Source organism: Felis catus, chromosome B3, assembly GCF_018350175.1.
Source record: "Felis catus isolate Fca126 chromosome B3, F.catus_Fca126_mat1.0, whole genome shotgun sequence".
Taxonomy (NCBI): Eukaryota; Metazoa; Chordata; class Mammalia; order Carnivora; family Felidae; genus Felis; species Felis catus.
In genome coordinates, this window is record NC_058373.1 from 146,324,713 (window position 1) to 146,451,393 (window position 126,681).

At 64.1% G+C, this 126,681-nt stretch overlaps 5 protein-coding genes and 1 long non-coding RNA gene across 13 annotated transcripts; 1 reads left to right on the forward strand and 5 right to left on the reverse strand.

The window, feature by feature from the left end:
* Positions 1–4,634: 4,634 nt before the first annotated feature.
* On the reverse strand, positions 4,635–27,825 carry JAG2 (jagged canonical Notch ligand 2). 4 transcript variants are annotated; one of them, XM_023256134.2, is made up of 26 exons: positions 27,746–27,825; positions 27,193–27,543; positions 20,040–20,097; positions 18,388–18,639; positions 18,162–18,222; positions 14,668–14,798; positions 14,461–14,580; positions 14,157–14,270; positions 13,821–13,934; positions 13,563–13,679; positions 13,435–13,481; positions 13,152–13,322; positions 12,153–12,303; positions 11,888–12,040; positions 11,679–11,792; positions 11,350–11,463; positions 11,154–11,267; positions 10,860–10,976; positions 10,491–10,518; positions 10,319–10,404; positions 9,712–9,825; positions 9,490–9,605; positions 8,782–9,030; positions 8,187–8,318; positions 6,551–6,707; positions 4,635–6,197 (listed from the first exon to the last, which is right to left on the reverse strand). In XM_023256134.2, the coding sequence occupies exons 1-26, from the start codon at positions 27,809–27,811 to the stop codon at positions 5,713–5,715; spliced, it is 3,732 nt and encodes a 1,243-aa protein (XP_023111902.2). In that variant the 5' UTR covers positions 27,812–27,825; the 3' UTR covers positions 4,635–5,712. The 4 variants fall into 4 exon arrangements, with proteins under 4 accessions (XP_023111902.2, XP_023111901.2, XP_023111900.2 ...); XM_023256133.2 differs by lacking the exon at positions 13,563–13,679 and having other exon boundaries at positions 8,196–8,318; XM_023256132.2 differs by lacking the exon at positions 13,563–13,679.
* Positions 27,826–33,036: 5,211 nt separating this feature from the next.
* On the reverse strand, positions 33,037–40,323 carry NUDT14 (nudix hydrolase 14). Of its 3 annotated transcripts, none has more exons than XM_023256136.2 (6): positions 40,158–40,323; positions 37,419–37,427; positions 37,115–37,158; positions 36,537–36,601; positions 36,085–36,322; positions 33,037–33,350 (listed from the first exon to the last, which is right to left on the reverse strand). In XM_023256136.2, the coding sequence occupies exons 1-6, from the start codon at positions 40,236–40,238 to the stop codon at positions 33,110–33,112; spliced, it is 678 nt and encodes a 225-aa protein (XP_023111904.2). In that variant the 5' UTR covers positions 40,239–40,323; the 3' UTR covers positions 33,037–33,109. The 3 variants fall into 3 exon arrangements, with proteins under 3 accessions (XP_023111904.2, XP_023111903.2, XP_023111905.2); XM_023256135.2 differs by having other exon boundaries at positions 37,419–37,475; XM_023256137.2 differs by lacking the exon at positions 37,419–37,427 and having other exon boundaries at positions 40,158–40,321.
* Positions 40,324–47,509: 7,186 nt separating this feature from the next.
* Positions 47,510–55,525, reverse strand: LOC109501065. The gene is made up of 2 exons (XR_002159067.3): positions 54,147–55,525; positions 47,510–48,595 (listed from the first exon to the last, which is right to left on the reverse strand). It is a non-coding gene; the product is annotated as an uncharacterized LOC109501065 (long non-coding RNA).
* A 3,127-nt stretch (positions 55,526–58,652) lies between these two features.
* On the reverse strand, positions 58,653–59,667 carry LOC123386223 (myocyte-specific enhancer factor 2B-like). Its single transcript, XM_045060641.1, has 2 exons — positions 59,381–59,667; positions 58,653–59,338 (listed from the first exon to the last, which is right to left on the reverse strand). The coding sequence occupies exons 1-2, from the start codon at positions 59,665–59,667 to the stop codon at positions 58,720–58,722; spliced, it is 906 nt and encodes a 301-aa protein (XP_044916576.1). The 3' UTR covers positions 58,653–58,719.
* Positions 58,653–116,299, reverse strand: BRF1 (BRF1 RNA polymerase III transcription initiation factor subunit). Of its 3 annotated transcripts, none has more exons than XM_023256138.2 (18): positions 115,773–116,298; positions 108,834–108,914; positions 96,733–96,906; positions 85,799–85,830; positions 83,155–83,227; positions 76,575–76,724; positions 75,544–75,637; positions 73,869–73,995; positions 73,366–73,426; positions 73,182–73,274; positions 69,672–69,941; positions 68,354–68,415; positions 67,901–67,982; positions 67,766–67,821; positions 66,666–66,922; positions 63,845–63,896; positions 63,325–63,496; positions 58,653–62,845 (listed from the first exon to the last, which is right to left on the reverse strand). In XM_023256138.2, exons 1-18 carry the CDS (start codon positions 115,954–115,956, stop codon positions 62,808–62,810), a joined length of 2,058 nt encoding a protein of 685 aa, XP_023111906.1. In that variant the 5' UTR covers positions 115,957–116,298; the 3' UTR covers positions 58,653–62,807. The 3 variants fall into 3 exon arrangements, with proteins under 3 accessions (XP_023111906.1, XP_023111907.1, XP_023111908.1); XM_023256139.2 differs by having other exon boundaries at positions 73,366–73,405; positions 115,773–116,295; XM_023256140.2 differs by lacking the exon at positions 76,575–76,724 and having other exon boundaries at positions 115,773–116,299.
* Positions 79,513–81,724, forward strand: BTBD6 (BTB domain containing 6). The gene is made up of 4 exons (XM_006933161.4): positions 79,513–80,002; positions 80,094–80,184; positions 80,324–80,442; positions 80,571–81,724. The coding sequence occupies exons 1-4, from the start codon at positions 79,614–79,616 to the stop codon at positions 81,601–81,603; spliced, it is 1,632 nt and encodes a 543-aa protein (XP_006933223.3). The 5' UTR covers positions 79,513–79,613; the 3' UTR covers positions 81,604–81,724.
* Positions 116,300–126,681: the final 10,382 nt, after the last annotated feature.

The window sequence follows — 126,681 nt, forward strand, 5'->3', positions numbered from 1 at the left end:
CCGATGCTCTCTCCTTGAGAATCAGCCGTGTGGCAGTGTTCTCCTGAAGCCGTCTCGCGGAGAGGCGCTGGGGGTCCCGACCGCCCGCCGGCCGCCAAGCCCGGGGCTGTCGTCAGCTCTCCTGGGCTCTGGGGCGCTGGTGTCCAAAGGCCCGTGGGCGTGGAAGGCACAGCGGCCCCCACGCAGTGCCGGTGGGAGGGCACAGCGCGGGCCCCGGGCCCTGGAGGGGATGTGGAAGGTGCAGGAAGCCTGAGGACGCGAGCCAGGCCTGTCCCACCTGAGGGGACACACCCCGCCCCTGTTCAGAACCTGTTTTCTGGCCCGGCCCGGACGCCAGGACCCCACACCGGCCTCGTCGCTGGCCTCAGACCCATCCGAATGTCCTCTGTGGACGGGAAAGGGGCAAGGCAGCTTGGGTCTTGGCGCGGCTGGAGTCAGGCCACCTTGAGGCCACCGCCACCCACCTGTGGCCTGGCCCGCGGGGGTTAATGGGCCCAGGCGCAGGAGGGACACTTGTGGAATCAGCCCCACCGCTCCCCGGGGCCGGTTTCTTCGGAGACTCGGCTGCCAGAGCTGTCGCCAGGCAGAGCCAGCCGGTGCGGTCCCCGGGGCCACACGCCAAAGACGCAGCAGGCGGCCCCGGGGCGGCGGGTGCAGGAGGCCCTGGTGCTCATCGCCCGCGGTAGGCCGTCCGCCAGGGCACCGGGTCGGCCGGGGGGTTGGGACGTGCCGCTCGGTCCGGGCACTGCTCCCTGCTCTGACCGGGTGGCGGTGGGAAGGGGGAGAGGGCCGTCTGACCCCAGCCCAGAGGAAGCGAGCGTCTCCAGGAGAGCTGTGCGTGGACGCCAGCTCTGTCCATGCCGTGGAACCTGCGTCACGGCCAGTGTGGGCGGTCGCCCTTCACCTAGTGGGCACGGCGGGGCTCTCTGGGTCCCTGCCTTCAAAGAGAGGGCTGCCTGGGGCTGCCCCCGCCTCCACGCCTCTCCCAGCCCCCAGTGCACATCCGAAGCCTAGTCCCCTCCAGATGGCCACCAAATCCCGTCACCGTCTTCTCTGAACCCCACGGCGTTGGGATGCTACACACAGATGAGGGGGGACGCAGACCCTGCTGGGCCCGTGCAGCCTCCCCGGACCTGGGCTAGGAGCAAGTCCAAAGGTCCTGGCTGGGCCGCCGGCTCAGGGCTTCCTGACCCCAAAGCCCACTGTCCACCAGGTGTGGGAAGGCCCAGGCCTCTCTCTGTGACAGGCACCCCACAGATGGTGGAGAACTTCCCCAGCCCAGCGCTCGGGCCAGAGCCTCACCCTTTCCCGTCGGGCCCCCAGCGTCTCCTGTCTGGTCCCCCAGACCCACCAACCAGGAGGGAGGGGTGAGGGCAGCAGGAGAGATCCGCCAGCAGGAGGAAGCTCGCACGGTCGTGCAGAGCACAGCTCACGGGAAGGTGGCCGCGCAGGGGACCCAGTGGCCAGGAGGGCCCCAAACTCGTCCCGGACTTTGTCTCCCGTCTGGGCCACAGCAGGATCCGTGCAGTCGCGCAGGCTTCGGCGGGGGGGTTGCTGGCGGTGTCCACGGCCACCGCGTCTTGCCAGTGGAGCCCCCCTGAGTGGGGTCGGGCACCAACCTCGGGGTAACCGTGTCTGCCGCTGGGGCATCTGTGAGCCTGTGTTCCTCTCCGTGAACTTGCTGACAAAGCAGCTGCCCTCTGGGGGCTAATTACCTGCCCCCCCCTCCCCACCGCCCCCAGGAGAGAATAAGGTTCCAGCCAGGACAGGACAGAGTGGCCTGACCTTGCTATAGGGTCGTGGCCTCAGCATGGTGTGGCTAAGCACAGACGAGGGCAGGCCGATGAGGGGCGTCTGGGGTATGGAGGTGGCCCCGGGGGCAGAGAAGCGGGCGGTGGGCCAGCCACGGTGCGCCGGGCTACGTTCCTGGCCGCTCTTCACGGCCACACGAGAGCACAGAGTAGGGGCACTGCAGGCGAGGAGCCGCGGTCCAGGCGCCGTGCAGGCATGAGCCGTGGGAGCCCGCAGGGTGTCCTCGCAAGCCGGGCCCGGGAAGGTGCGTGGACAGCCCTGCCCCCTGCCCCCACCAGGCACCGGGCCCCCCAGGCCACGCCCGGATGGGGAAGCAAGGCAAGGACCCGAGTGGCCTCGGGACAGCCCGCTGGGCCTCTTGCCAGTGCCTTCCACTGAGGTTCTCCCCGCCTTGGGTGTCTTCATGTCTTCAGACTGCATCCTGGGGCGGCTTCTCCCGACCTGTCTTCTAGCTCACTCATTCTTTCCACCCCAGGCTCTCAGGGCAGCCGCTGTGTTCTTAGATCCGGATGGCCCTTGGAAGCTGTAGAAGTTGTCCTGGTTCTGTTTCAAATCTCCTGGGTGGTTTACTTTTTCTTTTTCCTTTTTTTTTTTTTTCTTAATGCGAAGAGAGTATTTACCTACATGCCCAGAAATCTGGCCCAAAACTTGAACTTCCAGCACGGAGCGTTGGCCCTCCCAGCCGAGTGTGGGCGCAGGAACGGGAACGCCCTGGTCTAGAGCAGCGCAGCCCAGGGACCGGGGTTGGGACGCCCACGGGCCGGCGGCTGCCAAAGGCAGCCAAACACAAAGAGGTGACGGGAACCAGGCACTCACCCCAGTCCCGCACACCAAGAGGAGTGCAAGACGCTCTGGGCCCCACGGTGGGACCGAAGCGTGGCCGGGCTGGGGTGCACGTGTGTGCGAGAAGTGGACGTCCGGTGCCGCACGCGGGCAGAGCTGTAGGCTAGGTGCCCGCCCGGTGCCGGGGCAGGAGAGCAGGGCCGGCAAATCTGCCTCTGAGGAACGCGGGCCTTGCCTTCCTGTGAGGGGACAGGGGACGAGGGGGGACGGGGACGGGGATGGGGGGATAGGGGACGAGAAGGGGGGAAGCGGACGGGGAGGGGGGCCCCCGGAAGTCCGAGTACCTACCGGGGGAGAGTCTGAGCCTTTGCACTGGTGCGTGCTCCCTGCCGCCAGCTCTTCCGAGGCCGACGGGAGGCGTCCCGCAGCCGCTGGCTGCGGGCACCGTGTGGGGGGGTGGCGTGAGGGGTGGCGGGTGGGGGCCAGGCTGGCATCAGGGGATAGGAGCTGAGTGCAGGAGGGTGACACGTTCCAGCCCGGCCGCTCACAGTCCCGGACCGACCTGTCAGGCCCCCCAGAGGGCACGGCAGGGACGCGGCCGGCTGCCGCGCTGTCTCCTTGCGCCGCGTGGCCGGTGCGGAGTCGAGACTGACACGGCACCACGGGCCGGGGGCTTGGAGGCGGACCCACGGTGTAGCGGGCGCATCAGGGCTGTGATGCACAGCTCATGGCGGCCGTGGCTGGGCCGGCCGCAGATGCGGAGGTGCGTCCCAGCTCCCACCAGGAGGCCCCATGTGCGTGGAGACCGCTGAGGCCACAGGGTAGCGGAGGGCAGTCCGTTCGCGGCCTGGCTGGCAGGGCCCGGGCCGCACTTGGTTGCTTCCCAGCTCCTCCCAAGTGTAGATGTTTTCAAGGTCTCGCCTGTCCATCAACGTCGCTGCCCGGTATTCTCTGAGCCCAGGGAGCAGGTGTGGTTTGTAGCCCATGTGAGCGCTGGGAGGCACCTGATGCCCGCACGCTGTTTCTGACGGCCAGGCCCCCTCCCACCCCACGTGCTGGGGTGTGGGCCGTGTGGTCTGCTGACCGACCTTGAAGACTGACGCACGAGGCATTTAGAGATCTAGGACAAAGACCGTTCGCATGTGTTTCCGCCGGGCACCTGGGGGCCTGAGCTGCGTGTCTGCACAAGTCCGGCCTAAACCATGACTTCTCAGGAGCAGACCTCCCGCCCGATCTGCCTGGGCCGACCCCGTGGCGAAGAGCGGGATGGAGCGTGACCTTTGCCCCACGACCATCTGGAGGACAGATGCCTCCAGGGTGCAGGCGACCATGAGCAGGGTGTCCTGCAGACCTGGCCTCTCACGGGGAAGGGGCTGACGGGGACGACGCAGGAGGGCCTCCAGGAGGCAGTCTCTTGGTGCCTGGAGGGCCCGTGACAACAGAAATGGCTGGAGAACGTGCGTCCCGAACCACGTGTCACCAGCAAGCAGTGACCGTGGCCGCTCCCGGCCGGCTCCCCCAGACTGCATGCTTTCTCTTCTTTGCCTCCTCAATTCTGTTCTCGCCTTTGCTCCTCGATTTAGTGACCGCCCGCCCCTCAGGGGAGAGCCAACGGCAAGCCAGCCCCAAGGCCACTAAGCTGAGCTCCCGCCTGTCCCCCCAGCAAGAGGCAAGAGTGACTTTCAGCCACGGGTGTTCATTCTCTCAAGTTCTGATTCGTAATTTCTTAAAACCTTGACAGCTTTTAATGAAGAAGCAACTTGAAACTTTTATAACGCTTTTTCAGCAAAGCACCCCCTCCCCCCACTTCCCGGAAAGTTTCCGCCGGGCCCACATGGGCCACACGGGATACCAACGTGCTGCCGGCCCCAGGCGCCGGTGGGGACCCCGCGGCCCCCAGGCCATCATCCCACCAGCAGCCGCCGTGGCCGTATGGCCTGACCCGCAGCCTGCACCCCAGCCTCCCCGCGCCAGGCTCTCCCCTGCGGAGGCCCCACCCCACCCGACTCCCGGTAACAAAGAACAGCACCGAAAAGAACAAGGGAGGCCAAAACGTTTAAGTTATTAAATCAAATATACAGAGTGATTCATTTAATATGTACATATTTACAAAAATGCACTTTCACGAGGAGGGGGGCCGGGGCCGGCAGGTGGGCAGCAGCCTGGAGTCCACGGCAGACGCGGACCGTTGCGAGGGGAGAGTCTGTGTGAAGGCACTTGTCGTGAGCTTCGACGCTGCCCCCGTCCCAGGGACAACAGAGCAGTCGGGAAGGGCACTTCCGAAAACACAGTTGAGAGATCTCTACAGCGAGCGCTCCAGGCAGGAGTAGGCGAGGTCGGCGGGCAGGAGGGGCCGGCCAGGGAGCCAACCGGGGTCTGCCCCCCGGGGGCCCCGGCCCTGCCGAACGCAGGCCTCTGCTGACCTCACGCGCCACCGACAGCCACGGGCCACGCCGCACATCACGGGTCCCACCGACAGCCTCAGGCCACACCGACAACCATGGGCTGCGCTGTCAGCCACAGGGGGTCCCACCGACAGCCACGGGTCCCACGGACAGCCTCAGGCCATATCAACAACTACGAGCCACGCCAAGAGCCACGGGTGGTCCCACCGACGGCCACGGGCCGTTGTGTCACCGCGGGTCCCACCGATGCCATGAGGCACGCCAACAGCCGTGGGTTGTCCCACCAACGCCATGGGCCACATCAACAGCCACAGGTCCCACTGGCTCTTTGGCCTGGAGCCACCGAGAACGCCAAATGAGGAATAATAAGGAAGATTCTGTAAACAGTGCACCACCTCTGCTAACGAACAGACGATTTGGTGAGGACACAGACACCCTTTGCTCTCTCCTGCCACACAGCGAGTGCGACACACAGAAACGTTACAAAAATAGCAACTATCCGAGAATACTCCATTGTTCTCCGCCTGACGGTCATCGAATAATTTATACAAGGTTAAAGAAACGTAGAAAATAAACATTTGTTTTTGGTTTTTGGTGTTTTTTTACACAAAATAAAGAAACTATGCACACGGCCTGGGCCTCCTTCCATCTGGCGGGTGGTGTGGCGCCCGGTGAAGGGTCCCGGTGGCGGCCCCGAGGGCCGGCCTCCGCGCTACTCCGGGCCGGCGTGGCGCGAGTCACTGGCGCTCCTGACCGCGCGGTTGTCCACTTTGGGGCCCGAGGCCCAGCGGGCCGGCCTCCCGGGCGAGCAGCTGGGGTCTTTGGTGAATTTGTGGGAGAGGAACTTCTCGGCCTCCAGGCAGTCACCCTCGGCGCGGCCGGGCTCCTCGTCGTCGTCGTCCTCCCCCCCGCCTGCCCTGCAGCCCGCGGGCCCGGGCAGCAGCTCGCCCACCCGGCGCGGAGGCGGCGTGAAGTTCTTGCACGGGTACAGCGCGTCTTTGTGGCCGCCGACGCCCGGCCGCTCGATGGCGTTGCGGATGGGGTTGAGAGGGGCCCACTGGTTGTTGGCGCTCTCCTCCCGCGGCAGCCGGCTCCTCTCCCGCTCTTTCCTGCGCTTCCGGGTCCACCACACGCAAACGACCACACACGCCAGACACAGCACGCTGAACACGCCGCACAGCACCGGCACCAGCAGACCTGGGAGGGGCGCGGCCGTGAGAGGGCCGGCCGGCTGCGGGGGGGGGGGGGGGCGAGGGGGGGGCTTCCTCCGGCTCCGGCCTTGTGGGGAGGGACCCGGGGGCAGGGCTGGGACGGCGGGTGGCAGGTGCAGCGGCGGGACCACCGGGAGGGGAGGGGAGGGGAGGGGAGGGGAGGGGAGGGGAGGGGAGGGGAGGGGAGGGGAGGGGAGGGGAGGGGAAGGCAGGGGAGGGCCGCGGGAACTTGCGGCCCCTCACCCCCTGCCTGGCCCCGCCCCCGAGCCGCCCCTGGCTCCGCCCCGCCCCCCTCCGCCTGGCCCCACCTCTGAGCCACCCCCCTGGCCCCCTGCTCACCCACGGAAGAGCCGCCCACGACCACCGTCTCCACTTTGACCTCGGTGATCGCCAACAGCAGCGAGCTGTTGCCCCGCTGGGTGATGGCGGCTACGATGGCGTGCGCCGTGCTCTGGATCAGGCCGCTGTCGGGCAGGTCCCTCGCGGGGCTGAAGGACTGCGGCAAAAACAGCGCGACAGACCCCACTCACCGCACGGTCCAGGGCCGCGCGCCCCTGGGCTGTGCAGAGCCAGGGAGCGCGAGGCTCCTGGACGGTCGCCAGGGTGCATGCAGTGGCCGCGGGCGGGGACCGGGAGCCCCCAGGGCTTCCTGTGGGGAGACTCACTGGGAGAATCGCGCAGTCCGGCCGCCCGCAGCTGCCGGGCTCAGGGGAAGGTGGGCTGGGCCCCGACCCCCTCGCACCTGGAACAAGGATGGCCATCCCTCCCAGGAAGGCGTCTGGCCCCACTTGGCTCTGCCCCAGGTCTCAAGGGCTCCGCAAACACGTCACTGCCCGCTGCACGACCCCAAGGGCACCGAGTAGCCAGCACCCCGGGAAACTACTGCGCTTTCTCTCCGTGTCTCCCCCTCTACTTCAGACTCACGAGGCTCCCGGCTACCAGCCTATACCTGATCCCCACCCCGGGCCCAGAGCAAGGCCCCAGGGACACCTGCCTGGGGCCCGGCCTGCACATCCCAGGGTGGCCTGAGCCAGGGGGCACCCTTTCTGCACAGACCCTGGGGGACACGACACAGGCAGAGCAGGGGACCGAGTGGAGCCTGAGCATCACCACCTAAGACCCTGCCCGGCTGGGCACCCAACCCGCCTCTCGGACTCGGCCCCACGGCTGGGAGTCGGGGCTCCAGGGGAGGGCTCTTGGCCCACAGCTGCAGGGACCTCCTCGCTCCCTCACTCTCGCCCGGGAGAAACCCCGCTGCCCTACCCTACCGCTGCCCGCCCCGGCCGCTGGACGCTGGCCTTCCCTCTCAGTACCGCCTCCGGGCCTCATCTGCTGTCACTCGGAGCCGCCCACAGCTCCAGAGACCCCTGCCCGGGGCCCGGGCCTCCGCGGCCTCAGACACCAGACCTGAGAAGTCCGTGAACCAAGTCCGACATCCCAGCCGCCCATCCACCCGCGCTGCCTCCAAAATCCCTGGGGCTGACAGCTGGTGCCTGGCAGGCTCCCGGAACCTGCTTCTGCAGCTGAGCCCGGCCTCCTAGGACCTCCACCTAGCTCGCTCTCGAGGCCCCAGGGGGCAGCACCCCTCGCCCGCAGACCCTTCCTCCAGTTCCACAGATGGAACAACTGACCCCACCCCACACCCTTGCTCCCGTTCCCTGAGAAGCTGACCCCACTGACCCCCAACCTGGAGCTGCTTCTTGGCTCTTCCTGCCCCTTCAGGCCCCTCCCGCTGCCAGCCTGGCTGTGCACGCTACCCGTCAGCCCCCGCGAGGGCACACGAGGGGCCCGGCTCCCACAACACACAGCTGCGCCGGGACGGACTCCTGAGTGTGCGTGTCAGCCCCTGTCCCCTGCACCTGAGGGCAAGCCTGGCCTGGGCCCTCGGACCCAGCACCTCCAGACAACAGACAGGGTGGGACCCTGGGAAGGGGAAAGCGGGCAGGGGCGGCCACCCCATCCGCCCGGTGCTCACCACAGCCACCTCGACTGCGCTGGCCCCAGAAGACGGCCGGTCACAGAGCAGCACCAGCAGGCGGTCACGGGCCACCGCCCTTGTGGCGGGCAGGGCGCGGATCCCGGAGCAGATGGCGCCCACGGTGGTGCCCTGGGCAGAGACAAGCGGCGCGTGAGGGGGATTCCGGAGGCTGGGGACCGAGGCTGCCCCACGGGCACGTGGCAGGCAGGTCACAGCTCACAGCCCCACGAGGAGGAGGGCGGGGATGCAGGGGGTCCCGGAGGGAGCTGGCTTCCCAGTCCCCTCCTGCACCCACCACCGGCAGTCGGGGCCGGGGTGGCGGGGGGGGGGGCCTGGAGGCGCCCAGTCCTCACTCACCCGCCTGCCAGCAGCGGCTCCAGACACAGACCCAGGGCGGGGAGGCGGCCTCACCCGTCCTGAGCCCCCTTCCTGGTCTCCCGGCTCAACCCCCTCTGTCGTCCGACCCCATGGGGCCAGGATCCCCGAGCGAGCGGTCGCTCAGGCCCTCTGAGCGGCCGCTCTGAGAAAGGACGGAGACGTCGGGGCTGTGCAGATGCCCGGGGCGCCCGCCTTCCGGGACCGGACCGCTCACCTGGGGCACTCGGTCTCGATTGAAGTGCAAAGTGAGGCGTGCACAGTTGTTGTCCAAGTGGCTGGAGCGCGGCAAGCACAGGGTGCTGGGCAGCAGGGGCTCGTCGGCGCCACACTCGCCCCACGCCGCGCAGGGTGGCTGCAGGCACTGGCCGGGGGCCTTCTCCCGGCACCGCTGCCCTGGCGGGCACTGGGCGCTTAGGGCGTCGGGCCGGCCGGCCAGCAGGCAAGGCTTCCGCCCGCACCACACCTGGGTCAGGCAGGCACACAGAAGGACAGACACGGGGGCACGCAGATGAGGACCCGCAAACAGACACGGGCACCGTGCAGGAAAGAAAGACGCGGTCGGGACCAGCAAGGCCCGGGGCTGTGCCCTGCCCCGCCACGGCCCCCCCAGGATGAACACAGAACCAGAAAGGACCCCCACCGGAACAGGGGGCCCAAGGAAGAACGAGGCTAGGCAAGGCCCATGCTGGGGGCTTCTGGAGCCTAAAAAGAGTCTCAGTGTCCCCAGTTGCACATCAAGAGGGAAGACCTTCCTCCCAGGAGGCCCAGCAGAGGTGGGGAGTGCGGCTCTCCAGCCCCAGCACCAGCACCCTAGTCTCACGGGCGGAACGTCAGTGTTACTACAGAAAGGTGGCAGTGTCCCCTGGGCCAGGGGTACCGGGACAGCAGGCCGGTGGGGGAAGCTCTGGGGGCACCCCCATACCTTGCTGCAGTCCCGGCGACCGTCCACGCAGCGGCAGCTGTTACAATCCTCCACCCAGGAGCCCCCGTGCGGGAAGGGTACGCCCTGTGACCAGCAGGACCTCCCAAAGACAATCACTGAGGAGGGAAAAACTGGAGTCGTCAGCAGGCTGGCCCCGGGAGGCCACGTCCATCCACGTCCCGACCTGGCATGACCCCACTGGGCAAGGTGCCCCCCACCTACCGTCCTGGCACCGTGGGCCGGCCCGGCCTGGCGGGCAGCTGCATCGATAGCCGTTGATCTCATCCACGCACGTGGCCCCGTAGGCACAAGGCGAGGACTGGCACTCGTCGATATCTGCAGGGAAAAGCGGCCAGGCTCAGGAGGCAGTGAGGGGGCCAGTGCCCACACGCAGGGCCCAGGAGGACACCCGGGCCGGGAGAGGAGCCCCTCCACCCCCCCCCCCCCCCCGGCCAGCTCGGGCCTTGGTTCGCCCTGTGGGGCCTTTGTACTGGGCCTGGCCCCGGCATCATCACATCAGCCCGGCTCTGACGAGCACCGTCGTCCTCCATTCGCCTCTGGACCGAGGCGGACAGAAGCCTCTGGGGAACCAGCCCCTTACAGGGCAGCCCCCAGCTGCTGGCACGGGGGTGAGCAACGGGGGGGGGGCCCGCCAGCCAGACACATGCGACCGAGGCCCGGAACGAGGGCAGAAAGTGACCGGTCGTGCCGTCCTTCCGGTTCACGGATACTGTGGCCCCGGGCTCCCGACACCCGGGCCAGGCTGGGAGGAGCTCCCAGGGCTGGGGCCCCACAGCCCCCACCCGCCCAGGCGCCCCAGGGCCCTCACTGATGCGGCAGTCGGGACCCGCGAAGCCAGGGGCACACTCGCAGCGGAACCAGTTGACCCCGTCAACGCAGACACCACCGTTGTAGCTGCAGGGGAGAGGGCGGGCGTCAGGGGGGCCCCCCCGGCAGGCCGAGCGCCCCTGGGCCAGCCAGCCTCCAGGGCCGCCACTCACCAAGGCAGGGGATTGCAGTCGTTGGTATCTGTGTTTGAGGAAAGAGAGGAAGGTCAGCACTGCATCCACCCCCCAGCACCCCCTGGGCCAGCCCACTGGACAAGGCCAGCAGGCTGAGGGCACTGGGGCCAGGGCAGCGGGGCCAGGAAGAGGTGTCACAGAGGAGCCTATCCCGGAGAATGCCTCAGAGGGCGGCAGGCTGACCCCCCACCAGGACACATGGGGATCGGGGGCAAGGCTAACGAGCTGGGGGTGGGGGGCCAAAAGTGACACTGCAGGTCCCGGGGTGCACCAGGGCTTTGGGGCAAAGGCGGGCTCCCACCCCCCAGGCCTCCGCCCACTCTCCGCGGCCCCCACCCACGAGCTCACTGTGCGTGCAGGTGCGGCCCTCCCAGCCGTCCCGGCAGATGCAGGAGAAGGAGTCCCCGCTGCCCACACAGGTGCCCCCGTTCACGCAGGGGTTGGGCAGGCAGCTGCTGTTCTCGGCTGCGAAGAAGGAACAGAAGAGAACCTTCTCATCTGATCTGGGCAGGCACGAGGCGTCCACTCACGTCCCTGACCGGACCGGGCCAGGCAGAGCTGGAAGCGGAACCAGGGGCGGGGCCAGGAGCAGGCCCAGGGGCGGGGCCGAGGCCCAGCGCGCCCGCAGCCCTGCCTCCTCACCTATGTTGCAGGTGCTGCCCTTCCAGCCCGGGGGGCAGGCACAGCGGAAGGTGTCCCCGCTGTCATAGCACGTGCCACCGTTGCTACAGGTGTAGGCATCACACTGGAACTCGCCTGTGGGCACACAGGCCGCTCAGTAGGAGTGCCCAGGGCGGCGGGCAGACCCCAGCGCGGCAGGGGCCCGGCGGGCACTCACGCGAGTGGCAGGTCTTGCCCTTCCAGCCGTCGTCACAGGCGCAATAGAAGTCGTTGACCAGGTCGTAGCAGCGGCCGCGGCTGTGGCAGGGATCGGGAAGGCAGTCGTTGGGATCTGGGGGCGAGGACGCCGGTCAGCGGGGGTCGCCGGCGCTCAGGGAGGGTCAGGGAGAGCGTGGGGGTGTGCGGAGGTGGCCCGGGAGAGACGGAGGGGCGGGGGCGGGTCGGAAGCACTCGTGGAGCCCCCCCCCCCACACAGAGTCCCCTTTGGGCACCACTGAGTGAGCTGCCGACCCCTGGGAGGGGGGCGGGGGCGGGGGGCTTACTCACTAGTGTCACAGAGTTCGCCCTCCCAGCCGCTGGGGCAGAAGCAGCGGAATGCGTCCACCTCATCGATGCACGTGCCCCCATTGCGGCACGGCTGCCCCAGGCAATCGTCGATGTCTGCGGGAGGCGGCAGTCAGCTGGCGGGGGGGGGGGGGGGGGGGGGGGGGGTCCCTGCCGGCCCGCCCCGCCCAACGCGGCCCGTGGCCACTCACTCTCATGGCAGTAGGCGCCCGTGAAGCCGCTGTCGCACACGCAGGAGAAGTTGCCCCCAGGCAGGCTGACGCAGTGTCCGTGGGGACCACATACACCAGAAGGGGCCCTGCCCGCCACTCTGGACTCCGACTCAAACCCGCACCCATCGATCACTGCAGCAGATGGGAGAAGGTCAGTGTGCCCGCCACCCCGCAAACCACAGGCCCCGCCCCACCCCCACCTCCGCAAGCCCCGCCCCACCCACCCCCGCAGGCCCCGCCCCACCTCTGCAGGCCCCGCCCGGGCACGACTCCCTGGGCACAGAACAGTTCTTGCCGCCCACGTCGTCAGGGCATGCGCAGTAATAGTCGCCCTCCAGGTTGTAGCAGCGAGCTCCGTTCTGGCAGGGGCTGGGCTGACAGAAGTCTACGTCTACCTGTGGGGACGGCGGGGAGCATCTGTGGAGGCTGGGCCCTCACCTGGGAGACAGCCAGGCGTCGTATCCCCCCGAAGAATCCCGGAGGCCCAGGCCCTGCTCGGCCTGCACACCCAGGCGTCCGCTGCCGGAGCCCGCAGGACCGCCCATCCGACACTGTCCGGGCCAGTCAGCTGGACGGAAACACCTGCAGGCTACAGGCCCCTCCTACCGCCCTCGCCTCCAGGGCGGCCCGCTTCCTCTGCCTCGCCAGGCAGCATCCGGCTTCACCCCTCCTGCTGGCAGGAAGGCCGGCTCCTGACCCCCTCCAGAGCCACCACAGCCACGCCGAGCCCAGTCTGTGGGTCTTTCCCAAAAGCGTCATCACCAGGCTCCACCAGTACAGGCGGGACTTGTACCAGGGGCCCTAGGAGGCCCGCCACTCAGGAGCCCTGCCCCTGGCGCCTCTGTAGCCCCAAAGGCCAGGGCAGGTCAGGGCAAGGCGGGGTCATGAGGCACCAGGGATGTCAGCCACCCCTGCTCAGACACACGTGACAGTGTGGGCCCGCACGCCCTGGGGCACCCCATCCCACCCAGGGCTCCTCTGTCACATGAAGATCACTCCAGTCACAGTGACAGGTAGACAGGCAGAGAACCCGGGCCCGCCCCATCAGGAGACATTTGTCAGTACAGGTAGTGACCCTACGACCCCCCCCCCCACCACCACCGTCCCGGCCCCACCGAAGGCTCCGAGGCTGGGTTTCCGTCCAGAGCTGCATGCAGCCCAACTGCGGCCTGTCCCACACGCTTGGGTGACCTGGGATGATGGCATGCCCCTGAAGCCCCCGGGGCCGCGCCCCAGGCCTCACCTCGCAGAGCGGCCCCGAGGTGCCCTTGGAGCAGCGGCAGCGGAAGCCGTCCCCCAGGTCCTCACAGAGGCCACCATGGCAGGGGTTGCTGGCACACGAGTTCAGCTGCAGCTCACAGTGCCGGCCGCCGAAGCCCCGTGGGCACACACACTGGTAGCCGGTCGCCAGGTCCTGGGGCAGGGTGAGCAAAGCAGGGGTCGGTGAGCCTCCAGAGGCCACCCCCCAGGGCAGCTCCTGCCCGCCCCCCTCCCCTCGGCCTCCGCCACGGGTGTGTGTGTCTTACTTTGCAGATGCCACCGTGCTGACACTGCCCACGACAGTCCTTGATGTCTGGGGACAAGGGGCGGGGTCACGAGCAGGGTCCGGGATCTCCGCAGCCCCGCCCACCTGGCACCACCCACCCGCCCATACTGACTGATGTGGCACTGATGCCCTTCCAGCCCGGGACGCAATCACAGTAATAGCCACCAATCAGGTTTTTGCAAGAAAAAGCATTAAGGCACGGCTTCCCCTCACACTCATGGGCGTCTGTGAAGGAGACAAGGGGGAGCGAAGGGGCTCAGCCCCACCGGCCCCACACCTGGCCCCCGCAGCCCCAGCAGCACCAGCAGCCACAGCCACATGCACGGAGCACAGTCCATGTACGCGAGGGCCCCGTGGGCCGCTTACCCAGCTGGCAGGTGGCCCCCACCCACTGCTCGGGGCAGATGCACTCGAAGCCGTCCACCTGGTCCACGCAGGTGCCCCCTGCCGCGCAGGGGTTGGAGGCACACTCGTCGATGTCTGCAGAGGGACGGAGGGAGCGTGTGGGGGTGTGGGCCACGTGGGGAGGTGGCGGGGCTCTGGGCCCCGGTGTTCCTGTCACTCCTCTCCTGACCACCAGGCCCACAACTGCATGTGCGGACTCAACCACCCCACCTCGCCCCGGAGTGCCAGCCCACCCCCACTCTCAGATGCCCCCAGGTGCCAGGCGGGAGCCCCACCCATCTGAGCGGGGGCACTCACCGAGAGCACAGGTGGGCCCGCTCCAGCCTGATGGGCAGTGGCATTCGAAGCCAGAGGGCACCTCGTGACAAGAGCCCCCGTTGGCGCACGGGTCGGAGGCACAGGCGTGCTCGGCTGCACGGGGAACCGAAGGCGGGGGGTTGGGGGAGGCCGGCAGCCCAGGCCCCCCGCCCTTCCACGAGGGTTCCTCCCCGAGGCCCCAAGGTGGGGGTCGGGGGATGCCCACTGCAGAGAGATCAGAGACACGGGGCCCGCGAGGCTCCCCGGGCACCCGCCCGAAGCCCGTAGCTGGCCCCTGACGCACCCCGCTCACAGTTCTTCCCCGAGTAGCCATCGGGACAGGCGCAGTGGTACTGGTCGGGCTCGGCGTTGATGCACGTGCCCCCGTTGGTGCAAGGGTGGTGGCTGCCGCAGTAGTTCAGGTCTGGAGGCAAGGGTAGGGCACTCAGAGGACAGGCGCCCGCCTCGGCCCCGCCTGCCCCGCCCAGCCTGCCCCCGCTCGCCCAGCTACCTTTGTTGCAGAGCAGACCGCCCCAGTTGGTCTCACAATTGCACTGCCAGGGATCCACACAGCTGCCGTGGACACAGCCAGGGTATGGGACGCACTCGTCGCAGAACCGCCCCTGCCAGCCGTAGCTGCACCTGCATTAGGCCAAGAGGCACGAGGCCCGGTGGGGGAGGGTGGACTCCAGGAGCCGTGGCCGCTGCGGGGGAGGCTCGGACGTGGGCGCAGTCTCGTGGGCCACCCCCGGGGGGCCGGCGGCCTCGGCCTCTGAACCGAGGCAGGCCCCGCGCCGGGCGGGGGTGACGGCCCGCCAGCCAGCCCGCACCGTCACGGGCACTTCCCGGCCGCTGGCCTCGGATGGCCGGCCGCAGCTGCCCAGCCCCTCCCCCCCCCCGAGCTATTTTGGGACTCACCCCTGAGCAGGGCCCCAAGAGCAGGCGCTGAGAAAGGAAGGCCCCGCGGGGACCCCAGGAGCGACGGTGCCAGCTCAAGCGCTCCAGGAGCTGCCAAGGCTGGGCGGCACCCGGGGCCAGGCGGGCTGCTGGGACACCAGGGGCGAGCTCCAGGCTCAGCCCCCCTGCGAGACCCCAGGCACAGCGTGTGACCTCACCTGCAACTCAAGGGCAGCAACCTCTCTGCCAGCAAAACCCTATCGAAGACCCATCTCACAGATGGAGGATGCAGAGGCCCACCCCCGGCCCTGAGCCAGCAGTGCGAGAGGCCACGCTCAGATTCAGAGCAGTTCCTGACCCAGGAGGACTCACCCGCTTCCTGGCAAACAGCCCAGAGAGGCCTCTTGGCTCCAAGGCCACGACCCCAGGCCTAGCCCCGCCTTCAGCTATGGGCCAGCGCTCTCTCTGGGAAGCCCTTCAGGAGAGGCAGGCGGCTGGGGCACAGAGGGCACCCAGGCCACCAGTGCAGTCCCATCCCAGGTGTGGCCCCGCCAGAGCTGAGCCTGACTTGGGGGCACTGCAGTCAGGAGAAAGAGCCCATTGTCCCGCAGTGCACCCCGGGGATCAGCGGGCTACCCTCCAGGCTCTGGACAGGCCCCCCGGGGGCCCCCTTCCTAGAACAGGAAGGTCATGGCACGGTCATCGAGGCAACGTCCCCTCCGTGCTGGCACCTGCCATGTGAGTTTATTTTTGTAAAGGAAGGAGCGGTGGCCTTTTCCTGAGCTGCCCACAAGCCCCACCGCCAAGGGATGCCGACAGGCTCAGCAGGCAAGACGCGGGGAAACCCAGGCTGGAGAGAGGGGCTCCACCGCCCAGCCCCCCGCTTGCCAGGAGGGCCTGTGCACGCATGGGCTGCACGTCCTCACCCAGAATCCTCCCTACCTACAGGTGACGTGAGGGGACCGGGGCTGGGGGCGGGGCACCCGCCAGGAAGGACCCCGCAGGTCCCGAGGATGTGCTCTCAGCCTTGGGTGGGGCAGCGCTCACCAGGCCCCACCCGCCCTGGCTTCCCTGGCCTGTGGCTCCAGAAGCCCAGGGAGGAGGCGGCAGGAAGGCAGAGCCATTCCCGCAGCATCCGGTGTGTGTGGGGGGGGGTGTCCTGCACTGAAACCTGAGCCCTGAGCCTCCAGCAGCAGCTGCGCTCCACCCACAGGGGTGGTGGGGGGCTCACCTACTGCTCCCCACGGCCCACGGCAGCAGGAGGGGGTGGGAAAAGATCCACTTCTCTCCCACCTCCCTCCCACCCTGGTCGCCCGGTTACTGGCCACCAAGGGCTGCTGGCGTGGCATCGAGGCGGTGCATGGCACCAGGGGGCAGCCCTGCTGCACCCCGGCCGCACCCCTCCCCGTGGACTGGTCTGCCCACGGTCCCCACGCTCACACCCATCACACAGGCCAGAGGGCAGGGCTGCAGGGCATGGCCCTGCCCCAGGCGGACCCAGGATACGGCTCGGCGGGGCGGGGGGCCTGTCCCCCCCCTTGCCCTGGGACCCTCCGGGCTCTCCTCACACCGCCTCCCGGGCTGGAACCCCCACAGGACACACAGAGGGGTCCCCCCTTTTCCATCTCCCGAGCCAGCCAGCTCTCAAACCGCACCCTCCTGTGCAGACTCAACACTGGGTGACCCGGGAAGTGACTTCTCCATGCTCAATATCCTTGTCTACGAAACGCACGTGACAGCACACCCGCCCCCAGAGTGAGGTCCTGGGGTCAATGCACCCTGCAGCCAGGGCAGGGCCACCCTCACCCCGACCTACCTACTCGGCCCACAACTGGCAGCCCCTCCCAGGGGCTCCTTGAGTACGTCCACCTGGACAGCCGGCTCCCAGGCTGCCCGTGCACCTCTGCGCCCACCCTCGCTCACACGCCGTACCAGGGCCCTGCTCTACGCCCTACGCCCCCTCCAAGTCACAGGCCCCGGGCCCTCCAGCCGTCCCGCCCCCCACCCCACCCCTCTGCCTGCCTGCTGCCCCCTGACCCTGTCCCTGGCTTCCCCTGTCTGCAGGAGGCTGACGGGATCTCTCACTCTCCTGGGGCCCCCTCGATGCCCAGCCCATCCTGTGCCATGTCCTGGTGCCCCCACGACCCCCCAGCCCGTCCTGTGTCACATCCTGGTGCCCCCACGACCCCCAGCCTGTCCTGTGTCTTCTCCTGGTGCCCCCACAACACCCAGCCCGTCCTGTGTCACATCCTGGTGCCCCCGTGACCCCCCAGCCCATCCTGTGCCCCGTCCTGGTGCCCCCGTGACCCCCAGCCCGTCCTGTGTCTTCTCCTGGTGCCCCCACGATCCCCCAGCCCGTCCTGTGTCTTCTCCTGGTGCCCCCACGACCCCCAGCCCATCCTGTGTCACATCCTGGTGCCCCCGTGACCCCCCAGCCCATCCTGTGTCCCGTCCTGGTGCCCCCGTGACCCCCAGCCCGTCCCGTGTCTTCTCCTGGTGACCCCACGACCCCCCAGCCTGTCCTGTGTCCCGTCCTGGTGCCCCCATGACCCCCAGCCCGTCCTGTGTCTTCTCCTGGTGCCCCCGTGACCCCCCAGCGCATCCTGTGTCCCGTCCTGTGCCCTAGACCCTCAAGCTTGTCCTGCGTGTGCTACGACGTGTGTCTCCCCACGTGTGTGTCAGGCTGCATCTCTCCACATCCATCCCTCTGCTTTGGCGGTGTCTCCCAGAACAGGAGAGACACCGCCCCCAACGCCACCTCCCTTTCTCTGCCCTGCCGGCTCTGCCCAAGGCCGGCGGCCTCAGTCACGGCAGCTCCCTTGCTCAGCAACTCTGGCTGGAAGACCTGCGCCCCCCCACCCCCCAGCCCCCCACTCGTCTACTCAGACCCCACCTCAAATCCACTCCGGGACACCTGCACAGCCACAAGCATGAGCCCCGGTGCCCTGTGTGCCTCCTGTGCTGAGGGCACCCGTCTTCGGGCCCTTGCCACAGGCCCCTTGCCACAGGATCCTGAAGGAGCACACATGCACCCAGGCTCGTGGACACGCGTGGCATCGGCTCTGTCCCTGACATCCTGTTGGACCGCCGTCGCCCCCAAGCACTTACCTGCATTCCCCGGGCACGGCACACCCCCCGTGGAGCAGATTACACCCCTGTTTACACACCGCTGTGAACAGAGAGGACGTGAGAGGTGCCAGCCGAGGCCGGCCCCACCGCCAGCCCGCACCCTGCAGCCCTCCGCCCGGCGCCCCGACGGGCTGCCCCCTCGCCGCACCCCCCCCCCCCCGCCCCCGCGTGCCCCTCCAGTGCTGCCCACCCGGCCTGCACTCACCCTCCTTGCACTCCTGGCCCATCCAGCCGTCCATGCAGGCTTTGTTGCCATACTGGTCGCAGGTGTAGTGGCCGAAGAAGTCGTCGCGCGGCCGGCAGAACTTGTTGCACGTGGCGCTGTAATAGTTCTCGTCGCAGCGCACACGGATCTGCAGCTCCAGGTGCGCCACATGGCCGCTGAAGTGCAGGCTCTTCCAGCGGTCCTCGGGGTTGATCATGCCCGCGTGCGACACCCGCTCGATCAGCAGCTCCTCTTGGGGGGGCGGCAGAGTCAGCAGGGGCCACGGGGACGCTGGCCGGGCCGCCGCAGGGGCTGCGGGGCCGAGGGGGGACCACAGCTCTGCAGGGGCGGGGCCGGCTGGACTGCCCTCCCTGTCGAGGGTTCGTTCCCCCCCCCCCGCCGCCCCCCACACCGTCTTAACACAAAGCTTCTCCCGCCCCTGAGACACACGTGGGTCCCGTGACCCCACAGCTGGGCCTCACTTCCAATTAAGCCACAAGGGGGTGAGGGGGCAGGCTGACAGCCGTGGGCACAAGGGGGGGTGGGGGGGGAAGCCACCCCCAATGCTTCTGTTCCGATTTGGGGTTTTCCACAACGAAAGGCTCGGGAGCCCCAGGCACCTCACTCTCCCTCCCGCTGCACCACTCAAGGGCCTGGGGAGCACTCCCGCTCTGGCCTCACAGCCCACAGCCCACTGAGCCCGTCTGGCCACGGTGCCCGGCCGACCCGTCCCCACACCTACCCGGTCCCCACCGACCACTGCCCCGAGCCCGGGCCCTCCGGGCAGACGGGGGACCCGAGGGCCCTCGCGACATCGCCCTCACAGCGTCCATCCCAGCAATGGCCCTCCGTCCCGCCTGCTCCTCGGGCCATCCCGACCCCACCCTCTCTCTCTCGACGTCTACCTTCGGAGCGGCCAGGGCCCCACTCGCCCCACAGGCCGCCCCTGGGCCCGGCACCCAGCGGCCTCCTCCCGGGCCTCCACCCTGGCCAGACAGTCCACCCCACGCGCGGTGGCCTGAGCGATCCTGCCTCTAGGAAAAGGCCAGCATCCTCACGGGGGCCCACGCAGCCTCTGTGACCTGACTTTGGCCTCGCTGACCTCGTCACCCCCCACCGTGCAGGCCCACGCTGCTCACAAACACATCGGCTCACCCCTGCCACCTGCACGGCTCCTGCCCTCTGCCCTGTCACCATAAGGCCCACAGACCCCATGCACAGGCTGGCCGGCCGGCCGGCACGCGAGCCTCAGGGAAGGGCCAGCGAGCCCCCACGTTCCAGGACACAAAGGCAGAGGAGGGGCCGCAAATGCAGAGAGCCTCTCAGGGATGCCCACTCCGCCATGCGCCTGACATGGCCCTGGGGAAAACATCTCATCGGGAGAACAGAACAGAAGAAGCCAGGACTGGGGTCGGGGTCCAGGCACAGCTCTGCACATCACAAATGTGGCACAGCTTCCTAGCAGCCAGGGCAAAGAGGGAGACAGCACACTAGACCCCTGGGGTACGGGGTCATGGGTCTTTGTCCCCAGCAGGCAGAGGACCAGGAATCTGGCCGCACGCATCTGGCTAAAGAGGGTAGCCTCCCCGTGTCCTGAGGGAGGCCCTGCAGGCAACTGGCTGCCCCAGCCACCCGGCTCCCAGAGGACTCACCATCCGGGGTGGTGTCATTGTCCCAGTCCCAGGCCTCCACGATGAGGGTGAAGGAGCGCTGCAGACACAGGGGCAGGCAGTCAGGGACCAGGCGCGGCCCACCCGACTGCATCCCAGCCCTGGCCACCTCCCCTCCCCAGTGCCCCAGCTCTGCCCCTGGGGCTGTCCCGGTTCTGCCTCCCCGGCGCCCTCCCCGCCTCACTCCTCCGCTCTGGGGACTGGCTTAGTGCCACATCTCAACAGGCCCCAAAATGACCCAGGGGGCGGAGGCTGCCCCTCCAGGCCACGAAGGCTCTGGGGACTTGGGCTCCTGCAGCCCCAGTGGCCCACACCTAGCCAGCTACCCCAGCTGGGTCAGCAGGAGGGGCAGGGCAGTTGGCACACGGACCAGGGTCCCACGGGCAGGAGCACCCCTGGGCACCTCACTGGGGCCCGCAAAACATGAGGTCCTTCTGCGAGCGGAGACTCGAGAGGGACAATGCCCTGTCACCGCCCCAGCTGCCCCTCTACCAGGGCCCGGAGCTGCCCCCAGGCCACAGCGGGTGCACAGTTCAACGGCACACATCCCACAAACCTGCCCCATCCAAGGAACGGAAGGGAGGGGCCCTGGCTGCACAGATGGGGAGACTGAGGCTCAGGGACTGCCCACGGATGTCACTCCCCACTCGCTCCTCCCAGGAGCCTCTGGTCCTCGAGTACAATGTGATGGGTGATATCACCGAGTGAACTCAGGACCCACCCTCTCCACCGGAGGCAGCAGAGACCCCAGCAGTGCTGCCCTTGTCCAGCGCAGGTGTGCTTTCCAGCCTCAGGGGCCCAGCTCCTCCCGCCCCGGGCCTTCCGTGCTCCCGGATGCACACTGCTCAGCCCTCTTCAGACCAGCCATGAACATGCGGAACACCCCTCCATCCAGCCCTGGCTGCCCTGGGTTGGGGGCCCGTGGCACAGGGCCGCCTCTGTGGCCACAGGCTGGTGGCTTCCCCCCCAAGGTGGGGGGCCACGCGGGAGAGGCCAGACTCATCCCCACCCTCGGCACCCCCCACCTTCGCGCCCCTGCGGTCTGGCTGTGCCGGGGAACTCACGCACCTCACGGCCAAAGGCCACCGCGTGGGCTGCTCCCCCAGCCCAGCAGCCTCCCGCTGATGCCCCAACCCGTCAGCACACTCCGGCCAGAGACAGACCCCAGCCTCCCTGGACCCCGGCCCCGCTCCGGCTGCCTGCCACACCCAGCCACCCCCACAGCCTCTGGGTCCCCGGGGCACAGCCCTCCTTCGGGGACCCTCTCCTCGTCCCCACTCTAGGCCCGCAACTGTCCCTCCAGAGAGACTGCACCACCCCCAGCTGTTCCCAGCCTTACCTACACTGCTGACTCTGCCCTGAGCAGAGCCTCCTGGATGCCCCACGGGACCTCACACCCACCCAGGAGCCGTCCTCCACCCCTTTAGAACATTCTCCGCCCACAATGGGCTGTCACTAGGCTCTCGGTCCCACATCTTGGAGTCTCCCTTAAACCCACTCCCCGTGCCCACTACTAACCTCCATGAAGCCAGCTACCTGCAGCCACTGGGGCCTCCACACCCCCATCCACGGGAGCCCCGATGACCCCCAGGGCTGTGTGTCTTCCCCAATGCTCAGAGCCCTCCTGGGGCTCCCCGTGACTCCTGCCCTCTTCCCAACCACCCAGCCCCTGCCCTGCCTCCACCTCAGCCTGCCCACCCTGCCCCTGGACCTTTGTACACACAGCTCCCTCCCTCTGCCTAGAAGGCCACCCTCGGGCCAGCCTTCCCCTGGCCGTTCCCACTCCTGCTGACAGTTAGAGTACCCAGCTCTTCCTAGACCTCACTCCACCCAACTCATTCATTCATTCATCCATCAAGCATGCACCAGGCACGGACCTACTACTATGGGTGAGTCAGCAGAGACCCAGGAGCGGGGTGCTGTTCTAAACAGGGGTCAGGGCAGGCTGTGGAAACGGAGATGTTGGGGTTGAGGCCGCAGACAATCAGGAAGCACCCTGAGCAGGAGGAAGCGCACGGTAGGCCCGCGGGGCTGGGAGAGCAGGGGCGCGAACACGGGGTGTCAGGCTGCGCTTAGTCACAGACCCCGGTACCGGCTCGGGCGCCGATGCCGAGGGAAACGAGTGGTTGCCGGAGGGGGCAGGGAGGCCACAGACCGCCCGGCAGGGCTATAGTGACCGCTCTGGCCACTGTGCCGAGTGGGCCGTGAGGGTGGGCGCAGGCAGGGGCAGGGAGCCACAGGCTGGGCACGAGAGGACAGGCCGGTTTGGGGGCGGGGGGGCTGTGACCACCGCTGCAGGTCAAGTCCACCAGCAGGACGAGCACCTGGGCTCCAGGTGAGCAGGGGGCTCCTCCTGGCTCCCCAGAGCCCCCACGCCAGAAGCTCAGGTAGGATTACCACCACCTTCGTCCGCGCCCAGGGCTCCAGTTACCTGCTCCCACAGGGATGCGTACCCGCCCGCCAGCTGGGCTCCCTGCGCACGGACAACAGGAAGTCATCCAGAGAGAACCTGAGCCAGCAGGCGGGACAGCACCCACACCTCCCCCGGTGCCGGGCCCCCAGCCTCCTCCCCTCTACGGGGCTGGCCTCCAAGACTCAGTTTCCCCAGTGCCAACGGCAGCCTCTCGTCCCCGTGCTTCCTGACACGCGCAGCGTGAGCCAGGACAGGGTTTTGTCACCCAAGTCCCCGGAGAACAGGAGAGTCGATAGGTCCAAGCCAGAGGCTCATAAGGTCTCCCGTGGTTCCAGGGATGGGGCAGAGACGATGAGGGCTGGGCAGTGGCAGCTAGGACGGGAGGGGGGCCCCGAGCAAGCAGTCAGAGAGCCCCCGTCCCTCCTCCCAGGCCAGCCTCAGCCGGGCCACCTGCCTGCCTGGCCCCGAGAGGCCCATCCGGCTACCTGGCCGTAGTCCCCGAAGGCCCCACCACACCCCTTCCCAAAGGACTGCCCTGACCCACCTGCACCACACAGGTCGACCCCCGGCCCGGCCATCTGACTACCCCTCCCCAGCTCAGACCCCCAAGGCCAGGCCCAAAGCCTTCGTCTGACCCTCAGACGGGGCTGACAGGGCAGCAGCCCCGAGGCATGGGAATGGCACAGGGCAGACGCGGGACCTACGGACCACACCCCGTGGCCAAGAAAGGCCGGCACTGGTTTCTTCCCGCAGCATCCCGCATCAGCAACCCAGCCCCCCCATGGAGCCGGCGCCAGGAGCTCTAAGCACAGATACATTTCCTGAAACCTGAGCCTTGGAGAGGCCCGGGCCTCTGCCGCCATTGTCCCTGAGGAGAGGGGGAGGGGGCCACCTTCCCCCAAGGCGAGGCCGGAGAAATGGACCACAGGTCCACCCCACACAGCAACTCAGACATCCACACTCCACACCTTGCCTGGCTGCGCCCCACCTGCCCCACCCGCAGTCCCCCACCGTGAAGGTCGCCGGCAGCCCGGGGTCTCCCGGTGCCGTGTCACACGGACCTCGTGAGATCCCCGCAGCAAAGCCCCTGACGTGCTGACACCAGTCGGGCCTTCCCCACCCGGGGTCTGGGGATGGGGACCCCAGCTCAGGCCTGGAGATTAGAGAGGCTTGTCTGCCAGCCTGACTCCGTCCCCTCACTGGGCCAGCCTGCACCCCCCCAACCCCCGTCCACACACGACAGAACAGCTGACAGAGCCCCCCACAAAGCCCTGCCACGGGCCCTCCAGCATCCCTGTTGCTCCCCAACCCAGCACCCCCTCAAAGCCTGAGGACGAAGCCCCTGTCCATTTCCGAGCCCTCCACTGGCTGGCGCGGCCCCTCCAGGGTCTACCCCGCGCTCGGGCACTGAGAGCCCCGCCCTGCCGCCCCCACACCAAAGCCTCAAACGAGACCCCTGACGCCAGCAGGTGACCAGGTGCAGAGCAGGGTGCGGCCTGCCGAGCGTCATCCAAGCAAGCCCCTGGTCCCCTCTGGGATGGCTCAAGACAGCAGCCCCAGCGCGCTCTGGGGGTGGGCCCACGGCAGCCCTCGGGTCCTCGGGGCAGGGCACACAGGAGGCGTGGAGGCTCCCCACCAACGGCAGCCGCGGTGCTCCCGGACACAGACCCTAGCCTGCAATCCTGGGCCGGAAGCACGCAGACGCCAGGTTCCCACGGCAGCTGGACGCAGCAGGGTCAGGCCCTGTATTCACATCCCACCAGGCCCTCCCTCACCGGCCACGGTCCCTACGCACGGCCCTGAGCACACCAGGGCCCCTCTGGGACTCTGGCCTTCTTTCTGTGGGCTCCCCGTGGAGAAGAGGAGACGAGGGAGGCCAGGGAGCAGCCCGGGGGCTTCCACGAGCCCGAGCCCACAGGGCAGCCCTGCCCCCCCCTTGTGAGACGCCACCATCGCCCCACTTCACAGGCGGGAAGGCCCCGCACCGGGTCCTGCAGCGGCCCGAGAGCTCAGGTGGCTATACCGTGAGGGTCAGCCCCAGGCCCGTCTCCAGCGAGCCACACACAGTCGCCTCCCTGCACGCGCCACGTGTACGACAAGAGACGCCTACGGGTGGCGTCCTGGGGTGCCGAGTGCCAGGGCCTGGGCCAGGTAGGAAGGGGGGTGCTTCCTGCCGGCCCCTTGCTCAGGACGGGCCCCTCCGGCAGCCAGCTGCTCTGAGCTCACCACCCACAGGCCCCTCCAAACCCAGCACTGGCTCCCGGCCACACCCAGAGATGGCACACGTGCACACACGCGCACAGGTACGCGTGACCAAACGTGGCCTCCGTCCTGACCGCCACGGGCTCGGCACCAGTGACAACAAGGAGTCACTGAACTCCTGGGGGGCTGGTGGGAGGCGTGGGTCGCGTGGGCCGCATCCTGGCAGGTCTACCCCTACCTCCCAAATCCTGGGCCTGCCCGTCCCCAAACACCGAGCCCGACGCCAACCCGCAAGCACATGCTACAGACGGCACGGCCCACGCGGCCGGCTCAGGGCCCACGAGGGCTCAGGACGGGCCCAGGGCAACTTGATGGGGCGGGGGTGGGGGGGGGCGGTGCGGAGCCCAGACTAGCTCCCTGTCCTCCTGTCTCCGGGGGCGGGGGCGGCACTGGCAGCTGGCTCCCTCACCTCCCCACGCTCAAGGCCCTCCTCACACCCCTACTCCAGGATGCCCGAGAGTCCAAGCTGGTCCTGGGCAGGGCCTCCCCCTGCCCCCGCCGCAACCCTCCCAAAGGAAACCCAAATACGGTTCCAAACGCGCCCCGGCTCACAGGACGGAACCGAACTTGCAGCAGAGCCAGGCAGCGTGGCCGCGGGGCTGCCGCCGGCGGAGCGGAAATACCAGGGCGCTGGCATCACCAAACCAGCTGCACGCGGCGGCCAGGATGCACTGTCGGCGGGGAGCGGAGACACGGAAGCCGCCCCCCGAGCATGCAGCGAGCCCACGGCCCCGGCCACCTCAGAGCGCGTCCCCTCCCCAGCACCTGAGGGAGCCAGCTCGGAGCGGGAGGAAGGGCAGGGAGACGACACCAAAGACCCAGTGCCCAGGCTCCGGGGCTCCCTGCCCTGTCCCATCCCGCCCCTGGCCAGCCCGTGGGGCCAAGAGCCATGAGGGACACGCGCCGGCCCGCCACATTCCTCCAAGGCCTCCCTGCCCCCCACCCCCACTGCTGCCAACTCGAGCAGAAAACACATCCTCAGGTAGCGATTTGGAGCCACGCTGGCTCAGGCCCAAGTGCAGATGACAGGCTGCGGGCCCTGCTCAGACCTGCCTGCTGCACGGCTGTGGGGGTGAGGGGGCCGAGCAGATCCTAACCGCCTGGAGCCCTCCCATGCCCGCCCCTGCCTTTTCCAGCAGGGACACAGCTCCCACCCAAGGCCCCAAGGTCAAGGGAGACCCCAGAGGCCGGCCAGGGAACGCTAGGACGGGGCCCTGGCTAGAGGGGACCCCCGCCATCCCTCCTATGCCAGCCGGAGCTCAGAAAGAAGCAGAGGTGGGGTAGCGGGGAAGGCTGCCTGGCCTGAGCGTAGGACGAGGTATCAGCACAAGGCTCAGAGCAGGGTGAGGCAGGGGGCCCAGCGCCCCCACAGGCGGGTCCTACTGACCCAACATTGGCCGGCCTGGCCTTAACCCCAAATCTCTCCCAGGACCAGGGCACCAGATGGACACCGGTGCGGCCGACGGTCTGGGGCCCTCGGTCACAGCCTGGCACCCTGCTCCACCCCTCCCCGCTCCCAGACCCTCTAGCAAGCCCACCTCAGCCGGCCCCCACCAGCTCCTGCACACTGGGGTACCTCTCTGGGGCCTTCTCTCATTCCTGCCCCACCCAGACCTGCAGCAAGCAACCTGAGTGTGGGGGAAGGGGGAAGGGGGCAGGCTCTGCTTCAGAAAGCACACCAATCACCTAGTGCATCAGGAGACCTCCGCTGGCTCACTCAACTACTCGGGCACATCCCCCTGCCTGCCAGCCCCAGAGCAGACCCCAGGTTTGGACCACATCCCTCTCAGCATTCCCGAGCCCACTTTTCAGCCAGCCTGCCCCCCACTGACCCCCTTAAAAACAAAACAAAACAAAGCCAAAAGCCCACAGATGGACGGCGCCAGGAAGATCCCAACACCAGGGGTGTCCTTGGGCCAGCAGCAGGGGTGCGCCGACACTCGCACATTGGGTCCTCCAGGGCCAGCCAGGGCTGCCCCCCACCTCCACCCCCGGGCATCCAGGAAACAGCAGGGCGGGCGCAGGCTGGCCACGGGCCCGGGGCGGCTCCGCCAGGGCCTGCCCCAGACCAGCCCCAGCACGCGCGGCGCACATGCCTCCGCGGCCTGCCCGGGCCCGGGCGCCGCGCCTCGCCTCGCCTCGCCTCCCCCCTCCCCAGACAGACACGCGCAAGGAGACGCAGGCACACGCCGAAGGCTGCCGCGCACGCGGGCCGCGGCCACCCCGCTCCCGCCCCGCCCCTGCCGCGACCCCCGCGCGTCCACGTGGCCAGGCGCGGACGGAGCCCCACGGAGCACGCGCCCAGGGTCGGCCCGCCGCGCGGCGCCCCCTGCCGGCCCCTCCCCGTCCGGGTGCGCGCAGTCGGCATGTAGGGCCCGGCCGCAGGTGCCGGAGGGGCGGCGGGAGCCGAAGGAGGGGAGGGCTGGGACCGGGAAGGGGTGGGGGTGGGGGGGCACGTACCGGCCAGGCGAACTGGAAGGGGATGACGACGAGGCCGGGGTCCTTGTCGCCTCCGGCCCGGGCCCGTGCCCGCGCCCGATCCCCCGCGGCGCCCGCCGGCGGCAGGTAGAAGGAGTTGCCGCCCAGCACGGGCGTGGCGCCGTGGCCGTAGCTGCAGGGCCCCGTGGGCGTCACCTTGGCCTGGTATTCCTTGAGGCACACGCGCACGTACGTGTCGCACTCGTCGTGGCCGCAGCCCCCCGCGCGCGTCGTCCGGCCGTCGCCGTCACAGCAGGCGCCGCTCAGCAGCTCCCCGTTCACGTTCCGCAGCGCGCTCAGCTGCAGCTCGAAATAGCCCATGGGCCGTGCCGCCTAAAAATAAGGCAGAGGGAGAGCGCGTGGAGGCGCGGGCCGGGGTCGGGGAGCCCGGGCGCGGGGGGTGGAGGACCCGCCCGGAACCCCCGCCGCGCCGCGCAGCCTCGAGGGCTGCTAACAGCGGGCGCCCGCAACGGTGCCGCCCGGCCCCGAGGGGCGGCCCGGTGCGCCCCGTCCGCGCCCCCCGGCCCCCGCTCACCTGCACGCAGAGCGCCAGCAGCAGCAGCAGCCGCCCCGGCAGTCGCCCCCGGGCCTTTGCCCGCATCGCCGCCCCGGATCCCCCCGCGCCGCGCCCGCCGCCCCGGCCCGCGCCGGCCCCCCCCCCCCGAGCCCGCCTGCCCGCCCTCCGAGCGCCGGCAACAGCAGCGGCGGCGGCGGCGGCAGCGGCTGCGGCGGCGGTGGCGGGCGGGGTCGGGGCGGCGATGCGGGAGCCGGCCTGGACGCGGGCCTGGGCGGCGGGCGCGCGGGGCGGCGGCGGCGGCTCCGGCTCGCAGGCAGCGGTTCTCCAGCCCGGCTCCCTTCCTCGCGGCGGCGGCGGCGGCGGCGGCGGCGGCGGCGGCAGCGGCGGCGGCGGCGGCGGCGGCGGCGGCGGCGGCGGGTCCCGGCCTCGGCTCTGCGCGCCCGCGCTCCCGGCGCCCGCAGCCAACAAGTTCGGGACGAGACTGACAGCTCGCTCGCCCATTCGTCACCCGCGTACCTGCATATGCATGAGGGGGCGGGGCCGCGCCGCGGGGTGGGGCTGGGGGGGGGGGGCGGCCGGGGGCGCCCGCTTTAAAGGCAGCGGAGGGCGCTCCTGCCCGCGCCCAGACTCGGCGCGCGCTTCTCCAGGCCCCCGGGCGTCGGGGGTTCCGTCGCGCCTCCAATGAACCCGGCGTGCGGGGGCAGGCGCCGCCAAGCGGCCTCCCCTCGCCCGAGCCCCGCCGGGTGTCAGGAGCCGGGGGTGGGGCGCCCCTGAGGTCACCGCCGAGGTCCCCTCCCATCAGTGCGCCACCGCCGCGCTCCTCGCCGTCCCGGGGGAGAAGCCGCCCGCTGCACAAATCAGGGCTCTGCCCCCACGCGGGGCGGGCGCGGCCTGGGACCCTTCCTTGGGGGACGTCCCCCCTCCGCGCAGCCCCTACCGCCTCCACGCCGGCCGCAGGGGGCGCTGCTCCTCTCCGACGCCCCTGCCCTCTCGCCGCACGGCTCGCGGGTCGGGCAGCCAGGCAACAGATGCTCCGCGGCGTAGGCTGGGTGCCCGGGTCCGCGCTGGCGCAGGGGTCGCCAGGCCGCACCCTTGCCGAACGCCTAGGCCGGACCCTGGGCTGGGGCGGGGACACAGGGGGATGACCAAGGAATAAAAGACGGTAAAAGACGGTGGTGGACGCTCAAAGGGACCAGGGGAGAGCTGCCCCAAGAGGCTCTTCCTGCTGTCCTGGTCACCAGGTCCCCACGTCCCGCTTCTCCGTCATCACCGTGCTGCCCTCTGCCGGGGTAACCTCGCGTCGCCCCCCCCCCCCCCACCCATCCGGGGTCAATACCAAGGGCTCCTTGTCTGCAAACATCAGCCCCCCTCCAGCAAGCAGGGTCCCTTCCAGGGCTGGTGGTCGTCTTGGCGGTTAGGGACCCGAAGTCCACAGGGGTCTTCTGACCCCACCCCCACAAAAACTGGGCTATCTTCTCAACTCTGGCTCCTGGAGCGAATCTGTTGCGGGCCCATGGGCTGGAAGTACAGCCCCTGCCTGGAGCTTGTAATTGCTATGGGGTGGGGGGAGGCACAGAAGGCTTCCTGGGAGAAGAGGCTTTCAAGGGGGCCAGACTGATGCCGCTCAGCAGCCCCTCTAGCATGCAGGCCACAGGAGCAGCTGGAAGCCCCTGAAGGGATGGGCCTGGCACCCATCCCTGCCGACCTGAGCCCTGGCTGCTGGGATGGGGGGGGGGGGGGGCAGGACGCATACCAAATAAGGGAATGCAAACTGGGTTGGAGCCTTCCAGTTACTGCCTGAAGGGGAGGGGTCACGGGGAGGGGGGCACAGGGTGGGGGGCTCCTTCTCTTTGGCTCAGAAGCAGGCACCCACATACTCCTGGCCCCTAGACAAGTGAGGAGACCCAAACACAGCTCCAGGGGCCCAGGGCTCCATCCCTGCCCATCCTAGTCTGTGCCCTCTGCCCCCACTATCCAGGAAAGTTCAGGCACCTTTACCCAGCATTCAGCCAAGTGGTGAACCCTTGGGGGGGCCGGGCCCAGGCACAAACAGAGCTAGATTGACAAACTTAAAGGGTGAGGCGGGCAGGGCAAACTGGGCAGGGGGTCTACTAAGACCCCAAGGCAGATGAGTCAGCCAGGTGAGGAGCTGGGGAAAGCACGTGCAAAGGCCCTGGGGTGAGGGAGCCTGACCCAGGTGAAAGCCTGTGAGAAAGACACAACGGCAGAGGCACAGGGGGTGAGGGGCATAGGTGAGGCTGCTGGTGCTAGTGACTGCCGGCCGTGCTGGGCCTCTGCACTAGTCTTCTGCTGAGACCAAGGGGAAGTCACAGAGAGGGGGGAGCTGAGCTGGGTCGGGCTGCACTGTAGAGACTTCCATTTTCACAGAGATCCCTGGCTGCGGGGAGAGGGGCAGCAGGGGTAAAGCCAGGGCAGGGAGGCCCAGGACTGCCAGACCGGGGCCTGGCAGCAGAGGGACTGGGGTGGGGGGCGGGGTGCAGAATCCCCAGACAAGTGGTGGGTGGAATCCAGAGAACAATCCCCCCGCACGCCCCTCCCTCATCCACCTCTGAAGCTTCCTGCCCACAGCCAGCTGCAGGAGGGAAGGACGACCCGGAGACTCGCTGAGCCGCCAGTTCCAGAAGCTGCTGAGTTCCGGCAGGGGTTCTTTCCGTGCTCGGAGCGGTCTCAGCTGGGAGGTACCAGGGAGGGATGCTCACTGCATCTCAAGATTCAAGCTCAGCCTGTCGAGGGGGGTGGCCTCCCCGGGGCCCCTCCGGCTGGCCAGCCCTGCCTCGCGGGCAGAGAGAGCCCCCACCTGCCTTGCAAAGCTAGGGAGACAATGGCCTGGTGCCACCTGCCTCCCTCGGGGCCTTTCGGGAGCAGGGCAGCTGGGTGACCATCAGGGCGGTACCAGGGGTTCGGCAGACCCAGGGTTCCTGTCGGGGGCCAGCTCCTCGCCTCCCTGCCCAGCGTGCCCCACCCTGCAGGGCACAGAAGACTCCTGCCTCTCACTGCCCCCATTCTCCTTCTGCTTCCCAGGAGCCTCAGCCCAGACTTAATTCCCAGGAGAGGTTCGAGTCACGAAGGCGGCCACTTCAGGCAAGGGGTGGGCCTTGGAGGCTGCCGGGAGAGGGAGAAGTCCTCCCCTCAGGGTGCTCCCCATAGGGGTTTCTGCAGCCTTGGGCCGGAGGGCTGGGGATCCTATGGGGCCCAGGGCGCCTGTATCACCCATGCTGGGCCGGGCTGCCCCGCCTCTTCCAGAGAGACCCCATCCCTGTTCTGGGGCCCACTGGGCCGCGACACCCACCTCTAGCCTGGGGGCTCCCTCTCCGAGCTCCCCAGTACCAGGGGCTCTCGGGCATGCTCTGAGGTGGGCGCTTGACAAGGTGTGGGAGGGGCGGGGGCCCCCGACCTGGCAGGGGATCTTCAGGGCCAGGCCAGGGTGCAGGCTGCCCGGAGTCTGGATGGAGCCGGCTTGGCTCAGGAGCGAGCAGCGCTTCCGCCCGTGTTCTGTGGTGCTAAATATAGCGGCCAGGGAGGGGAGTTTCCGGTTACAGCCCCCCCCCACCCCCCAGTGCCGGGAAATCGATGCCAGCTCCATCAGGCCCAGCGGCACTGCCTGCTGACCTGCCCCATCAGGCTGCAGAGCAGAATGAGGGGGCTGAACCGCACCCAAGTCCGGGGGCTCTGCCCCTCGCCCCCCGCCTGCCGCTCCCCAGCCCCCAGCTGCTCCCCGGCACCAGCCTGCCAGGGCCCCTCTGAGGCAGCGGGCAGCACCTGCAGGTCAGCGAGGAGGGACAGTGGGGCCCTAGAGGGGGGCACCAGGCAGGCAAGAGGGAGGGAGGTGGGGTGGTTCTAGGCTGGGCAGGGTTCCCGCCCTGCGAGCCGTTCTCCGGATGCACCGAGGCCCAGCGCGGCCCGCTCCTCTAGACCCTGACGCAGCCGAGCCCTGCCAGCCCCCTTGGTCGCACAGCACACACCTGAGGGCCACTCCCAGCAGTGTGCCACTCAACTGGCTGGGCTCCCTGGAGGCCCCACCTGGGTCGCAGCCAGCATTTGCATACAGGTGGTGCCGCTCGGGTGGGCCCCTTGGGCACAGCCTCCTCAGGACGGCCTCGAATGCCAGGCCCGGGGGCTGTCTGCGCTGTCGCCCCCGCCCCCTTCCCCGGCTGAAGGGAGGGGCCTTCCACGTGTGCTGCCTGTGTGGGGTCAGCCTGGGGCAGGGCAGGGGGATTACCGGAGGGCAGGGTGACCTCAGCCAGAGAGAGTGGCCCCCACCTGGCAGTGGGGTCTCAGCGGGAGCCAAAGGCAGGCCCTTCCTCAGCACCCGCCCCATTCCAGCCTGAGGTCCGGTCCGCGGGGACGCTGAAGTCAGGTTCGGAGCAGAGCTCCCGACCATGCCAGCTCCTACTGCCTGTGACAGCAACAGCCCGTGGGCTCCTGGCCCTCCCCCAGCTGCCCACAACCCATCATCCGTGGCGCCGCCCTCGGTGGACCAGAGGACTTGGAGGGCTCTGGGGGAGGGCCAGGACAGGTCACCAGCTGCAAAGGGGCCCAGGCTGGCCCTCATTCCAGGAGCGTCCCCAGTGCTCAGGCTGGGCCCCCGTCCCCGACCGACCGACTGCCCAACCTGGACTGTGGTGACTGGCACACCCTCGCCACTTAGGACCCCCATCCACCCGCTACGTATGGAGCATTTACTGGGAGCGTAGCTGAGCAGTCACCCAGCTCTCCTGTGAGCCCAAGTGTTTTAAGGGTCACAAAGGCAGCTCATGCAGCCCCTGACCCTTAAGACAGGCCAGTGTGCAGGGCAGGGGTCCTCCCAGCTTTGTAGGCCACGCCACACACAGGCCAGCGGGCAGAGGGAGTTCTTACCACCGACTCCAACTGCCCAGAGCACTGCCCGGGGCGTCGGGGGGGGGGGGGCGGTGCTAGACCCAGAGCGGCCCTGGCTTCGGACTCCAGGAGAGGGTAGGGTGCTGGGAGCACGCGGCCTCGAGAATGAACAGCCTGCGGCTCTGTCCCCACCTCCTCCCCAGGGCTGGCTCTGCCACCGCTCCACGGCCACCCCATGGCCCACCACTCTGTCCTCCCTGAGCGCCTGGCCTGGCCGAGCCCCCACCTAAGGCCTGACCTTAGCCGTCTGCCGGCCACCAGCTGCCCTCAGCGGTCCCTGCCCTGCCTGCTGCCAGAGGCCTCTTGGTGGAAAGCCCACCCTCCCCCAGGGCCCGTCGGGGAAAGACCCGCGGTCCCTCCACCTGCCCCGGCCCACCTGGGGCCACCGCTCGGAGCCAGAGGACACAGGCTGGAGTTGTACAAGCCTTTATTTGATCCGCAGGAGGTGACCGTGGCCGACCTTGGTCCCGACCCCCCGGAGTCTCACCGGGGACCCAGCCCAGGGGCCACACAGCTGAGGAACCACGAGATGCCAAAGAGGACACCAAGGGTCTTGGGGACATCCGGGTCATCCGCGAAGGCCTGGGCCCCATCCAGCGGCAGATGCACCACTTGGATGAGCTCGCCCTCCTCTGCCAGGCCCCCGCCCGGGCCGCTCCGCTGGGAATCGGTCACCTCTGCGTAGAACATGGTCTGGCTGGAGCCGGTCAGTCCCACGCCAGACCTGCGGGTTGAAACAGCACCTACTGAACCGCCCACACGGGCCTCAAGGACACACCTGTCCTGCTCCCTCCAGCCCTCCTTCTAGCCCCCCCCCCCCAGGGCCAGGCAGGCCAGTCTGGTAGGCAGGACTCCGGGGTGCACCCCCCTGGACCCCCCACCCCCAGATTCCTGCGACCTTCGGGTGTAGCAGAAACCTGGCAGTATGCTGGGTGTGGCTTCTGTGATTCTTATGTCACGTGGCAGAGATGGAAGGATTCTGCAGGTGTAACTAAGGGCCTTAATCAGATGACTTTGACTCGTCCACAGAGATCACGTTGGTGGGCCTAACCAAACTAGGTGAGCTCTTCAGTGCAGGTTCGGAGAGGGGAGACGGAGGAAGTCAGAGAGACAAGCCCGTCCCGCAGGCCTTGCGGACAAAGCAAGCTGCCCTGTGAGGGGGCCACGTGGTCAAGGCCCGTAGGTGGCCTTAAGTTGCTGACTGTGGTCCCTGGCCACCAGCCAGCCAGGAAACGGGGCCCTCGGTCACACAGCCACAGGGAGCTGAATTCTGCCACGACCGTGTGCGCTGGGAAGGGGGTCCCGAGCCCCAGACGAGCCCAGCCGACCCTGACTGCAGGACAGCCAAACGCTGAGCGCTGGGCCCCGTTCCCAAGACGCAGACGGCTGACCCACAGCGACTTCGAGGTCCTAACTGTGGGCTGACGGAAGCCGCGAGGTCTCTGCCACATTCGGCAGTGCAGACGCCAGGCAGGCCGCTGCCCTCTGCTCACGCGAGCCCCTCAGCCAGGGCCTCCCTTCCCATCCGAGGCTCCAGGCGGGCTGGAAGCAAGGGCCCTCCTGGCGACCCGTGTGACCTGCCCTGTGAGAGCCCCCAACCCCAGCATCTGCAGGACACCAGTTCCAGGCTGGGGACAGCCATGCTGAGGCAGCTGGGGCGTGGAGGGGTGTGGACAGGTGGCCAGAGCGGGCCGCTGGCCGCCAGGAGGGGGGCAGACACCCAGGGGAAGTGCGGTGGCCCAGACTGGCGAGAACGGGCAGCCACGGGAACTGCCGTCTGTGAGGGCAGGGCCACGGCGGGGCCCGCCCGCGTCCCAGAACCGCAGGGGAAGGTCCCGCGTGAGTGTGCGGGGGGGGGGTGGGGGGACACCCGCAGGGCGGAGGCCGCTCTTGCAGACCTGCCCGGGCGCGGAGGGCAGAGATGGCTGACAGAGCTTCTGTGCCCCACCCCCCAGGAGGGCCAACCCCATCCCGACTGGCCTCACCTAGCTGCTTCCCCCGCCCCAGACTCTTATCTGCCACAGTCCTCTCCCGATGGCCTGTTTACAACGGTGGCCACAGGCCGCGCCTTTGATGGAAGCGCCAGCGTGTGGGGTTTCCGGTCCCACGTTCCGCCAGCTTGTGAAGGAGACAGGCACAGCCTTTGACCCAGAGCAAGAGGAATGTGCCTTCGGGCCTTGTCACCTGTGCCTGGCAGGTGAGTGGCCTGGTTCACCTCCACACGAAGAAAAGGCACGAGATCTCTCTGCTGTCTGTCCAGCCCCCGGGTCCACAGGGACAGCTGCCCTGACCTCTCCTCCAGCCCCTCAGTCCTGCCCCCCTGCCACAGCCACCCCTTGCCTCCAAAATGCAAGTGTTTACCATGCTGCTTGCTGTCTAGAGCCCTCCTGGGCTCCCCAGCACCCTCACACGATCAAGCCATAGCCCTGCTTGTGGAAACGTTGCAGCCTGGGCCGCGCTTGGGCCGGCCTCTCTGCCACGACTCCGCCCAGGCTCACCTCATCTGGGGTCCCCCACCTTCCAGAGTGCCTCCTCCCGGCTCAACGCCAGCTCCAGATCAGGCCCCTCAGATCCTCTGGGACCCCAGCGCCGAGGAGGACGCCTGCAGGTCACCGAGGCCTGCCCCTCAGACCAAGACACTCAGCCGCTTGGCATCTTATGTTCGACGCAGGGGCTCCCTCGTGTGCCGGAGGTCAGCTCCAGCCCCCAGCCCCTAGGCCAGGGAGACACCGCGACAAAGCCCTGGGCTGCTGAGGCAGAGGGGCCTGGGCCCCACACCGAGTGGTTCCTGCACTGGGCTGAGGAGCAGAGCTCCCCACTCTGAGGACGGCTGCCAGTGGCCAGTGCTCAGCGCTGGGGACGGGGTGTCACTGCCAGGACCGTCCTCCTGCTCCCAGACTTCACCAGGGTCAGGGACCCTGACAGCATTCCTGGGGCAGGGGCGGGATGGGCCTCACCCCAACATCCCATACTGGGAGGACAGCCCCAGCTGCGGGCCTCGTGGGGAACATGGTGGGGACACCCGGGCTCCGGGCCACACGGCTTCCGCTCCCCAGCGAGGCTGGACCCCTGCCCCCCCCCCCACCCCAGCCTCATTCCTGAGGCGCCGTCTGCCAGCAGATCTGTGACTCACCCCCACCCCCAGCACCCGGTGCTTAATCCCACAGGAAGTAGAGGTATCTGTCGGCAGCAGCTGCTAGGGCCGCAGGGTGGGGGCGCCGCGTGCTCCAGAACTGCCCCCCAGAGCCCCGGGTTCCGGCCTGGATCGCGATCTGAGGTGCGTGCTGCCCCACCTGCCCCCAACTCCATGTTGGAAAACAAAGAGGAGCCGCACACCCGTGAGGACGGGGCGCTCGCTGCCCCCCCAGCGTGTCGCACCCCCCGGGGGCGGTGCTGACCACAAGATGCCCCCCCCCCCCACCCCGGCCTGGCAGGCCCACGGGCCCAACCCCACTCACTTGTAGGTGGCGACCCGGCGCAGGTCAGAGGGAGCCAGCCGGTAGCCGCACTCCTCCCAAGCCTCCGCACAGGCCACGTCCTCCAGCGAGAGCCCGGGCTGGTCCACGAGGCCAGCGCACAGCTCGTAGGTCACCCCCGCCGAGCCAGGCAGCTCCACCTGCAGCGCCCGGGGTCCGTCCTGGGCCACGGCCGCCAGGGACCCGGGGAAGAGGCGCTCCACCTCGCCCACATACACAGCTGGGGGCCGGGGGGGCGTTGACCACGGTCGCAGCCGTGCCGTCGAGGCCTCCACGCGCCCCGCTCCAGGTCAGACCCCCTCACGGGGCGTCAGTTCCCCCTGGAGGCCCCCCCCCCGCCCCATGTCTGTGTTCGGACCCGATGGCCCCCAGGGGCCTGAACGTGCCCCCTGCAGCCCTCCCCTCCCCCCGCGGCCCGCTCTGGCCGGCCTCACCTGGCCGGAACTGCTTCACCAACACCAGGCTCTGCTGGGAAGAGTTGAACATGAGAATGGCCACACTGCGGGGGGTGGACAGAGCTCAGCGTGGAAGCAACCCCTTCACCTCGTCTCCCTGGGGCCCCTGGCCCCCATGCCCCGTTCCCAGCATGCCGGGCCCACCTCCTCTCCCCAGCAGCCTGGGAAAACTGGTCCCTTACCGGGATGGGGAGACTGAGGCCCAGGCAGGGCCAGGGCTGGCCAGGCCCACTGCGTTCCAACTGGCCGAATGGGGGCGAGAGGGTGGGGTTAGGGTTAGCTAGGGGTGGCAGCAGCTGAGGCCGGGTGACTGACGGGACACGTGGCCCCCGCTGGCCAGCCGCCCACCAGCCACGCTCCTCGAGCCACACTGCCATCCAGCCCACACCCCTGATGCCCGGGGCGGGCGAGGGCACCCAGATGGCCTCTTCCAGGTCCACCGGGGCCTGAGCCGGGAGCCAGAGGCAGGGGTGGGGCTCCAGGCCCCCAGGGGCCCGGCGCCCCAGCGGACAGCAGTCGGGGGCTTCCCAGGCAACCAGGCCAGGCTGGGCTCTCACCTGTCACGTGTCTTCGTGAAGTCCCACGACTTCTGAGTGCCATTCTGGAAGAAATGGCACAGGGGTGAGGGTGGCCGCGGGGCTGCCAGCGGGGCTCCAAGCGCTCAGGGCGGCTGAGAAGGCCAGACGACCCGCGCACCAGCCCCCGCCCAGAGACCCACTCGAGGCCCACCGAGGGAGCCTCAGCAGGTGGCGGAGGAGCAGGAGCGGGCCGGCCGGGGAGGTCAGCGACAGTCTGGTGCTCCGGTGGGGGGGTGGGGCGAGGCAGAAAGCCAGAGCAAATGGTGGAAAGGCACAGGCTGACCTCAAGTCGCTGCAAAGAGACGTATCCTGTCAGCAAGTGGAGGGTGGACTGTGGGGGCTGTGGGGGAGAGACAGGCAAAGGTGTCCTTACAGTCAGGACAGGGAGGGTCCCCAGGGCACAGAGATCAGGTGTTCACTGCTGAAGCTCCCTCGGGCCAGGGGACAGGGTGACAGGAAGGCAGGAGGGGCTGGCCGGCCTCCTGAAAGGGCATCGGCACCACCCGAGGCAGGGGGGAGGCGGCCCTGCAGGATGGAGTGATGTAATGACAACGACGGTGACCGGCCGGGTGATAGCCCCTCCCCCAGCCCGGTGCCTGTCTCAGGCCGTCTCTCGCACATCCTGTGGTCCTGCTGTTTTGTCACTGGCCTCCACCGTCCTGCCCCCCGGGCCTGGGCAGCACACCCCCAAAGGGCTCCCGGGGCTCCAGGCAGCCATCAGTGAACGAAGGAGGTGGTGCAGGGCCTGCTGGGGGACGGTCAGGGGGTGCGAGGGGCCCAGACTCCTGCCAGGGGGACACCGCTAGACAAGGTGGGCTCCCATCCCAGGGGCCAGAGCCAACAACAGCATTCCACTTGGCCCTGCCTGCTCCCCAAGGGGCCTCTGCCAACGGGGCTGGCCCTAGGGCCCTGGGGCCCCGCCCCGAAACGGCCTGTCACCAGCGGGCTTAGCCTAGCCACCCTCGGTCACTGGGCCGGCCCTAAGGCCCTGGAGAGCTGCAGGCCCCACTTTTGGGGCTCTATCCAGGCCCTGAAGACACGAAAGACACAGAATGTGCCGCTGGGGCTACAGGAGAGGGAGGACTTCCTGGAAGAGGTGACAGTGCACCAGGCCCCACTGAAGCGAGCGAAGGGTGTTCCAGGCAGAGGCCCCCACGCTGGTGCAAGAGGAGCGGGGAAAATTGCTTTCAGCTCGGCTGGAGGCAGAGGAGTCCCAGAGGAGTGGTGGGGCCTTTGTTTCCAAGGCGGCGGGAGGGTGGACACCCTGTGGTGCACAGGTCGGGCTGCCTGGGAGGCCGTTGAGAGGCACCACCCCCAGGAGGCAAGCCTGGGCCTGCCTGCCATCTGGCCACCCTGGGGCCAGCCACCCACCCAGGACGGGCTCCAGAGGAGGCCTGCTGTGCCTCCGGCCTCCCTCGGGATACGGGCCATCTCGTGCGAGTCTTGGGCACTCTCTCAGCTCAAGATCAAACTGTCTGTCAGACCCTCAGGTCCAGCCAAGGCAGGGTGCCAGGGGCAGTCCAGGAGAGCCGGTGAGGCCCAGCCAGCCCCTCCACAGGACCCCCGGACCAGCCGGTTGGGTCCTAGGCCTGGTTAATCTTCCAGGGGCCCTGGGAGGGAGAGACAGGACTTCAGAGCCACAGACATGACCTGCCTCTGGCCTGTCTGGCCAGCACGTCTCCCCTGACCAGGGGTAGCTAATGACAGAGGGCTGCAGATGTCCCTCAGTGGCACACACAGCCCAGCCCGATGTCCCCTGGAGGCGTGCTGCGTTGGTTCCCAGGCCTGTGCCCATCACGGCCTCCTCTGCTCTGGTCACCAGCACCCATTAGTGGGAACACACGGACAGGCTACCACACTTCACAGGCACTGGGAGAGGGGCGCCTGGCTGGTTCAGTCTGCAGAGTGTGCAACCCTTGATCTTGGGGTTGTGAGTTTGAGCCCCATGCTGGGTGTAGAGATTACTTAAGAATAAAATCTTAAAAGAGTTCCTGGGTAGCTCAGTCGGTTAAGCGTCTGACTCTTGACCTCAGCTCAGGTCAGGATCTCAGGGGTGTGGGTTCCAGCCCCACGTTGGGCTCTGCCCTTAAAACAAAAACAAAAACAAAACTGGGAGAGAACTGCAGCCATAGGCCCTAGAGCAGTTATGCACCTGGCCCACCCTGCGCCTACCCACTGCCTCCCGGAGCCTCAGTCCCTGGGGGGCTGCGCAGCCACAGTCAGGCATCCCCAGCCAAAGTCAGTGCCAGGGAGAAGGGCAGTCACCTCCAGGCCCCTGTCTGTCACCTGACCCCCTGCGTCTGTCCCAGGCCAGCACTGCCAACTTGGGCCCATCCCAAGGACGGAGCCAAAGGACTACATGGGCAGGGCAAGCGAGGGCCGCGGGGGCCTCCCTCAGGCTGGAGGCTGCTGAGCGAAGGGCCGCGGAGAGGACAGGTAGCCGCAAGCCCAGAGGCAGCCGGGGAGAGGAGCACGGAACACCCGGCCCAGCTGTCCTGACTGGGAGGCGGGCGGGCGCCGGTGGACCCGAACCACAGAGCTGGTTCTCATTCGCCCCACAAATACTTCTCCCGAACCTGCTATGTGCGTGGCGCCCAGGAAGTCGGCTGGTCCTGCTCTTCCTGTGACAGGTGGGAGGGCGGGGTGGGGGAAGGATGCCCGAAGGGCAGCCCGCCTGCCGGCTGAGCAGGTGGGGACTCTGAGGTGCCCTCGGAAGCAAGCCCACGTGCAGAGCGCTGGGGCCCTGCCAAGCCTCCTTGGAGGGATGAGTGGTCCCCCAGCGGCGTCCGACCCGGGCGCTCACCCCGGCTGGGAACCCGGCTCGAACCGGAGCCGCACGCAGAGCCGGGGAGCTCGGCCAGGCGCGAGGGGCGGGGCGCCGGGGGCGGGGCTCCGGCGGGGGCGGGACCTATGGTGGGGGCGGGACCCGGCGGGGGCGGGGCTCCGGCAGGGCCGGGGTTGGGGGGGGGGGGTTGCCCACGGTGAGCGGGGCCGCGGAAGGCGCACGCGCGGGCGGGCTCACCTGGCGGTAGTGCAGCGTGAGAGGCCGCAGGTAGGGCGAGGTTGCGCAGCGGCCCACGGCCGCGCCCTCGATGCGCTCCATGGCAGCGCGCCGGGCAGCCGGGTCCGGGCGGCCACGGGCAGAGAGCGCACGGGCCTCGGGCGCGCGGCGCGTGACCCGGCTTTGAGCATGCCCAGTGCGCGCGGGGCGGGGCGGACGGGCGCCGAGCGGGGGCGGGACGGGGCGGACCGCGGGCGGCACCTGCCAGGGGGTCTGGGGCCGCGCAGGTGAGGCGCTCCCACTTCCGCGCGCTGCGGGAGCCGAGCGGGGAGGGCCAGCCCGGTGGACCCCGGCTGCGGCGCAGGGCTGGCGGGCGGGGCTGGAGGGGACCCGCCGGACCCGGGACTTCTCGGTCCAGCTGCGGCGGGATGAGCCGAGCGGCTGTCCCAGCCCACATGGGTTGACCAAGGCCCGGAGATTTAGGTGGGGGTCAGGCCCCAGCCGGGGAGAGGCTGGGCCCTGAAGAGAACGGTCAGGAGTCGGGGCTGCCTGGTGGCGCCTGCGAGAGGAGGAAGGAAGGGGTCGGTCGGCGGCTGCGCGCGGGGTCACTGCGCGGGCGACGGTGGGGGACAGTGTAGTCACCTCCAGGGTGCCTGTTGGCCGGGAAGACAGAAGCTCTGGAAGGAGGGCGAGGCAAAAGAGCCCGGGAAGGGGGCGGGACCAGGGCCGTCGCAGAGCCGAGCCCTCCCCTGGGGGGGCAGGGGGCTGGCCTGGGAGGCACTGCCCACCTGCCGGACTTGGGAGGAGCTGACACTCCCTGTCTCTGGAGCTGTCCGGCCTCACCTCTGGAGCCTGCTGCTACCCACACCTTCCTGGGAAGTCCCACCGTGCTGACACCCCTCTAGCTGTGGAAAGGCCCCAACAGCTGGACTCCTGCCTTGGGCGTGGATCTGCGGACCCCTTCCAAATTCACCCACTGCCTCCCCGGGACCATTAAGGTCCGTGGGGTAGGGGCGCTGAGTCCTGCTCTCTGAACTACGGCCCCAGGGCTAATAGCCCAGACAGGTCTGGCCATGTGGCCCCGAAGCTGACTCCCATGTCTCTTTATCCATTGCTGCGTAAGTGCAACAAGGCACCCCAGCATTTCGTGGCTCAAAGCAAGCACCCATTTGTTGCTAGCTCAGTCCATGGATGGCCCCCGCCCAGATGGGCAGCTCTCCCCTCGGGTTTGTCTGCGGTTGTGGTCAGGAGCAGCAGGGCTCCGTGGGCTTACGTGACCCGGATGGCCTCTTTGCTGTGTGTCTGGCCCCTCCCATGGGCTGGCTGGGCTTCTCCCGGTGTGTGACCTTTCCGTGTGTGGCATGGCAGTCTCGGAGCAGTGGGGTTCTCCCACGACAGCAGCTCCCCCAGCACATGGTCACGAGGCCGTGTTTCCCATGACCCACCTCAGATGTCTTGCAGCACCATTTCCACTGCGTCCTGTGTCACAGAGAAAGTCCTGGGCTGCCCGGGTTCCAGGGAAGGGACCTCACAGGGCTCTGGAGCACCGGGCCCCCAATAACCCTGTAGGGGTTTGCCCCTCCCAGCCTTCGCCACCGCCTAGTGTCCTGGCGGTGGCGGGGGGGGGGGGGGGGGGAAGGGCGGGCAGAGAGACGAACACCAGGGCCAGTCCCGGAAGCTGGCCCCACCCCACCCAGCAGCCAGGTGCACCTCTCCTGCACATACTCCGGGCCCAGGGATGCTCCCTTTCCGGAGCACAGGACAAATCACAGAGCTGAGCTGGCAAGAGCCCCGGCCTGGGCAGAGGAGGGGCCGCAGGGAGCTGCAGGAGCATCTGGGAAGACGCAGCATCTCACAGAGCATTGTTTCCTTCACATTGAGGCGGAAAGCACTGTGCATCACATCAGCGGCTCGTAGCCTAGACTGCGGAACTTACGTCCCTTCAGTACCAGCGAGGTGCTGCTCCTCTGGGAACTAGTAGCAGCTCTGTAGAGTTGCCGTCTGCCCTGCTGAGTGCACTCCCGGCTGGACGGCTCGGGAGACCCTCTCTCCGCTGGCCCCACTGGCAGCCGGAGGCAACGCGCACCTCCCTCGGCGGGCCAGCAGGTGAACGGTGTGCTCTTGCCCTAAGGGAGAGTGTCTGTTGGGTCATAAAAAGGAGGCAAAGTCAGATACACGGGTGAACTCGGTGTCATGCCGAGTGAGGGAAGCCAGACGCAAGAGGCCACGTCGTATATGATCCCATGGACGTGAGGCAAAACAGGCAAATCCAGAGACAGACAGCAGTTTAGGGATCGCCAGGGGCTGGGGTGGGGGGGCTGCTCCTGGGGATGAGGTTCCCTCTAGGGGCGGAGCCCGAGTTCTAGAGCCAGGCAGTGGGTGGGGAAGACCACTGGAGTGCATACAGGGTGAGAGGGTTAACGTCATGTGGATTTCAGTTTCTTTAAAAGGGAAAAACTGTCTGTAAAACCGCTCAAGGCGTCTCCCCCAGCCCCATCCCCCACATGCCCTAGGGCCCTTCCCCTTAGTCCTGGACGTGGATGTGCACGCTAAATGTGGACCTGGGGTCAGGAGGCCACGGGTGGCGGTGAGTCTCTCTGGGAAGGTGTGAATCCAGCCATCATTCTGAAGTGCCTACCACATCCAGGCGGCCTGGAACCGGGGGTCCCTGGTAACAGGCACTGGGCCGAGTACCCCCCTCAGTGCAGGGGGGGGGGCAGGCTGGGGGGCAGTCTAGCCAAGGAGGCGCCGCTCCCAGAGACCTGGAGGAAGAGGAAGGGTCAGGACGGAAGAAACCCTCGGCCCTCAGCAACTGGGGCCCACCCCAAAGCCGCCTCCGGAGGCCCCGCTGAGCCCCACCCGGAGGCTGAGCTGGTACGGAGCCCCCGTGTCCGTGCCCCAGCGCCATGGAGGCCAAACTGGTGGCTTAAGGCAGCACAGATTTCTTATCCTGCAGCTCTGAGGGCAGGGGTCCAACAGGCCTCACTGGGCTCAGCCGTCACCGGGGCCACTTTCCCTCTGGAGGCTCCAGGAGAGCACCTGTCCTGGCCTTTTCTGCTTCCAGAGGCGCCCATGCCCCTTGGCCCTCTCCCTGACTCTGCTCCCATCATTACGTCTCCTCCTCCTCCCCCACCGCCTTATAAGGACGTTGTGATGACCTGGCCCACCCCGATAATCCAGGCTGATCTCCCCACCTCAGTGAAGGACTTAATCATTCCGTGCCACATACGGTTCCGTTGCCCCAGTGCTGGGGACCAGGGTGTGGACACGGGGGCAGGGCAGTCCTGTGTCAGGAGGCCCTGGGGCAGTGGGACGCCGCCGGGGCTCCCGAAGGCCCTGCTCCTCGGTGCCGGGCGGGCGCTGGCGGGGCGGCCGGAGGCTGCCGCTGGCTGCGGCCTCCCACTCTCTGCAGGAGCAGGGGTGGGCTCACCGGCTGCACAGTGGTCCCCACGGGGAGGGGGGCTGCGAGCCCTGATGGCCTGGCCAGCAGGGCTTTCCGGTGGCACCAGGCTGCAGGGTGCTCTCAGGCAGTAGCCAGCAGCCTGGGCAGATAGACAGGCGGACGCTGGCTTCCTCCAAGGTTCAGCCTTTTCGTAGTGAGGGTGATGGGCAAGCCGTGGTCCAGAGAGGTGAGGATGCTGGTCGGGGGCTCCTGGTGGGAGAGACTCGGGGTGGGGGGCAGCACCAGGAGCGAGGGCCAGAGGGGTGGGCCGGCAGGAACAGTGCAGCCGGGCCTGGGCGTGTAGAGCAGGTGCACAGCTAATGTGTGGAGGGGCTGAGCCAGAGGACAGTCAGGGAGGGGCAAGTTCAGGGGCACAGGCACGGGAGCCCACCGGCTCTCAGGCGTGAGGACGAGGGGTGGGTGGGGCCCCGAGGGTGACGGTGTGGAGCTGTAGGGGTGCGTCTGGGCACCACACACAGGTGGGCAGGGATACATGAAGGCAGGGAGCGGCTGAGTTGAGGAGCACGCGCCATTGTGCCCCACGTCACTCAGTGGTCGCTGGTGGCCTGCCCGTGCGCGTGTGTGTCCTGACCTCTGTGTCTCTGCAGTCAGCTGTGGGCAGAGGGCCTCCAGGCTTGGTGTGGGTGGGTCTTCTCCGCTAAGCAAAGGGGCCGAGCGAGGTGGGCACCTGTGCAGAGGACCCAGGGGCAGCAAGGCTCCTGCTGGGGCTGAAGCCTCACCTTTCTGGGGGGCTCGGCTCCCCAACCTCTGTGAGCCTGGGGGAGCACCAGGGACGGCAATGGGGAGAAGGTACCAAACCCCTGATCCTTCCCGGGCACCCGGAGAAGCCTCTTTCTTCTTTTCACGTCAGTTAGGAAGGGACTTCGGGTGATGGCTGTGTGTTTTGTCTTGGGGTTTTTGCTTATCTTTTATTTTATTAATTAGAGAGAGAGGAAGAGTGCAAGCGGGGGTGGGGCAGAAGGAGAGAGAATCTCAAGCAGGCTCCCCACTCAGTGCAAGCCCAACACGGGTCTCAATCCCGTTACCCTGGGACCGCGACCTGAACCAAAATCCAGAGTCAGACGCTGAACCGCCTGAGCCACCCAGGCGCCTGGCTGTTTGTGCAGTTGTGGGTTGAAGGTATTTTTTTCCCGACCACACGGTATGTGTAACGCATTGGTTACGACAGGCTCAGCCACAGACAAACAGGGGAGCCGCCCACAGGAGTTCAGACGGCACGGGGTCGACCATCTCTCGTGAGAAGTCTGAGAACCTCACGGTCACAGGGTGGCTACCGTGGTCCCAGCCTTGTCTGCAGACCCCGTGGCATCAGTACATGGGAGGGGCTTTGCAATTGAGAGGAAACCCTTGCCCAGGAGGCCCCGCTCTGAGGACCAGTGACCATTCTCCTCCGAGGTCTGGCCGGGGGACATTGCCTTCCCTGAGCACGGACCACAAGGGTGAGGAGGAGGTCAGGTGGCCGCGGAGCGGACGGAGGGGAGCGTCCACTGCCTCAGCCCCACGGCCGGGGGACTTCAGCTCCTCTGCACGTGCGCGTGTACACGTGCCCGTTTCCCCTCCCGGGGTGTCCAGCTTGGGACCCCCTGCTAACTCGGCACTGGACGTTTGTCTCCTTCGAGGGAGTGTGCACTTTGTAGCACATTCAGAAGAGCGTCCTGTTTGTACTTCCTTCCACGCTTAATCTTCTCATGTAATCATCGCTTCTCTTTCCTTCTCCTGCGATGGCTCGTCTTACGCGTCAGCGTGGCTGTGCCGCAGGGGCCCGGCTATTTGGTGGAACGTTACGCCTGGCGTTTCTGGGTGAGACGGACATCTGACTCGGCGAACTGAGGGAAACGGAGGCCGCCCCGGTGTGGGTGGGCCTCGTCCGACCAGTTGGGGCCTGAAGACGAAGGCGGAGGGGGAGAACCCGTCCCCTCTGCCCGTCTTCCAGCTGGGACACGGGTCTCCTCCCGCCTTTGGGCTCAGAGCGGGACCCACGGCCGGCTCTCCTGGGTCCGGTCGTGGGGCCTTGTGGCCAGCACGAGCACAGGGGGACCCGTCCCTAGAGTGACAGCACGAGCACGGGGGCACCCGTCCCTGAGAGTGGCGGCACGAGCACGGGGGGACCCGTCCCTGAGAGTGACTTTTTTTTTTTTTAATTTTTTTTCAACGTTTTTTATTTATTTTTGGGACAGAGAGAGACAGAGCATGAACGGGGGAGGGGCAGAGAGAGAGGGAGACACAGAATCGGAAACAGGCTCCAGGCTCCGAGCCATCAGCCCAGAGCCTGACGCGGGGCTCGAACTCACGGACCGCGAGATCGCGACCTGGCTGAAGTCAGACGCTTAACCGACTGCGCCACCCAGGCGCCCCAGAGAGTGACTTTTATACACACAGACATTTATATATCCGTCTGTTTCTCTGGAGAACCCAGGTCAACGCCCCTGGTCATCCTGCGATGGGTCTTGTGTGGCGGCCACCCTGGACTGGTGCCCCTTCCCCAGGACCCAGGGGTCCCTCGTCTCCCTGATGACTTCCAGCTTAGCGTCACTGACCCGTGCCTTCCTCCTCCCTGGTCTGCTTCCTCATTTTGCCGGCCACACCTTCCTCGTGTGAGAGGTGTCTCCCGAAAGCCAAGTATTTGGTGTCCTCAGCAGCTGAGATCCGGGCGGGTGTCCTAGCTTGAAGACGCGGCTGCCCAGGGCTTCTGGCGTCACAGGAACGGCTGAGCCAGTCCCTGACCCCTTGGGGGGGCCTGTGCCCCTCTGGCTGCGTTTGGATCCTGAAGTCCCATCGCGTCGGGTCTGGGATGGGCTTCTGGATCCTCAGCCAGCGACCCATCTGTTTGCAAACGTGTGCCCTGCAGTTTGTGAAACCTTCTGGCATTTTCTCCCTTCCGTTTGCTCACCGCTCCAGAACCCCGTTGGCTGGATGTCAGATCACACCTCTGTGGTCTATTGTTTGTATGTCTGCCCTTCCGTTCTGCTGAATGGGAGCGTTTCTCAATTTTAACTTTCGACCCATCTTCCAAACTGCTGCCGTCGTGTCTCTGACCCCGGGGAGCCCGTGCCTCCTCTCCCGCCCCCGCCTTCTCGGCGGCGCTGTCCCTGTTTCCCGACGCGATGTTTCAGCCTCTATCGGGGCGTTACAGGCGGTCCCTCGTGCACACTCGCCATCCTGTTTCCTGTAACTGTGGCCCCGTCTGTGTCTGGGCAGGTGTGTCACGGATGGGGGGGTCTGGTGTCACCGTCCAGCCCCGGGGAGCCCAGGTTTTCGTATCGGGGTCTTTGCTCTGGCCTGAGCCTTGTGGACAGAGCGCACGCTGACCCCGCCCACCGCCTCTGAGCCCTGGTCCCCCAGAGAGGCCGGACCGCATGGCCGGGCCGCTCGGGCTTTCTTCCTGCCACTCTGCCGATGCCCGTGCCAGTGCCGCCCGGTGTCACTGCTGACTTCACGTCTGACTCCACAGTTCCACCTCTTTGCTTTGCCTGTTTTTCTTCAGAATTAGTTTATTTATCATTAACCTTCACTTTTCCTTACAAGCGCTAGAACAAATGGGATAAAACCAACAGGGGAGATTTGAATCGGAATGGCCACTGGGTCTGTGATGACCTGGGAGAACATGCGTACAGGCTCCCCGCGCCCAGACGGAGCCCCCTCGTGCACCCAGATCTGCCTGGATCTCTCTGGGGTGCCTCTTTGTGGACTCGGATCCCCTGCTGTTGGGGACACCCCCCCCCCGATGTTGTGGATGCCCCCCTGCTGCCCCCCACTGCTGCCAATGCCTCCCCAGCAGTGTTGTGCTGCGCGTGCCTGGGGAAGCGGCACCACTGGTTTTCAGACGGTAAAGTGCGAAGTGTTGTGCAAGGAGGAGAATATAAAAACCAGTTAAAAAAAAAAACAGCAAAAGAGACACGCAGGAGCCCGATACGAAATAGCACATTTTTGGTTCCCTGGAAGCCGCTGGGGGGACTGTCCCAGCAAAGCAACTTCCTCCAGACGTCGTGTCCTGTCCCCTGGCTTTTAGCACTTGGTGTATGTCCCCGGCCTACGTTCTCCCTGTTTTGACAAGCGGCTCAGCTGAAGGCCCCCCAGGAGGAGAGACACCGCAGAGCCTCGGCCTCCCAGTTGGCGGGCAGGGACGCAGATGATCTCTGGACGCCCAGGCGCCCACGGCCCGGGCAGGGCAAAAGGCAGGGCTAGGAGGATGGGCTGCCCCGCGTGTCTGCTTCTGACCCACCAGGGTCCTCTGCGCCCTCTCTGGCGTAGGTCAGGCACGTGTCAGAGCCGCTGCTCCTGGGGGAAGCTGTGTCCTCAGCTGCCCAGTCCGGATGGCCGACCCTCACAAGGCACAGCTGTCCCGCAGACCTCTCCCCCCACAGCCCTGGGGCTCCCTTCCTGGGGCTCCTGTGGAGACACTGGGGTCTGCATGCTGGGCTTCTCTCTTTCTTGGTTTGCACGCTTGTTTTCCTGGAGCAGGTCTTTGAGAGAGCACACGTGGCAGATAGCGTGACACCTCGCATGTCTCAATGTTTTTTATTCCATCTCGTACTCCGAGGAAGGCTTGGCTGGGTATGGAATTCTAAGTTGGAACCACTTTCTGCAGCACGAGGGGCAGTGGGCAGGCAGTTCGTCGCCTCCTTGTCTGCCTGCCTCCCGTGTGGCTGCTTCTACTTCCGAAGGTGTCCTGAGGCCTCTTTTGGGACCCAAAACGTGTTGCTTTGGAGAGTGTCCCATTTGTACTAGAAAAGAATGTGCCTCAGTTTATTGCCTTATCCAAATTGTTCACATCTTTGCTTGCGGCTGCTCGAGCTGTCTGTGTGCAGAGAGGAGTTGGAGCAGGTCGCTTGTCATCTGTGGCTTTTTGTTTTCTGAGGCTATGTTTTTAGTTGCATATGTGTTCTGTTCTCTGATCTGAGAGTCATGTCACACTTATTGATATTCCTCTTTGTCCTTTGTGATGCTTGTATTTTAGAATGGTTATAACAGTCCATTTTATGCTTGGTATGTTTTACTGCAATAAAAAAATATAAAATAAAACAATCAGAAACCACGCACTTCCAAACAGGAGAACACGCTGATGAGCGACGTCCCATGCCTACCACGGCCACACTCAACAGTTGGTCCACGGCAGATATGTGGTCGGGGCCCAAATGCTAGACAACTGCAAGGGAGGACCTGAGGACACTGAGATCCGAGAGACACACGAAGGAGTTACAACATGCGGGCCATGCGCGGGCCCTCATCAGACCGACTGTCCAGGAAACTGGAACCAGACTGGGCACCAGTGTGCTGAGGGCACTGTAGTCCCTTTCTGGGAAGTAGTCTCTTAGCGATACAAACTGAAATATGAAGCCATACCTACGATTCACTTCAGAACAACCAAGTGGGAGGAGGCGTGTCAGAGGGTGAGGACGAAAGGTGGAGGCCGGAGGCAGGAAGGATGGAGGAGGGTCTGTGTGAGCCGGGTGATAAGAGGCCAAACTCCACCCCCACGGCCCCCGTGTCCCCTGAAAGTCCCCTCCACCTGAGTCCTGCGTCTGTAATTTAGGCAAATCTTCTCTGAAGAGTCCCTTCTCTGTTTTGTTCTCGGAGGGAACTCGATCGTGCCGTCCCTCCTCCCACCGCTGTCTCTGCCCTGGTGCGGCTGCCGGCTCTGCACCCCACCCTGTTCCAGGAGAGGCCTTGCCATGACCTTCCCTGGTTCCTTCTCTGGGGACACCTCCTGAGCCCCATGTTTCAGCGGCATCAGGACCTGTGTCTCCACCGGCTCTCTCTGAGACTTGGGCTCCTGCCTCTGGTTTCCTGTGCCCCCCCCTCCAGTCTGTCAGTCTGTCCTGCCCGGACACCCGGGCCACGTTACTCCCTTCTTCTCTCAGGCTGGGCTCTTCCTTGGCCTGGCCTTGCCGACTGCATCACGGAGCCTGCCGGGCTGGGACTCAAGTGCGTGGGCCGGGGGTCGGGGCGTCCTCCTGCTCACACGGAGGCCGCGCCCCCGCCTCCTCCTTGCCACCACCCTTCCTAAGGCCCCGACGCCCACCCCGGGCCTGCCCTCCTGGCTGCGTGGCTTCCCACCCCTCCGGCCTGAGCCCTGCCCCTCTCCCGCCGCTCCCACCTCTAACTGGGGGCTCAGTGTTGGGTGGCCCTGGGTCTGTGGCACCTGCACCCCGAGACTCCCGGGCTCCTCACTGGGATCCTCCAGGACGTGAGAAGTGGGGCATCAGCTGTCCACAGCCCTTCCCGGGGCTCCTCGGGGGCTCGTGGGAGCCCCTCAGTGCACCTGCCATTTCCCGTGTACGACTGAGCTGAGCTGTAAGCAACGCCCCGGCCCCTTCACCCCATGTGCCGCGTGTGCCCCGTGTGCCCCACGTGGGACTTGACGTCAGCCCCGAGGGCAGCAACGGGACCGAGTGGCCGGGGTGGCGTCACGTGGGGGCTGCCTGCCCCTCCGCTGCCCGACTGTGTCAGGGTCTCCCCAGGACAGAGTGGCTCGTGCAGCCCAGAGCCAAGGGGCGGTAGGGCCACAGCCCCTGGCCAGGTCTCAAAGGCTGCAGGGGGCGCAGGGTGGGTTTGGGGCGGCCCTCCTGGAGAGGGGGAGGCAAGGTTGAGCTGGAGCCTGGACGGGACCCCGAGGCCCCCAGACGGGCAGAGAGCGTGTGGGTGTCAGGCAGAACCCTGGCCCTGACCTCACTCGGGCCCTGACGCTGTGCAGACCCAGGCTCCCGGGACCCGCACCGCCTTGCGGGTGGGTCCGTGTCCCCCTGAAGCTGGTGGCTGCGCCGTGGCCCCATATTCCCAACCTCTAGGCGCCCCTGGGTCTCGAAGGGAAACGGTTCGGCCAGAAGCCCCCAGAACGCGCAAGCCCCATCGCGGACCGTGCCCACCCGGAAAGCATGAGCAGGGGAACAATGCCCTTCGTGTGACAGACTTTCCCCTCTGTGGGAGAAAATAGAGTCTCATAGAATGGCGATTTCCTGCATTTGTGCCTGGGCCTGAGGGGTGATTCACGCAGAGACCTCCCACAAAGAGGAGCCTCTAGCCAAGTCCGCCAGGGCTGGGTGCCGCGGGGGCCCTGCACGCCCCCCACCCCTCCCCGACCCCCAGGGCCAGGCAAGGTCCACCAGCCATCCGTCCTCGGAGCCGCAGCCCGACCCCAGCAGCTTCAACGTGTGCAGAGCGGCTGGAGCTAGACAGGCGGCAACAGGGCTGGGAGATGCCACGGGGGGCTTTCTGGAGGAGGGGGACCCGAGCGAAAGGCCAACAGCTATGCAGGGGCCAGCCATGGGGAGCTTGAGGAGAGGGTCTTGGGGGACAGTGGGTCCCCGCGCCAGAGAAGTGAGGGACAGGGTGCCTGTGGGCTTGAGTACCGAGGGGCCGTAGTGAGGGCAGGCCATGGGCACTGGGCGGGGGGGGGGGGGGCAGGTTCGAGGCAGGCATGGCCGTGGCCATGGCCTGGGCCGCTTCCACAGTGTAGGGCAGAGGGTGGAGTGTGGGGGGCACCCTCAGATATAGGGAGGCTGGGGAGTGATGGCCAGTGAGGACCACCATGCCGGGGCTGAGGCTGAAGGTGGCGCTGGGTGAGGTGACAAACGGTCCCGAATGGCTCAGGCAGGCCCAGACCCTAGGGGATGTCAGACCTGCCCGTCCGGTGGGGACAGTCCCTTGTGGTAGCAGGAGGAGCCCGAGGGCACCCTCTGAGGTCTTTCCCTTGTGGAGAAGAGGGGTGAGGGCAGGGCCTCGGGGCAGGAGATTTGACCCCTGTACCCCGCAGGGGGCAGGGGGCAGACCAGGCGGCCAGGACCGACCCGGGGCCCAGCTCCCGCTGAATTGTTCTCCTTTGGAAACGCAGTGAGGATGCTGGTCTCCACCCGGGACAACGGGGCTGCCGGCTGAAGAGTCCTTTGCTGTGTCCCTCCCACGCTGACGTGTTCTCCAGGGCCCTCGGCCTGTCAGCCCGTCTCCTGACTTTATCCTAACCTTTCTGTAGTCTCCAGGGCCAAAGGGCCACGTGTCCTTGAGCCGCCCAGCCACTGCCGCTCCCTGTGGACACTCCTTGGTCTTCCCTGGGCCAGGCCCTCGCTAACCACCCTCGGGGCTTCTCCTGAGGTTTTTGCCACCACCCCCCCCCCCCTGCCGCACCAAAACCCACCGTGGCCAGACCACTCCTCCTCTGGAGTTCTGGGGTCCTGCCGGGGCACACCTTTCTCCCGCCCTTGCCCTCCCCCTTCAGGGCCCCCACGGTGCAGGGATAGTAGGGCTGACCACCTTGCTTTGGGTGACACACAGACCTCTCCTTGCGTGTCCCCGACACCCCTGCCGGGCTGGCCCACGTGGCCATGTGGCTCCGCTCAGAAATCCCGCCACTGAGCCTCCTTGACACTGTCTGGACCCCGTGGCATTGGCTGCTCCCGGCCAGGTGCCCACCCACCTGGCGGAGAGCACAGCCCAAGGGGGTGGGGGCGTGTGGGCAGGCTCCTCCCACCCCCCCCCTGCTCTCTTTGGGCAGGCACCCTGTGGGGGGATTGGGGCTCTCCCCACCCCTCCGGCCCATTCCTGTGCCCCTCACAGCTGTGTCCCCCCAGATCTCTTCCACACCAGACACCCACTTGGCGTCTGCCTTTCAGACAGGTTCAAGTTGGAGCCTCTCCTAGACCTTGTGACCTCCAGCTCCTAAGGTCAAGGACCCCTGGGGGGCATGGCTCCCCTCTTCCCCTGGTGGGTGCTCAGTTCCTTGGTAAGTGCTCTGCCCTTTGTAAAGCACCTAAGTTCCAGTGCTGAGCTGGGTGCTCTCCGTCTGACGCCTCGCTTCACTTGCACAAACCCCCATGTGATAGCTAAGGAGTTCAGAGGGGCACAAGGCTTGCCCAGGGTCACAGAGGAGCACCTCCAGCAGTCTGTCCCCGTGGGGACTCAGCCACATGGGGGCTGGGTGGCAACCCTCCCCTGGCTCCTCTGGCCTCGGACAGCAGTCTCCTGCAGCATTTAATTTCCGGGTTGCCCACTCTCCCCTTGGTCCTCTGCCAGCTCGTCCAAGCCTTTGGTCACCAACTTTTCATCAAGTTCTGCCATTGAAATGCCAGCAGTTTTTTCCCATTGAGTTGGGTTGAGGTTGGGGGGGGGAAGGCAGCACAGGCCACACGGGGGCTTCAGAGGAAGGAAGTGCAAGAGATTCCAGGGCACTGGGGAGACGGGCAGGATGGGGGCTGGTCAAGGAAGGTCCACGCCGCGTGGGGGGGACGGCGGCAGAGGCTGTGACCATCTGTGCCTTGACTCGCTTGGGCGGGAATGGTGGGCTCTGGTGCTGGGCCAGGTCCCATCTCCCACCCAACCCTAGACCCCACTCCCAGTTGTGGGTGAGCATGTGATCAAGGTCCAGCCAATCAGAGTGCTACACGGGTCTGCCCCCTTCCCCCTCCGCGCCCACCGGGACCTGGTGAGGGACCCCAAGAAGACAGCCGGTCCTCTGTGAGCAGAACTGCCCAGCAGAGCCCAGGGGAGGGTGGAATGGGAGGCCTGGCCCCAGGTGGGGCAGCACCTGGGCCACTGTTTCCCTCACTACCCCTCCCCCCACCCCAGGTCACAGTCCTGATTGTCAGCCTGGAGTCCTGAGTGGACTCTCTCTCCTCCTGTAGAGGCAGTGGGAGTTGGATTTCCATCCCCTGGAACCCGAGTCCTGTCTGCTGCTGTTCTGAGCCTCTAGGAGCCGGTCATCCCCAGTCAGGGATGGGGGAAGAGGGCAGGCCTGGGAGGGGCACCCCTCTGCCTGAGGATATCCCTCCGGCTTCCTCTGCCCCTCCCCCGTCTCTACAGGATCTGATCTCATGAGCCCAGCCCCCACCATCACCTCCCCAGGAGGGGACCTTCTGGCCCGTCCACCCACCCTATAGACGGGCAGACTGAGGCTCCGAGGACGGGACTGAGCTGAGCCCTGGCCAAGCCCCTGCATCTGTTCGCAGTCCCCCGGCCCCAAGCCCAGGGCGCCCCCCGGGGCAGGTGGCCGTCGCCTCTGACCCCTGGCTGGGGCGGCCTCAGCGTCTGGTCCTCGGCTCGGAGCGTTTCCTGCCCCCCCCGCCCGAGCCCGGCCCCGCAGGAAGTGGCCGCCTCCCGAACAAAGGGGCCGGCGGACAATGGCCATTGAATTGGGCCGGGGCGCTCGCGCACTGACGGGCCGCCAGCTGCCCCCGCTGATAAGGCCCCGCGCCGCGGCGCGCGGCGCGGGGACTGACGCCCGGCCCGCCCCTCACGCCGGGCCCGCCCCGCACGCCCGGCCCGATCCGAACACCCAGCCGCCCGACGTCCGCGCGCTCGCCCGGCTCCGGGACGCGCCGCGGGAGCGCGGGGCTGACGGCGGCCCCTCCCCTCCGGCTGTGGACCAATGGGCGGCAGGCCCGCCCCTGCCGGCCGCGCGGGACCAATCCGAGAGCTCAGCGCGGGAGCGGCCCCGCCCCCGCGCGGCCCCGCCCCCGGGCCTTGGTGGTGCGGGACCGCGGGCTGCCCGGGCCGCCTGGCCCTCGCGCCGGCGAAGGGAGACGCGCTCTGCAGGGGGCGTGGTCTTTGGGACTTACCCCAAAAGGCGTCAGAAGTCCTGGCGCTGGAGCGCGTCGGCGCCTCGCTGTGCTTCCGTGGCCTTGTTTGGGTGGGACGCCTGGCCGTGATGGTGTCTGTGGCTTTGGTGAAGGTGGCCGTTGGCTGCCATCTTTGGCAGGGAGAGCGCGAGCGTGGTGGCTCTGCCAAGGCCCCAGAGGTTGGGTCGGTGGGGTGACCGTGGTGATGGTGGTGCTGGGATGTGGCCCTGAGGAAGCAGGACCAGCGTAGGTGGCGTGGGGCGAGGTCGCTTTTGCTCATGGTGACATCCCTACCTGTGGGCTGGCGGGTCGTCACCACAGGCGTGGCAGAGGCGCTACTGTCACTGGGAGTGGCTCCATGGGGTCGCCCACGCAACTTGGGTGCCTCAGCGCCCCTGCCAGCTGACCTCCTGCCCCTCCTGCCTCCCGGGAGCACCCCATCTCCTGGGTCACCATGACCCCTCTGTGGCTGGACAGGTGGACACACACCTGACCTTCAGGTGACAGAGTGGCCCTCAGGTAAACGTGCGCCCGCTTGGCCTGCCTGCCCCTGTCCTGGCCCTGGCCGTGTCCTTGCCCTGGCCACCCCTTCCCCTCTGCCCCTTGATCCGACACTTCCAAGCTGCCGCTGGCCTTCCTGCCCACGGCTGCCGGAGGCTGCCTGTGCCCACCACGACGTCCCGATCACATCCTCTGAAGGCAGAGCCAGGCAGTCATAGGTCACAATTTGTGTTGTTTTGTGGGCCCTCCAGCCAGGCCATGGACACCTGAGCCTGCATCAACAGATGCCCGCCAGGACCTGCCCCCCAACCCCCCCAAGCGCCACACCCTGCTCCTGGGGCTGCAGGAAGTGGGAGGCCTGGAGGCTTTTGACTCTGGCCCTTTATCAGCTTCCTGCGGCCAGCCCAGCCTGGGCCCCCGCGGCGCCGGGACGACGGGTCAGCAGTGACTCACTGGGAGCCTGGCCTGGGGACACCCTGCCCCCCCTCATACGCACACCACTCCCCCACCTATGCCCTCCTGCTCTCACCCAAGCCTGCACCTGGCTGCCAAGGCCACTCGGAACCCCATTCCCAGGAGCCCTGGCCTGCTCCAGCCCTGCCCTTCCGCCACACTCCACCCACCATCTTTCCCGTGGTTTAGGGTCTGGCTCTGCCCTCGGGAAAGACTTGCAGGTCCCTCCCAACCCCAACCCCAGCCACCAGGGCTGTCTGCCCTCCTTGCGATCCCAAGTGCCCAAAGCCAGTCGGTCGGGTGAGCAGCCAGGGTGCAGGGTCCACCAGGGTCAAGCACACACCTCCTCTGCCCACCTCTTTGGACACACACTTGCTCCCCACCCACGGACTCGAGACTCCCCTCCCCGCTCCTCTGCAAGAAACACGACACCCCATCCTGACCTCCCCCACCCCCAGAGGCTTTGACCTAATGTTCCCCTCCTCTCCAATGCCCTCTGTCACCAGGTTGGTGGCCCACCTGCCTCTTCTGTGCCCCACTGTGGCCTGACCAGCGTCTTCTCCTTTGAGTCCTGGTGTGGACCCTCCCTCCTCCAGGAAGTCTTCCTGACTAACCCCTACACCCCCCCTCACTCCAGGGCCTCCCAAGGGAGGGATGTCACCACTGCATGGAGCTTAGAGGTCTCCACGAAGTCTGGACCCTCCGCGGGAACCCGGAGGCCGCTGTCCACCGCAGAACCCGCCCCTTACCTAGGGGTCCTGGGGATGCTGTGCGGGTGAGACAGGAAGTGAAGCTGAAGGTTGAGTGGAGAGGGCCCAGCAGGCGGTCTTAGTCTGATCTAGAGGGGCACCTCTGCCTGCATCAGACCACCTGGTGCAGGTGTCAATGGGAGAGGAGCCACACACCTGGGGGGACTCCTTCCCAGAGAAGTGCCCCCCTCCCCCAGGATCAGGGCTCCTCATGACACTGACCCACCCACGTGCACAGGCACACACGAGACCCCCCCCCCCCCACACACACACACAAGAGGGCTCTCTCTTCCTGCACCCGCAGCATCCGGAGGCTCCCTGACCCACGGGAGCCCGCCGGGCCATCCTGCAGCGCCGCCTGCTGGATGGGGCCCGGCAGCCCCCAGGCACTCACGGAGCCCGCACAGGAGTCGAGGGGGTGCCCGGGGGCCGTTGAACCTCGTGTGCCAGCGCCTTCCTCTGGGCCACGTGACCACCACGCCTCTCCCCAGCGTTCCCATCCCCAGCCTGGGGTCCACGACGGTTTGGAAAATCTGTCTGTGGACAGCAGCCCTGCCCCGGGCCAGGCTGGGGTTGCCCCCCGGGGGCCTGGAATGCCATCCCCGGACGACGGGCTCCAGACTTCCTGCGGCCTCCCCGTCATCCCACACTCTTCTCCCAGCCACCCTGCACCTTGTACAGACCCGCTGTCCAGGCCCACGGGGCCCATCTGCTCAGACCCTGACTGGGCTTCCGGTGCCCCCAGCGGCCCACCTCTCTGTGCTCCAGCTGGCCGCACACCTGCTCTGCGCGTCTCCCACCCCCTGCCTGCTGGATTTCCCCACAGTGCGGAGGCCGTGCCCTCCCCACCATGTCCCCACGGACGTCAGAGCAAACCTTTGCCGTGAGGCTTTGCCGACGCTGGCGGAGTGATACATCTGTGAGCCGACGGCTGAGAAATACACATTCTCCAGAGTCCTGCGTGTGTGGTCGGAGGAAACGCTCCAGGGGCTCGTGTGGGGAGGCCTCAGGGAGATGTGAGGGCGACGGGCACGGAGACGTGAGCGAACATCCCCGCTTCCCCAACACAGACATGACGAACACGAGGTGTGTGTGTGCACCTGAGTGTGTAACGCACACGTGCCCACCTGGGGCCCAGGTGGGGCTGTGCAGGCACAGGTGCTGATCCTGGCTCCCCCGCCACGCCCACCACCCTCTGCCGGGACTCGCGATCACCCGCAGTCGGGCCCTGCTGGGACCCTGCAGGTCCTGCTGACGTCTGGCCCTGGCGGCCCCGTGGCCTCCTGCCTGAGGGGCACGTCCCCCGCTGCCCGCTCAGCGCCACGTTGCCACCGAGGGCAGGCGTGGGGGCCACAGTGGCCATCCCCCTGCGATACGCCAGGCGCTCATCTTCTCAGGCCCCGCCAAGTGGGTGCGTGGCAGACAACATCCTTGTTTGCTGTGACCTCCCGAAGGAGGGGAACGAGGACTCGGACTGACTGGTGCAAAGGCCCCTGGCGACCAAGGGCAGCCCCCTCGTCGTCTGGCAGGGAGGCGCTGCCTTCTATCCAGTTAGGGCCTCCTGGGTGCTCGCTGACGGGATCCCTGTGGCCTCAGCGGTTTGTTCCCTGTGATGGAAGGTGACCTACCCCTCCTGACCCTGCTGATCAGCTCCTCCCTGCCCACCTGCGAGACAGCCTGGGCTGCAGGGCGCCTCCACCACAGCCCCCCGGGTTGCTCCGGCAGCGTTCCCCACCCATCACCGCCCCTCCCTGGTGGTGCTCTAGCCCTCAGGCACAGCTGTCCCCTTTCCTGGCCAGGGCCAGCCGCGGTGGCCGTGAGAAGGTGCTGGGGACTATCGGTGGTTGATCAGGGTCAAGGTCAGGTCCCACCAATCTGGGGCCCCCTGCCTTCATAGGTCCCAGCCAGGCCCATTGTATGGGGACAATGGCTTCCTGAGCCAGGTTCCTCTGCCGGCCGGAAAGCCATAAAGACTCTCCACTTTGCCACCGCCCACGTCCCTTTGAAGGGCCTGAGACTTTGGAGCCGGTCCCTTGGCCACTACCCTTTGCCAGCCTGGCTGGGGCCCAGGCCTCCCCAGGGACAAGCCAACCCTCTAGGCACGTAGGCACAGAGAGGCCCTGACCGGTCAGGGAAGCTGCTGGCCACACACCAGCATGGCCCCCACACGAAGCCTGGCATCCCCAAGGGGCCAGGACGCACGCGCAGGGTGGCCGAGAGTCCTGCTCAAGTGGCGGCTTAGCGCCCGGGTGAGGGCAAGCACTCGGTGCTGGTGCTGGGACTGGGGGGGGGGGTGGCACAAGAAGGGCCATCAGTCCTCTTGCAGGGCAGGGGACAGGCAGAGGGTCGTGCCCCCCGCTGGGCAAGTCCTCCCCAAGCCCAGCTCGTCCCAGGTCACCCCCTGCCCCTAGGAGTGCGGCTGCAGGACGGGGGTAGCGTAATTGGGACCAGTCCCCGGGGGTAGGGGCTCTCTAGGGTCGCAGGCAGCTGGGGGTGTAGTGTCTGCAGGGTTGCAGGCCGAGAGCTCAGACGGTCTGCTGGGCCAGGGGCTGGGAGGGCCTGGGGCGCCGAGGAGTGTCCAGGAGGCCCAGCAGCCTGCTCCTGCGGGGCCTCCTCTCCGTGCCCGTCTCTGCCACCTTGCTGGCGAGGGTGCCCTCAGATCTGGGAAGGGGACAGGCCCGGCGTGTGGAAGATGGCGACTCCGCGTGCGCATGGCGGGTGGGGGGCCTGGCCGGGCGGGCCCCGCAACGATGTGTTAGAGGCCTTGACACGCTGTGGACAAAGACCATAGGCACTCTACCGCTTCAAGTCTCCTAGTCTTTATTATTTGGGGAATGTAGCATTTCCGGGCTGCAGGGGGAGCGGGGGCCTCAGCTGAACCTGCCTGTGAAGCCAGGCAAGGCTGGGCCTGGGCGCCCGAGGGGGCGAGCGGCCAGGGGGCAGGGCAGGGCTGAGGACAGTGACGCGGTCAGCCCGAAGGACCTCATCTCCCTGGTGGCTGTGTGTGTGGCCTGCAGTTCAAGTCCCTGAGTTTGCCCCACTGGAACATCTGCGGCCTGGCGGGGGCAGGGGCAGCCAGCCCAGACCCAGGCCAGTGACAAGAGCCCCTCCCCCTCCCCCTCCCCCAGCCTCTCACCAGTCAGCCCCTCCCCAGGAAGCAGCCCTGGACCCTGCCTGGAAGGCACCACGGAGGACACCCCCCGCTCGGTGCTGCAGCCGCCCAGAGGTGGACAGAGGGGTGGGAGGGCAGGACGCTGGATCCGGAGGCGGCAGAGATTGCTGCCATCCAGGCCCGGTCCAGGGAGGGCGGGACGGAGGGCGACGGCACCCAGCAGGACACCCTGGGGGCTGCCCAGCCCCTCCTCCAGAGACCCACGCTGCCCTCGGGCCATCGGCACTTCTGCCCACTTAGGGGCCTGACCAGTCCAGAACCACTTGGGGCTGCAGGAGGCACCTGGCGGGAGCAGCGGGGAGGCGGGGTGTGTGAGCCTAGGGCACACAAGGCCTGAGGACACGCAGGCCGGTGTGAGCCCCAAATCACTGGTGACAGTGGCCAGCAGGGCAGGTGCGGGAGGGTGGGGCTGAACACAGCCTTTTGGAGGAAACGCACCGATGTCATGCTCTGGGGACAGCCCTTGAGAGACAGACGCAGAGGGCTCTCCCATCAGGCCAGCCTCCCTCCTTGCCTGCCTCTCTCTGCCCTCGGGGCTCTCGCTGTCTGCCCAGGATGCCTGGGAATGATCTAGCTGGCAATCCCGAGAGGCCGCCCTGCCGGAGAGCCCCGGGTGGGGAAAGGAGTCACAGACCTGTCCCCCCATGCCTGGGAGGGGCTGTGGCCCGCCCACCTCCCTGCGGCCATCTAGAAGGTACCCTGTAGTTCTGACTCCCGCTCAGGGACGGACTGGCACCAGGTCACACAGCACAGGGTGTGGTGGGGCACAAGCAGGTGCCACACACACCCAGGTCTCGGCCGTCCCCCACCCTCCCCGGAGACCGGGGAGGTGCCCCGTGGGAAGCACCAGCGAGAGCAGCAGGCCCACGGCCGTCTGACCTCAGCCAGCACCGGGCCCGCCTGCCCGCCCTGGCCTGACCCCCGACAGACTTGCGTGTGCACGTGCACACCTGCGTGGGGCCGGGCCTGTACCCGTGCATATGCTCGCGCGCGGTGCCCGGTCCGGGCCGGCGCTGGCTCTCACCCATCCGGCCATGCTGCACGTGCTGGCCAGGGGGAGCTGGGCTCAGGGGGCCGGGAGCCAACGGGCACAGCGCTCCCACCTGGAGACTGCCAGACACGCCTGCTTGCTGCCTCCTGCCCCCCACGAGGACCCCGGCCCCCCTGGCAGGCCGCCCGGCTCTGCAAGTCAGAGGACAAGCGCGCGCCGCCAGGCTGCCCAGAACCCGTTTGTGTGCCCACGGGTGCACACGTGCTCACGGCGGCCCGCCTGCCCCCTAGGGACCCCCAGCACTGCAGGGAGCCAGCGGGGAGCCCTGCGTTCTTCTCGGGATGCCTGCTGTCACTGGCCAGGCCCCGGGGGCAGGCATCCGAGAGCAGGTATGGCCAGGCCCCAGCACCCGGGAAGGGGGCGGCTGTCAGGACAGGTCCCAGGGAGGCCACCTCCACGCTGGGTGACCTGGGAAGTGACGTAGGCTCCCGTGCCCCTCTGGTCTCGGCTAAGGTTAGGGCAGAACCGGCGGCTACCTGCCTGTAGTGCAGGGGGCAGGGGTGGGACCTGCACGCAGTGGGGGGAGGCACCCCGGGCAGGCCCACTGCCACACACCCCCTTGGGGCTTGATCCCAGCCTGGGTCTGACCGCCCACTGGCTCTCAGCACCTCAGTGACCCTGACCCTCAGACGGAGTGAGGTCCCTGCCCCTCCCTGGCCGGGGCACCTAGGCCTCCCAAGCTTTCTGGGTGCAGATTCCTGCGGCCCAGCCCGCAGGGACCCGGGAGAGGTGATGCTGGTGCCCTGTCCCATCAGCTGCAGCCCGCACCTGCCAGGGACAGGCCCCCACGGCCCCCTGAAGAGAGCCACACCCAGCGACCAGACGTAGGTCATCCTCAGGGTTGGACGAGGGGCGCCCAGGTATGGGGCGGAGGGGCACACGGGCCTCCTGTGTGTCCCCTGCAAGCCCACGCCGGTGGCAGTGGCGACCTGGACACAGAGCACAGGGCTGCTGGCTGCCAGCCCCAGGTCACGGCACCTCGGTCACGGCCCGGGCCTCACTGTTCTCCTCACCACATCCTCTCCGAGGACCCCAGCCCTCTGCACACCCCCACAGAAACCCCATCCCCACTGGGACAGAGGACTCTTCCTCCGTGGGAACCTCCTCTGTCCAGCCCCTCGGGGATGTGTCCTGCCAGAGCCCGGTCCTGAAGCCTGCCTTGCTCGCCCTGCTGGGGAGGCAGCCCCCTCTGCCAGAGGGTGGTTCTGTCACCTCCGTGGCCACAGCCACACCTCCACCTGGAAGTCCCCAGAGCCAGTCATCCATGGCCAGGCTCGGCCCACCTTCTGCTCCCCGAGTGGCTCGGTGAACCCCCCCACCCCGCCGGCCCTGCCAGGAAGCCAGAGCCTGGGGCTGCTCTAAGAGCCGCTGCGGCCAAGCTCTCCCTGCCCTGTGGCCCCACGAGAGACCGGCGCCAGGAGCAGACTCTGGGACTTCCTACGGGGCTGGGCACAAGGGGATTGCTAATGAACCCGAACCACGTCCCCATAGTGCATCTGACAGCAGGGTCAGGCGTGAGTCCAGCCTGCACACTGTATGCTCCTCCCACCCCCACTGGCCGTGGCCTCACTCCTCCAAGGCCACAGCCCCAGGTGGGAAGGCACAGACCAGAGCCTCAGCCAATTTCTGCGTAAGTAACGGATCTTTCTGTTTCACTAAACTCACTCTCCTCTCCGGCTTTTCAGGAGCCCCGGGTCCAGGCTGGCTGCAGGGTACAGACACGTGCAGTCAAGACCTCAAAGTTCCCTACCTACAGACTGCTGCGCTCAGGAGGGGTCTGGCCCAGCCCTGGAGACGGAGGGCTGGCCCCTGGGAAGGCAGTGTGGCCCCACTCTGCCACTGTGGGGGGGGCAGGGTGGCCAGGTCTGGGGCCTCGAGCAGCAAAAACATCTGCCCTGCCTCCATGGCCATGTCCAGAGCAGCAACGCCCAAGCGGAGACCCTGAAAGCGGTCGCTGGGCCTTCCAATGACGAGGCCTGGTCCTTAGGGGTGGTCAAGGGCAGCAGGAACCATCCAGGGCAGAGTGGCCAGGCTTGAAGACCCTCTGCCTGTCATTCCTCTGTGGCCACTGAGCCAGATCCCAGGTCAAGCAAGGAGCACCTACGGCTCTGGCTCCGGTTCCAGCTCTGGCTCTGGCTCTTGGTTCCAGTTCTGGCTCCTGGTTCCAGCTTGGGCTCCGGCTCCCGCTCCCAGTTCTCGGTTCCGGCTCTGGCTCCCGGTTCCGGTTCCAGCTCCTGGGTCTGGCTCCATGCAGCAGGACCAGCTCAACACCCTGGGCAGCCACCAGAGGCTGTGCGGGCACTGCCCAGGGCAGCTGTGCACCCAGGGATCACGGAGCCAACTGTCCTGTCGTGGGCCAGAGTCCGAGGTCTGGCTGAAGACACAGCCACAGGCACAGAGTGGCCCTGGCCCCGCAGGGGTGGGGCTGGTGCAGTGCTTCTCAGCCCCGGGGAGGGGTGGGGGCCAAGGCACCCGGCTCCACAAGGAGCCCTCCACTCGCTCCGAAAAGCGGGCCTTCTCGCGCCTCAGTTTCCTTCCACGGGACAAGACACATCGGACCAGACGCACAGGCAGCGGTCCAGTCCCCTGCTGGGCAGAAACGCTCCCGACGACGCTCCCGACGTGGTCCTGGCAACCAGTGCCACGGAGGTGCTGAGCGCCTGCGGTGAGGACTGCGGGGCAGGCGGGCCCACCGAGGCCCCCACTGCCAGACGCCACGGCTGCAGGGCCACGGCTCAGTACCCGTCGTCCTCCTCGCCGTCACAACCATAATCTGTGGAACGCAGAAGGGAACCGTGGCCACCCGGGTGCCTGGCAGAGCGCCGTGGGAGTGGGGTGGTGGGTGGGAGCCCTGCTCCCGCCGGCCAGGCGGCCCTCCTGCAACCCGGAGCCCGCGGCCTTCACATCGGGGAGGGCCCGGTCGGTGACCTCCAGTACTTGTTCTCAGAACGGACGGAGCCGAGCTGTGAACGCCCCAGGCCCAACCTCCTTCTGGACAGAAAGACTGCGTTTGAAGCTGACAGGCCTGGATGCCTGGGCGGCTCAGTCAGTCGAGCGCCCAACTTCAGCTCAGGTCACGACCTCACGGTTCACGGGTTCGAGCCCTGCATCAGGCTCTGCGTCATGGAGCCTGCTTGGGACTCTCTCCCCCTCTCTCTGCCCCTCCCCCGCTGGTTCTCTCTCCCTCTCCCTCTCCCTCTCTCTCTCTCTGAAGCACCCCTGCCCTGCCCAGTGCCAGTGTCGCCCCCTCACCGCCACTGCCCATCATCTGCAGGGCGCTGACACAGGGCTCCCCGTCGTCCTCGTCGGGGTCGTCCTCATCGGGGTCGTCCTCGGGGTGGTAGGACACGGGCCCGCTCTCCACCAGCACCGCTGTGGGCCTGGCGGGCTCGGCTCCCAGGGTGGATGGGCTCAGGGGCAAGGGCTGCAGGTGAGGGGACAGGCTCTAGAGGCCGCCTGCCCTGGGGGGGGGGGTCCCTGTGCTCCCAGAGTGGTCAGCGAGGACACCCAGAGCCCCTGACCTCCCAAGTGGCCCCCCGCCCCACCCTTCAGCCCACACCCACATCAGTGCCCAGAAAGCCTCGCCCTGAGGGCACACCGTCTGATGACACAGCCTGGCAGTGCAACCCCAGAGTGGCAGGCCTGCTCCTGGGACACTTGCCCTGCCACCTGCAGGCTTCCGGCCTCCCCGGGCCTGGGCCGGCCCGACTTCTCAGCTGCTCACAGCTCGGTATTCGAGGCCCCTGCCCCCGGCTGCGGCCGCATCACGTACCTCTCCTGCGGCCGCCTTCTTGGCCGGCTGCGCGGACACCATTGGCCTCAACCTAGAAGAAAGCGCATTGCAGGGCGTCAGCCCGGGCCAGAGCCACCGGTAGGGACACAGGGGGCCCCGCTGAGATGCGTGGCCAGCCACTCCTCCGCAAGCACAGCGTGCTCTCGGTGCCCAGCCCCTCCTGCTTCGGCTCCCCCGGCCCCCGGCGGCCCTGACCGCCTCCCCGGGGCCCGCTCTGTGGTCGCTCTTCCCAGTGGACCCTGTGGGCCTCAAGCTGTGACCTGCCCTGGTTCCCTCTGCTCTCCGGCCCCTCCTTCTGCCTTTTCTCTCAGTGAGCAGGTCTCCTCCCTCTGGTGCCAATCACGTCCCCCCCCTCCCCCCGCGCCTATGCCGCTAGGGGCTTCTACGCGACCGCGCGCGGCTCCAGCCAGTCATTTGAACAGGTCGTGCGTCCACGTGATACAGACCCGTGAGGGGGATGGCATCTATCTCCGAGTCCCCACCCCCAAAGGCCAGGCACTGGCACCGTACCACGTGGGGGCACAGCCGCCGTGCTGGGAATCGGGGCGGGAGCAGGGCCCCTGGCAGAAGCCGGGAAGCAGGGTTCTTCGGCGAAAGCTTCTTTACGACGTTGGCAGCAAATGCCAATTTTAGCTAAAACGCCACGCAAGCCAACAGGAGACAGCCCTGGGCCGTGACTCACGTCCATCGATATCTGATGAACGCGGACCTGACGTCGGGCTGCCCTCGGGCTCTGCCAGCCTAGGTTCAGGACCGGCGTGTGGGGGCTGCGGGCAGCAGCCAACCACAGCCCTGCTCCTCCCGTGGCTGGATGCCTGGAGGAGTGGGAGCCTAGCCCCCTCCCCCCAGACCCTCCAAACACAAAAGCCGGGACACCGGCCACACGGTCACTTGCAAGGAACGGAGGAAGGAGAACACCACCAAGACCCCCCCGGACAACGCCGACCTGTCCGGGGCGACAGTGAGACCCCAACTGAGAGGAGGCAGGCTCCCCTCCCACGGCCTGGCCATGGAAGCCATCCACGCTCAGGGACCCTGCCCCAGGGCCGGCGGGGGGAAGCATCCAGACGGGCCTCAGATGACCGAGCGCACCCCACCACTGTGATGTGCCAATGAGCCCTGGGACACTGGGAGTGGACACCAGGGCAGCTCTGACAGGTGGACAGGCCCTCGGAGCGCTCGTGGGAGGTTTCTGCTTGGCACGGCCTCAGGCCAGCGGCCTCTGGGCAGGAGACCGGCAAACGTGTGGCCGTGCCGGCCTGGTGCAGGGAGGGCGGTTCCCACAGAGGTGGACTCCTGGTCCCCACTGGGAAGCTGGCCTGTCCACCCATCTGGCTGGGGAAGAGTCACGGCAGTCAAGGGCGTGTGGGACGGCCAGCAGGGAGGCGGGGGTATGGGCCAAGCAGCCCGGAGGAGGGTCTGCGAGCCCCTGGGAAGGAAGCACGCTCCTCCCCTCGGCCCATAACCCCAGCCCGCTCACCCTCTCACAGCCCGAGTCACAGATGCACTGGCGCCGAGAGGGCACGGCTGACCCAGGAGACGGGGGCTTGCCCGCACGCTGTCCACTGGCGGCCAGAGACAAAGCAGCCCCTGTGCGCCGTGGACAGGGCGCCATGGGCTGTGGTGGGGGTGACGCACCTACTTGGCCCGGGGCAGCCTGAGCAGCCCGGCAGGAAGGTCCCGTGCGGGAGGGCGCCAGGTTCCTGAGGGCTCAGGGCGCCGCTCTGGGGGTCCAGCGAGTAGGCAGGGGACAGGCTGGAGACACCTCCCCAGGCCCCAGACCATGACCAGAAAGGATCACGGGGGTGCTGGTCTGTGGCAGGCCGCGCTGGGCGCTCGGGAACCAGGGAGCAGAATAACCAACTTCTAGAGAAAGTGTCACGGGCGCCTGGGCAGCTCAGTCAGTCAAGCGTCTGATTCTTGATTTCGGCTCAGGTCACCATCTCACCGTTCATGGGTTTGAGCCCCATGTCGGGCTCTGTGCTGACAGCACAGAACCTGCTTGGGATTCTGTCTCTCTCTCGCCCTTCCTCTGACCCTCTCACACGCTCTCTCTCTCAAAATAAATAAAAATAAACTTAAAAAAAATTAGAAAAAAAGAAGCGTCACAAGGGGCGCCAGGCCGGCTCAGTCGGCGGAGCACGCGACCCTTGGTCTCAGAGTGGTGAGTTCAAGCTCTACGTTGGGTACGGAGTTTACTTAAACAAAGCTTAAAAAAAAAAGGATCACAGAAACCACGAAAGACATTTAGTCCCACGTGAGACAAAAAAACACACCAAAAACATTTTTACTTCTCGGCTGAGTTAGGGTTAAAAACCGGTAGCGACAGAGGTCTGGGGAGGTGAGGGCAGGGGAGTGGGGCCACCCCGCCCCCGCAGGCCCTCCAAGGCGCCTCTGCGCGGGGCGCATGACGCCCTGCGTGACCCCCTGGGCCCAGGGCACTGGCCTGCTCTGCCGCTCCCAGCTCCTCCCCTGACCCGCTCACCCCCCACAGCATGTGCTCTCCGCCCACCCCCCTTCTCGGCAGAGAGAGGCGTACAGCCAGGGCACAGGGTGCAGAGAGCCCCTCCTGGAGGACAGGCCGGCTCACCCGCTCCGTGAGCAGAACACACCCTGAGGCCACAGCCCCTTTCCAGGGCCGGAGCCCCTCGTCAGCACCTGGCCCTTCGCACAAACGGGAGCGCGCAGGGCAGCGGGCGCAGCGCCAGGCGGACGTTCGTCCCCAGCACTTGGGGGCCGAATGCCAGCCCAGGCCTCCCGCCCTGCTCAGAACCAACACCCGGCCCACCGGGCCCAGTACCTCTTCCCCACGCTGGTCCCGGGGTCGGCCCTGTGCCTCCTGGCGGGCGTTTTCCTCCGAGACAGCTTCCGGGTGGCGGTCCGCCCCTCGGGCTGTGCGTCCTCCTCCTGCAGACCGCCCCCGCCCTTGCTGTTGAGGTCCCGGAGCACGCTGTAGTTGATCTTGCTGGAGATTTTCTTCTGCTCCAGCATCTTCTCGATGGCCTCCCCGGCCGTGCTGGCCTGGATCGGCTCCCGGCGTTTGCAGGACTTCTTGGGCTCAACGGAAACGGGGACGTCACCACCCCACGGGGACCTCAGCGCCCGTAAGCCTGCTAGGTGCCGTGTGGGATGTGGGGGCACGGCCGGCTAGACAGCGGCAGGTGTGTGTGTGGGGGGGCTCGGCAACCAGGGTCTCCTGGGGACCCCCGCCCGGGGGAGCCGAGGTGTGCAGGGCCAGGGCCTCCCTGAGGGCGGCTCCCACCTCCTCTTGGAACGGGGGAAGCCGGCTGCACCCCACTGTGCCCTGGCGGCTCACCATCACCACCAGCCGGGGGCAGGTCTCGGGGCATGGGGCCAACTCGACCGCCCACGAGCCCACCACGCAGGTACCCGAAGGGCACACGGGGTGCTCCCTGACCTCAGGAGGCGTCACCCAGCGGGGACGGACCTCGTCCTGGGTGCCGCACCACGCACAAGGGCCTAACTGTGCCTCCTGCCAGCTCCTCCCTGCCGTGCTGCCGGGGGCCCCAAACCCTGACCCCCAAGCTCCAGGGCCACCCCTGGCCTCCTTCACCCCCTGCCCCAGAAAGGTGCTCCCCATCCGGCCACACGAGCAACAGGCCACATCACTGTGACCACCAACAGGAAGGGAAGCGTGACTGCAGGTTCTCTCAGGTCCCAGAGCTGGGACAGGGTGTCCACGGAGGTCACAAGGCCCCAATTCAGCCTGCCTAGGATCTTCCCCCAAGCCGAATGGCACATCCGTCCGAGGGGAGGCCAGCACAGTCACGGCCCAGCGGCCAGGGGCACAGGTCTGTGCCGCCCCCCGGGAGCCCTGGCATGACTTGGGGTGGGGGGGGGGGAGCAAGGCCGGCCCCCACGCGCACCGGGTGCCCCTACCTTGTGCTCCTTGTAGATGCCAAGCTCCTTCTCCTTTGCTATTCTTGCTTCTTTCTCTGAAAAGTCCCCAAATGGCAGGATCAGCAGGGGCCCCGTGGCCCAGGCTCCCGGGCGGGTGGCTGGGCGGGCGCTTACCCCTCTGCTCCCGCAGGTACTCTGCATTCTCCCGCATCCACAGCTCGGCCTTCACACGGGCTTCCGCCTCGTTCAGGATGTACTGGGCAGAACACAGCACCACACTCAGGTCTCGGCCACTAACACCCTTCCTGCTTGTATACAATGGTCAGGGGTGGACCTCTGACCCACGAGGCTATAGCCTCACTGGGGGGAGCCGGTCGGGGACCCTGTCACCCTCCACCCCTTCCAAGGCCAACAGCAGGGGGACAGGAGCCAGGCCAGAGTGCGGGGGCACAGGTCCCTGAGAAGGAACTGAGCTGAGGACACGGTGCCCCCCACCCCCGGGAACTGATGAAGGTCCCGGAGGCCGTGTGGTGGCCCGGTGTGGGGACGCCCCACCCGCAGGAGGGCAGGGCGGTGTGGCCAGCACAGACCACGTGCCGCACGGGCGGAGGCTGCACGCACACTCACCCTGTCGATCTCCAGGTCGTCGATGCCACTGAGGTCCAGCTCGCCGTCCCCACACGCGTCCGCTACGGGAAGCACGACACCGGTGTCATTTGGGGTCAATAACTGGTGACCAAGCGCACACTCCCCCGGGCCGTCTCAGGACTCGGGGGCTCTGGCCGAGGGCGGACGGCGGCCCCTCGGGGGACAGTGTGTGGCTCTCACGCCAGTGCTTGTGCAGGAAGGACGCTAGACCAGAGCCACAGCCGAGGCGGTGCCTCGCCAGTCCCTGCGGCTCCCGGACGACAGCAGCGTCTCTGGAGCAGGAGAGGGGCCGCGGAGAGTCCCCAGTGACACGCTCGGGACGTCCCCAGGCCCCGCTGGCCACTCCCCTCCTGCCTCAGCTGGGTCAACAGCACAGTCTGCACGGCCCAGAAAACGGGGCAGCCGCTGCGCTCTGCAGCCCCCGTCGCCAGATGGTCCTCTGCCGGCTCCTCCCGATTCCACCCACAGCCCGTGGGCCACACTGTCGCTCCGTGGCCGAGGCCCTGCGTGGACTCCCCCTGGCGCTCAGACACGTCACTCGCACGCCTCCCTGCTCTGCCTCAATGCCGGCTCCCTCGGCCCCTGCAAGAACGGTCTCCTCCTGCCTCAGGGCCTTCGCACAGGCCCTTGCGGTACAACCTGCACACCGGGCTCGGGCTGTGTCGCTGTCCCTCTCACCCTAGACGTCACCGCCATCAGGGCAGGCATGTGCCCGCCCATCGCCACACCTGGCTACAGGATATGTGATGAACGTCTGGGTGGCACAGCCTCACAGGGGCTCCTGGCCCAGCCCTCGGTGCCCGGAGATGAGGCAGGGCCTGCACCCTGCAGTCTGGGGACACCTGAGGGAGGAAGACGCGGCAGAACCGGGACAGCCTGCGCCCCAGGCCTCTCCCAGCAGGGTGAGGGCAACGCTCCTGCCGGGCCACCAGCACCGCCAGCGCCGAAGCCCAACCGGCGGGGACCGGGCCCTCAGTCGGATGAGAAGGGACAGGCGGGGGACCCAGGCCCTGTCCCCGTGGAGGAGCTCGGGCAGGAGGACCCCCGGCCAGCAGAGGGCTCTGGCCAGGACTAAGCCAGCGGGCCACTGGGGAAGGGTTCTGAGGGTGGTGACAAACCCGTGCCGGGATCACCGACGGCTCACACACGGCAGGCGCGGCGCCCACCCTTCCGTAAGGCTGCACCCCACCTCCCCCAGCTGGGGACGGGCGATCTGGACCTGCTATCTGCCGGCCACGGTCCCGCCCACCTGCCCAGAGGAGCCCCCCTCCTCTCCCCAAGGCCCCCAGGCACTCACTGGGGTCCTGGCTCTGGGAGGAGATGCACTCTCGGATGGAGTCTGAGATGCCCAGGCTGGCCGCGGTGGGCAGGGGGCCAAGCAGGGACTCCAGGGCAGGGGGCCTGGCGCCCTCCTCGGGGTCTCCGGCCCCCTCGGAACTGCTGGACAAGCCGCTACCAAGGATCTCCTGGTAAAAGTCCTTGTTCAGGTGGCTGGCAGCGGCTTCCAACTCCTCGTCCTCGGCATCGTCTTCCCCAAATACACTGGACGTGGTGTCCTCCACGGAGCCTAGGGACCCAATCGCACACACCGCCTGTGAACCGCGTGGAAAGGCAGAGGGCCCCACCGCTGCGCAGAGAAGCATCGCCGTCCAGCCAGCAGTTACTTCGTTAACATCAGCGAGCAACCGACGAAAGAGGGGCTCAAAGACGCGCCTTGTCACAGAGGGAGCCTGACGTCCACGCACCTAAGCACGGCCCTCGGCCTATGCCTCACGCTTTGTGCAAAAATTCACTCAAATTTAACACCTAAAAATTTTTTTAACGGGGGAAAACACCTGTGGCTTTAGGTCAGGCAAAACTTCCTTGTCACATCTAGGAAGTGACTCGGGAAGCAACCCACAAAACATCAGTCGCTTCAATCGCAGCCAGCTGGAGAGCGTGGCCCTCCCGTGAGCAACTGGTGTCCGGGACACGCGGGCGACACTCGAGAGTCCGGAAGAAGAAAACACACGGCCCGTCAGCACCGGCTGCGGCTTCTGTGGGCGCCATCACCCTCCCGCCAGGCCGAGAGTGGCGTCGGGAAGCGGCTCCCACGCCCGGCAGGGCACACACGCGGCGGCCCCTCCGAGACAGGACACGTGCCCCGCACCGGCCGGCAAGTCCGCTCCTCGGCGCTCGCCCGGCAAAGAGGAGGTAAACGTCCACGCGGTCACCTGCGCAGACGTTCACGGTGCTGTGTGCGCGACAACCCAAACCCAGAAAACACCCCACGTGTGCGTCAGCCCCGGCTAGACTAACGACCCGGGCGTACGTCGGGCCCGCCACGCACCACAGACGGGGCCGCTGTGCATCCGACCCGTGCGCTCCCACACAGCAGAGCGGCCGGACGTGCGTCAGGACGGGCCTCGTGATCCCACGGAGGAAAAACGCCAGGAAGTACAACCGACCTCCGAGGGCTGCCTGGGATGCGCGGGCTGACACAGGCCCAGGGCGTGGGGGGGGGGGGGGGGGGCCTTGTCCATCTCACCAAAACACCGCCTTCTAAGTTTGCGGTTTGTCGTGCGTCAGTGACACCTCAGTAAAACCACCGACGAGTCACCAACGACGTGCGTGGTTCTTACAGAGTTTAAAGTTTACGTGAGACCTCACTCTGGGGCGCCTGGGTGGCTCAGTCGGTTAAGCGTCCGACTTCGACGCAGGTCACGATCTCGTGGTCCGTGAGTTCAAGCCCCACGTCAGGTTCTCCGCTCTCTGCGCAAAGCCCACTTCAGATCCTCTGTCTCTCTCTCTCTCTCTGCTCCTCCCTGCTGGTTCTCTCTCTCAAAATTAAACGTTAAAAGAAAAAAAGGAAGACCTTACTCCGGTTTGGAACGCGTCACGCTTAAAGCTCGTGTGAGCGCCGACTGACACGAGAACGTCGCGTCCCAACCGACGCAGCCCTGGGGGGACGAAACCACTGGTGCCCTGGAGCGGGAAACGCGTGCGGGGTGATGATCCCTCCGGACGAACAGCTCTGCCCGACGCCTGCCCGGAGGACCCGGCCCCTGCCACCCGCACGGCCCTCCCGTGGGGGCGGAGGGAGGGGACGAGGGGGCCCCCGGCGCAGAGTAGGGACAAGTAACAAGTCACGGTGACGGGCAGAAACCAGCCGCACCTGCTACGAGAGAGAAAGCTTCAGGCCAGGCAACAAGGCAGCGTCCGATTCTCTGCCGCAAGAAGACGACGCATGAAAGCGCCGAGGAAGGGGAGCGGAGCAGCACACGCGGACGGGATGGGGCGTGCACGCAGCCCCGAGGACGGCCCTCCGGACACACCGGCCTGTCAGAATACGGCGGCCGCAGGCGTCGCACCGGGGGCGGCCGACACCGGCCACCTCTGTCCTTGAGGGGTCACCGGGCAGAGCGAGCGAGGAGCAGAAAGTGTGATGACCCAGCCCGACCCAAGCCCACGGGCATCTCCAGCCACAGACCCGGGGTGGGCCACGAGCACACAGGAGCACCGAGGACGGGCTGTGTGCCAAACACGGAGACGACCACGGAAACCAGACTGAATTCCTCACGGAAACCTCGGCCTCCGAGAGCAGCGCCAGCCAGAGGCGTGAGCCCCGCGGAGAGCGGGCGTCAGGACGGCGTCTGCCGCTCGGACGGGCTCACGGGCCCTGCACGCGAGCCGCCCCAAGCGGTGACCCCGAAGGTCAGGACACGGGCGAAGCTGGAAGAGCAGGCGTTCCTGGCTCAGCGAAGGGAAGGCGGCAGGATGAACAGACCAACGGGCCTCGTGGGGAACCGCGAACCGACTAAAACACCAGAAAACAACGCTACGCGAGGAGAGCGCAAATCCCACAGAAATAACGAAATCAAACGTGTCCTGAGACAGCTCTGCCCGTCTGCGTGGACGGTGCCGGGGGCCCAGACGGGGAGGCCCGACGACAGGGTGCCATCCCGGCAGTGGGTCACGCTCACGGAGCCCAGACCCGGTGAAAGCCAGGCCTGAGCATTTCCTTCACGGGGCAAGGTGGCATCTCGACCCAGAGCTGCCCCGTGTCCTGCAGGAGCCTGTGCCTGCTGCCACCCCCGCGACTCACGAAGAAAACCTGGGGACCAAGAGCGCGGCACCGGGAGTGGTAACGGGATTCCCGACACGAGGGAGCCCAGGGCAGCACCTGGAGACCGCGGTCTCCCATGCACGGCAGCGGTGAAGACGGGGCAGGACACCGCCTACAGCGGCGACGGACGGTGGGTCACCGGACCAGCGGGCGGCTGAGGAAAACCCAAGGGCGGGAGGATGCTGGTCCTCGGGAGGCGGCGTGGGGCGGGCCAGAGGTGCTAGGAGGAAGTGACCCCGGGGAAGAGGGGCGGGCGGTGAGAGCGAGCACCTGGCCCTGGCAAACCAGGGACCTCCAGACAGGGTCCCCAGAGCACCTGGAAGGAAGGCGACACGGGGGCGTCCGGGGGCCAAAGGAAGACCAAGTGTACCCGAGAACGTTCACATGAGCCACGACACAGAGGAAGCCCCAGGGAGGCTGAGGAGGGCACAGGGCGGGCGACAGCAGGGAGGGGTCCGGAGGGAGGCAGCAGGACGGTCTGGAAGGAAGATCTGGGTGGCAGGGCTGGAACCTGGGTGGGGGGCGGGCGGGCAGGGGTCCCGGGAGCATCGAACACTGTGCCCAGCACGTCAGGGCCAGGAGGCGGCCGGCGGCCGGGGCTGGGAGCGGGGCCCTGTGAGGCGGGATCCCTCGGCCACAGAAGGGGTGGCGGCAGGGCGGGGGCCGGCCCCTCGAGGCCGCGGGGGCCCCGGCGGGACTCACCGTCTCTGGTCAGGTTGGCGAGGGCCCCCTTTGCCTTGGGCCGGCTGCTCTCCAGCTCGTTCTCAATCGCGTCCTGGTAGGTAGATATCTCACCTGCAGCAGGAAATTAGAAGCGAACCGTGAATACGAAGCCCCCTGTTCTAAGGGACACGAGGCATCTGTAGCGGTAAGATCGGCTGCTCACCTTCAACTTCCTCCAGTTTTTTGGACAGAACTTGTTCAAGCTGAAACAAAGCAGCCGGAACCTTCAGTGGAGACAGGCAGGCGTGAAAGAGGTACGCGGCGTGCACACCCTGCCTCTCCTCGCAGCCCACCGGGCCTCGCCCAGACCCTCCTCCCGGGCGTCATCCGGGGGCCCTGCAGGCTGCACACGGAGCAGCAGCGGCCCTGGACCCCAGCCCTCCCGGTAAACGTTAACGACCAGGCCCCAGAGCAAGGCAGCGCCTGCCCAAGGCACTGTACGCGAGACACCCTGGGAAGGCCTGGGGACCACCGCCTGGGGAGAGCTGGCCCTTGTGCCCCACCCACTGCTCACCCACCCATCCGTCCGCCTCTCCCTGCGAGCTGTGCGGACACAGACCCAGTCTAGCCTTTGTAACTAAGCTTCTCATCCCAAAGTAGGAACGTGACACGAGATCTAGGAAGGGCCTCGAGGGACTCGAGTGCCGGACGGACACGGAGACTCGCCTGCTTCAGGCGCAGCTTCCGCTGCCCAGCTGTGTATGAAGGGGGGTCACACTCCTCCTCCAGATCGATCTTCATGAACTCGTCCACGGTCAGCTGGCTGGTGGGCGTGTCTTCGAACTCCGTCAGCCTGGGACAAGAGAGTCACAGGGAGACAAGGGCCCTGGAGATGGCCATCGGGCACTGTGGCCCCACTTGCTGGTCACCAGGCCCTGCTCGCCGCCCCCCACAGTGGGGCCCTGGGGAGGAAGGCAGGGTGGGCAGGGGTCACCTGCCCTTGTTGCTGGACAAGCGATAAGCTCCCCTTGTCGCTCCCACGGGGAGACTCAGAGGAGGCCCAGAAGGAAGGAGGCCAAGCCAGCAGCCCTAGGTATGTGCTGGCTCAAGCTCAATTCCCTACATCACACACCCAACAAGACGCGTTTGTTTGTTTGTTTGTTTTTTTAGTTTTTTATTATTTGAGAGAGAGAGAGAGATCAACGGCCAGCAAGGGGGAGGGAGAGAAAGAGAGAATCCCAAGCAGGCTCCACAGTCAGCCTGACAGGGGCTCGATCCCATGGCTGAAATCAAGATTCAGACCCTCAACTGACTGAACCACCCAGGTGCCCCCAACCTACAAAATGTTCAATAAAAAACTTGGGGGGGGGGGGGACACCTGGGTGGCTCAGTTGGTTAAGCGTCTGACTTGGGCTCAGGTCATGATCTCGCAGTTTCAGAGTCTGTGTCTCCCTCTCTGCCCTGCCCCTACTCGTGTACGCACGAGCTCTCTCTCAAAAATAAACGCTAAACAAATAAACAAACGTATGTATGTTCCTGGATGAACGAGTAGTGCTCTCTACCTTCAGTGAACCCATTCTGAACAGATTAACTTTCCAAAGTACGATTACGTTCACACCACTGTGGCTTAAAATTCTCTAGTGTTACTCACTGAAGAACAATGATTCTCCAAAGTGGAGGAGTGTGGTTTTAAAAATGCATGGTCAGGGGCACCTGGGGGCTCTGTCGGTTGGGGGTCCAGCTCTTGATTTCGGCTCAGGTCATGATCCCAGGGTCACGGGGTTGAGCCCCGCATCGGGCTCTGTGCTGACAGTGCAAAGCCTACTTGAGATTCTCTCCCTCCCTCTCTCTCTGCCCCTTCTCTGCTCGTGATCTCTCCCTCTCGAAAATAAACATGAAAAAAAATTTTCTTTTTAACTTTTTTGAAGAGAATTAGAGGTTGAACAAACAAAATGCCTTACTCTCTGCCTTCGAAAACTGCCACAGGATATGACCTCCACTGAAAACAAGCCATCGAATGTTCCAGATCCGTTGTGAGAACAGGCACAATTACAGGTCTGCTGGCAATCGGGCTTCAGCCCACACGCACCTGATGCTGAGCTGTGCCACCCCACGAACACCACACCCCAAAGCAGGAGCTCGTGGGCACCCGGACACACGGCACAGTGGCCCTCGGCGTCAGCCAGGCGTCCCCCCGGGCCCCCCCGGTCCACGTCGACCTACCTTGGAGAGACCCTGCACGTGCGGCTGGCGTGGTGCCAGGACTGACCGAGACGCCCGGGAGGGAGGCGGGTGGCCCCCGCCCCGAGGAGCCCCCCGGGAGCTGGCTCTGACCGACGGGCCTGGCTAGGCCCGACGGATGAAGCGCCCGTGCCCCAGGCCGCAAACTAGAGCCGCCTACCTCTTCCGCAACGTGGACTCGCACACCTTGACCACGCTGATGACCTCTTTGACGGTTCTCCGGAAATCGTGCATCCTGGCTGCAACCAGAAGTGCTGGAGGGGGGCACGACGGGAGTCAGGAATCGGAACAGGTGCGCAGCAGCCCGGCACTCGGGGCCGATGACCTGCGGCGGGGAGAGCCCTGCCTGGGGGGCCTGCAGGCGCCAAGTCCCCAGCCTCACCATGGGGAACGCTTACACAGCACGTGACCGTCACAGCCCCTGAAAGCTGCACACGGCTTCGCGTGCAACCACGCGGTGATCTATCAACGTAGAAAGCGCTCAGCACACACCCCGTCCTCCACACGGGGAGAATTAGACTCCGCCCGAGAACCTCACGTCACCCCGCAAACCAGCGAGCCGACGCTCAGGTGACTCGAACAGGCACACTGCTTGGCAGTGGAGGTGAGGCTTCTGGGGACGCGGCCCAGGGTCGGGGAGAGAAGGCGGTGGGCCCCACGAGGCGGCCGCAGCCAGGTTGGTTCTCGGACAGGCCCCGAGTGGGCAGTGCGCTTGGAAATCGGGCTCCGAAATGGGAAACGATCCTCCTGGCAGCCGAGCGCGGGAACGCGGGCCCTTGGCGCTCTGGGCAGGTATGGAGCCGGGGGGTGCCAGGGTGGGGGCCTGCCGGGGAGGGCTCCAGACCCAGGCCCGCGTCAGACCCCGAGACACGGAGGACAGGGTTGCGGGACTGTTTTCAGGCAGCTGCCACCTAGAGGGCGACCCAGACAGCTACCCTTTCGGGGGTCAAGGAGTCAGCCAGAGGGGCCCGGACACCTTCCGCGGTAACGACCGGGCTGCGGGGCCAGGGCAGGGCTGGCCGCGGCCTCCACGAGTCCTGCCCTGCCCCTGTGACTGAGAGTCGGTGCAGGGAGCAGCTGGCAGTCCTCGGCGGCCAGGTTCGCTGCGGAGACAGCCCGCCCACCACCCGCGTGCCCGGCCTGCAGAAGTCAGGACGGAAACCACCACCGCGGCCAGCGAGGCCGCCACACCTGCTCCACAGAGGCCCGAGGGGCGCCGGCCAGTGTGCATCCAGTCCCTCTTCATCCTCTGCAGGAGCCTCAGGGCCGTCATGGACACCTCGTGGTTCTTCTCCCCAAACTCCAGCAGGTGGGCAAAGCGTGGGATGTACAGGCACGGGTCTGCAGCAGACACGCGGGCCTCAGTGCTACTGCGTCCTGGGACAGGAGCAGGCCTCGCCCCACCGGGCCTCGAGGAACGTGCACGCTCCAGACCCGGACAGCGCACGGGAACAACACGGCACGCCGTCTCCCCGTCGGGGCGACCCTTCCCAGTCCTTCCGCCGCACAGGCGCCCCGGGGCCCCCCGCCCCTCGGCCGGGGCCGCTCACCCACGTCCCTCCCACAGCTGCTTCCTGGGGCATCCCTCGTGCTTGTGCAGGTGCACACGCCACACCTTGCCGCTTTGTTTGGCAGGTCGTGGACTACGACTGAGACACGGCACGTTCGTTAGCTGCTCATTTACCGCGTTTACTCTTGTGAGACACGCTGCTCTTCTGGCTACGGGCGTGGACACCTCTCTTTAAATAACCCCACGGTCCTTAGTAAGAGAGGGCTCGGAGGGACCCGGACATACGCGCGCACACACACTCTGCCTCGCTCGTGCCCTGCTCTAAGCTACGAGCTAGAAGACTCCCTTAGTGCCCTAGGCTTAGGACACTTCCAGCCCCCGGGGCGGGTGAGACCAAGTTAACTTGACGAATTCAGTGGGCTACGGCACTGCTGTGAGTGCACAGACGGGAGTGGCACAGGGTCCACGACAGAACACCACAAACAAAACCTCCTTTGGACAGGATCATCTGGGAAGACCTTGCTCAAGAGGGGCCGCTGCTGAGGCCTGAGGGGGCCACGGGCGAGCCAGAAAGCAGGCATGTGCGGTCAGAGGGTGGAGGAGGAGGAAGGGAAGACTGGCAAGGTCCTGGGGCTGGTCAGCGGCACTAGCAGATGGACTGGCCGTCCACCAACCAAGCACCCTCCTTTGGGGCTCTGGCCCCATCACTCTCCCGGCCTCCCGGCATCTACAAGGGCCTCCCTGACTGAGCTCTGACCCCTGGAAGCCCCATGAGGGCCTACCCGCACCCCCTTTATAAGCACCCCCTCGCATCCTCCGCCAGTCCTGGCTCACATGAGGAAACACAGAGACTGGCAGCTGGCCCTGAGGCCCTCTGGGTCCCCAAGGACTCCAAGGGCCGGAGTGACACCTCCCACACTGACCACAGGGGGGTGCTGCTGAGCAGCGGCTACTCGCCTACCTTTCCAGAGGCCCGGGGAGGCCCGGGGCGCTGAGCAGTCTCTGGAAAGGTGAGTCAGTGGTAGCAGCTCCCTGTGTTGGGCACATGGGGCTGGACGGCTGGTGGCACTCCGGTGGCAAAGCACAACCAAGAGGCGCTGCCTGCCACCTCAGCCCAGGCCCTCCCACCATCCTCTGGCACGTCTGTCTCCAATCTTTTGCAAGTAGTTAAGCTCAGCTTTCTAGATCAGAAATCAATCAGTGTCAAAGGTTTCACCTCTAGCTCTGATGTTCTAATTAAAACAGTTCCAAATCGTTAACAATAACATCAATTCTTAAAATGTATCTTCCCTCAGGGCGCCTGGGTGGCTCAGTCGGTTAAGCACCCCATTTGGGCTCAGGTCGTGCTCTCTCAGATTGTGGGTTGGAGCTCCCTGTGGGCTTTGTACTGGCAGCATGGAGCCTGCTTTGGATTCTCTGTCCCTCCCTGTCTCTGCCAGTCACTTGCTCGCTCCCCTCCCCCCAGTGTGTGCACTTACTCTCACTCGCTCGAAAACAGGCTTAAAAATAAAATGTCTCTTCTCTCCCAATAATACGTTTCTCAGCAACCAAATCACAAACCAAATCAAAACGGAGCCCATGGCCAAGCGTGCTGTAGCTCCCGACTGCCCAGGCACGTGGTGGGGGGTGGGGGGGAGGGTACCAGGACACCTCAACAAGTCCAGGAAAACAGACAATTTGCAGGAGAGGGTAGGTTCAACGCTCTCCCCCAGGACCGGTGACAAAGGTTGTGCGGCGGCGCCGCCAGCCCGGCGCGGGCAGTGAAACGGGCCGAGAGGCAGACTTTACGAAGTAAAGAAAAGCAGCTCACAGACCACGCAGGATGGACGGGATTGGTGAGAAGCGCCAAGAGGAGACACTAAACCCACAGCGATGTGAGATTCCGCCAGATCTCCCCAACCTGAGAATGGGGGGAAGGACGGAAAGAGGCGCCCCCCCCCCCGCCAGGGACCCCGAGAGCGGCCTCCCAGGACGGAGAGTGCGAGCTGGCAGGGGCGCACACGAACAAACCGCGGAGAGTAAGGCGCAGCCTCCTAGGTAAGCCGCCAGACCCCCGCGTTTAGTTAGCAAGCAGCCCGCACTGCAGGTGGGCGGGAAACAACGGTCCACACGGCCGGGTGGACGCCAGACCACAGGGGCGCGGCGCGGGGACGGGCCCCACGCGGGAGGGACAAGGCCTGGCGCCCCCCCGCCCCCGCATCCCCGGACCCGCCGCGGGCCTCGGTGGGGGGCGGGTACGGCAAGCCGCGCCGGAGGAGAGCGGACCCCGCATCTGGGAAGGACCGGCTGGCGAGCGTCAAGCACGCACAAACCCTCAACGCAACGCAGCCGAACTCCAGCACGCGGAAACCGGAAGACCCGGGCCCGCGCACAGACACCGGCCACCAAGCGCGGACCGTGCGCGCAGAGCCACGGCTCCCCCAGCGCTCCCGCCTGCGCCTGCGCCGCCGTCTCTGCCAGCCACGGCCCGCGGGGGCGGGACCCAGGCCGCGCGCGCGCGCGCACGCCGTCGGCGAGCGGGCGGGGCGGCTCAGGCCGCGCACGCCGTCGGCGAGGGGGCGGGGCGGAGCCGGGCCGGCGTGACGCGGCGTGACGCGGCGTGACGCGCGGGCGCCGCGGCGGCAGGGGCGAGGGTGGGCCGGACGGCGCCCCCTGCGGCCGGGCTGCGGGCCGGCGGGCGGGGCGGGGCGGCCCGAGGCAGCAGCGCCCGCCGCGGCCCCATGCTGCTGCCCCTGGCCTGCCTGCACGGCCGGGTGGCGCAGTGCCTCACGGCGCTCCTGGTGCTCGCAGAGCCGCCCCCCCGGCCCCGGCGCGGCGCGAGGGTGCACGGCGCGCCACCGTCGCGCGCGGAGGCCGCCTTGCCCGCGAAGATGGCCGCGGAGCTGTACCCGGCCGCCGGCGCCGCGGCCGCCACCGCCACCGCCACGGACATCGCTAACAGCAACGCCGCCGCCGCCGCCGCCGCCGCCGCCGCCGCCACGGGCAGGAAGGGCCCGCCCAGCGCCCCGCCGCCCGTCCCGCCGCCGCCCGCGCCCGCGCCGCCCGCGCCCGACAACAACAACTTGGAGAGTCCCAACTGGCAGTCCTTCCACCCGACCCTGCGCGAGAGGTGAGCCCGGGCCGCGCCCGCACCCCGCACCCCGCGCCCGCGCCCCGGCCCGGCCCCCGAGCCCCGAGCCGTGTGCCTCTGCCCTTTGCAGGAACGCGCTGATGTTCAACAACGAGCTCATGGCTGACGTCCACTTCATCGTGGGGCCCCCGGGAGCGGCCCGCAGGGTGCCCGCCCACAAGGTTGGTAGAGGCTTGGCCCTGTAAGCCCGCAGAGGCGACTGCCCACCGCCTGAGTAGGGGCCGCCCTGTACCCCGGGTGCGGCATCCGCTGGGGGCAGGGAGGGTCCGGGGCTCAGGGCAGCTCCTGTGTCATCCACAGTACGTCTTGGCCGTTGGGAGCTCTGTCTTCTATGCCATGTTTTATGGCGATTTGGCAGAAGTCAAGTCAGAAATCCACATCCCCGACGTGGAGCCCGCAGCCTTCCTAATCTTGTTAAAGTAAGTGTGCTGCACGAGTCCGCGAGGAGGGGGTGGCTCCTTGCTGCCTGGCTGCCGCCAGTGGGCACCCTGCAGCTTCTTGGGGGCATGCCCCACGCAGCCTGTGACACGGTCCCCGCCCCACCTAGGTACATGTACAGTGACGAGATCGATCTGGAAGCCGACACGGTGCTGGCCACTCTCTATGCTGCCAAGAAGTACATCGTGCCGGCACTAGCTAAAGCCTGTGTTAATTTCCTGGAGACCAGCCTGGAAGCCAAAAACGCCTGTGTCCTGCTGTCCCAGAGCCGGCTGTTTGAGGAGCCCGAGCTGACCCAGCGCTGCTGGGAGGTCATCGATGCTCAGGCGGAGATGGCTCTGAGGTCTGAAGGCTTCTGTGAGATTGACTGGCAGACGCTGGAGATCATCGTGACGCGGGAAGCCCTCAACGCCAAGGAGGCCGTGGTCTTCGAGGCCGTCCTGAGCTGGGCGGAAGCAGAGTGCAAGAGGCAGGGCCTGCCGGCCACCCCGCGCAACAAGAGGCACGTGCTGGGGCCCGTCCTCTACCTGGTCCGGATTCCGACCATGACCCTGGAGGAGTTCGCCAACGGCGCTGCCCAGTCGGACATCCTGACGCTGGAGGAGACCCACAGCATCTTCCTGTGGTACACGGCCGCCAACAAGCCCCTCCTCAGCTTCCCGCTGACCAAGAGGAAGGGCCTCGCCCCGCAGAGGTGCCACCGTTTCCAGTCCTCCGCCTACCGCAGCAACCAGTGGCGCTACCGCGGGCGCTGTGACAGCATCCAGTTTGCCGTGGACCGAAGGGTGTTCGTGGCAGGGCTGGGCTTGTACGGCTCCAGCTCCGGGAAGGCCGAGTACAGCGTGAAGATTGAACTGAAGCGGCTGGGGGTGGTCCTGGCTCAGAACCTGACCAAGTTTGTCTCGGACGGCTCCAGCAACACCTTCTCGGTCTGGTTTGAGCACCCCGTGCAGGTGGAGCAGGACACCTTCTACACGGCCAGCGCTGTCCTGGATGGCAGCGAGCTCAGCTACTTTGGGCAGGAAGGCATGACGGAAGTGCAGTGCGGGAAGGTGACCTTCCAGTTCCAGTGCTCCTCAGACAGCACCAACGGGACTGGGGTCCAGGGTGGGCAGATCCCAGAGCTCATCTTCTATGCCTGAGGTGGCATGGGTACGCCGTGAGGGGCGCTGGGAGGGGAAGGGACGTGCAGGAGGCCGTGCTACCCCTTCACCCCCCGCCGACTGCCTCGCTGACGTCATTAAAGACCTTGCTTAGTTTGTACGTCTCTTGTACGCGGTCGGCTGCGGCCAGAGCGGGGACACACAGGCTGTGCTGCACAGCCACAGCCCTGCCCGGGTTTCGGAGTCTGGGCCGCTGGGCAGCTCTGGGGTTCCGAGACAGGCTTCGGGCCCCTCCCGGTGGTGCCCACGCTGCGTGCCCCGTGGGCTTCGCCGGCTCCCACCCTCACAGATTCAGAGTGGTACTACGCTTAACCTAAAACCTTCCCTTCAAAACCAAAATTGGAAGAAGCCACCTAACGTAGTCTTTCTAGCCGGGTCTCAGAGTTTCAGCAAGACAAGAGCCACCAGCAGGTGAACGTCCAAAGGAGCGTTAAGCCGGGCACGCGCTTTCCCACGTGTCTGTGGAGAGGGACTCCCTTCCAGCACACAGCAAACCCTCCTGTGCTGGTTAGAATCGAACGGCCTCCCTGGCAGGCCCCGTCTGTCCCTGAGCGTGCCCTCTGCTGGCAAGCCGGGCTGCCACCACCAGGGCGTGCTTATTGCTTTAGAAGGCTCTGGAAAAAGCTGGGTGTGTGCTTGCGTCTGTACTTCCTAGAGCGTCGTAGCCTCTCACACAAAGCCCTGCTGTGAAGCTCAGATTTGAGGGGGGTAAAGTGGGGCTCTCTGCTGGGTCCACGCCTCCAGACCCTGAGCGCCAGTCTCCTGCCTCAGGCTCGGCAGCAGCTTCCCTGGCGGGCCCTGGATGGCCTCTGCCCAGGCGGGCTTTGGGGTTAAGCAGGCTCTTTGAGCCGCTTGTCTCTATTCTCTCAGGTCACACACTCTACTGGTGGTTGCTTTGTTTCTGAAAACAACCTTATCTTCACCTCCACAGGGAGGGACCGTGTCACTGGCCACAGGAATGTGGCCTCTCGGGAGAGGGTCCGGGCTGGGAGCAGAGAGCCACAGCTGTGTGGCTACTCCATCCAGCAGCCCTTCTGGCCTCCGGGCCTGTCCTGCAAGACCCCTCCCGGCTTCAGGGGACCATCCCGTGGGTTACCCAGCACCGCGCCCCCAGCCCGCCCTTCCTGGCCCTGCACACCGCGCCTCCTTCGTGGGCAAAATCGGGAGCAAGCCCTCCGAGCGGGCTGAAAACAGTCCTTGGTAAGGCTCCGGTGAAGGCGGAATGTGGCTAGGAAAGCGGCACTCCGTCTGCAGGGGTCCTGGCCTCCCCGAGGCACCTGCCTCCAGCCCTGTTCTCACGAGGCGGGCGGGCCCCCAAGGCAGCAGCACCGCTCGCTCTCTGCGCGCTCACCCACAACCGCAGGGCGCTCTGGTCTTCTACCGGGGGTAACCCCCAGGCTGTGGGGTTCCGGGCTGCTCTCGGACAGGGTTGCTTCCTACCTGGCAGAGCTGCTGTGCCCGCACGTGACCGCCTCCCGTCCGAGCACGCCCCCCACCCGCCCCCCACCGCCCCCGCCAGCCCCGCCATACCTATTGCTGGTGCGTTGATGCAGAGCTCTCTCGCCAGGAGGAGGAAGGTCTTCCCCAGCACGTAAACGTTCACCTGTCACGAAAAAAACCACTACTGAGAATAGCAATTTAGGAAACGTTTGCTTTTTTCTCTTAAAATATGCACTTCGCTGTTGAGTCCGCAGAGCCCAGGTAAGAGCTCCCTGCCAGCCCCCGTGAGCCCACGGCAGCCCGGGGCCCTGCTTCCCAGCCCCAGGCAACTTTTCAGGCCCCACCACCGTCTCAGCAGTGACGATTTGCTGAGGAAAAAAGCTGCCTGAGAGACAGTTAGCAAAGCGGAAGCACGCGGAGTGCAAGGTGTGTAATTCAGAGTGGCGAGCGCCCGCACGTTCGGGGCCTGCTGGCCACGGCATGCCGTGCTCCCAAGGGGCCCGGGAGCCGTGGCCTCGGCCCCTCGCCGGGAGCAGCTCAGTCGTGGCCGTGGGCCTCCGCAGATCTCGGCGACACGCCGCCCACTCCCACCTCGAGTCCAAATCGGCTGTGGAGCCCAGCACCTGACCAACCGCAGCACCCAGTCATGTACTCCTGGACGCGACCCTCCAGTGCGGCTGGGCCTCGGCCGCCCTGAGAGCCTGCCCCGTGCCGGCCTGGGCACATTGTGGGAGGGGGGCCTCTGAGGGGTGCTTGACCACAGGCATGGAAGAAGCCGGTCCGCTCGGGTGGGGTGCCCTCCCGCCCCTCCCCTGGGACTCTCAGGCCTCAGTATCCTGGCCCTGGCCCTCTGTCTCCGGTCTCCCCAGGGAGTTTCTCTGCCTAATCAAGCCTGGCCTATGAAGGCCCGGATGAGGGCCCTTTCGCCGGGGCCCAAGGGGACACCAGAAAAGGCCTCTCAGGCAGCACAGGCAGGTGCCTGCGGCCGTCCGGGAGCGCTAAGGGATGGTACAAAGCCCCCTCAGAGGACATGGAAGGTGCCAGCTTGGGCAGACCTGCACTTCACATCCAGGCCGCCTCCTGGGAGAAGCCCCCCTTCGCAGGGCCGGCGGCTCACGGAGCATGCCTTCCGAAGGGATTCAGCCCTCAGCCTGCCCACACGTGCTGCGTCTCAGTGTGTCCGTGTGTGCGGACGTTCTGTGAGCGCCCCAGCCTTTGCTGGGCTCCCCCAAGTTCCTGCAACTTGACCCTCCTGACTTCATGCCCGTCTGGAGCAGAGTGGAGCTCAGTGTCCCCCTCACCGTCTCCTCCCACTGCCGCACCCGCCGGTCCCCCTTCACGCCTCCCACCCTGCCCGTGTCCCGAGCAGATGAAGATCTGCAGGAAACAGTCTTCTGAACGGACTTCAAATGGAAAGTCAAATTGTTGGAAGGCCACACCCGCACAACACACACGGTTATTGCCAGAGACGCTAACGTGCACCAGCACGCGCCAGGAGCTCTGAGGTGTTTGTAGCTTGTCTCTGTGAAGGCGGCCGGTACAGCCGGGCATGGCTAGCCAGCACCCCCCATCCTGTCCACCCGGCAGATGGGCTCTCCGCCCAGACGGCCCTGAGTGCTCCTGTACCAGCCACGCCCGAGCGGGGGCCGAGCCCGGGGAGAAAGGTCCACTCGGCGAGCGTTCACACAAGAACGGATGGGAGGACCCGTGTCGTACCCCGGCAGCCAGAGCCCCGGGCGAGACCCTCACCCGACACGCTGCCCCACACCCACAGACAAGCACACAAACACGTCCGGTGTGTGCTGCGCCCGTCCCGGCCCCAGGGAGACCCCGCTGATGGGAAGGGACGTGGCCCAGAGCCTGGGGCCGGCTTGGGGGTACTGGCCGGCTCTGCCCAGGTCCCCCCACGCCCACCCAGCAGGCTGGCCCAGGGGCCTGAGGCACACCCCTCCATCTCGGGCAATAAAAGCTCACGGTCAATTGTGCGGGTTCAGCCGGCCGGCGCAGCGGCTTCCCCCGGGGCCTCGGTCCAGCCCGGATGAGCGAGAACACGCACCCCTTCTGTCTGGCCCTGCGCTGGGTTCCCATTTCCGACGGTGTGAAGCAAGAAACCGCCAGAACACCACCCTGACCCATCCAGGCTTTGCCTAAGGGCTTCTGAGCCTCTGCCCTACACCAGACGCACTCCGTCCTTTGTGGGAAGTCCCGGGACGGAACCGGGCCCGTGAGGCCACACCCCCCCCCGCCCCCTTGGTACCGCACGTGTCCCATTTCCACGATCCCAACAGATGACTGTCAGCTTGGCCAGAGCATCTCAGAGGACTCCTGAGAGACGCCATTTACGAGGACGGCTAGGACAGCGAACACGCAGGTGGCATCTGGTTTCGTGGAAGCCCAGCCTCGTCAGCACTGTGGGGGGGGCCCTGCGGCCCAGGTGCACCGGGACCCGACCACGCTTTCCGCGCAGGCGCGGAATCCCTGAGCGCCCCGCACACACCCTCACACCGTGGACACGTCTGTGCCGTGACACCCCCCCCCCCACCCCCGTTTTAGAGAATCTCCCTTGTCTCGGACCCCACTGGTTCTGAGGCCGAGGCCGCCCGGCTCCCAGGACCACGGTGTGACCCGTGTTTACTGCCCCCTCCCAGCTCTGAAACAGACCACACCCTGGCGCATCCTGTGCCCCAGTCCCAGCCTCCCTTGGCAAAAGGGCTCAGGAAGGAAACCAGTCTACCTGGAGCAGATCACTGAGGTCGAGGAGCATGTCTGTGGCAGGAGTCAAGGAACACGTGCACTCAAGCCATGGACCCCCAGTTACCCGACAGCCTCCCAGAGGCACCGACCACACACCCGGCCACCGGACCTTGTTGTGAATCTAAGCTCGGCACGGATCGAGAGGAATGAGGCATCGGGGCTGCTCACGGAGACCTCTGTGAACCGCTCCCAGGACAGGGGGAGAGGGGCCGTGAATGCAGTCCTCACAGGCCCCACACCCCGTGTGGCACAGCCCAGAAGCGCGTGACGACACTCGGTCTGTCCCTCGAGCACCTACCGACAGCCACCCAGGCACTACGTGTGGCCTCTGCCCCACGACTCGTGGCTCCTGGGGAACAGACACGTGGACAGAGGGCCACCCGCCCTTGGTGGCTGGCAGGCACCTCCAGAGTGCCGGTGCTTGAGGGGACAGCCGTGGACACTCTGGCACGGGACCTGTGCTCACTCTCAGCAGGTGATTAAAGAGTCACCAGATTATGTCCTAAGTGAGGAAACTCAGCTGGACACGTACACAAAAAACAAAACACAAGCCACCGAGTAGGGCGGCTAGTCAAGAGAAGAGAAACTCCGTGTCACTCACGGGTCTGCTGTGGCTCCGAGAAGGTGAGGACGAGAAATCCCCACGTGCTGAGTCAGAGCCCAGACCAGGCATGCGGGCCCAACGCATCAAGAAGAAAGGGCTCCCCGAGGCCACAGCTTTGCACAAGGTCCCAGACTTCCTGCCCCCACCTTGAAGGTCCTTGACTAAAAGGCACCATGTTTCTCGGTCTCTGAAGGCACACCCTTAAGCGGGATACGCCAGGGAAGGCCGGGAGCAAAGAGGTCGGGGAGGAAGGGAGACCAGAAGGGGAAAGGAAGTCGAGCTACAGGAGGGAGTGGTGACCCGTGGCGCCAAAAAGGACACAAGAAATGAGCCGAGCCAAGAGGCGGGAACCACAAGACTCCGTGTCCGTGACGGTCGGAAAAGGCAGAGCCCCAGAGACGGTGAAGGCGTGGGAGGTTGCCCGGGTAGGGGAGGGGCGCACAGGTGGAGCACAGGGGCCGTCCGGGCGGCGAAGCCCCTGCACGTGACGTTCCTGGTCGCGGACACGCGGCACTGACCGCACACCGGTTAGACCCACGGAAGGCACCACAGCGCGTGACGGGAGCGAGCCCTGGTGTCAGGCGTGGGCCTGCGGTAAGGACAACGTGACGCTGGGCCGTCAGCCGTGACTTTCGCAGGTGTCTACGCACTAACGCAGGTGTTGACAGGGAAATGGAGGGGTGGGGGGGGAGGGGACAGAGGCGCATGGGGGACTCACAATTTTTCCTTAACCTACAACTGCTCTGAAAAATGAAATCTATCACAAAGTAATAACAAAACAAAGGCAAAAAGATGAGTAAAAGTTTTGAACAGACGCTTCACAGGGAGAAGCCAGGAGCCAATAAGCACATAAGAAAGACCTTGCAAGAGAAAGGCCAACAAAGTGCCCCCCGCAGCACCCAATGCCGGCCTCACGCGCTCTGCGGGCCGGGGCGCAGCGGGACGGCCCGATGGCCGGAGGCCGGCCGGCTTCCTCTAAGGCTGACCCCGCGCCCGCCTCCGGCCAGCTCCTCCCGGCGAGGCTCTCGCTCACAGCATGCGGATGCGCATCCACACAGGGCTTCGTACAAACGGCCAGAAGGCCAGAAGAGCCCAGACGACTGCCCCCGGCAGCGCCGTGGCGGGGCGTGCACTCCCACACGGAGCGTGCGCCACAGCGCGGGCCCGCAAGCTCGCCTAGTGACAGAAACCTTGCAGAAGAGGCCTTCCCTTCACCCGACGTCTGGAACAAGCCGAATTAGCCCGTGAGAATCCTCAGTGGGTGCCTCGCGGGGGGGGGGGGGTGGGGTGGCCTGACCAGAAGGGACCAGGTTGCCCTGCATCCTGCTGCAGAGACGTACGTCTGTCAAAACCCCCGAGCGTTTTGTTTCACGCCAATCTCCCCTCCAAGGGAAAAAAAGAAACACAGACACGGAGATCCGGTCAATGACTTGGCAGCCGAAGGGCGCGTGGGGGCAGGCGGGCGTCTGCACCTCCCTCTGCCGTGGGCCAAGCAGCACGAGGCTGGGGAGGTGGGCGATCCCTGGGGCAGTGTGTGTGTTTCCAACAGGAGCCGGGACTCCAGGCGCAGCCAAGGAGACGCGGCTGCTCTCCTCGTGACACTGGAGGAGACGTGCACACGCGGCCGGTGCTCGCGGCCGGGCAGCAAGGACCGCGTGAACAAGCAAGGACCGCTTCCCCACACGGGCGCCCACGCTGTCGTCGTGAGTGCCCTCGGGGCCCGGCCCACAGCAGATCCCCCGGCTGAGGGGCACGTGGGGATGTGCCGGTGGCTCTGGAAAGTCTCATCTGACCGGCCAGCGGGCCTGTGTCTCCACCGCCTGTGAGGCGGTGCCCCCCACCTTCCTGGCACAGGGGCACCAGCCCCCCTTCACGTGTGCTGGAATCATAAAAGGTCAGCAGGACGGGGTGCTGGGCACACCTTCCGGTGGCCCGGAGCCTGGAGGCCTCCCCTGGTCCCTGACATGCTCTGCTAGGTGGCACTTCCGCTCGGGGAGCACCAGCTTGGGGTGTCGGCCTGCGAAGAGATGTGCGAATACAAACACTGTTCGCACGGACCAAAACGCCGGTGCTCTCGTGGCCCCACAGAGGATTTTGAGGAAGTGTACAGAGGGCTCCAGTGCCACGGTGGGGCGGCCCACGCTGGGCCAGCAACGCCCCGGCGTCCGGATCCACCACCAGAGGGACAGGCGACCACCTGGCTGGCGTGCGCGGTGCCGGAAGAACAATCGGATGAGGCTCAATTTACACGGAGACCCGTTTTCAGCAAGTGGGAAAGTTTACAGAGATTCGATGACGGCAGAGCAAACAGTTAAAAGACCATGACGTTTGTCTACACGGCCTCAGGTGGGAGTGTTTCCTCGGGGCGCCCAAAGAGAGACGAGGAAAATGGCATCAGCATGCGGGCCAACGGGAGGTGTGACAGGTCGAGCACGTGCACAGACACCGCACTTCCAGCTCACGGTGGCGGGAACGGTCGGGGCAGCAGAGCTCCCAACCGGCACCGCAGCTCCCGGGCCCCGGCGGGGACAGACGGGGGGGGGGGGGGGGCCGGGGACAGCGGCACCCTCTGCACCAGGAGCAGACGCGTCCGCCCCACGGAGGCCGGCCTGCCTGGCACCCACCCCCTGTCCCCCCGTCCACCCACACCCCCTTCTGCAGGGCTCTGGCCCTGACTGATCTCTCCCCAGGTGATTATTTATGAGCCCGACACACTTCTGCTTAGACAGGAGCTCACAGCCACGCCCCACGAAGGACAAGGGCCACCAGGAACACCCAACACCCCGTCCGCTGAAGAGTTGTGCCTGGTAAAGACGGAAGTGCCCTGCAGGGCTCTGAGCGCCAGGTCCCCGCACGCCGACCCTGCTCCCCCCGCACTGAGCCTGAGGCTGAGGCATCCTGTGGTGGGCTCTCCCTTATGTACACGACTCCTCAAATAATTGACACGGGCAGTCGTCGTCACTCTGCAGGCCATTCCCACACTCTGGAGGTGCCCGCAGCCCACCCTCCCAGCTCCACGCCACGGCCTGTGCCAGCTGCCTGCCCGGAAGAGGTGTGGGAAGGGCCCAGGGCCGGATTCCAGGCCGGCCGTATGCGCTGGCTCCCCGCCGGCCCCGCCTCCCCAAGTGCCAGGGAGGTGCAGAGCTCAGGCCCGCCGCACCCCAGCCCGCCCCGGCCCCGGCCAAAGGTCTCGGCTCCCTCCCCAACCACGCTGAGATGGTCCATCCCGCGCTGGCAGCTCCTGGTTCAAGCCCACCTGTATGTGCCCAGGGCTCAGGCTCAGCGAGGGGCTGAGCAGCACAGGCCCCGGACGCGGTCTGCACTCAGGCACCGTGCCCACCTCTGTGCTGCGGGAGGTACCTGCTCCCCCACTGGCTGGTGGCAGGCCAGCCGGCACCTGTGACTGGGAGCTCGGAGGAGGTCAGCACACCTGAGGCACAGGGAGTGGCAGCCAGGAGCTGCCGTGGCTGGGAAGACAGGGAGGGCGAGGGAGACAGGAGCTGGAAGCTGCAGCCTGCTGGCCACAGAGGACAGGGATTCTGTGCCACGGGGAAAGCCATGGAGAGTCCAGGGAAGGAAGGAACAGGCCCTGACTTAAGTGTCGAAAGGCGTGCCCACAGGCTGGAGACAAACGCACCCAGGGGCCCGGCGCTCGGAAGCAGGCGGTGGTTGGGGGTGGGGAACAAGCGGAAAAATAGATAAAAGGCAGGGGAGCAACTGGGAGCCCCGCTGTGGGGAAGACCCTCAAAAGAAGGAGGGCCACGCCAGCAGTCCGTGCTCCCGCTCAGGGGACCAGCTGCCCCGGGACAAAGCACGGCGCCCCCTGGAGGAAGGTGGACTTTAAGTCCGGGCACTTCCAAGGGCAGGCAGCACCTGGCGAGGTGGCCGACGAAATGAGGCTGGCAGTCGGGCCCCGGGCGACCAGCCTCTGCTGGAGCAGGGCTTGCTCCCCACACTGCCCGCCCCTCCGAGGACAGCAAACCCCCTCAGGGGGCAACTGCCCACAGCCCCTCAAGCTCTCAAACACAGTATCTATCAGTTTAATAAAAACTTGCCAAACAAGAGAACAGGCATGACCAAATACCCCCAAACCAGTACAACCAGAACCACCGATGATCCTACTGATGGGAGTTACTAAAGACCTTTGTGTAACTACAGAGATGGGCCACTTCACCAAAGACTTAGAATCTAATGAGAAACAGTAATTGAAATTAAGAAATTACTAGACGGGTCTAATACCCGGTAAGACACAGCAAAGGAAGGGTTGAGGGAATCCAAAGGTAGGTTACTGAAAACACTCAGATTGAACCAGAGAGAGGAGAAGAAGAAAAAAAATACAAAACAGAAGGGAAAATGCAGAACCCAAGGTGGGACGTGAGATGTGCATGTGATCCAAGACCAGACGGGACAAGAGGATGCAGGGAACCCCAGCTGGGACGGGACGCGGCCTCAGACCCCCCTGGGACACACGGACGGGACGGGACGCGGCCTCAGACCCCCCTGGGACGCATAAAACACATGATGCCACCGATTCTAGAGACGCCCCACGGACACTAGGCTGGACAAACATACTCCCTAAAAGCAGGGAAGACAGGCTGGCTGCCCCGAGAAACAGAGACAAGATGATGCAGACCAGCGACCAGCCCTGACCGGGGGTGGGCAGGGATGACCCGGGAGGGCCGCAGGAAACACCTACAGGCTACCCAAACAGCTTTCAAGATAAACATGTTCTGGGGGCACCCGGGGGCTCAACCGGGTAAGCGTCCGATTCTTCATCTGGGCTCAGGTCACGATCTCAATGGTCGTGAGATCGAGGCCCGTGTTGGGCTCCGTGCTGACAGTGCAGAGCGTGCTTGGGATTCTCTCTCTCCAGACACCCACCCCGCCCTTCCGGCTCACTCTCTCTCAAAATAAGTAAAAATAAAATAAAATAAACATTTGAAAAAAGAAGTAAATAAAAACAACGATGTCTCACACAAACAGCAGCAGAGAGAATCTTCCTTCCAGCGGACACACTAAAAATAAGAGTGGAGTTCCTAAGACGGGAGGAAAATGGTCCCAGATGATGCAGAGAAATACAGGATGGAACGGTCAAAACTGGGAAATCTGAATGAGCGCTAACCTCCAGCAGCAGTGGGAGCAGTGGCCACGGGGACGCCTGGGCCAGTCCATGTGCCTGGGGAGTACTGGTACCCTAGTCTAAGGTGGAACCTGAGAAGTCAGAGGCACAGGGGCACATAACCCAGGCTAGCGGGCAAAACAATGACAAACACCTGCATCATGGACAAGGTGTTTAGAGGAAAATAGTATGGGGGCGCCTGGGGGTCTCAGTTGGTTAGGCAGCCGACTGTGGCTCAGGTCGTGAGCTCACGGTTTGTGGGTTCAAGTCCCACGTCAGGCTCTGTGCTGACAGCTCACGGCCTGGAGCTGCTTCAGATTCTGGGTCTCCCTCTCTCTCTGCCCCTCCCCTACTTGTGCGTGCATAAACGCTCTTGCTGTCTGTCTCTCTCTCTCTCAAAAACAAACATTAAAAAAATTTACAAAATAAAGGAAACTAGAGTAATAAAACACTTGATTTCTCTAAGACATCATGAGAAAAAACAACAAAGAACAAATGTAGCAAACAGAAAACCAGTAGTGGAATTAAATGCAAATGTACCAATGAGCACATTTAACGTAAATGGATGAAATTCTCCAACAAAAAATATTTCAAAACTGAATTAAAAAATCAGAGAAAAACACGTGATTCTACACTGCTCACAAGAGACACATCTTAAACACATCAGGAAGGAGTGAATTTTAAGATGGAAACAGACCCCGCGAATGCTAAGTAAGCAGAAGGGAGCAAGTCCACTTGCGGCACGTCAGACAGGGTACAACTGAGGGGAGAAGCGCTCAGGAAACAGGTGGACGTCCCGTGGCATCCAGGGCCCACCCCCCAGAGGTGGGTCCGCGCCCTCCCCACGACGCAGCTCTGGCACGTGACGGGCGTTGATGGGGTCAAGGGGAAAGTCGCAGCCCAGCCCACAGGGGCGGCGGGAGGCTGTAACCGTCCTGCAGAACGAGCAGACACGAGCGGGGATCCAAGGCACACAATTAGCCAACGCACGCAACGACCACAGACACACACTCTTTTGAAACGCACACGCACCCCCACCAGAGCAGACCGTGCGCTTAGCTGTGCACGCACCGTGGAGCGCCGGAGCGGGGGAGCGCTCGGTGAGTGTCCTCGGACCACACAGTGACGCTGCAAACCGATAATCCAAAGATAAGGAGAGAACCCCCAACCATTGTCAAAATGGGCAACACAACTCTGAATGACGCATCAGGACTGAGCCACGTACTTAAAATCTGCCTGGAGGGGAAGGGACAGTCTCTAAGGCTCTTATTAGGAAAAACAAAAAAGACTAAAATCAAGAGCCTAAGCATCGGTCTCAAGAAGCTAGAAAAATAGTAAATCAAACCCCCCCCAAAAATAGAAGGAAAGAAAAGGTGCCACACACACAACTGAGTGGGCTGAAAAAGCAAGAGATCCCAACAGTCAAGTCGTCAGATTAATAACTGAATTTTGTAGACTTGGGCATGATGTCAACATACAAATCTCAGGGTGCCCAGCTGGCTCAGTTGGAAGAGCGCACAGCTCTCGATCTCGGGGTCATGAGTTCGAGCCCCATGTTGGGTGTAGAGATTGCTTGAATAAATAAGTAAACTTAAAAACATATACACAGGCCGCCTGGGTGGCTCAGTCGGTTAGGTGTCCGGCTTCGGCTCAGGTCATGATCTCGCCGTCTGTGAGTTCGAACCCCGCATCGGGCTCTGCGCTGACAGCTCAGAGTCTGGAGCCTGCTTCACATTCTGTGTCTCCCTCTCTCTCTCTGCCCCTCCCCTGCTCGCGTTCTGTCTCTCTCTCAAAAATAAGTAAACGTTAAAAAAAATTTTTTTTTTAAAGCATACAAACTCAACTGTACTTGTACACACACAAGATGCCGTCTACGTTAGCGCAAAACAGACTTGGGAACAAATCTAACGAAGGACAGGAAAGGCCTCCTCCTCAAAAATAACAAAGCATCCCTGGAAGCACAAAACACCGGAAGAAATAGGGGTATTCGTTGCCTGGAAGATTCAGTACCATTAAAACGAACGTCACCTTCAATTTCCCACAAATTGATCCATAAAGCCCAGAAAATCCCAGAAGACTTTTCACGGAAACAGGCTGCTTGGAAAACTCACGCAGAAGAACAGAGGGCCACACACCGCGCAGACGCTGAGACAGCTGGAGCTGGAGGCCTCCTGACACGCACGGGGTCCTCAGACTGTTCCAAACCTGCAGCTTCTAGCCGCCCGGGGTCGGCCCAGGACAGGCAAGCGGACCAGAGAAGGGCTCGGAGATGCCAGCACCGGGCCCACGTGCGCCGGAACCCGACCCTTTCCTCACGACAGACGACAGAGTGAAGCCAGCCCCACAGAAACCCCAAACTCCAAGGGGACACATAAAACCAAAAGCTTCGGGAAGGGACACCAGGAGGGTATTTCCACTATGTGGAACAAAGGCCTCTTAAACAAGTGCACAGATCAGCCCTAAAGGACAAGATGTCAAGGTGGCCCTCAGTAAGAGCTCTGCCCACAGAGAGGCCCCACCACAATGGACGCAGCCAGGAGGGGAGGCTGCTGGCCTCGACCCAGGACGCACCTGCACACCGAGCCGGGCAGGACAGCTGGGCCCCAGGGTGGGGATGCGCTCCGTGTCACCCGACACCGGCAGACGGTCCCCAGGGTTCCCGAAGCCCCCTGGCTAGCCGACAGACACCGGGGGCGGGCTGCCCTCTCCTCTTCACGTCAGCCTACCGTGGCTTTGAACCTGCAACTTTCGGGTGCCCGGTGATGCCGGCCACCCTCCGATACGTGCCAACCAGCCACCCCAAGGCCTCCTTTCGACCACGGGCTCCCTGTAGGCTACACGGTGACACATAGGTATCATTACACGTCTGCCCAAACCCACAGAAGGCACCACAGCAGGCGTGAGCTCCAAGGTAAGCCACGGACGCCGAGTGCTCATGTGTCCATCAGTATAATCCACGCACTATCTGGTGGGGGTGTCCGTTCTGGGGGAGGATGGGGGGCACTTGGGAAATCTCTGTACCTTCCCCTCAGTTGCACTGTGAACCTAACACTCGTCTAGAAAAGAGCTATTCAAAAACATGTTTTCAACTCCTTGGTTGTCCTTGGGCACACGGGGGGAGGGGCAGAGGGAAGCAGGTAAAGGGGGGCTGGGGGGCCCGTGGCAGAAGGGAGAGTCTCCGACTGCACCGCCCTCTAAAGCAAGAAACGCGGTCCTCGGCTGGGCGTGAGGAGGGGGACACAGGGTGGCCGGAGTCACAGCAGTCAGGCTCTGGAAACCCAGCCCAGGCCTGCAAACCAAGCCCGCTACTAACAGGCCCCAGGGGTCTGGAGCCTGGCAGACGAGACAGGTCTGCGGTCGGCGGCCGTGTGCAGGGCGCGGTCGGCCGTGGGACGATCCGCGCGCGCATCTGTCCCTCCCACCCGGGGCCCCTGTGGGTGGGGGCAGGTCGCGAGTGACAGAAGCCTCCGTGTGCACACCCGGAGTCGTGGCGCAAAGCCAGCCGCTCACATACCGGCCTGCTGGCAGCTCAGCTGGAACCCGGTAAATGTCACAGGCTTCAACACCCGCTGCGGCAGCTCCCGCGGATGCGTGCGTGACAAACGCGGACGCAGGTCACACCTGATCCGGCAACAGCAAGGGAGCCTGGTCCCGGCCCTCCCCGGCTTCCCTGGTCCCGGCTCTGCCCCAGCCCCCCCGCCCCCCCTCCTGCCTCTGTCCCCCTGGCTCTGCCCTCCCCCGCCCCCCAGGCTCTCCTGGCTCTACCCCGGCCCGCCCCCACCCCCGACCCTGTGGCCTCTCCCGTTGGGGGTCACGGGCCAGCACCTCTGAGGATGCCTCTCTCTGCTCGCCGGACTGGGGCGGGGACCGGAGGTGGGGGCGGTGGGAGAGGGGCGGATCCCGGAGCCTGGCCTGCACACCCTCGCCCTGCTCCCCGCGCTCCGTACTCCCGGAGACGCAGAGCCAGCCCGAATGGAGCTCCACGCGCCTCCCCTGTGCCGCCCTCCTCAGAGCTAGGCTGGCCGGGCCTCTCGCTGCTCGGTGCACGGGGGCCAGGGTAGGACGCAGGCGAGGCACCTACACCATCTTCTGCCGGGGCGCTGTGCTGGGAACCCGAGACCCGTGCCCACTCAGAGCATGCGTGTGCTTTCGACGTGGTATGCTGGAATGAGAACCTTCCAAAACCTTAGGACGTTTCATTGAAAGACTCCGGTGCTGAGGGTTGCCCGATCGGAACGGCGGCCAACAGGCCCAGCCACGCACGCCACGACCCTTCCAGCAGCCCCTGCTTACTTCACAGGCGCCGTGGCTGGGGCCCCCCGCCCGTGAGGGCAGCTGTGACGGACAGGAATCCACTGGGGGCACACATGCCACGAGAGGAGCCCGTGAGGAAAGCAGAAAGTAAGTGAGCGGGAACGAAGGAAGAGAACGCCGGAAAGCAGGTGGCGGGCCACCCCGGGAACGAGGGTGACGCCAAGGAAGGAACCGCGAGCGGCAGGGGCTCCGGGTCCGCAGCTCAGAGAGAACAATGAGGAGGTGCTAAGCCCTGCAGGGGACCGCACACCGGCCTCACGCACGGGGCCAGGGGTCAGGGCGCCCGAGCGCGGTGGGCACCCCCGTCCACATTCCAGAGACCGATGTGCAACCCGCCGGGCCGTCCCCGAGAGGACAGGCAGAAGGGAGGCCACCTGCAGGAAGCCGCTGGGGGACGTGCTATCTCGAAACAAGGACACGGGACCGGGAGCAGGGGTCCCACGCAGGACGGGCCAAGGGAGCCGAGTGATGGTGGAAAAGACACACAGGCAGGCAGGGAGGGCGGACAGCCAGGGTGGGGGCGAGCGGCCCCAGGAGGGCTTTCCAGGGGGTGCGACGCACTGAGTTCTGGGCACGCAGGAGCGTCTGCAGGGTCGGTCTCAGTGCGGTAACAGAACACGCCGCCGTCCTCCCCGAGGCGGCGGATCACTGGCCTGACGGCGGAGTGCACTCTGTCCTCCCCGGGGGCCAACGGGCCGGGCGCCTACCCTCCCAAGTGGCGGAAGGCTATCTCGATCCAGGAAGGCCTGCGCTCACCCACTAGGGTGCCTCCACGAAATACGCCAGGATACTGCAACTGCTGAGCCCGACGGAGGGAGGCCAACCCAGAGAGCGCCGAGACGGGGTTCCTCCGAGAGGCCCCCAAACCAAAGGATACGCGGGGTGCCTTCCGTCCGGCACACCAGGTAGAGGCAGGCCGCGATCACGTGGGCCATTTTCCGGCCGCGGGTCAGGTGCTTGCTCACGGCCATCTTGAAGAAGTTGAAGGCTGTGTCCAGGCAGTGCTGGTTCAGCTGCAGCTGGTTCCCCAGGTGATGGATCTGACGCCTCCCTAGGATACAACAGAGACGTTACCACGGATTCCCAAGGTTAGGACAGACTGACCCTTTCCCTTCCACGTTTTGAAGTTCACTTTTTGCGGGTTCCGAGCTTTACATGTGGGCGCGGGTGTGAAGTCCCCAGGGTCCCTAGGACTGTCACCGCTCTCCCAGGGTCCCCAAGACTGTCACCGCTCTCCCGGGTCCCCAGGACTGTCACCACTGTCCCAGGGTCCCCAGGACTGTCACCACTCTCCCAGGGTCCCTAGGACTGTCACCACTCTCCCAGGTCCCTAGGACTGTCACCGCACTCCCGGGTCCCTAGGACTGTCACCACTGTCCCAGGGTCTCTAGGACTGTCACCACTCTCCCAGTGTCCCTAGGACTGTCACCTCTCTCCCAGTGTCCCTAGGACTGTCACCACTCTCCCAGAGTCCCTAGGACTGTCATCGCTCTGTGCCTGGAGAGCAAGGGTCTGCAGCCTGAGCAGTTGCTCCTCCCGAGGCCCCTGTGCTCAGGGTGGCAGCAAAGGGCTTGTGGGCTGGCCAGCCTGGGGCTGCTCCCTGTGACATGCTCCACACAGACACGGCTTCCTGACAGGGACAGACGAGACTGCCCACCAGCCGTGGGCCCCCATGGGAACACCCCTGTCCCACAGCTGAGTTCCCCGGACTGGCCTCCTGCTCTGACAGCCAGGAGGCTGGCTCGTGCCTGCCCGGCCTCCCCAGCAGGGCCAACTGGCCTCCCCGCCAGCCTGTCCACCAAGAGCCGCTGCCCCGGCCTGCCGTGTGCCATCGTGCAAGGGCGGGAGCAGCAGCAGGCAGATTCGGGGAGGCGGGGGGCTGCCAGGTGACGGGATGGCCGGGACGTCGGCCAGTCTGGGACACAGTCCACACACACCCCTCTTCCTGGACGAGCACATCCCACGAGCTACAGCAGCAGCGGGAGAGGACGCAGACGTGCCGTGCCGGCACAGGAGAAGTCACCGCGGGCCGTGTGGCCGGAGCCCGTGGCAGGGACACAGCAAGAGCTGCAGTGTGGCGGGCTGTCCACCCACCCCGGCCGCCACACAGACTCCCCACTCCACCTAACACCTGCTGGCTCCCCAGACCCACTCTTTTGGCAAAGGCCACCCTGAGCTGGGCCAAGGAGAGAAGCCAGGGACTTGTGCTTTACCCACGAACAGCTAAGTGCTGTCCGCCCCCCTCCCCCACCCCCCCCACCCCCCCCCCCGTCTGGCAAGGGGAAGGCGAGGGCTGTGTGGCTCACGGTCCGGCCCGCCCACCCTAGGCATGCTGCTGACGGCGACCGCCGGCCACAGGCAGGCACCCGGGGAGCCGGCGCCCCGAGGAGCTGGCATCCGGCATGTGATCTGGCAGCAGGGGGACCCGACGGGCAGCACGCCCTCCCGGTGGCACACCCCCGCCCTGCCTGGAGCCCTGCATTCCGGCTGAGCCGACACGGGATCAGGGCCACTGTCCCCAGGGCCACGGCCCTGACTGGACAGAAGGGCAGCAGGGCCTAGCGCCACCCCCCATCGGCAGGCTCGCAGAGCCGCTGGGACAACACAGAGCAGCAGGGGCCCCACCTGCCGGCTCTGTGGGGCTTGGCGGGGGGGTGGGGGGGGTGGGGGGGTGCTCTCAGAGCAGAGCGGGCAGGAGGGGACTCCCTGCCGGCTTGGGGGCACAGAACTACTGTGATACGCTATCTTATCGCGGCTTCATTGTACACAATTCACACACGGTGGTATCTTCTCACCGGAAGTATGATTCGACGGTTGTGGCATATTCACAATTCATCATCCCAAAAGAAACCCTGTCCTCATTAGCAGTCACTCCCCACTCACCCCCCCACCCCCCCGCAATGAGTTTTTAATTCATGCGAGGTCAGCCAGCACCACGGCAGACTGAGAAGTCACATGACGCAGGGACACAAGCACAAAGACACAAAGATGCGGTACGCATAAACTTGCGTACAACCGATTCCTGATCGACCAACCACAGCTTCTTCCCTTTAGGCTTCCTCCCAATAAACGAATGCTAAAAGTAAACACACCTGGGGCGCCCAGGGGGCTCGGTCAGGTGAGCGTCGGACTTCGGCTCAGGTCATGGTCCCAGGGCCACGGGATCAAGCCCCTTGTCGGGATTCTCTCTCTCACCTTCTCTGTCTCTCTCTCTCTCTCTCTCTCCGCCCTCTCCCCAAATAAAAATTTTTAAAAAAAGGAAACACACCAGCACATAGGTGCCTTCAAAATTTTGGCATTTTGTGAGACGAGGCCCGCGTGTCATTCAAGCCGGGGGCGGGACGGCATCCTTCCCGGCCCACGCCAACGGCCAGGAGGGCAGGAACACGAACACAGGGCAGGGCCGGGGCAGGGCCAGCGCCCCGGAGAACGTGCGGGAGGAAGGGTCTGACTCCGAACGGTTCAAGAATCTGCACACCTCCCATCCACAGGGTGCCTCCACCTCCCAACCCCCAAGGTCAGGAGGACCTCCACGACACCAGCCGGGCCCCAAGGTCAGGCCGGCGCCGCGGGGACGGGGGTCACACCGACTCCTGTGACTGGATCCGGGCTGCCGGGGGCTGCCAGAGGCCTGCGCGGCCACAGAGGCGAAGGGCTCAGCCTCAGACCTGCGTGTGTGAGCGAGAGCGGACCCTAACGATCACTGACCTCTGCGGAAAACGGCAACAAAAGGGAGAAGAAACCCCAAGCTCCACAAGCCGACTGGTAACGGAAGGAGGCCTGTAAAGCCCACGGCCTCCTCCAATATTACAAAGATCTCGGTCCTCCCAGTGGAGCACAGAGTTGAGCATCTGACTCGATTTCGGCTCAGGTCATGATCCCAGGGCTGTGGGATCGAGCCCCTCGCCAGGCTCAGCACTGACAGCACAGAGCCTGCTTGGGATTCTCTCTCCCTCCCTCCCTCTGCCCCTTCCCCACGCACATGCGTGCACGCGCACACGCTCTCTACAAGAGTTAAAAAATTAAAAGAAAGACACAGCCCTGGAAAATTAAAAGCACGATCGCTAAACTTTTTTTCAAACTCAAAATTAACTGGGAGCCGTGCGGACACAGATAAAGACCTCGACAGTGAGCTCGGGCGTGGAGGAAGAGTGGCCGCCGGCGGGGTCCGGGGTGGGGAGGGGGCTCGCAGCTGGCTCGAGAGGCCTCTGCCTCCAGACAGGGGGTGGACTCCTGCGGGAGGGATCATCAGGAAGAACAAGGACGCGGCACGAGGACAACGGACCCCACAAGAAGGACAGCAGTCCGGCAGGCACAGAGCTGAGGGAGGGGCCCAGCGGGCGGTGCAGGAGGCCAGCGGGACAGCAAGTGTTGCGGGGGCAGCGGGACGTTATCTCCCTGCAGCCCTGCCAGGCGCTGCGTGGCCCTCGGGACTGATCTCTACGGAGCACAGGACGGGAGAGGGAGGAACCTGGCAGCCTCGGGGCCCAGATGGCCAGCGCCCAGTCACGGGAGGCCAGGTACACCTGGCGTGGGGCAAGGACAGGGGGGCCGCCTCGGCAGAGTCACCCCAAACCCACAGCCAGCTCCAGCCCCGGCGGCTTCTACAACAGGCCAGCACTCTCCAGGTGCGTCTAGCTGGGAGAAATGGTCACACACAGGAGGAGACCAGGGACAAGGGCCAGCCCCATAGCCAGGCCAAGCAAGATGTCCGAATTAGGGCAGCCATGGGGGCACACTCGGGGCTGTCTCTGCAACTCTGCTGGGAGACCAGAGGTCATTTAAAAAGAATTAAAAAAAAAAAAAAAAAACCCAGAGGGGGCGCCTCTGGGTGGCTCAGTCAGCTAAGCATCTGACTCTTGATTTCTGCTCAGGTCATGATCTCACAGTTCGTGAGTTCGAGCCCCACGTCAGGCTCTGGGCTGACAGTGTGGAGCCTGCTTTGGAATTCTCTCTCAGCCTCTCTCTCTGCCCCTCGCCTGCTTGTACTTGTGCTCTCTCTCTCTCTAAAAATAAAAAGAAATAAACCTCATGGGATGTCTGGGTGGCTCAGTCAGTTAAGCATCTGCCTTTGGCTCAGGTCATGATCTCAGATTTTGTGAGTTCAAGCCCCACATCAAGCTCGCTGCTGTCAGTGCAGAGCCTGCTTCGGATCCTCTGTCCCCCTTTCTCCCCGCCTCCCCCACTCCTGCTCTCTGCCTCTTGCAAAAAAACCAATAAACATTTAAAAAAACTAAAAAAAAAAAACACAAAACAAAAACAAAAAACAGAACAGAAAGGAGAAATAGCAGTCTCTAAATTTGCGGGTTCCAGATGGAGCAAAGCTTGCAGCGATGAACAGCTGTAATTACAAGTATCAAAGAAGAAAAAGAAAAGCCTAACAGTGGCCACAGCTCCCAAGTTAAAAAACTAAAAAGGAACAAGGGACTGAACAGAAGATGTAAAAGGGAGGAGACAATGGCGAGAAGGCTCCGATCAAGCAAGAGACACACAAACAGGACAGATGACCCCACACCGAGGCTCTGGAGAGATGAATGCAGTTAAGAAAAAAGGGAGAAAGCCCAGATGACCGAGGCCACGAATGAAGACAGGCCGTCCTCCCAAATCAGGAGACCCAGGGGCACAGGGGGAGGGTGTGGCAAATGAGTCTCAGGACAGTCTGAGTCTGAGTTACTCAAAGACAAGTCGAGAAGGACATCTTACCAAAACTGACAAGAGAGAGCAGGAAGGTAACTGGTCCCACTAAAACCCTACGGAAAGTAGTCCCAATCAAGAAGATGCATCTTTAATCTTTAAGCATAATTAAAACCTCTCACAAAGAAAGGTCAAGGCCCAGAGGACTTCCCATTCCCACATGCTTAAGAAGACACTGGTAGGTCACACAGGAGCCCTTGCAGAGAGCAAGGAACAATGCAGCGCGACCCTGCAGGGTCTTGGCCAGAGGGGCAAGGTGCGTTTAACCTCACAAACTCAGTGTACTTCATCACGTTAACAAAACAAATAGAAAACGCATATAATCATTGCAACAAACGCAAAGGAGCATGTGACAAAATGCTAACGTGATTCTTCCTGACAACAAGCTGGTGGTCACCATCACACCAAGGTCAGGAGACAGACAGGAACATGCACGGTCACCACTCTGCCCAACATCACCCCAGGGAGAGCGGCCACACGGCAATAATGGGTAACAAAGCCCTGGAAACAAATGATGGCGTACAGATGGGGAAGAGAGAAGTAGCAAATGACTGTCACACATCACGCGACTGTTAACCAAGAAGCAGCCATGTATGACCAGATTTCGTGAGTAACTGATCTACAGCGTCCAGGTAATCCCAACCACAGTCTGGGCAAGTTTCCTGTGGAAACCAACAAGCCGATTCTAACATTTACTCTGCCACGCAAAGGAGCTAGAAGGGCCGAGACCATCCTGAAGAGGGGCAGTGCCGGAAAGCTACACTGTGGGACTTCTACAAGGACACCACGGTGGTCAAGACAGTGTGGCACCGGCACGGGAGCGTGGAATGGACTTATCCCTACACAGTCACTTGACTTGTGACGAATGGACCAGTTCGGCGTCCTGGGTTCAGAAAGGACGGTCTTATTGGCGAATGGGACAATTATACGTCCACATTGAAAAATGTAAGCCTCAACCCCTACCTCACACCATAGATACAAAATTCATCCGAGGGAAATCCCAAACCTACCTGCGAAATACAAAACAACAAACCTTCTAGGTGAAAACACAAGAGAGTGTCTGCAGATCTCGGGGTAGACAAGAATGTCCTCAGTCACAAAACCCCCAACCGTAAAAAAGGCAACATGTTGGGACTTCATTAAAAGTAAGAAATTTCTACTCATCCAGAAACAATGTTGAGACTTAAGTGAAAAGACAAGTCACCAGCTGGCAAAGGGATTCAGAATGTGCACCTCCAACCAAGGGCTCAAATGCAGAATGTATCAAAACATCTACAAAGCAGTAAGAAAATGATAACTCAGATTTTTAAAACAACCTCACAAAAGAAGGATCTCTGAATGGCCAAAAAGCACACACGAAGGTGTTCCACGCAGCCACTCACCAGGCAAAGCAAACGAAAGCACACACCCAGCAGAAAGACCGGAGTCAGCAAAAGCACCGACACCGCGTGCGGACACGGCCCCTGTGCTCCCGCGTGGTTGCAGCCGGGAGGGTGACGCGGCACAACCGTGCTGGAAAGCCTCCGGCACATCTACCGAACGTGAGCGCACGCCTGCGGCCCCAGAAGCCCCACTCACCAGCACACCCCCAAGGGGCGCCGACCAGAGGACGGAGTGCAAGGAGGTGCCCGGCAGCTCACGTACAGCAGCCAGAAAGGAAGCCCCAAACACCCACCGACAGGAAAAGTGGGTGAACAAACTGTGCTGTATTCACACAGCGAAGTCCCAATGGCCCAAAACAAAGTACCGATGTGCACAAGAAAGGGCGTTTTCCAGGATCCCAATCATCTGCGGCAGAAAAACACATAAATCCAACGGACAGCAAGGAGCTTTCTGGGGTTCAAGTATGTTCAGGGCGCTCGGGCGGCTCAGCTGGTTGAGTGTCCGACTCTTGATTTCGGCTCAGGTCGTGATCTCACGACTTGTGGGTTCGAGCCCCGTGTTGGGCTCTGTGCCGACAGCTCGGAGCCTGGAGCCTGTTTCTGATTCTGTCTCTCTCTCTCTCTCTCTGCCCCTCCCCTGCTCATGCTCCTTCTCTCTCTCTCTCAAAAATAAACATTAAAAAAAAAAACAAAACTTTTCTTTTAAAAAGAAGCATGTTCTACCTTGATCCGTGAGGCACACCTGATCTGTGTAAGTTTACAAAGCAGTTCACTTAAGGTCAGTACTTTTTTTTTTTTAATTTTTTTTTTTTTAACGTTTATTTATTTTTGAGACACAGAGAGACAGAGCATGAACAGGGGAGGGGCAGAGAGAGAGGGAGACACAGAATCTGAAACAGGCTCCAGGCTCTGAGCAGTCAGCACAGAGCCCGACACGGGGCTCGAACTCACAGATCGCGAGATGGTGACCTGGCTGAAGTCGGACGCCTAACCGACTGCGCCACCCAGGCGCCCCAAGGTCAGTACGTTTTATGCACCTGACTATGCATATGTTACACCAAGAAAAACAGACACAGAAAGAATAGAATAGAAACGGCTCCCAAGTAAAAGGGCTCTCAAGTCAACGAAAAACGCTCCAGCCCGGTGGTGCCTCCGAAGTCCAGAGACGGAGGGAAAACCCACACGGGGCCGGTTAGGAGAGATGACGAGAGAGATCAAAACTCAGACTGGCAGCAACCTTCCCATGCTGGTGACATCACATCCCTGCGTCCTGCTCAGCCCCCCAACACAGCCCAGAGGAGGTGGCTAACCTGCTAAGCACAACCTGGGTGCGTTCCCAACAAAACCAGAGACGGACCCTGGAAAGGTGTGGGCACAAGGGCCACACAGGAGGGGCGCCAGGAGCCGGCAAACTACGTGAGCGTAAAGAACGAGCAGGGCGCTGCTGGGAGCCGTCTCAGCCCATTTTCCAATTTTCCTGTTTTCTCATCAGGGCAAACGGATCGGCAACCACCGTGGGGGCTGAAGCCACACGCCCAGACTGCACCCAGACCCACGGCTGGGTGGGGGACGGTCGCACACGCCCCAGGGCACCAGGACGGAGGGGTCGGCACAGCACTTCCAAACCAGGGCCGGGGGAGGGGAGGGACACGAGAAGGAGCAGACGGATAAGCCACGCGGGAAGCAGCAGGCAGCGATAACGGGAATTTCGAAAGTGAAATACGGACCGCGCAGCGCGAGGCAGGGGCAGCCCCAGCACATCAGAAGCGTACCGGCCGCACCTCTCGGACAACGTCCGGACAGCCTGCCGGGGTCTGCCCTTTCCGCCTCCCCCAGGAGCTACGGAAAAGGACAGGAGGAAATAAAATTGCCATAAACTCACCAGGGCAGAGAGCAAAGAAAGATCTCCGAGGACAGGAGGTCAACCCAGTGCAGCCTCACGGCCAGGCCCCAAGGGCCAAGCAAAAACGGCGGAACCGGGGGCTGGGCCCGCCGGCCTCCCTGTCCCCCACAGCCCCCGCCCGAGCAAAGACCGGATGCCGACGGTGGCGGGAGGGGACGCCTGCCCAGGTGGGCGGACTGTCGGCGGGCCCTCCTGCAGGCGCCCGGCGCAGGCTGCTTCCCGCAGGCAAGAGCCCCGAGGAAAGGCCCGGCCCCTAGGGCCGCCCAGCGCTCCCCCGGATGCCTTGGCCTCAGACCTCGCTGTGGCCCCGCGCTGAGGGTTCTGCAAGTTGTTTTGATTTCTTACTTAACCGAGGGTAACTATCTTCAATAAGATGGATTATTTCTGTCCTGTTAGTTTCCGATTTTGCTGCAAGCGCAAGACTGTGTGACCGCCTCCCTTCACTCGGGTCCACCTTGAAGTCGGCACACAGAACACCACCACGTGACGGCACCGGCCACAGTGAAGGGGCGGAGCTGGGCCAGCACCAGGTGGCGGCGTGACCCTCCGTTGTGAAAGGAGCCCCTGGTGCCGTCCCGACCGCAGGACAAGTGGCCACCGACCGTGTCAAGGAACAGGTCCTACGCACGGTATGATCTCTAATAAAAACTAACTATGCTAATAATAAACCCATGGCATCAGAGAAAAGAGCACGAAAGAAATGTAAAAGCATCCCGTTACGCAATCATTCCAAGCCCACGAACTGCCCTCCTGGTGGTCGGGCGCCGCGGCCGGCGATGGTGACGGTGGCACGTGTGATGCTGGCCACACCCACCCACAGGGGAGATGGGTCCTTGAGTGTGATGCGGCGCAGCAGACGGCGGGCTGCAGCTGGGACACCCCACGCCGCGCACCTGCCCTCCCGGCACGGGCACGGGCACGCCTTGTTGGCACTTCGCAGACGCGGTCTTTACGAACAGAAGGCCCCCGGCAAGACTGTGCCGTGTCTCCAGCAGCATCTGCTCACTTTGTGTCTCTGTGTCACATTTTGGTGATTCTCCCGATACTTCAAACTTTTTCATGATTGTTTTATCTGTTACGGTGATCTGTGGCCGGCGATCTTCAATGTTACCGTTGTAACTGTTTCGGGCCTCCATGAACCCCACCCGTGTAAGACGGTGGCCTTGATAAACGTCGTGTGTGCACCGACACTCCCCCCACCGGCCGCTCCCCCGTCTCCCTCCCTCCCTCTGCCCGGGCTTCCCTGGGCCCTGAGACACAAAAGTATTGACATCAGGCCAACTACTAACCCTACGGTGGCCTCTAAGTGTGCAGGTAAAAGTGTCGTGTGTCTCTCACTGTCAGAGCTAGAAATGAGACCGACAAGTGAGGAGGGCACGTCGGAAGCCGAGACGGGCCGAAAGCTTGGCCTCTTGCGTCAAACCGCGAGCCGAGCTGCGAGCCGAGCTGTGAACGCAGCGGGAAAGTTCTTGAAGGAAATTAAAAGTTCCCCTCCAGTGAGCACACGTGTGATAAGAAAGGGAGGCAGCCTCACTGCCGAGGTGGAGAAAGTTTGAGTGGTCTACGTAGAAGCTCAAACCACAAACCAGCCCCAACGGTGATCCCTGAAGCCGAAGCCTGATCCGGAGCAGGGCCCGGACTCTTCCTTTCTCTGACGGCCGAGAGGGGAGAAGGCTGCAGCGGAAACGTCTGAGGTTGGCAGAGGCGGGTTCGGGAGGCTTAAGCAAAGAAGCTGTGTCCTAACACACAAGCGCGAGGTGAGGCCGCGAGCGCTGACGATGCAGAAGTGCGGCAAGCTGTCCGGAGCCCGAGAGAGGATCGTGAACGAAGGTGGCTCTGCTAAGCAACAGACCGTCAGTGTAGACAAAACAGCCTTCTCTAGGGAGCAGACGCCATCGAGGACTTCCACAGCTCGGAAGCAAGGTCAACGCCTGGCTTCAGGGCTTCAGAGGACAGGCTGACCGTCCTGCTGGGGTCAAGGCAGCCGCGGACTTGAAGCGGAGGCCAGGGTTCACGTAGCGTCCTGGAAACCCTGGGGCCCTTGAAGTTACCCTGTGTTCTGCCCGCGCCCTATCGACGGCACACGAAGCCCGGACGGCAGCACGTCTGTTCACAACACGGTTTACTGAATATCTGAAGCCCGCTGTGGAGGCCTGCTGCTCAGAAAAAGAAAGATTTCTTCCAACACGTTACTGCCCGTGGACAAAGCACCCGGGCGCCCGAGAGCTCTGATGGAGACGGACAAAGAGAGCAACGTTGCGCCCATCGCTGATAGCACAGCATCCGTCCCGCAGCCCGTGGATCGAGGAGGCGCTTCGACTTTCAGGTCTTGTTACTTAAGAAATGCATGTCCGGGCCTGGGTGGCTCGGTCCGTTAAGTGTCCAACTTCGGCTCAGGTCATGATCTCGCAGTCCATGGGTTCGAGCCCTGCATCGGGCTCTGTGCCAACAGCTCGGAGCCTGGAGCCTGCCACGGATTCTGTGTCTCCCTCTCTCTCTGCCCCTCCCCTGCTTGCACATTGTACGTCTCTCTCTCTCTCAAAAAATAAATAAACATTAAAAAAAAATTTTTAAAAAGAAATGCATGTTGGAAGACTGTAACTGCCATAGACGGTGATTCCTCTTGACAGATCTAGGGAAAGTACACTGAAAACCTTCTGGAAAGTATTCAGCACTCTGGATGCTATTAAAAACATTCATGGTTTGGGGCACCTGGGTGGCTCAGTTGGTTGAGCGCCTGATTTCAGCCAAGGTCATGATCTCGTGGTTCATGAGTTCAAGCCCCATGTCGGACTCACTGCTGTCAGCGCAGAGCCCGCTTCAGATCCTCTGTCCCGCTGTCTCTCTGCTCCTCCCCCACTCACACTCTCTAAGTAAACATTTAAAAAACCCAGAACATTAATGGCTCATACGGCTCATGGGAAGGGCTCAGAATACCAACAGGGGTCTGGAGGAAGTTGATTCCAGCCCTCGTGAGTGACCGTGAGGGGTTCCAAACTCCAGGGGAGGAAGTCACTGCAGACGTGGTGGACACAGCAAGACAACCAGAACTGGAAAGGAGGCCTGGAGACGCTACAATCTCATGATCGAACTAGAAAGGATGAGGCGTTGCTTCTGATGGGCGAGCCAAGAACGTGGACTCTTGACATGGAATCCATTGCTGGCGGAGATGACGTGAAGATCGTCGACACGACAACAGAGGACGCAGACGATCACATCAACTCGCGGATATCGCGGCTGCAGGGTTTGAGAGGCCGGGCTCTCATTTTCAAAGAAGTTCTACTGTGGGTCAAATGCTATCAGAGAGCATCGCAGGCTACAGAGAAGTTGCTCACGACCGAGAGTCCATCCCTGCGGCAGATTTCATTGTTGTCTTGTTTTCCGAAGTCCCCACGGCCTCCCCAGCCTCCACCCACCGCCTACCCGGTCAGCAGCCAGTACCATCGAGGCAGGCCCTCCACCAGCAAAAAGATGACTGACTGAGAGCTCAGATGACGGTTAGCACTTTTTTAGCAACAGAGTATTTTTAAATTGAGGTATAAACACTGACTTTTTAGACCTAATGCTATCGTATACTTGATACTGAGACTAGAATATCGTGCAGATGTAATTTCTATGTGTGCTGGGAAACCCGTTACAAAAAGTTGTGATGTTCACTGTATTGTGGCGGTCTGGAGCAGACCCTGAAGTGTCTCTGAGGTATGCCTTTAAGACCACAGAGCAAGGGGACACACGATCGCTCCCGAGAGTGTCCTCAAGCACATGTCTGAGAAGTGCTGGCAGAATGTGTCCCTGGCTGAGCTGACCACAGCTCAAAGCACCCTCAGCGCTGCGAGACTGGACGCTTTCCCCTGGAATCAGGAAAAGGACACTTCTATTCAGCACGGTGCTGAAGGTGCTAGCCAGGGGCCACCGCAGGCCGCCCGCTCTTGCCCTCCACCCCACCTCCATCCACCCCCGACACCTGCCCTCCTCCAGAGCCCCCGCCACAGGAAATACCGTTCTGCAGGGTCTGTGCTCTCGACTCCTTCCCCAGGTTCACGTGGAAGCCGCCGCCCAGGGTTGGGGTTTTGCCGGCACCTAGAAGAACAACCAGCCTGATTAGTCAAAACCTGGCAAAAAAGATCCACACCGACAGACCTTCCCTGCATGGGGCGTCTCTGGAGCCAGGACCCAGCGGGACCAGCATTCACAGTGCGAGGCAGCCACGATCGGGGCCTCTCCCTCTGCCGTGCCAACGGGGTTGCGGCCTCGACCTGGAGCCGCGGCAGGTGGACCACGGCCACCGGCACTCTCTAAGCACGTTCCAGACCACTGCCACATGGCGGCCAGAGACAGCACAGCTCACCTCCGAACTACAGCTCTCCCCTCGGCCCTCTGCGCACTCTGGGCCAGCCCGTTCACAGGAGCTACACCTGCACAGTGACCACTGGCTAGTGCGTCCATCTCCCCACAGGACTGTGGGCTTCCGGAGGGTACGGGCCACGTCCCAGGCCACGCCCTATGCGGCCCAGAGCCTCTGAGCCACCTGGTCTACAGGAGGCACTCACACCTCTGGCCACCTCTGTGCTGCCCACCCCCAGAATGGCAGCCTAGAGAGCCCACCCCGAAGGTGGCCGTAGCCAGGCCTGCGGGCACCCTGCCCTGCATCTCCCAGCGAGGCTCGGATGTCCCAGGAAGTCCCGCACTCTCTGCTCTGCAGACACTGGGGCTGGGACTTCTGCCCTGTCACCCCATGACAACAGCCAGGCAGAGGTCTGGATTGTGTGCTAGACCTAGAAACCCCACTGCCGCAGCCACAGAGGGAGTGCTCAGGAAGCCACGAACAAGCAGGGAAATGCTGCCCATCCTGCAGGCCAACGCGTGTGACACCAAAGGATTAGAGGCCTCTGCAGCTAGGGGACATCTCCCATGCTCAGCCACATGACACAGGGTGTGCTGGAGGGACTGAGACACAGGTAGAAGCGACAGGGAAACTCAGAAGTGGCAGGGACCTGGGCACCCAGATCCCTGAAGTCTGGGAGCAGGCCCCCAGGGAAGCATGTGGCCCCCCTCCTGGGGCCAGCAGGGACCTCGGGTCGCCCGCAGGCAGGCACCACACAGGCAGAGCAGAGTAAGCGTGACCTCCGGCACACCTGTGACGGTGACCCGGGCCCTAAGCAACACGAGCGAGATTCCTTAAGGATCTCAGCAAAGTGGTTCCAAAGTTTAGCCGGCAGTGAGAAGGAGTAAGATTGGCCAAGAAAGCTTTGAGAAGAGCAACGAGTGGGCTCTGTTGAGCAGCTGCTGGGCCACGGGCGGGTGGGCTGGCCGGAGCGGAGCTGGGAGCCGGCTGTCAGGTGGCCGGGCACCGGCACTCCCCACCACAGCGGCGGAGCAGAGGGGTTGGGGGGCAGGGCAGGTGGGGACCTTCCCCAGGAGAGCGGGGCCCAGGACAGGGTCGCTCACCACCTGCAGACAGTTTTGCTGTCACTGGGACCGTTGGTTCCTACGGCCGCCCTGACAGATGGCCACAGACTTCACGTCCTTGAGAGGCTGGTCGCAGAGGATGGGGAGGGAGAGGGACCGGCTGTGTGTCCTCACGGGGCTGGGGAGGCTCAAGCAGGGCATGCTGGGGGCTGGAGAGCTGCAGGGCCCAGAGGGGCTTCATCCACCTGCACCAGCCACAAAGGGCTTCCCAAATCGGCCGTGCGCCGCCTCGCTGCTCCAGAGCCCATCACAGGCTCCCTGGACCAAGGTCAGGGCCCCGCGTCTGCTCCCTTCCCGTTTTGGTGGTGGTGCTTTTTACAACTCTAGGATCTTCACCTGTGCAATCTTTAACGCACAAGAACCACGGGGGAAGGCCCAGTCACTCACAGCACCTGACCAGGACACCCACATCGTGGCCTCTGTTTCCGGCACCCCCAACTTCTATTTTAGAAAAACAGAAATACCGCCATGCTGTTTTAATTAAGATGCATGTGTACTTTCAATAAATGATGGGGCTACTGCATGAGGAAAAGGGTGATGAAATGCTGTAAAGCCCCACCTTCTGGGAACAAGGACCCTGGGAGCCAACACCCCCTGCTTAGACACAGACAGAAGGCGGCCGGGGCGGGTCACTCAGGGAGGCTGTGCCTACGAAGAGCGGGGGCTTCGTTCCGGTCGAGCGTTAAACGCATCTCCTTATTCCTGGAGATCTCCCAAAGCCACCCGCCCACGTGCCCCCTCCTCCCCCTCCTCCATTACTCTCCCCTGCACCGTCCGGGACCCCCCACCCCCTCACTGCACTTTCTGTGTCTGTGCCACCCTTCCCTGCCTCTCCCTGAGGACCCAGTCCCCCTGCCCGGGGCCAGGGCACCTCTGGGGCCGGTCTCCTGACTCCTGCTCACGCGGACGCACACGTACACTGGTGCACCCTCGCACGCACACCGGCCGTGCTCCTCGTCGTGTGCTTCCAGGAGACACGGGGATCCGGTCCCGTCCGCAGACCCAGTTCTCTGCAGCAGGGCGGGATGGGGGTGTCCAAGCCTGCTTGCCAAACTGAGGCAAACTGATTCTCGTGCTCAGCAAACACCACCCACTGGGGTCTGGTTATGAGAGACAGAGTCTGGAATGCACCCGTGGGTCGTACAAAAAGTGCTTATTTAGCAAACCTCGGCCCCCTAAAACCATGAGCCTAAGGCTCCCCGAAGTTTGAAGCCAGCTGGAGTGTTACCTCCGGTCACCACCGCTGACATGCGCCGTTCTCAGCCTGCACAACGGGACACTATTCCGTCTACTTGTTTCACATTGGACCTTTTCTCTAACAAGCTCCTGTGGCAAAAATCCACGCCGGAATCAGCTGGTGGAAGGTACGGCCAGGCCAAGACCGCCCCCTCGTGGACAGCGGTGGGGCGCCCGATGCCGCCTGTGGCGGCGGGAGCAGGAGGGCACCGCGGTCCGACCCTGGAGACGGGCGCACCATGAGCCCCCCAGGCTGGGCGTCAGGGACCGAGCCAGTAACACCAGGGAGAGAAAGGCGGGGATGAGGCGGGGCCCCGGCACGACCGAGAGGCCTCAGCACCCCAGAGACGCTCGTACAGATCTGTCTGTCCCCCGTCTCACCCACAAGCCCCATCAACACTTTAAGCAAAAACTTCCATCGCTTTCTATTAACTTAATTTTAAGGGAGGGGTGTCTGTCTAACTTCTTCTCAAGAGAGGCCCTGGGAGCGGCCGGAGCCCCCACATGGACACATGCTCCTCTGGGGCCGCCAGCAGGCCCTCGACAGGACCGCAGGGAGTCCCGGGTCCCGGGATGCAGCCTGGACACAGATCCAGGGTGGGATAAACAGCTGGGCGCAGCCCACAGCCGAGACTGCGCTCAAGCCGGCGCGGCTCCCAAAGAGCTTGCTCCGTAGGGAAACCACGCAGCACGGAGCGTAGAGAACGAAAAAGGCTGCAAACGACATCTTAACAAGAAGAGTCCTCTCTCTCCATGGGCCTCTAGGACAGCCCGGCCAGCGTTTCCTGCGAAGCGGCACTTTGGCCAGGAGCTCCACGGGGCTTTGAGGGGCCACAGGACAGAGCAGATGCAGGACCTTCCGCCTCTGGGACCAGAGCTCGGCCGGGACAGCACCCGGTGCTCCGCGGCCCAGGACACCGGTGGGCCGTCCCGGGAGAGCCACCTATGGGCAGGGCGCACTAGGCAGGTGGGTGCAGGTCCCCCCCCCCCGTCCTTAGGGCAGACGGCCCTCCCCATCCAGGGCCAGGGGTGCAAACACGACTGGGGGTTCCTCCACCCCAAATGTGTGCGAAGTGCATCACGACCCTGAACGGTGACGACACTAGCACTTACAAACACTCTGCTTGAAAGACGCGGTCTGCAGCCGGGAAAAGCTGTGATTATGGAAGCTGTGGGAAGACCCCCCCACCCCCCGCCTCCCTAGGAGGGAGGGAGGGGCCCCAAGGAAGCAGCAGCCACGGGTTGCCTGGTGCGGAGCCCTCTGGAGGGCTCTGACAACCCCAGGGGGAGGCTGGCGGGAGCCGAGGGCGCTCCAGGGAAGGAGCTGGGGCTTGGAGGCCCTCGGGTGGACACGCGGCACAGGACACTCAGAGTCGATCCTTCGTGCCCTGCTGGGAAGCCCCGCTCTGCCCCTGCGGTTCCGGACACGCTGGAGGCGAGCCCCTCCCGGGAGAGCAGCAGGACCCTTCCTCAGGGCCTCGCTAAGACCCCAGCCACTCTGGCCACACCGAACCGCCCGCGGTCCCCAGGTACCCACCCCTTCTGCCAGCCGGTCGCCTCCCTGTCGCCTGTGCCCGGCAGCGGAAGGACTCGGCCCGGATGTCCCTAGCACCGCTCGCGCTGCCCCCCCCGGACGCTGGCCTCACGCCTTGCTGGTCTGGGATCCAGGGAATCAGGGTGACTGGAGCTCCAGAGTCCAGGCCCGGCGCACAATGGGCGCCCACTGGGAAAGACCCCTGGACGGCCAGGAGCCCACAGTGGCAGGGTCTCTGCCCACCCGACCCCGGTATCTACTTCACACAGTCCCAGGTAGTACACCCCTAACTGCCCACGCTCGGTTCTCAGACACTAAGAATGGATGCTCAGGAAAGTTGACCGTGGCACCCAGCGAGGGCAGCTCAGAGGGCAAGGTCAGCTCTCAGGGCGAGGGGGGAGTGCAGGAAGACCCGAGAAGAGCCAGCGGACACTCGCTCAGCGGCCAGGGGACGGGAGTAACCCCAGTCAACGGCCCAGCCACCACTGCCCTGAGGGGGAAGGGAGGGGGCCAGGTGGCAGAGGGGCTACCGACGCCCCTCCCCTCTCCTGGACGGGCTCCTGCCAGGGAACAGACCCACAGGACAGAGCCAGCCCTGGCCTGGGGAAGTACCTTTGCACCCCCTTTACGGCATGCCTTCCGACAGCACCGGCTGAGCCCGTGCTCACGAGGCTGTGCCACCAACTTCGCGGCACACGGGTGAGAGCACATCTCTCACGTCCAGGACCGGCGGGGTGTCCACCGCCTCCGCAGCGTGTTCCCCGTCTGCAGGGAGGGCAGGCGCGTCATCTGGTACGCGGGTGCCCGCATCAGCACAGTGCCTTCCCGCGGAGAACCCTAAGGGTCAGCTCCTGCCACCATTTGTTCTTACTACTGTCTCGTTCCTCCGGTGATGGGAGGCACCGCCCGACAACGTGTGACAAAACGACAGCCGTGCTGGGGAGCCCGCACCCCGGCAGCCCCGGAAGTTGCCCCAGAACACAAAGACGTGCGCACTGCACCAGAGGTGATGGGAGAGAGCAGGACACAGGAGTCAGTGAGGCCCAAAGCCACTTCTCTGAAAAGCTCAATTAAAGTGATAAACTTCCGGCAGGGGAGACAAAGGGAGAAAGAAAAGAAATCAGGGACATCACTAGAGACCCTGCAGACATCAGAAGGGTGAGGGGGGACTGGTGCCACCTGCTCTGAACGCATCAACTGAACAACTTTGATCGAGGGGGGACCGAATCCTCAGAACCACACACTCACCCACGGGGAAAGACTTAACCTAAAACATGACCACAACCTACAACGATTAAAGATACTGCATCTGAAGTTAAAAACCTTCTGAGGGAAAAACAAAAACAAAAAGCCTTTTAGGCCCAGAGGGCTACCCTGGTGAATTCCACCAAACGTTCCTGGAAGAAATAACCCCGGTTCTACACGGTCTCTTCTGAAGAACGTAAGAGAAGGGGACATCCTCCAACCCGTTCCAGAAGATGAGACACTGCAGGAAATCTATGCACCGACATTCCACATTCCACGTACAGACTCTCAACAAAGTATCAGCAGACCTAACCCCTCAGCATAGCCGAGCTAGGTAAGTCTGCCCCAGCAAGGCAGGTGCGGCATTCGAAGCGCCGCGGCCACGGCCACGCTGATTCAGAAGAAAACCGCGAGGATGTGAGGTGGTGAGAGAAAAGCACTGCACGAATTCCAACAGCCACTCGTGATGAAAACTCTCAACAAACCAGGAGCAGAAAGAGGGCCTCCCCAACTTTACTAAGAGACATCTACCCAAGCCTGCAGCTAAACGTCAACACTGAGTGGGGGACGCTGAGCCCTTCCCCGAGTCCGGCTATAAGGCAAGAAAGAGAAACAAAAGGAAGAAATAAACAGCCCCTGTTTACAAACAACGGGACGGTCTGAATACAAAATGCCAAGAGACGTCGAGAACTCCCAGAACTCACAGCTAAGTTTAGCAAAGTCACAGGAAGCAGGCCAACGACAAAAACCCGTATTACTACATCCCAGCAGTGAACAATCAAACGCTGAATTTTAAAAGATAGTCCTTAGCACAGCTCGCTCTGTACCAGAGGCATCGGCCCCAGAGAAATGAAAACAGGTTCGCAGAAAGGGCCACACGCTGTTTCCAGCAGCTCCGCTCCTCGCCACCCCAAAGTGACCACCGTCCTCCGACCTCAGCCTGACACCCTGGGTGAAGTCACAGGCACCAGGCTGGGGGAAGATGCCAGTCCCCAAAGGTGGGGACCAAGAGCACATCCACTAGCGGCAGGGCCGGGGACAGGGCGGCTGGGAGAGCCTGCGGGCGAGATTTGGAGCTGTGCAACTTTTCTTTACCCCTGAACCTAGCTGCGGTGACAGTCACAGCGCTGGACCCAGATGAAGCCAGCGTTATCGGACGCTTAGAGAGACAGGACCGGACACGGTCATCGTGTTCCTCCCTTTTAAATTCCGTTATTTAAAAAAACTGCGGGCACATAGTTCACAGGAGGCGGTCCTCCGGACCCCACCGGCTACCCGCGCCCCCCCCCCGGTGTCCCCTGGCGCGCCCCCCGCGTCCCCCGGTGTCCTCTGGCACCACCCCGGCGTCCCCCCCCCCGCGACCCCCGTAGTCCCCGCGCGCCCCCCGCGTCCCCCGGCCACCTCCCGCGTCCCCCGGCCCCCTCCCGCGTCCCCCGGCCCCCGCGCGGACCCACCGTCCAGAGACACGAACTGGCCCACGGCCGACGAGCCGCCGCCGCTGTTCTCCACGAACTGCACCTCGGACACGATGATGTTGTCCTCGAGCACCGAGCCGCAGCCGGTGCACACGGCGTCGCCGCGCGCCGCGTCAAGCTCGATGTCCGTGCCGCCGCAGCCGCGGCACACGCGGCCCGTCATGCCGGCGGCTCTCGCGCGGGCTCGTCGCCCGCTCCTGGCCCCGGCCCCGGCCCCGGTCCGCCCGCCCGCGCGTCGGCCCGCCCGACTCTCGCGAGGCCGCCGCCGCCGCCGCCGCCGCCAAGCCCTCCGATTCGCAGCGGCAGATTCGCCGCGAACGCCGCGGTCGCGCCGCCCGCAACGGTCTCTCCCGCGCGTCGGGGACGGGCACCGGGGCTGCGGCGGGGCCTCGAGGACTCGAACCCGCAACCTGCGGACCCGGACGCCGCTACCGGGCCTCAGAACCACTAACCAGCAGGCCTCCCTGGCGGCGCGCGAGCGTCAGCAGTGGGCGGGGCCAGAAGCTGCGGGCGGGGCTTTGGTGCCGAGAGCCTCCGGGAATGGGACCGGGAGCGGTGGGCGGGACCAAGGCGACCGGCGGGGCTTTGAGTGGTGAATGCCCCCAGGGCCGGAACCCAGAGCTACAGTAGGAGCCCCCCCAGGGGCTTTGGGGGCCCGCCCCCTGGGACGGGACGGGGAGCGATGGGCGGAACTTTGAGTGGTGAGTGCCCCCTAGGACCGGACTCGGAGCTGTGGGCGGGGCCGCAGGTGGTGGGCGGGGCTTTGGTGGTGAGCGACACCAAAGAAGGCTCCGGGAGCGGTGGGCGGGTCCAGGCCGGTGGGCGAGGCTTTGGTGGGGAGAGCCGCCGGGGAAGGGGGCGGTGGGTGGGGTCAGAGCGATGGGCGGAGCTTTGGTTGGGAGCGCCCCCTGGGACCGAACGCGGAGCGGTGGGCGGTGCCCGGGCAGGTGTGTGCGGCGGTGCTGGCTCGCCTGACGGCGTGGGTCGGGGATGGAGACGCCGGGCCCGGGCGCCCGCTTCTTCCCCTGCACAGGCAGGCCCGCCTCGCGATTCGCCCCGGCTCCCCGGCTTCCGCCTGACGGTGCCCAGACGCCCCCATGCGCCCCCTGTCCCGTGCTGTGTGTGCCCCCAGAAGTCCCCGCTGCCTGACAGCTGCTTGTGCAAAGTGTGTTACCAGTGGCAGGCTTCTGTGTCCCCCGACCCGCAAATATCTGCAAATATATGCAGTCACCGCGACCCCCCGGCTCCCCTGAGAATAGCCTGAGAAGAAACATGCGGGGCGCCAGTGTTTAAACTGCCAAGTTTGTCTGTGGGACGCAGCCCGAGCTCAGACCATCAGAAAACGCCCTGTTCCCACTTGGAGGCGACCAAGTAAACACACAAACCGTTCCGCAGGCAATCTGTAAAGTCCATTTAATCCCAATCAAAATGTCAACGAGATTTGCAAATAACTTGCTTGATAAGCTGATCCCAAAGCCATCCGGAAGAGTTCGTTCACAAATACAGTCAAACTCTGCAAGACAAAGGGAAGCAGCGCCTGGGTGGCTCAGTTGGTTAAGTGCCTGGTTTTTAGCTCAGGTCATGATCTCACAGTTTGTGAGTTCAAGCCCGGCATCGGCCTCTGTCCTGAGGCAGAGCCATTCTTTGTCTCTGCCCTACCTGGCTTGTGTGTACCCTCTCTCAAAATGAAACACCTTTTTAAATAAAAAGAAAAAAAACTGAAGGAGGGGAAAATTGCCCTCTCGTACATAAAAATATTACGTCGAATTACAGGCAATAAAACCACGTGATATTTGTACAGGGGCAGACAAATGGACAAGTGGAATAAAACCAGCAGTCCACAAACAAACCCAACGGTACACAGAAATTTAGGGGCCTCTGGGATGGGCAGGTGGCTCAGTCAGGTAAGCCTCTGACTCTTGATTTCAGCTCTGGTCACTGTTGGCGGATTTGAGCCCCGCATCAGGCTACAGATGTCAGTAGAACCTGCCTGAGATTCTCCTTCTCTCCCTCTCTGCCTCTCCCCCACTAATTCTCTTTCTCTTTCTCTCTCTCTTAATAAATAAACTTTAAAAAAAAAGAAATTTAGGGGCCTTGAGTCATTAAGGAAGAGATAGACTCTTCAGTGGTATTGCATGTTCCTCCAGTTAGAGTAGGAAAAGGGTAAATTGAGCCCCTAAAAATAAATTCCAGGGGCACCTGGGTGGCTCAGTCAGTTGAGCACCCGACTTCGGCTCAGGTCAAGATCTCGTGGTTCGTGGGTTCGAGCCCCACATCGGTCTCTGTGCTGACAGCTCGGAGCCTGGGGCCTGCTTCGGATTCTGGGTCTCCTCCTCTCTCTGCCCCTCCCCCGCTCATGCTCTGTCTCTCTCTCTCTGTCTCTCAAAAATGAATAAACATTAAAAAAATTTTTTTAATAAATAAAAATAAATTCCAAGTGGCATTAAAAGCTAAAAGTAAAAACAAGACCAAGGCTAATGGAATCAAATACAAGAGGATATGGTGAGTCTCCTGTGGCTGCACGTTGCGAGGGGCGGTGGCTGGCATCTGAGACCCTTCCCCGGTGTGCAGTCCTCGACCTCACGGGCACCTGCCGGAGCCCGGCCCGCTGCCCTCACCGCAGGGTGTGGACAAGCAAGCGGCTTGAAAACAGTGCCTGCGTGAGTGATGACAACAGGCACAGCCACCCGGGAGGGGGTTACAGCCAGGAGAACTTCCCTGCTTTGAAAAGCCTCAACTAGTGGCTTTTCTAAATAAAGATATTTCAAACATAACTGAAACTAGGGAGAAAGCCGGAAAAATCACTCAGCCATACCAAAGTGTGGCGTTTTCCCACAACGGCTGCTTGGTTCATCTCTTTGCCTTGTTTTGATTTGTTACGTCTTTGATTTGTTGGTCTTGTTGTGAGGGACACGGGCCCGGGTCTGCTCAGACTCCATTCCCCCACCCTCCCCCGGCCTAGGGATCATCTCAATGCCGAGCAGATTTTATATCACTCGTGAGCAGCGGCTTGTAACGTGCACAGAAACAGCCTCACCTCTGGCCTCCCACAACTCCCCCTTCTTTCTCTGAGATTTGCTTATTCGGAGATGTCCTTTTTCACTGCAGAGTCAGGAAACAGGTTGGTGCAGTGGTGATCCCCACCATGTGGGTGCTCCCCAGGAAGACCCCAGGGGAGCACCGCGGGAGCACAGAGTATGCACTCCCTCAACATGGCACATTAATTCTCACTGCTGCGTGACAAATCACCACACAGCTGAGCGGCTTAAAATGGCTAACACCTGTCATCTCGGGCCACTTCTCAGGGCTGGGGGTCCGGGAGAGGCTGGCCGGGCGGATGTGGCTCGGGGTCTCCCGTGACATTGTGGTCACTCTGACTCGGGTGGCTCGGGCCGGTCCAGCTGCCGGCGCGTCTCCCACAGCCACGGAGCCCAGAACGGGGACAGAGGCTGCAGGGCTCTGATGGCCGACCCCACGGCGGGCACCCACACTCAAGGGGGATGGGGGAGGAGGAGGACGTGGGAACATATTTTATTTTATTTCATTTTATCTTGTTTTATTTTTAAATGTTTATTTACTTATTTTGAGAGAGCGGGGGGAGGGTCAGAGAGAGAGAGGGAGAGGAAGAATCCCAGGCCGGCTCCACACTGTCCGGCACGGGGCTCAAACTCACAAACTGTGACACCGTGACCTGAGCCGGAATCAAGAGCCCGGCACCGCCGAACCGGCTGAGCTCCCGGGCGCCCCGGGAGCATTTGAAGGTGGCACAGGCCACACACCTCACCTGCCTTGACGAGGCCACCCGCCTCTGACCTGCCACGGCCGCGCTCAGACTCGAGCCACGGCAGGTTCCCGGGAGGCCCCAGCCGTGGCCGGTGTGGACGAGACCCCCGTGGGCCCGGGGTGGGGGTCCTGGAGAGTGAAGCATCACCCACACGAGAACAGACGCTAAGCTACGGGGACAGAGCCCCAGGGCAAGCCCAAGACTGCAGCCGCAGCGCAGGGGGGTGTCCCGGAACGCGGCTCTCTCTCTCCGCTCTCTCCAGCTACCTATCCTGGGTGCCTGCAGAGAGGAGGGAGGCCGTCCCAGGCGAGAAGGGGGGGGTCCCCATCGGTTGGAGCTCTGAGTGGGAGCGGCGGGCCTCCGGAGAAAGGGACCTGGCTGACCCCAGGAGGCAGCCGTCCAGGCCTCCTGCCGGGGGTCCCTGCTGGGTCCTGTGTGGGGGGCACCTGCTGGGGAGCCCACCCTCTGGAGCCTGGCTGCAGACTTCACAGGGCCAGCACCTGCCACCCTGAAGTAGGGGACGGGGAGAGGGCACAGGGAGCGTCCCTCAGTGTGGGGTCAGGTGGGGCTCCAGGGAGCAGCTGGGCCGTGGGACAGGGGACAGGGGCCCCCACGCGGGATCGAAGGGCGGTGGTGCTCGCCATTCAGCACTTCCAAAACGTCATTGCATTGTCTTCCTGCTTCCATTATTTCTGCTGAAAATTCTGCTGTCTCTTTCTGTCCCAATTTTCCCCGGACGCTTTTAAAATTTTGTTTGTCAGGGGCACCTGGGTGGCTCAGTCTGTTAAGTGTCTGATTCTTGATTTCCACTCAGGTCATGATGTCACAGTTTGTGAGTTTGAGCCCCGTATTTGACAGCATGGAGCCTGCTTGGATCTCTCTCTCTCTCTCTCCCTCTCCCTCTGCCCCTCCCTTCCCCCCTCTCAAAATAAGTCAACTTAAATAAATAAAATTTTATTTTTGCAGGGTTTTTTTTTTTTTTTTTTTTTTACTATTTTAGAGAGAGAGAGAGAGCAGAGGAGAGGCAGAGGCAGAGAGAAAGAGAATCCCAAGCAGGCTATCAGCTTGAAGCCCAATGCAAGACTCGATCCCACGACCCTGGGATCATGACCAGAGCTGACATCAAGAGTTGGATGCTCGGGGCGCCTGGGTGGCGCAGTCGGTTAGGCGTCCGAATTCAGCCAGGTCACGATCTCGCACTCCGTGAGTTCGAGCCCCGCGTCAGGCTCTGGGCTGATGGCTCAGAGCCTGGAGCCTGTTTCCAATTCTGTGTCTCCCTCTCTCTCTGCCCCTCCCCCGTTCATGCTCTGTCTCTCTCTGTCCCAAAAATAAATAAACGTTGAAAAAAAATTAAAAAAAAAAAAAAGAGTTGGATGCTCAACTGACTGAGCCACCCAGGCATCCCTGACTTTTGAGTTTTATTAGGTTTTTTCTAGGTATATTTTCTTTGTATTCACGCTAATCAAAATTCCTACAGTGAGTGTCTTGAATCTATGGTTTTTGTCTTTCATCTTTTTTTTTTTAATTTTTTTAACGTTTATTTATTTTTGAGACAGAGAGAGACAGAGCATGAGCCGGGGAGGGACAGAGAGGAGGGAGACACAGAGTCTGAAGCAGGCTCCAGGTTCCGAGCTGTCAGCACAGAGCCTGATGCAGGGCTCGAACTCACGGACCGCGAGACCATGACCTGAGCTGAAGTCGGACGCTTAACCCACGGAGCCACCCAAGTGCCCCTTTTCTTCTTCTTTTTTTAATTCTTGGCCAGTATCGTTCCAATATGGCTCCCGCACCCCTGTCTCTCAGCCTCTGCTCCTGGGACTCCCTCTAACCCAGGTTAGACGCTCACTCTGTCCTGTGTGCCTCTCACACTGCACTCCGTGTCCGCCCTCCAGGCATCCAGCTGGCGCTCCCTGCTCACGCAGCACCACTCCCCCAGTCCCCTCCTCTGCTCCCTGTAACCTGCTGTTAAAACCATCTACGCAATCTCGATCGTTGATTTTGGTCTATTTTGTGTTTCAGCTCTCGAACATCCGTCTGGTTCTTCTTGTTTGGAGGTCAATCCTCCGATGAAATTCTCCGTGTTTCCCACTTGTTGCCTTCACATATTAATCCTATTTCAAGGCCATCGCAAGGATGCTCATACGTGGTGGCCCGCAGACTCATGAGTGCTGCGTATTCTAAGTCTGGGAGAGCCTGCCTCCTGGCACACCCGATCATTTGGGGATAAATGGTGACCATCTGACGGAAAGCTGCAAGGCTCTGGGAGCTGCTTTTGTCATTCAGAGAGAGCTCGTTTTTATTGTCAGCCATGTGGGGCCAGGGTCCCCTCCTTGATACAACCAGGCTTCGATTGGACTCCAGGCTTTACTTCAGGCTTTGTGAGGGTGCTCAGAAATGTTTGCAGGCGTCGCCTGTTAGGGGCCAAGCCGGAAATCTGAGAGTCACCAGGGGCCCGGGACCCTCCAGGACAAGCCTTGAGCTCCGTTGCCTGTGACACCTCCGATGCCTCTGCTTGTCTTTTCCTTTTCCTTGCCTTTTATTTAGGTCTCTCTAAATTTCTCCCCAGGATGCTTTTGGGTTTTGTTTACAGCTTTATTGGGATATAACTGGCATGTAGTGACCACACATATTAAAATGTATAATCCGATCAGTTTCCCTTCTGGTTTCTTGTCGGACCCAAGGCTATTTGGTAAGTTTGGTTCTTCCTGTCCCTCTCACATCCCCGTTTCTGGAACTGGCCATTCTTGTCCTCTGTCGCGATCCATCTGGAGCATTCTCAGTGTTACCGACCTTCTCAAAGAAGCACATTTGGTTGACTGATTTTCTTTGTCGTGTTCCCGTTTTCCACTTCATGGATTTCTGCTCTGATGTTTATCTCTCTCTTGGCTTAATTGGGGTTTAATTTGTTCTTTTTCCGCTGGTTTTGTAACGTGGGGGACGAGCTCGTCAACATAGTCTCTTCTCCATGACAGAGGTGTCACAGAGCTGGACTTTCCCCTGCAAGTCCTGTTTTTTTTAGCGAATCCCACAAGTCTTGATGCGTTCAGTTTTCATTTCATCCAATTTGAAATTCTTTCTAATTCTCCTTTTGATTTCTTCTTCGACCCATGGGTTACTTGGTAGTCTGTCGCTTACGTTTGGGGAATGAAACTTGGGGGTTTCTCAGATATCTCTCTGCTACTGGGTTCTATGCAAACCGTTCTCTCCGTGCACAATCCGACTCAAACCCGGTGGTAACAGGTACTGTTGTCTCCATGGAACCCCTGTGACGGCCTCAAATCACACGGCCAACAGGAGACGACGGTGGAACTCAGCCTGGATCCTTGTGGCCGCTGAGTCCTGTCCTCGCTCGGTATATCAGAGGGGTCCCGGGGAAGCTCCCTGTTGGGCAAGGCCGGACTGGGGTTTCGCTGAACAAAGGGGCAGGGGGAGGGGAGGACAACACCCACAAGGGCAAGAGTTTTGAAGAGTGTGGCTGGTTTGGGTAATGGGGAGAAGTGGGTGCCGTCAGGGCCGAGAAGACTTTGCTCAGACGGCCCACAGAGTGGAGCGAGCCACCCCAAGGTGGAATGAGGTTATAAAGCGCGGGGCCGGTGCGGAGTGAGGGTGTAGGGAAGCTGTCTCCGGGACGTCTGTCGGGCTCCCCCCGGCACCGCCAGCAGCTGCCACTCAGAGATGCTCAGTGACACTGAAGACTACCAGGCGAGATCCTGTACCGACAAGTGTAGTACGTGCGGGGACACAGAGGGCACCCAGCAGGGCGGGTCACCTGGGCACCCAGCAGGGGCAGGTTGGCAAAGGCAAGCCAGGCACAGGAAGGTTAAGCCATGATCTCTAGTCAACCACGGAAAGGGCCCCCCGTTTTCTCCTGACCTCTCTGGCTCCAGGGACACAAGAGCAGTCAGGCCGGGCCCAGGCGGGGCCTGGCATGGCTTTAGAGGGGACCCCAGAAAGCAGTGTGGCTGTCAGACTGGAGAGACACCAGCTTTATTTAATCTAAGCTGAATGCCTCCATGAAACAAAGCAGAAAGGGTTTTCTTCTCTCAGGGCCCGAGGAAAACAGCCGGGCCAGTCAGAGTCCGGTTTCAGGGGAAAGACGAGGCTGCACAGATTGTCCAGTCCTGTTGGTCTTTTGTTTTAGTCATGTTTTTAAATTTTCTACATTTTATGATTTGATGTCTTTTTTTTTCTTTTCAAATTTTTTAAAAAATGTTTATTTTTGAGACAGAGAGAGACAGAGCATGAACGGGGGAGGAGCAGAGAGAGAGAGGGAGACACAGAATCCGAAGCAGGCTCCGGGCTCCGAGCCGTCAGCACAGAGCCCGACGCGGGGCTTGAACTCACGGACCTTGAGATCGTGACCTGAGCCGAAGTCGGCCGCTCAACCGACGGAGCCACCCAGGCGCCCCACTTTTCAACTTTTTATTTAAATTCTAGTTAGTTAACATACAGGTCCATATCGGTTTCGGGAGGAGAAGTGAGGGCTTCATCACTTACGTACATCACCCAGGGCTCATCCCAACAGGTGCTGTCCTTAGTACCCGTCACCCATCTAGCCCATCCCCCACCCACCTCCCCTCCAGCAGCCCTCAGGGTGTTCTCTATCCTTAAGAGTCTCTTATGGTTTGTTTCCCTTTCTCCTCCCCGCCCCCCAACTTCCCATGTGTTCATCTGTTTTGTTTCTTAAATTTCTCATGAGTGAAGTCATATGATATGTGTCTTTCTCTGACTAATTTCGCTTAGCTTAATACCCTCCAGTTCCATCCACGTAGTTGCAAATGGCAAGATTTCATTCTTTTGATTGCCGAGTAATACTCCACTGTATATCTATCCCACATCTTCTTTATCCATTCATCCATTGATGGACATGTGGGCTCTTGCCGTACTTTGGCTATTGTCGATAGGGCTGCTATAAACGTGGGGGTGCATGTGCCCCTTCAAATCTGTATTTTTGTATCCTTGGGATAAATACCTAGTAGTGCAATTGCTGGGTCATAGGGCTTTAAATTAACACTTTCCCATGGGCAGCCATCAGCACAGGGGTGAGGACTGAGGCTGGGCATGAAGGCTTCTGTCACCTCCCCGTTCCACCCTGTACACGGCTACGGGCAAGCTCTCCGAGTCCCCAGCTCCTCGTCTGCGTACTGGGAGTGATGACACCTCCAACACAGCACTGTCCTGCTGTCCACGGGGAGCACTGTCCTGCTGTCCAGGGGGAGTACTGTCCTGCTATCCATAGAGAGCAATTGTCCTGCTGCCCATAGGGAGCACTGCCCTGCTGTCCACGGGGAGCAACGTCCTGCTGTCCACAGGGAGCAATCGTCCTTGTCCTGTTGTCCATAAGGAGCACTACCCTGTTGTCCATGGGGAGTACTGTCCTGCTATCCGTAGGGAGCGCTATCCTACAGACAGTAGTTCTGATTACAGACAGCTCAGAACACACATCCCAGTAGCTGTCTGTTCATCCTGCCCTCACTGTGTGAGCCCATCTTCCTCCACAGAAGCTGAGGCCCGGGGCACTCATTCCCACCTCTGGGACACAGCCTCCTGACTCTGCAACTCAGTCCTGTTCCCTCCAGAGGGGGTTGGAGGAGTCCCCTGTGCAGCGGGTCCCCTGGTCAGATGTCAGCTGCCCCACCAGCATCTCTCTGGGCCCTCCCTCCCTAGACCCCTTTCTACAACTCTTTCGAGGGCTGACTTCTGCAGCCCAGTGGAAAGTTCCTGAGCTCATGATGTCGAGAATGTCCTGAGATATACAGAAATCATATTTCGAATGGGTACATGGCTGTGGCTGCTGCCTTTGGGGATGGATCCCTTTTGTGGCTCCATCGGCTTAGAGAAGGCGCCTCGTCCATAGACAGGGGATACACCGCAGGGGGCTGGGGGAATGAAGGCTGGAAGGTTACAATTTAGCAAGTTAGAAATCACCTCCACTTTCACAACTGCGAACGGATTTTTAAAAATTAATTGATTAATTAGTTACTTTTGCTCTTTATTTTACAGACAGCATACCAGCAGGGGAGAGGGGTGGAGGGAGGGAGGGAGGGAGGGAGAGAGAGAATCTCCAGCAGGCACCACGCTCAGCCCACAACCTGACACAGGCTTGATCCCACGACCCTGGGACCATGACCCGAGCCTAAATCAAGAGTTGGACATTCAACCGACTGAGCCTCCCAGGCACCCTGCAAACAGATTTTTAAGGCCGAGTTAACATGTACCCGGTAAACATCTGACTTGGCAAATGAAGAGCCTGAAGAGGCCCCCAGTGCTGCATGGCCCCATGCTCTGAGGCCACCTACAGTCAAGGTGTCACCTTCCCTGAGTGTCCCCAGGGCTTCACTGAGGGTCCTGATCAGCTTGTCATGCACAGGGTGCAGAAGATCCCAGAGAGGTGCCTGGTTCCTCTGAGCTGGGAATCCTTGGGGATGGGACCCCAAGATCAAGAACCAGGGTTCTCCCGATGTCCCCATGTCTCCAAGCCTCGGCTGACCCCGGTGACCCCAACACATGTCCCAAGAAGGGAAGGACCTGGGGAAGGGACATCACAGGGGTGCCATAGCCCCTGAGCCAGGATCGTTCTGGGTTAGCCAGATCAGCGTGCACTGTCAGCAGCGTAGCTGGACCCACGTTTGCAAGCCCCAGTCCATGGCAAGACTTGACAGTAGGTACCAACACATGATCTCCTGGCCGCAAGAGTAGGACGCCCACTAGTTACCCGCTGAGTGATAAGATTTCCTCTCCGGACAAGGGCAGTCCCATGCCTGCTCTCCTCTAGGCTAGCTCTGTCATCCAGAGCAAGCCCAGCCCTCCAAGCCCACCTCCATCTGGCCCACTTGTGCTTCTTTGACTTAAGAAATTCTGTTGCTTTCATGGGGTGCCTGGAGGGCTAAGTGGGTTGAGCGTCTGACACTTGATCTCAGCTCAGGGCAGGATCTTGAGGTCTGTGAGTTTGAGCCCCGTCTTGGGCTCTGTGCTGACAGTGGGGAGCCTGCCTGGGATTCTCTCTCTCCCTCTCTCTCTGCCCCTCCCATGTGCGCGTGCTCTCTCTCGCTCTCTCTCTCTCTGCTCCTGCCCCACTTTAGCTCTTTCTCTCTCCAAATAAAT

Bases quoted from the DNA above. Each gene is read 5' to 3' on its own strand.
- JAG2 (XM_023256134.2), bottom strand. From the start codon at position 27,811: ATGCGGGCAAAGGCCCGGGGGCGACTGCCGGGGCGGCTGCTGCTGCTG. The intron at 10,977-11,153 runs GTGAGGAGGCAG...CCTTCTTCGCAG, and splicing joins GGGCAGCACCTGCAACATAG to CCGAGAACAGCAGCTGCCTG. The intron at 9,606-9,711 runs GTAGGTGGGGGG...TTCCCTCCTCAG, and splicing joins CGGCCCACGGTGCCAGGACG to TGATTGTCTTTGGGAGGTCC.
- NUDT14 (XM_023256135.2), bottom strand. From the start codon at position 40,238: ATGGAGCGCATCGAGGGCGCGGCCGTGGGCCGCTGCGCAACCTCGCCC. The intron at 36,602-37,114 runs GTGAGAGCCCAG...CACCCCCCGCAG, and splicing joins TTCACGAAGACACGTGACAG to TGTGGCCATTCTCATGTTCA. The intron at 33,351-36,084 runs GTGAGTGGGGTT...TTCAACCCGCAG, and splicing joins CGCCGGGTCGCCACCTACAA to GTCTGGCGTGGGACTGACCG.
- LOC123386223 (XM_045060641.1), bottom strand. From the start codon at position 59,667: ATGGGGGGACAGGTCTGTGACTCCTTTCCCCACCCGGGGCTCTCCGGC. The intron at 59,339-59,380 runs GCTCACACCGGC...TGTGTGCCCTAG, and splicing joins ACTGTCACCAGTGATTTGGG to GCTCACACACCCCGCCTCCC.
- BTBD6 (XM_006933161.4), top strand. From the start codon at position 79,614: ATGCTGCTGCCCCTGGCCTGCCTGCACGGCCGGGTGGCGCAGTGCCTC. The intron at 80,185-80,323 runs GTTGGTAGAGGC...TGTCATCCACAG, and splicing joins GCAGGGTGCCCGCCCACAAG to TACGTCTTGGCCGTTGGGAG. The intron at 80,443-80,570 runs GTAAGTGTGCTG...CGCCCCACCTAG, and splicing joins GCCTTCCTAATCTTGTTAAA to GTACATGTACAGTGACGAGA.
- BRF1 (XM_023256138.2), bottom strand. From the start codon at position 115,956: ATGACGGGCCGCGTGTGCCGCGGCTGCGGCGGCACGGACATCGAGCTT. The intron at 83,228-85,798 runs GTAGACTGGTTT...TTTTCGTGACAG, and splicing joins ACCTCAGTGATCTGCTCCAG to GTGAACGTTTACGTGCTGGG. The intron at 73,996-75,543 runs GTAGGCGGCTCT...CTCTTGTCCCAG, and splicing joins GAGTCCACGTTGCGGAAGAG to GCTGACGGAGTTCGAAGACA.